This window comes from Arachis hypogaea, chromosome 1 (genome assembly GCF_003086295.3).
Source record: "Arachis hypogaea cultivar Tifrunner chromosome 1, arahy.Tifrunner.gnm2.J5K5, whole genome shotgun sequence".
Classification (NCBI taxonomy): Eukaryota; Viridiplantae; Streptophyta; class Magnoliopsida; order Fabales; family Fabaceae; genus Arachis; species Arachis hypogaea.
This window is the reverse complement of record NC_092036.1, coordinates 112,252,384-112,396,562: the sequence shown is the minus strand read 5'-3', so window position 1 is coordinate 112,396,562 and position 144,179 is coordinate 112,252,384. Positions and strand designations below refer to the sequence as shown.

Genomic DNA, 144,179 nt, shown 5'->3' with positions numbered 1-144,179 from the left:
GCATGCATAGTAATAATTACACGTAATCTTGGATCTTTGGGACAAGCACAAGACATAATATCCCCCCAACGCTCACTACTAGTCACAAAATTCCAATCATCATGTTCAATTGTCACGCACAAATGTCCATCCTAACTCATGGTCATGGTTATTTTATTTAATCCTTGTGTTTTGGGTTGAACTTGCAGAGTATGGTTGCATGCTAAAGATAACAGAGAAGAGCGATGTTTACAGCTTTGGGGTGGTCCTGCTAGAGATTCTAACAGGGAAAAGGCCAGTAGATCCATCATTCCGAGAAGGGGAACACGTAATCCAGTGGGTGAGGGAGCACCTTAAGAGCAAGAAAGACCCAATAGAGGTTCTTGATCCCAAGCTACAAGGGCACTCAGACACACAGATTCAGGAGATGCTGCAGGCGCTTGGGATATCTCTACTGTGCACCAGCAACCGGGGGGAGGATCGACCGACAATGAAGGACGTGGCAGCATTATTGAGAGAAATCAGACACGAAGAGGGCCCACCGGCAGGGTGTGATGAGGCCCACAAGCCCATCAAAAGAAACACGGAGGCCTCGTCGTATTCTTCGTCGTCCTTGTCCTCCACTGTGACCCCGGCTCAGTTATTGCTCCTTCAATCAGGCTCTCATTCCTCGTCCTCCCTTGCATATTCCTCTTCCTCCGTAGCCGCAGGGTACCACTACCCACCAAGGAATCATCAATCATGAATTTTGGACATTCAGAAACCCTTCTGTCTCTTCATTATTGAGCCACAAATTCTTCGATGTGTCTTTTTTTATCGTTTACTTCTGTATGGCATTTGAGGATGATTTAAATAATATTTTGATTTATGATTAGTTTATTTATAGTGGTAGTAGTACCAGAAATGAATTAACTGTAAAGGTACCAATTATGGGTACTCCCGTGTCTGCTTGGTGACATCATAAAGCTAAGCATAATGAGATGAGTGTACAGCAGCTTAATGAATTGACTTGATTCCATTTCTTTTTTCTCTACAGAACAAATTAGAGAATGCACCTTCTTATTTCTTTTTCTTGTAATTTTAAAAGTAAAGTATGATTTTTAATTTTTTAAGATTTTTTAATGTTTTTTTTATCTTACAATTAATAGTAAAAGATTATATTTTATTTTTTTAAATAAAAAAATTAAGAAAACTAATTTTTAAAAAATGGTATTATTGTAGTAGTTTTTTCCGATTATCTATTCCATTTTTTCTCCATTATAGATTTATTTAATAATTAAGCGTAGTTACGATAATTTAATGAAATTGTGAATTATAATTTCATAATTAAAAGATTTGTAATTGAGCATTTATATTAAACAAAAAAAATCGATTTATTATTTTTATTTTTATATTAAAATAAAATTTATAAATATAATTATTTTTAAGTTTATTATTAATATGACAATAAATAAATAATTATATAAACAGATATTATAAAATATTTTAAAAATTTTAGAATTAAAATTATAAAATAATTAATTATATAAAAAATTTAATTTTATTATAATTAATTTTAATATTAAAATTGTAAAATGAGAGTTAATCCTACAAATTTAATATAAAAATATAAAACTTAAACCAATTTAACTACGTTTATTTTTTATATTAATATTATTAATTCTTTTATAAAATCTTTAGATGCCATAACTCCATTCCTAGCAAGAAAACAGATGCGTATCGTTAGCCTTTTTTTAAAGTAGGCTTTCGTTTGGAAAGTCATGAGAGAGGCGGGCTAAGTAAAAGAAAAGAACTTTAGATATTTTTCTGCAACTTAAGACTTAGCAAAATTAGCGTCTTATTTTTTTATTTGACATACACGAATAGTTGAGAGTTGAGGGGGATTCTCTGAAGAAAAAATGGATTATGGGAGTGTGTGACTTGAACTATTGATTGGATCGCGCAGATGGATGACTTTTTCATATCTGTCACATTTTAATTTCATAATGAGAATGTATATAACCTTATTTCGGTCTGGTCCGATATAAAATGAACTTAGAATCATAGAATCAGCTTTTTCTTTTCCGTGTTAGGAGGCGCTATCTAAGTACAAATAAGTCTATTGTCTAAGGAAAGATGAAGGAAGCATGAAAATAGCATATAAGGCCTTAGAACTTTTAGGACAATCAATGATCTTGAATAGCATCGAAATGCAGCAGGGGTGAATGTACTAGAATTCAAAGAGGAGTTTTCCGTCTATCACACACTTTCTATCTATCTCTCGCTTGCTCGGCAAGCAAATAAATAAGTAATCATGGTTGACTAAAGGAATAAGATGATCTTTCTTTCCCATGCTCTAACTAATTGAATAGGCTCTTTTCAATTCTTTCTTCTCTTATGATATTTCGGTCACAAGATTAAATTAAGGATAAGGGACATTCCCTTAGCAGAACTACTTGATTTCAATTCACATAGAGACTTTTACTATCTGGAAATATCTCTCTATGTTAGTTAGCAGTCGTACAATTAGGACCTCGATATGGTTCTATTCCGTTCATCGTATCGGAGGTTATGTTCCTTTTTGCTTTTTATTTTCCCGGTCTCCTTTCGAAGGAAAGGCCTTCGCATTCCTAATCCAGTAGGGGGCCGAACGACTTAGTTTGCCCCAGCTTGGCTGAAGTTTTTGAAACAGACGGCAATATTTTGCTGACGCCTTGAATCAAGCTTGGCTAAAATAAATTATTATATTGATAGACAAGTAATTGATCCAATTCCAAATGGAGTTGGTATATTAAATTTTTTTTATGGGAGAGGCTATAAAATATATTAGGGGTGGTTCAATCAGATCTACCTCGCCCTATCAAAAGGGAAGAGTGAGAAAGAGGAAACCACACGATTAAATAGCCAAAGGGAATACGCCGCGCCATTCTATATTCTCTATAGAGCTATGCTCTGATGCTTTTAGCTACTGGACTTTCACCATCTAGGGTGCAACACTAGATGGCGAAAGTCCAGTAGCCGAAAGCATCACTAGCTTATGCTCTGACCCGAGTAGCATGGGGTGAGTTTAGCTAATGAATAGGTTTTTTTAGTTGCGGTATAAATAGGGGGCTTTAGGTCCCATTGCCTCTGCTACAACAATCGAACGAGAACTTGAGAGATGAATGGATTCTCAGACCATCAGATAGTTGACTATAAGCGTCTCGGGAAATGGATCTAAATATAAAGAAAGGCTTTTTTTTCAAGTCTAATATTACTCAGTTCAGTTGTTCCTAGACCAGAACGAATAGTCGGGTTTCATAATTATTGGAATTGGTTCTATAAGTGATACGGGGCTCAACGGGGCCATTTTACAAATTATCTCTCATGGATTTATCCCCTCAACTCAGGAACTGACGGTTGGCTTGAAGAAAGACCTTTCTCTTATGATTTTTCTTGTTTGTCATTCGAAAGAGAAGGAAGGACGAAAAGGTAGTTTCATAGGATAGAATGAAAAAAAAAATTAAAAGACATTTTTTTGCTTTGATAAAAAAAAGAAAATTTACTCTTTCTAATCTAATGGCATAAGTATTAAAGGCACTAAGCAATTTAACATACACATGCATTCATTCTTATCCTATGGTCATCTAGCCTAAATTTTCACAAGACATTATATATTAAATATGAGGAGAAACCTAAACCATACCTTGGTCGATTTCTCCCTGATAAACCCTAATCTGACGGTTTATCTTGTATTGAATTTAGAGTATTTTGATAACCTTTTGTCACATTTAGCCTATGAATTAGCATGGTTTTGTTATCTCTCCCATATTTATGCTTAAGTGTAAAAACATGCTTTTTAAGCCTTAGTTTGATGAATTCTAATTTCTCCTTGATTCCATAAGATGCCTTGATGTGTTTGCTAGTAATTCCAGGATTGAAATAGGCTAGGCATGGATCAAAGGAATCAAGGAAGGAAGCATACAAGTGGAGAGAAGCATAAAAAGTCAAAGAAGCAAAGTTAGCCATGCACGCGCACGCGCACAAGGCGCCCGCGCGCACATTACAGAATCAACCAGGGACACGCACGCGTACCGTGCGCGCACGCGTCGATGACCGCACATGACTTCATTAAAGCAACACGTGCCTGGCGATTTGAGAGGGTTTCTGAACCCATTTTGGCACCAAATGCTGATAGAAAGGAATAAAAGGATAAAGGATTGAGGGGAAGGCAATGAATCTAGCATATAGCCTAATTAGGATTAGTTTAGAGATAGTTTTAGAGAGAGAGAAGCTCTCACTTCTCTCTAGAATTAGGATTAGGTTTAGATTAATTTCTCTTCTTAGATCTAGGTTTAATTCATGCTTTGATTCACTTTTCATTTACCAATTCTTAATCTTCTCCTCCTCCTCTTTCTAGTTATGTGCTTTAATAATTGTAATTCTTCATTTTGTTTTGGATAGATTGTTGTTCCTTTGTCTTCTTTCAATAATGCAATTTAAGGTAATTCATGATAATTGTGATTTTCTTGATTGTTGTTGTTAATTCTTTGCAATAATTGTTGTTAGATTTTATTCTTGTTCTCAATTTACTATACTTTCCTTTTGTGCCTTCCAAGTGTTTGATGAAATGCTTGGTTGGATTTTAGGGTAGGTTTTGTTCCTCTTGACCTAGGTAGAGTAATTAGTGACTCTTGAGTTATATAATTTCTTTGTTGATTGATAATTAGAAGTTGCTAATTGATTTGAATGCCTCTAAAGCTAGCCTTTCCTTTAGGAGTTGATTAGGACTTGAGGAATCAAATTGATTCATCCACTTGACTTTCCTCCATGGTTAGAGGTTAACTAAGTGGGAGCAATGGACAATTTGTCATCACAATTGAGGAGGATAACTAGGATAGGACTTCTAGTTCTCATATCTTGCCAAGAGCCCTTTATAGTTGTTAGTTTGTTTTCTTTGCCATTTAAATTTCTTGTCTAAAATCTTAAAAACCCCAAATATAACTCACAACCAATAACAAGACACTCTATTGTAATTCCTAGGGAGAACGACCCGAGGTTTCAATACTTCGGTTTATAAATTTAGGGGTTTGTTTTAGTGACAAACAACTTTTTGTATGAAAGGATTATTGTTTGGTTTAGAAACTATATTTTACAACGAGATTTCATTAGTGAAATTCTAAACCGTCAAAAATCCAATCATCACTCCCCTAAGCCAAAAACACCCAAATTGGCAAGGTCATAAGCCTTTGACACCGAAACCTCAACACCCAAGGCCCTAAACAAGCATCCAATCTCTTCAATTGAGTTCCAATCTCACATATACACTACCTAACACATATTATTTATCACATTCACATGCACCAACTTAATGCTCATTCATAATTAACCAAGGGATTCACTAGGGTTTGAGGATCCTTATCTTACCCATTAATAATTGGAGTATAATCCAACAATTATCCAATGTTTGATTGCACCTAAACCACCAAAATCGTCAAAATCACTCAAAACTCAAACAAATTTTGTGGAGAAAGGGGGCATAACCATTTTTTTCAGATATAATTTAAGAGAACTCCGAGACGAATGCGTAGCCGCAAACGGCTCGTCAATCGGAGCTCCAGATTGAAAGATATAAGCAATTGAAGATGGAGGTGATTAGGTTTTCCTTCTCCTCTTCTCACTGTAACCCTCCCCCCTATTTTGCCAAGTTCTAGCATGTTTCCCTTTGAGGGAAGGAACAAGAGCTGAAGCTCTCTTCATTTAATTGGAATTGGGGTGGGCCATGGGCCCAATATAGACCTAGTCCAATCGGTTCAGTCTGTTTGGCTCAATTTTGGACCAAATTCTTAAAAATTAGTGTCAAAATTCTTGTTTTAATTAGCTCTATTTTATTAAAATATAAAATTAATATTTCTAATTTCTTTTATTAAAAATTAATTTATTGATTAATTATTCACTAATTTTATGGGATTTACAAACTCGTTGTCCTACACAATTCAAAACTCTTTCTCCTCATCTTCTACTTCTTATTATTATTATTCTTTTTCATCTTTATTTCTTCTTCATCTTCACCTTCTTATTTCATTTTTTCAAAATTCTTTTTGATTTACTTTTTTGAGAGGAATAAAACCAAAAAAAAAGAAAAGAAAATATCAAACAAAAAAGAAGAAAAAACATATTAATAATGTCTGATCCAAAATTAAATTTGGATGTATCTTTGTTCATGATTCAGTCTTGTTTATGTGTCGCAATCATTATGGTAAATTTCGGTTCATTTTTCAATTAATTATGTCACAATTGTTATGTAATTTCGGTTTATTTCTGAGTTAATTGTGTCGCAATCATTATATAATTTCGGTTCATTTCTGAGTGAATTAAGGTGTATTTGGACTCGTTATCCTGTACAATTCAAAACTCTTTCACCTCACCTTTTACTGTAATAAAGCAATAACAACAGCAACAAAAGAATGACGATAAAGAGAAAATATGTGAGGAAGAAGAAGGAGGAGGAGGAGGAGGAGAATGAGAAACGCAAAGGAAAAAAAAGATGACAGCGAACGTAAATGACTTAGTTTGAAGAATGATGTGGCACGTATAATAACGCTCTTTTAAATAAGAATAATTTTTATTGGTATTAGATGTACATAGTTAGGGGATAAGCTTGCAATAGCAATTTCTTATGAGATCAAACAGTTTCTTCATAGCCTTGGGCCTCCTCTAATGTCAGAATCAGAGCCTGGATGGATCTGGTGGCCCGCATTGCTAAAAGCCTATAGTTCTCGAGAAGGTTATCGTTGGGTCCTGACGAGGAAAGTGAATTCGATTGAAAATAGAAACTATGGGTGGATTTAGCGCTCTAATTTGCCAGAAAAGATAAAGATGATGATGTGGCTGAGTTTACAAAATGCGCTTCCAACAAATGCCTTCCGGTTCAAGCATCATTTAACTAATTCAGGCAGATGTTCGAGATGTAATGCAGATCTGGAAACAATGAAGCATTGTCTTAGGACTGTGCGAAATCAAAATGCATTTGGAAAATGTTGGATCCTTTGTTTATTAATTCATTTGAAGGTACTCCTTTGGAATTTCGGATTCGAAAGGTCATGCCAGGCAATGAGGCAATTGTAGGGGTAGGTCTTTGGTGAGTGTGGAGGCATCGTTGTAATGATATTTTCAACAATGAAGATCAATGGTCAGACTACAAGGTTGTTGCTATGGCTCGGATTACTGTTAATGATTTAAGAAAGTCTGCCAGTAGCAATTGTATAACTTTCAAGGATCGAAGGAGGTGGGAACCTCCAACAGGTGACACTTTTAACTTTAATTGTGATGCGAGTTTGTTTTCTGATTGGAACCTAGTAGATCTTAGGACTGAGAATAACAATGGAGTAATCATAAATTTACTTTTATACTTTAACCTAGTAACAAAACTCTTATTCCGCATCTTCCTACCCCTAATTCACGCAGCAGCACCTCCCTGCCTCTCCCTCATTTTCTTTTTTCTGAATTTACATTCTATCTTTCATGCATTGACCACTGAGAGAGTGAGTATCCTTCATTCGAGCACTCCTCCTCCTCCATTCTTCTCACGCAGACACACAGGACGGTAGCAGCGGTGGTGGGTTCATCGCAGCTCTCATGGCGCCATTGCGAGTCCCAACCACAGCGCTCTTCTCCTCCTCCTCCTCCATCCTTCTCACGCAGAAGCAATATTCGATCTTCGTCACTCTCAACGCATTGTCATGAGTCCCAACCGCAGTGCTCTTCTTCGTCATAGCTGTAGCAGAAAACGACATTGTCTAGTTTGCGCCGTCACCATGAACCGAGCAGCCCTCGCTGTCGTAGAAGTTTGCGTCCTCGCGGAGCAATAGCAGAAGTTCAAATTCTCTTTTGCAACTCAACAATGTCTTCTTCGGAGGTCAGTATATTCACCAAGTTTTGGAGTAAAATTTGTTGTTGCTGCTGGTCTTGTTGTTGATGGTTCTAATTATCTATTTTGAGTAAAATTTGTTTTGCTGGTCCTAATTTGTTATTTGATAATAACTTGTTGCTGTGGTTCAATTTTTGGTTGCTGTTATGTTGAAAATTTTTTAGTATAACTTGTTGCTTCAGAATCAGCTTTTAGCACTAGTGGAAGAGTAGTGCTTAACAACTACACGATTTGGTGATTTCTAACAAATTTTCCTGTTATTTCTATTTCAATTTTGTTGTTGAAATTCATCACTGCACTTTGATTTTGTTGCTAGGTGGGGCAGACGACCAGCCACTCTTCGAGCACTTGGCTAGAGACTGAGCCAGTAAAAATTCTACTGGCACACTGGTGGATTTCTGTTGTATCTAAATTTAGAAAATCTCACATTGATTTGCTTGTAGGGGTTTCATTGAGCCACTCAATGGATTTACTGATGAGGGATGGTCAACGATTGGAAATGATGGTGTTGACGATGTTACAATTCCAGTGAATTCATCACCTGACAAGTTGATGGGTCTGATGCAGTTTTATGTGCCAAAGCTTCAATGTTGTTACAGGTCAGGATGCTTTGCAATTTCACTTGTGTTTCGCTAAATTTATAAACTAAAATATTTTATTACTGTGGAATACGTTACAGACAGTTATATATCAAGAATACTCTTTTTGTATGAGCAGTTTAGCATTTTTTTCAAGGTTGCAAGAACCGAACTGGTCAATGAACCGGTAGAGTGACTGGTTCACTGGTTTAGTGGTTCGACCGAAATTCAACTGGGGTTCAACCGGTTTAATTAAATATTAAATAAAATTATAAAAAATTAAATTTACAATTTCAAATATTAAAAAAAAAACATAATCAATCATCAAGAAAATTATTTCAGAAAATTTAATAAAACACCATCAACTATCATCCATCAAAATTTAACAAAACCATTCACCACAAGTTCCATACTAATTGGACTAGGACAAACCACATGTTATAGTCCATGCCAACATTGTTCCCAGCAAGTACTTCATGGCTACAAAGGGTCTTTATAGATGCTCCAATCTCAGTTGACAACAAAACCACCACAGCTATATTCCAATACAAAGGCATCTCAAACACTGATCCCTTCTCTTCCTCAACTTCAACTTCCTGCTACAAATGACACAGCTTTTCCACAGAATCTCAACAAGAAACTCAGAAGCCTAAACTCTGATCAATACCCTACTCTTGTTCCTTTCAAAGTTGATAGCAACCTCGTCTACACTAGTAAAACTCAGCAAACTCCACAAACTCCACAGTAAAACTTAAATCAGCAAACTCCCTAGTAAAATCAGCAAACCCCACAAAAAATTATGAACAAAATTAACTCAGCCAACCCCACAATACAACTAAACTAACAATCAATAACATCAAAAATAATTACTAAACCAGCAAACAATAACCTCAGCAACCAAATCATGAATAGAATAACAAATAAATTAATAACCTCAGCAAACAAGTACTAACCCAGCAAAAAAAAATCATGAACACTTGAACAGAAAATCAGAACAGAAAAAAATAACATCAACAAACAATAACCTCAGCAAAAAATAGATTAATAACCTCAGCAAAAAAAAATCATGAATGCTTGAACAGAAAATCAGAACAGAAAAAAAACATGGAATAGAGCAGGAAGCAGATGCCGAGGAGATGGCTGTGAAGTGCGAAACATGAAACAGAGTAGTACTTACCGGTGGCGAGCAATAGCGACGACAGAGGACGTGACACTGGCGAACACAGAAAAAGCGAGCTCCGCGATGACAACGACGCGGTGGTGCTGCGGTTGTCAAACCCGTCGCTGTGGTGGCTGCGGGATGCGGTGGCGGCGGGCTGCGGTGGCGTCACGATTGGTGGCTGCGCGATTCTCAGATAAGAGAGGAGAGATGAGTTTGTGAAGAAGATGGTTATGGCCTTACGGGGATTGATTTAGGTCTTTAGGGTTCATACTTGTCGTTTTTCACTTTTTCTTTTCTTTTTTTTTTAAGGATAAAACGGCACCGTTTGGAGGGTTTATTTTCGAACCGGAAACCCTCCAAAAAATCGGACAATTCTACCGTTTCACTAGTTAACCACCGATTCGACCGGTTCTGTAACTGATTTTTTGCCAGACGGTTTATAGGCTCATCCAGACCGGCTTGGTGATCGATTTTTGGTTAACCGGGTTGAACCGGTCGGTCCGGTTCGATTTTCAGAACTATGTTTTTTTTTAACCGAAAAAAACCACAGAATTCAAATTGTTACAATACAATGGCTATCAGTTGCTTTGTTGACTAAGTTGCTCCTTGGCAAAGGGACATACAAAGACTTAGTTGATCAGTTATCAAGCTTTCTATTTAGCTATTCCTTAACATGTGTCACCCTTCTTGTCATTACTAGTTAAAGATAATTATTATCACCTAATTTTGCTCTTCTCCTTAATTAAATGTACCAAGCCATTGTTAAGTTTTAATATTTCTCTGATGTTTCTCTTTTATGGTTGTCTTCCATTTATTCTCCAGCCATTCTTCTGAGGTTCCTACAGGAGCATGGGTCAGAATGGGCAGGCAATAACATGGATGCGTACTCAGCCGCTGCCATTAAAGTTGGTCCTTGTAGCTTATCAGATATCGTGTAGGAAATTATGGGGGCCAAGTTATTCTTCCTCTAGCCCACACTATTGAGCATGAGGATGTAATAAATTGGTGTAAAAATCTGTAATAACTAATAAGAATTATATGATTGTTCTATCCTAACTTTTTATTTTATTTTATTTTAATTAATGGTAGTTTCTGGAAGTGATTAAATTGGAAGGAATTGCTCGTTCTCCTGAAGAAGCAATGATGCCCAGAGAAGTCTTTCTCCTACAAGTGAGTTTCTTCAGTTTCTTTTCCCATGTTGCTTGTTTTAATGCTTCCACTTGTAACATATGGTACATACTTAATGTGCTTGATTTTTCAAGATGTGATTCTAAGATGTAGAAGCCAACATTTAGGTTCTTTATTATAACTTGAGGTCACATTTCCCTCGTCTATATGACACAATTTGGATTAATTAATGATTTTGTAGTCATTTTTGATTTTCCATAAAATATGGTGTGCTTCTAATGTTTAGGTCCAGTTTAGATAAATAATTTAAATATTTAAAACAACTTAAAGTATAAGAATTTTTATTAATAGTAATTTATAAATAATTATTTTGTGTTTGGATTTTTAGTTATAAAAATACTTATTTTAAAATTGTATGTTTGGATAAATAACGCAAAAAATTATAATTTTTTTACACAACAAAATAGATATTAAAATAACGATGATAACAAATACTTTTCAATATTGAATGTTGATTTTACATAGCCTAATCACTAAGATTACAATTGATTAGGCAATTGATTATTTATTTGTTCTCTTATTAGTTCCATTTTTCTAGCGCTTTCAGTCGGTTCTTTCCATGTAATATCGTTAGAAATTGGTTCTTCTACTCCATCTCACTCATAACGGTGTGCCAAAGAAAATATTGTGTAGTAGTTAGTGTTTACTGTTTTATTGGGTATGATATGGTAGGTGAAAATAAAAAACAAATGTGAAATATGTGTCAATGTATATTTTTTGCTATTTTATAATTTTTTACTCCTATTAGAACTCTCACCTCCTTTATTGGGTTCAAGAACTTATTATAAGTAACTATAAAAATAATAGGAAACTATATAAAAATAAAATCACATGTGAAAAACTAAAATTAAAACTGAGATTTCATACCACACATACAAATTTAATAATAAAAATAGAGTAGTAAAATGATAAAAAAATACCTGAAAGGAAGTAGGTAGTTTAGATGGAACATTGTCTAAAAATGGTGGTGAAAGACCAGTCTTTCTAGCCGATGAAACCATATGAAAATGATAAAATGACTTATGAAAAAAGAGAAGTCATATATTTTTAGTTCTTCAAAAAGCTGTGAATTAACTTTTTAGGAAGTTAAAAGCTTTTTTTAAAATGGTACCAAACACACGTACTTTGACTTTTCTTAATTCAAAAAATGAAAAAAATAAAAAAGTAGCTATTTCCCAAACAGACTCTTAGTCTTGGATTTGGATTATTTCCTGTAAAACTTGATTGAATATTGATGGTTTATTAGCGGCAAAGAGAAGGGGGGTTGAATCTTAACCCAATTTTCGCTTAGTAACTCTTGCTGTCCTTTAGAACACATGAGGAGATATTTCTTGTTTTTGTCTCGTGCCTAGTCAAGAGACTTTTTCGTTTTGTCTAGCCAGGAGATATTTTTCAGTTTTGTCTCCTATGCAGCAGAATCAAAAATGGAGTAGAAGAGAGAGAAAATTATATCAAGATATATCCTGGTTCAGCTGCTAAGTGTAATGCAGCCTACATCCAATCTCCATCACAACAATGATGGAATTTAACTATAATAATCCTTGATTACAAACACCAATTTTTTCTAGGAACTACCCTTCCTATCCGGGACAAGTCTAAAATCTAACCCCAATTCCGAACTTGACTTGGTCAACTACAAAGCTTTCAACTACTAAGTGCTAACCCAACTTACAAGGGAATTCCCACAGAATCATGATATACAACACAGATGTACAAATGACCTCTAAAGACATCTATGGCTTTTTCTTTTAATTTTGTACACTCTGTCTTTTTTCGCTCTATGACTTTTTCTTACAAATCTCACTGTTTGTCTTTTTCTATGAGACTCAAGACAGACAAAATTAAACAAAAAATTACAAAATGAAGAACATTGAAGGAGAAGAACTTCTGTTAGCTTAGGTAGCTATGGGAACACTGTGATTTTTCACTCTTTTTCTTGCTTCAAGCCCTGGCTGTTCTCCCTTATTTATAGAAGGGGAATCCTCCACGGTTGAAACTGTTGAACCAAGCTAAACTTCTTCTTCTTCATGCAAAAATCGGTTCAGCCACAGAGAGAGGAGAGATAACCAAATCTAAAACCTAACATGCAATTACCTCTGTGTCTTCCCTTTTCACCAAGCTTCATCAATTCGAGCCATCTATCTTGACTTGTACTCCAAGAAGGATTCCTAGCCCTTGATGAGTTCTTGATAATGACAGCTTCATCTGCTCTAACTTTTGCATCCTCCATCACGTAGCTACTGTAGCTACCTCTTGTGGTGGTTGATCAAAAGCAGAGACAAGCCATGCCTCCAAAGATCTTCTTCTTCTAACCGAGATCATCTTCTTCCTTTTTAGGGTATGGAGAGTTTAAGATTACTTCACCACATCTTGCCTTTTGTGGTAAAGATCTTAGCCACACCACACTTCAGATTTTCTTTTTCTTGATGCCATCATTACAATGGCCTTACCACTAGCTTCTTCTTCTTTCAGATGGTAGCTTAAAATTTCTTCCATAGTTGCTGTGAAGTGACCGAAAGCAAGAAGAGAGATGAGAGAGAAGAGAGAAGACTTTCAATGTGATTTGAATGAAGAAACAAAAGTGAATTAATTTTGCTTCTCTCTTGCTTAGTGGCGTAGATCAACATTCAATGCCATTAAATCAAAATCTCTTTCTCTTTTATGTTTCCAATGCTTGCATTAAAACCAAGTTAATAAAAATTTGAATTCCATAACCAATGTGAGTGGGTAACCGAACTTATCAAGCAATTTCCCCTTTTCTTTTAATTTCAATTCGGACCAAACTCTTGGTCTTTCACCCAAAAGTGATTTGGGCTAATAATCATTAAATCTGGCCCAACTAAAATAATAATTCAGACACAACTTTTAAAGCATTTTTGAAACCAAAGTTGAATTTTTTCAATCAGATTGAGCTTGCCATTTTTTCTTTTAGCCCAAGTGAAAATCTGTACAGCAAAATTATTTAATTAACACATGTGAACCAAAATTAAATTAATAATTTTTTAATTAATCATATTAATAATATTTAGTCATCACTAATTTAATTTAGAATTTTTCAAACTCATCACATATTCATTCAAAGAAAAGTAATATGTTGGCTTCGTATGTTAGCATTGGCTAGAATCAAATTTTCTTTTACTGAGTTGCTTAAAGGTTAACAGCATACACGTCTGATGACACATTGCCATGAATACTATGTGTTGTTGTAGATGAAGTCTATAGTCAAAGTATTAATCTATCTATGATCTATTATGAGTAAAATGTTTACGTTTTAGGCACCTCTCTTTCTTTGTTAATAGACACTTAGCAGAGTTCACTATTTTCATTGTCAATTCGGTTTGCCAATTTGTGGGATTTTTCATTGTGTGCTACCTGGTTGACTGGATTTTGATTTCATGTGGTGGTGAATGACTTGGAAGATGCACATGATGAGATTGACATTGCAATCTCCGTTGCTTTGAAGTAAAGCAAGTTGGTTTACATCAACATATGTTAAGTTATAGAAATTCTTTATGATTTAATTATAAAAATTCTTTTTAATTTGTTTTATTCTATTTTCATTGATCATCTTCTAATTTAGCTGCTTGTTCTATTACATTTTACTATAAGCTATTAGAAAAAAAATTGATGTTTGACTCTGTTATTGTCAAGGATTTTTATTATTATTTTTAGAGCGCATTAGAGTACATGTAAAAATATATACTAGAATTTTTTTTATTTGATAAGGATATAATCACGCTTTAAAAGCATGGCAATAAGTTCATATCTAGGCACATGATTTCAAAAGCTTAACTATATCTTTAATTATTGGCACTTTTTTCAAGCGCAACTGTATGTCCAGAGAACACAATTAGAAAACGTAACTATAGAATTATATATATAGCCACACTTTTAAAGCGTGACAGTAGCATGACCATAGCTTAATAAAAGTATGCTGATAGAGCAGTTGACACTGTTTTTTTTATTATTTTTGACACGTTTTAAAAGCGTGACAAAAGCTTTTTTTTTTCTTGTTTGTGAATAAGGAACTTGAACATGCAACGCTGATCATAATCCGTCCATACCAGAGTTATCAAAATTGAATTAGACCGATCGATTTAATTAAAAAACCAATAAACCAAATTACCAATTGGACTGGTTTAGTCTGAGGATCCTTTTTGCTTGAAAACCAACAAGAATCAATTAAACTCGAAAAATTCCATAAAAATCCATCTAAGTTCGGATAAAATTTCTAAAATTGATGAAGATGTAGTTTAAACTTAATTCCTCCTTATTAGTTGTTATTACATTCTTTTTTTTTGCCATTAATATATAGTAAAAATATACAATTTTGTTAGATATTATTTTTGTTTATACTCATTTATGTTTAAATTAATTATATTTTTTATTAGGCATAATTATTAATATAAATATAAATGTTATTAAATATATATAAATAAAAATATCAGATATTTTTATTAATTACAATAATATAATTATTTTTTATCATCATATAATATTTATTAATATTATTTTTTTCAATAAATACATATAGTATATAATAATAAAAAATATAAACAAATTAGTTACTTATTAAAATTAAAAATAGTTACTTTAATACAAAAATAAAATTAAAAAATTTTTATAATGAAAAATACTAAAATTTTATATAATTATATATTAGTAATTGGATTATAATTTGTTAATTATAATTTGTTGGGGCTTAATTTTTAAAATATTAGTGAATATATGTATTTCAAATTTTAATTTTAAATTTTTTTTACTATTTTATATTTTATATTTATGTGAAATCGAGTTAACCGGTTTAATTAATGACTTATCAATTAAACTAATAAACTAATAAACCGATTTGATCAATAGTTTGATTTTGATAACTATGATCCACACTACTACTTTCTCTTCTCTTTTAATTCATAGATATGGCTAGTAATGAGGATTTTTTTTATAAATTAAAAAATTATTATTTAAAAAAAATAAAATAATATTAAATTATCAGGATAGGAATTTTTTTAGACATTGCATGTAACTCACCTAACAAGTAGGCAACCTTTTTAGTTCTCGAAAATTGTGTTCTACAACCCAATTTGATACGAGAACCATCTAGATAAAGACGTTTAAAAATAATTTTTAAGATATTTTCTAATAATTAAAATTTAATACATATAATCAATTAAATCGTATTATTTTTGTCAAAATTAGATTAAATAAATTAATTTTGACTCAAAAATTGGTAAACCAAACATTAAATCGATCAAAATTAATATTTTTTATAAAAAATGACTACAATAACCCTATTATAAAAATAACTAAAATTCTCATATTATATATAATTTTAAAAATTCTAAATTTTAATCCTAAAACGACACAGAGAAAAGAGAAGGATTAAGATTTAGGATTCTTATAATAATAATAATAATAATAATAATATATTTATTTTTTATAACAAAAATATTGTAATTATTTTTTATAAAAAAATATTAATTTAGACCGATTCAAGATGCAATTTACTGATTCTTGGCCAAATCAATTTGTATGATCTAATTTTAATCATTATCTGTGTTGAATTTTAGTGACTAACAAACATCTTTAAAAAAAAGATGTTTTAAACATCTTTATTTAATTTGAGTGGCTCCCATTTGATATACTTTGATATAATTTTGGGTATATTTTATTCTTTTTAGTTATTTCAATTTTATTTAAATAATTTAAAATCTAAAAATTAAAAGGATTTTAAAAATTTTAAATAGATATATGATTTAATTTAATTTGATAAAAATAAATGTACTCGTATAATTTTTTTGTATAATTAATTATATTTATTCGATTTTAAAAAAAAATTAACGATTTAAAACCGTTAATTTTAAATTAAAAATAAGAGTACTAGTATTATTTTTATCAGATGAATATAATGATACGAACACTTTTATTTTTATCAAATTAAATTAAAAATTTAATAATTTTAAAATTTTAAATTATTCAAATAAAATTAAATTAATCAAAAAATAAAAATATACCAATATATTACAAACCGTATCAAATTGAATTACAAAACCACACCATCCGTGTAAGTATTAGACAAACTGCATGTTTGAGAAGCAGTAACTACGGGACCAACCAGCACAATTTACCTACTAATTGGGAAAACTAGTACAATTTGCCTAGGTTTTGAGCGAACTGCATGTAATATCTGAAAATTTACAAGTTGGGTTTTATTATATATCCAGGTGTACTTGGGATCTCTTCAAAAATTTATAATAAATACTTCACAGATGGCACATTTTTGTAAATAAATATTTAATTAATTTAAATAAAATATTAGAAAAAATTAGAGTCCAAGAAGAGAATCTTATTATGCAATTCCTTTTCATAATAAGAGAAATTTAGTTGATTATGACACAATAACACAAAAATAGAGTTAACGTATAATGTAACTCACATTTTTGCAATATCAAACACTAGGAACAAAGTTAACTTAAAAATAGCTAGAAACCACGAAATGATGAGTTGCAATAATTTAAAGGAAAATGAAGTTATTATTTCCCATAAGAGGTTGCATATATCCCTTGATTCTTCAAATGAAGGAAAAATAAATAAAATTGTTACTTGGAATGTGGAAGAGTAAAACTGGGAGATAGATGAGATGAGATGTGAGGGGTAAGGTTGCTGAGACGGAATAAAAGGTGAGCATAGGAATGAAGGAAGGTGGACAATCATTTAGGTACTATGTGAGAGCCCTTTATCTTTCCCTTCCTTTTATGATTGTTGATTAGAAACTACTATACAAGTGAGTTGGCTTGTCCTCATTCAACTAACTATATTGGCCCTCACCTCCATGTGAATCAGGGACTTAATATAGCATGCATTGAACTCACCACCATGGCCTATGCCCAACAAATCTATCGCAAATTTCAACTATCCATTCAGTTTCTATATATGTACTGTCCCATACACTACACCACCTTGCAATTGCTTTTCCCTTATTTAGTTACCACATTAGTTCAATCACCTCATCACATACATACACCCCAAGGTTTCTACTTTGTGTATTCAGATTCTCAAGTTAAATTGTAAATTTTTTATTATTAGTTTACTTTTAAGCTTGAAGGAGTTCGAAAATTCAAAATCTTGATGAGATATTAAAATTAGTAAATTTTTATGACAGCGTGATCTTTCAAATATATATTTTTTACATAATCTAAATCCGATTGATGTAAAATGATAATTCGCATTTAAAATTCAATAACATAAAATTATTTATTTTAAAAATTTAAATTGATAAGAGAAGACATATAAATAGTTATATTTTTAATATACTCTCCACACAAGAATTTATCTATTTTAGGTTTGCATGAATTTTAATTTACATATGTCTTTTTTTATTTGCTTTGTACTAATTTTTTTTGTCAGCAGATTAAATTTTAGATTTTTTAGTCATAAAATATACTGTGAAATCATTATTCTCTAAAATCTTAAACTAATAAGATTTACCAATATTTACCAACCAATTCGTCTTCTAATCGAATTTGTGAATTTTAATAGGTTGAGTTGAAGTTTCCCATTCAAGTTTACGCTGAGTTTTGATTGACCCGGATACACCAACTGCAAATTCATAGCTCAATCTGGCTTTCATAAAGGTGTCTTTTTCCAAATTTGTAACAAAATTATATGAATACGTTATTTATAGTTTCCAACTGTATCATATTTTAAGAAAGAAGTCCTTGATGGTTGTCACGTGATGCACATGTGAAAAAATATCAAGTACAGACCGTGGGAGATCCTGGCCCCCTCTTGCAAGATACGAGATCTATCCTCTCTTGCTTTTACAATGGAAAAAGAGAAGACAAGATTGTGTCTCCTTTCTACAAATGAAAGAGAAGGAAAATGAAAGAGTACCAACACAATAACAATTTTTGATCTTATTACTATTTGTTGTCGCTTGATTTTTCATGACATGAGTGAAAGAAATGTCAAATACTTAATCATAAAAAGAAATATAACTAGAAAATAAAAGGGACCCTGTTGTGCCAGCAACCAAAATTCATAAAATTGGTGCAACCATTTTTTGTATTTAAAGTTCATGGTCTTGCGCTGGACTCAGATATAACATATAAGTATAACGTATTCAATGCATATATAAAAGGAATATGTTCAAATGAAAATCAATGTTGCACATGCATATGTATGGTTCAGAGAGGATAAAAATAACGCAATCAGAGGAAAACACCTTTTGAAACAGCAAAGTATTTTGCAGGGTCCGGGTCATGTTATCTATTTATTTGGGTGATCGTAGTTATTATTTTGTCCTCTTCTTCTGATTTATTTGGAAAAAAAATTATAAAAAAAATTATATTAAATATATATAAAAAATTAATTAAAAATATAAAATCTAAATTAAAAATATATTAAATAATATATATTTATAAAAATATATAACAAAACAACAACAACAAAGTCTTGTCCCACTAAGTGGGATCGGCTACATGAATTAAACGACGCCATTGTGCTCTGTCATGTATCATGTCTATAGAGATACTGTTTACATGTAGATCTCGTTTGACCACTTCATGGATAGTCTTCTTAGGTCTTCCTCTACCTTTCGCCCTTTGTCCATCTTCCTGCTACTCCAACTCTCTCCCTTATATCTTCATTCTTTATTTTATCCAATCGCGTATGACCACTCATCCATCTCAACATCTTCATCTCTGCCACACTCAGCTTATGTTCGTGCTCCCCTTTAGCCGCCCAACACTCCGTACCATACAGCATAGCCGGTCTTATAGCGGTGCAATAGAATTTACCTTTAAGTTTTAAAGGCACTTTTTTGTCGCATATAAAATCAGATGCACTCCGCCATTTTGACCAACCTGCTTGGATCCTATGATTTACATCCTGTTCAATCTCTCCATTATCCTGTATGATGCACCCAAGATACTTAAAACTTTTAACTTTTCCTAGGATATTTTCTCCAATCTTCACCTCTATATTGGGTTTTCCTTCTCAGACTGAACTTACATTCCATATATTCCGCCTTACTATGGCTTATGCGCAGACCATACACTTCTAAAGCTTCTATCCATAACTCCAACTTCTTATTTAGGTCTTCCCTTGACTCTCCCATAAGGACGATATCATCGACAAAAAGCATGCACCATGGCACAGACTCTTGGATGTGCTCTGTGAGTACTTCCAAGACTAATGTGAAAATGTATGGACTTAAGGATGATCCTTGGTGTAATCCTATACCAATAGGAAATTCCTCCGTCACACCACCTTAAGTCTTCACACTAGTTGTGACCCCATCATACATGTCTTTAATTGCCCGAATATATGTGATCCTTACTCTCGTCTTTTCTAAAACCTTCCATAAGACCTCCCTTGGTACCCTATCATACGCTTTTTCCAAATTAATAAACACCATATGTAGATCCCTTTTATTACTACGATACCTCTCCATCATCCTTCTTAATAGGTATATCGCTTCAGTGGTAGATCTTCCTGGAATAAATCCAAATTAGTTCTCTGTTACTTGTGTCTCTTTTCTCAACCTCCGTTCTATCACCCTTTCCGATAACTTAATAGTATGACTCATAAGTTTAATCCCTCTATAGTTTCCGTAACTTTGTATATCCCCCTTATTCTTGTAGATAGGTACCAATGTGCTCTTTCTCCACTCATCAGGCATCTTCTTTGACGTTAAAATCTCATTAAAAAATTTGGTTAACCAATTGATGCCTTTTTCTCCAAGACCCTTCCAAACCTCAATCGGGATATTATCAGGTCCTACTGCCCTGTCATTTTTCATCTGCTTTAGAGCCTCTTTTACCTCGAAGTCTCGAATCCTTCGATAGTAGTCAAAGTTTTGATCTTCTTCCCTTGTGCATAATCAACCAAGGCTCGGAAGAGTCTTCTGTCCCTCATTAAATAACTCGTAGAAGTAGCTCTTCCACCTTTCATTAATCTTCTTCTCTTGAGCCAACACCTCTCCATCCTTATCCTTTATGCACTTAACCTGATCCAAATCTCTCGTTCTTCTTTCCTGGTTCTTTGCGATTCTATATATACCTTTTTCTCCTTCTTTCGTGCCCAAAGACTGGTAGAGACCCTTATATGCTCTTGTTTTTGCTTCACTTACAGCCACTTTTGTCTCTTTCTTAGCCGCCTTATATTTTTCCCAGTTATCTGCATTGCGGTATAAAGACCACTCTTTAAAGCATTCCCTTTTTATCTTTATCTTTCCTTGTATACTCGCATTCCACCACCAGGACTCCTTGTCTCTTGGTCCTATTCCTTTAGATTCACCAAAACTATCTTTTGCTGTTCTTCTAATAACTTCTGCCATCTCCCTCCACATCTCTTCTGCGCTTCCATTCCCATCCCACTTTGCCTCTTCTCCTACCCGTCTTAGGAAGCTTCTTTGTTCCTCACCTTTCATCTGCCACCACCTCATCCTTGGGTTCTTCATATGATGTCTTTTCCTCAATTTTTGCTCAACGTGAAAATCCATGATGAGCACCCTATGTTGTGTTGTCAAACTCTCTCCCGGGATAATTTTACAGTTAATGCAAAATTTCTGGTCGACTCTCCTCAAGAAGAAGAAGTCGATTTGAGAGCTTGTCATGCCACTCTTATAGGTTATAAGATGTTCGTCTTTCTTTTTAAAACATGTATTTGCGATGAGAAGATCAAAGGTTGAGGAAAAGTCCAAAATAGTTTTACCATCAATATTGATCACCCCAAAACCATGGCCTCCGTGAATACTCCCATATCCAGTCACTTCTCTTCCAACATGGCCATTTAAATCTCCTCTTAAGAAAATTTTATCTCCCAAAGGTATGCCTTGAACCAAACTCTCTAGATCCTCCCAAAACCTTATCTTGTGTTGTTAGTCTGAACCCACTAGCGGTGCATAGGCGCTAATCACATGGAAAGCACCTCCCTCCACCACAAGTTTGATAGAGATGATCCGATCTCCCACCCTCTTGACATCCACTACGTCCTTCTTCCATTGCTTATCCACAATTATTCCAACCCCATTCCTATTCTTCACCTTTTCTGTATACCAAAGTTTGAAACCAGAAGTATCCAACTCCCTAGCCTTTGCACCAACCCATTTCATTTCTTGTAAGCACATAATGTTAATCTTTCTCCTTGTCATGGTGTCCACCACCTCCATGAACTTTCCTGTTAGAGTGCCTATGTTCCATGTCCCAAATCTCAACCTTCTGTCGCTTTGACCTTTACCTTTTACTTTGTGAACTAGCTTATTTACCCTCGTCCGTTCATGAAAACGCGAGAACCCTTGCTCGTTTAACACTACATCCGGGCACCAATGCAGCGGCTCTTGCTTTGACACTATACTCGAGTCATATGGTACGTTGCTTCCGGGCAACGACCTAGTTTTAGCGCAATAATATCTTTGATTCATGTCATGGGGATTCGGCTATATTTTTATGTTGGTTGCCGAAGATCTAACACAACCCTCCTCCTTTATCCGGGTTTGAGACCGGTTATATACCACAAATATAACATAGGTGGAGTTATTTATAAAAATATATAATAATTAATTTAATAACTAATATTTTCTGTACACGTGATATTTTGAAAAATAAAACTATGTATCATGATTGATAATCAAGAGTCTTATGTACTATATCAGATAATCAAGTGGGACCAAGAAAAGGAATTAAATTGTTCGTCTGAGCAATTTAAGTACTATATTAGATTATTATTATCTGACATGCATGATCAGATGTTTGGAGCAAGAGAATTAAATTGTTGCCAAATTAGATAGATTATTGATTGATTAAATGATAGGATTGTTTATGAACGGTGGGACTAACGCTTAAAAAAATTAAACTGAAGTAAATTTAGGAAAGCTAATTGCTCGATTTAAAATATTACAATGTGTCCATAACACATTTGAGGTAAATTATAAAATTATTTTTAATATTTAAATGCTCTGTTTGTATTTCTAATGTTTAAAAATTAATTTAATATTATCTTACCATTAATTATACTAATAGAACACTAACGAAATTACCTACGTAGACAATGATTGTTGTACCCAAACGTGTCTATTGACATATATGTCCCTTCGTGCCTATTGTTTCTTTTAGTATACGAAACAATCTCATTTAGAAGAGAGAAAGAAGAACGTAACGCTTCATGTCCGACACTCTGTGAGTCCTATCACTTTTTTTCTTCTTCGAGTTTGATCATAGTAAAAGGTTGTGGAGTGAAGGTAGTTTGAGGTTAGATTTTCTTTGTGTAGGAAAGGATTGCTTCGTCTAGATCTTCATAGGTGATGAAACGACACAAAGTAAAAAAGTATGTACTATTTGTGTTCGATGTTGGTTTTCTAGTGAAAAGCTCATGTAAGAAAAAATGTTAACACATAGAGTTTTCATCCTTGTAATGTTGTCATTGTTAGGGTTTGCGGATATGATATAATGTCTTCTGAATTAGGGCCAAGATTATAGCTTTTTGTTGATGTGTTAACGACGTTGGGGTTTTTGATGGTGGTAGAATTGGTTTATTTACACTTTATGAATTAAAAATTTATTCCCCTTTATCTGATGCTGTTTGATACTTGTAATAGGAAAACTAGAAAAAGAGATGTGTTATTTTAGTGTAAAAGTTTATCATCAAGGCAGGTTTGGGCTTGAAGGAGGGTCTTTTAGGTATTTGGGTGGGAAGACTTCCATTGTAGATTATTGTAATGAGGATGAGTGGAGCTTGATGAGGCATATGAAATAGTTAGCTGACAAGGGTATTTGAAGCACATTGTTGCCATGTGGTATAAATTGGTAAATGTTGGGATAGAGGAAGGGTTAATGATGATGAAAAATGACAAGGATGCAATGGATAGGGAAAGAGTTAGGGTGAAGAATGATATGGTTGGGCTTTATGTTATTCACAAGACAAGTAAAGTTCAAGAAGATGCAAAAAACAAGCAACTATATGAAAATTCTGGTCATGCGAAGATACGTGATGAAGTTGGGCCTGGCCCAATTATTATGTATAAAGGCCGTGGTGTTGGGCCTGGGCCTAAACATGCCACTGTTAGGTCAATTGAAATAGAAGAAGTTAGGTTCATGAGTGAAGGATCATGTGAGGAAGTAGAAGGGACTCATGCAGCTGAGGAAGAAGAGGAGGGATGTGAAACCTCTGAGGATGATGACTATGAACTCAAGGGTGGTCACTTAAGAAGTAAAAGTTCATGGAGTCCTAATTCAAGTGATGATTATTCATTAGACCACAGTGTTAAAAGTGATGATTTTGATGACAGTGATGATAACAAGAAAGGGGCTAAAGGTTTAATTGATGTGACCATCATAGGAGAGGAGAAAAAGGAGTCTGCACCCATCTAGACTTGAATTCATGCTTCATGTAACGAGCTAACTACTAGCTCATCATGATAAGACTAGAAACTAGGCACTACTATTCGTCTTACCTTAGGAACTCTAAACTATACATTAAATATATACATATGAACCTTTAGCGCTAGTCGAGATCGCGTATTTAGTCGAATATGTTAGAATCATTATAAGTTAAACAGATACTACATGAAACATGTAAACATACAAAGGCATAGAAAAACATAGTCATGTCATATATATACACTCGTAGGCTCAATGTATTACAAAATCATAGTTCATACATCACTGCTTATTTATAAATATTTACAAACTTCATTAATTATACTAACAGGCCCCGGATTATAAAAGTCACCCTAGTCTGGGACCCATTCTAACTTATATATATTAAATATTTTCAAAAGTGCTAGCCCTCCAAAAGTCTATTTAATGTCAGGGCAAGGACTACTACTACTACTACTACTACTACTACTACTAATACTACTACTACTACTAATCATGGATAAATAGAAGCTGAGGAAACACTGTGTTAAAATAAGGAGAGAATCACTCTAACATTCCCGTGATATTGCTGCTGCTCGCTGATGTGAGGAAAATCGTTAGTTCGCAATTTTTACAAAATAATCACGTTGCAAGTATAGTTCCAAATCGATAGATAACCCTCAATCAAAGTTTAATTTGTTTGTCACAATACAAACTAATAAAGATCGAGAGAATTTAAAACTCGGGTCGTCTCTCAAAAGAAACTACAGGAAAGTGTGCATATTATTAGTTATGAGAATACACGGGTGGTTTGTGGATGAAGAAGCGAGAAAGTAAAGTGACAAGAAAGTAAAACTAACTACTAAAGAACTATAAATGCTAAAATACATTCATGGCAAGGATTAAGAGTCAATATTTCCTATCTTAGATCATTGACCACAACATGGTAATTACATAGGGTTAATTCCACTTAGTTATCTAGCGCGCAAAATTTGAAATTGCACAACTTCACCGGCAAGTGCACCGGGTTGTCCAAGTAATAACTCAGATGAGTGAGGGTCGATCCCACGAGGATTGTTGGATTGAACAAGCAATGGTTGTCTGATGAGCGGATATTTTATACGCTTTTTGGCATTATTTCCTTAGTGTTTTTAGTACATTTAATTAAGTTTTATTATGGTTTAGTATTTTTAGTGAAAAAATAACTTTTTGGATGCTACTTGGAGTTTTTGTAGATTTCCTATGATTTTAGGTGATTTTTTGGTGAATCTAGCAAGTTTTGATAAAGTCTAATTAAGAGGCAAAGAAAAGACTGCAGATGCTGTCAACTCTGGACCTCTGTGCATTTAAACAAGCATTTCTGGAGGTACAAAGGTCCAATTGATGCGCTCTTAATGGCGTTGGAAAGCTAACTTCCAGGGCTTTCTAGCAATATATAATAGTCTATACTTGTTGTTCCGAGGGTTACCTAAAACCTTGAGTTCGGACTAGTTGGGAGGTCCAGGTCTCCTTCGAATGCTGATTTTCGATCTACTTGGTGTTAGAGGTGCCACCTATTCGAGCTCTTTGTGGATGGTTGGGTGGTGGTTCCTGCAAGAGACTCCGATGCTTAAGTTAGCAACGGCTTTAGGCAGGTTTTCTGTAGAGTTGGAGTATGAATTATACCCGGGGACTCTAGTGTATTTATAGCGGTGCCTGGTGATCTTTCTTGGGGGAAAGATCCTTATCTTATCTTATATCTTTCATTGGTAAGATCATATCTTTTAGTAACCGCCTTTTAGTGGGAGGCGACCTTACGGTATTGGGCCTCTTTGGGACTCCTAATGGTCTTTCGGTCTCCTAAGAAGATGTCAGCGGAGGTGAGAGGGCCTCCCTTGAGGTCGGCCCCTTTGCCTTTTACCGACCTGACCCTTATAGCTCAGGTCAGGGTGTGAACAGTGCCCCTGCTTGAGCTTTGATCTTTCTTTGAGGTCGTGCTCAAGAATTCTCCCTAATCAAGTCGGGCGTTTTATCCTTCTCGGGCCGGTTTTATTGTCTTTTTTAATCTCCTTTGAAATGCGAAGTGTATGCTTTAAATGCTGCGCTAATTCCAATCGCGACAGTTTTCTTGGGCATCTGCAAGCATTTTTAAGGCTCATTGATTGGGCATTTATTCCTCTTTTGCCATTTTGAATTTCCCTCCTATTATTTTGTTTAAAATCCTAGGGATTCCTTCTTTTTTCACTTTGGCTTTCATCTGTTTCATTTGCTCAGTGAAAGAAGCTTCCTTTTGCTCATCCTCTAATTGCCCCGGCGGTCCAAGGTTATTTTTTTCTTGGATTTTCGGAGTTTTCATCTCTCAATGGGGATTATTCGTGACTTCCTGCTTGCTCATTTGTCCTTCTGCCTTCTTTTCTTCTTCCAGGTTGGTTTTCCTCTTTATTATTTTTTTCCACTTTATGCTCTTGTTGGTGATGATATGGTTTTCTATTGTGATGCGAGCTCCTCTTTCGTTTTCTTGATTGCCTCTGGTGGTGTTGCATATTTCATTTTTGTTTCAAAATTTTTATTTTTACTTGGTTGTGCTGGATGATTTAGGGATATGGGGTTTGATGACTTTAAGTTGTGCTTTGTCTGCGTGCGTGTTGCCCCCAAAGGGTGCTGCTGTGTCGCAATGTCCATGTTGTGGTGCTGGAGTGCCCTTTCTCTGGCTGGGTGCTGTTTGTCTGCTTCTTGACCAATTTTTTGTTCTTAGCCGAGCTACTGGTGGTGATGGTTTTGTTTCTTATTGTTGTAGGTATAGCGTTTATGTCTCGTAGGACTCTTACTGAGATGTCTACAAAGGTCCCCCCTGGTCTGGCTGATTGGATAGATTCTGTAGTCTTATGATGTGTGACGGTAGTGGATCGAGAGTACTGTGAGAAGTTTAGGAGGTTTCATGGGGTATGCGAGAATAGGAATGATGAAAAGAACTATGAGCTGGTCTCCCCCGATCCTAAGGAGAAGGTATGCTTTCCCCCTTTAGGTCAGACAGAGTGCCCATTTTTCTATGCCTATGACTGTTTCTTTACTAAGTTAGGTATTACCATCTTTTTTACCAAGTTTGAGACTGAGATTCTTTGGAACTATAATCTTGCCCCTACTTAGCTTCATCCCAACTCTTGGGTCTTCATGAAGATTTTCCAGCTTTTGTGTCAGGAGCTGGGCATCCTACCTTGTCTCTGTTTGTTTTTATATTTGTTTATTTTGACAAAGCCTGAGTCGACCAAGAAGAAGGCTTCTTGGATCTCTTTTCGAGCTAACCAAGGTAGAAAGATTTTTGCTAATTTTGATGACTCCTTCCAAGATTTTAAAAATTTTTACTTCAAGGTCTGGGCTGTAGACGAAGTCCATCCCTTCTTTTTAGATGAGAATAATGAGCCCTCCTTTCCACTTTGGTGGCAAGAAAATTCTGTAGTGGTCCAGTAACCCTTACAGAGCCTAGATGAGGTGGAGAAGACTTTTGTGAGTGTGTTGGAGGAGCACTGGGGGCAACCTCCTCACTTGGACACGAAGAGGTTTTACGGGATCCCACCTTTCTCCGATTTGAGTTAGGTAGTACCTAATTTCTTGCTTTTTACTATCTTTTCTTGGTTATAATTTTTTGATGACGTTTTGGTGGTTCTGTTTGCAGAGATGGCTTTTGGGTCTGACTCCATAAAGTTTTTGCGCAAGACCAAGAAGACCGTGGCCGCTCAGAACCTTCAAAGAAAAGCGGTTGGGGAGAGCACCTCTTAGCTTTCTCTGAAGAAGCTGGACCGGGTCTGAGAAAGGTCATTCTGACCCCTAACATCCGTCTGATTCCTACTGACCTGCCCATGGTGAGCTCTGGTGCTGCTTCCTCTCCTTCTTCCTCTGGGCATGCTCCTAAGAAGTAGAAGACATATGGTGTTGTTGATATTAATGACAAAGAGTTTGATGGTCTGGCCTAGACTGAGGAGTATATTGTTCCTTATGGTTTTATTTCTACTGACGACGTGTCCATCCTCAACCACTTTCAGTATATGGCCCGTAACAGTGTCCAGATGGCTAACCTGAACGCCGTTTTGGCGAGGGAGTTTAAGAAATATCCTATTAATGCCACTAGCACCTTTCTAGGGAGTTCCAAAGCCAATTTTGAGAGGGTTGAGGGTTTAAGGGCTGAGTTGGAGGCAAAGAATATGGGGCTGGAGCTTGCACCAGAGAAAGAGACGTCCCGAGCCACTGCGGCTGAGGCCGCTTCTAATTTGGCAAATGAGATGGCGAAAAAGTACAAGGAGAGATATAACTAAACATATGTCGAACTCCTTGAAGTGAAAGAGAAGCTTCAATCGGCGTATGATGATTATGCCAAGTTGTAGAGTCATGTGGTCAATGGGATGACTGTGATGTATGAAAATCTGAGGGATCAAGTTCGTGTCATGGTCCTCGACCTCGATCTCAGTCCTTTTGGCATGGATAATATAGTTGTTGATGGTAAGATCGTGCCTGCTGATGAATCCATATTTGATGATGATTGTTGGTTGAAATTGAATGGATTTCATCATATAAATTTGCACTTATTCTCTTAAATAGCATGCTTTTGAACTTTTCTCCTAATTTGTGCTTGATTATGAAAACATGCTCTTTTGTGCCTAATTTGATCAATTTTATCCCATTTGCCTTCAATTCGATGCCTTGATGTTGTTTGTGAGTGATTTCAGATGTATAAGGTAGAAATGGCTTGGAGAGAATGGAAGAGGAGCATGCAAAGGGAGGAAGTATGAAGAATCAAATGAGAAGAGCACAGTGATGTGTGCGTACGCACATACCTGCATGTGTACGCACATGCATCAAAACAGAGCGAGGCATGCACGTGAGCTACATCGTACGCGTCGCGCGAATATTCAAGCATCGCCTAGTGTGCGTGCGCACAACCTCTTGTGTGTATGCACAGGAAGAGATTTTTGGTAGAGTGTGCGTGCTCACACGTTTGTGCGTACGCACAGGTACCCGCACATGCCTTCATTAAAATTGCACGTGACTCGCGCTTTTGGTGGATTGGAGGCCCATTTCTGAAGCCAATAGCTCATAATAAAGGGGAAAATAAAGACCATACCATAGCATAACATTAGGGTAGCTTAGAAGGAGTAGTAGGAAGCTTTAGAGTAGTTTTTCTCTAAGTTTTCCATCATCTCCATTAGGGTTTATAATAGGATTTTACATTCAAGTGCCATTTTCATTTTTTATCTTGGATTTTGCTAGCTTCCGTTGTAAGTATCTCTTTGTTACTACTCTTTATAGCTACATTGTTCATACTCTTTCTTATAGTTGAAGTCAAAGTTCAATTTTATTTACTTTTTGCAATTTCAATTTCTTGTTGATAAATTTGATGATTGATATTTTCTATATGTTTGATTGAGTTATTATTGTTGATTGACATCATTTATTGCTTTTAGTTTCAAGCCTTTTCTCATTTTCCCTTTGTTTAGTGTTTTTGCCTACTAAGTGTTTGACAAAATGTCAATTATGATTATGGGCTAATTTTCTACCTCTTGGCTTGGAAAAAGTGAGCAATTGGGTTCCTAGAGTTGGAATGTCCAACATTTAGTGTCGATTCTTGGATTATTAATTATTTTTGTTCCCATTAACACTAATTTGTTGCTAAGGTAATTAGCAAGCAATTTAGGATTTGTGGGTTAAGAACACTTATGCTCATTTAACTTACTCTCCGATGTGAGGGTTAATCAAGTGAGATTAATCCATTCTAATTGTCATAGTTGTGGTTTCAACAAGGAAAGGACCCTTAGCTCATTCCAAGCCAAGTTTCCATTTATGCTTTAAATCTTTCACACACATTTACATCAATCCCTTTTATACCTTACTTGTCTATATTACATAGTTAGTTCTTTAATTCCTTTATTAGTTCATTTATTACAATTTTGAATGTTCTTTTATTTCTTTATATGTTCATCTCTTCATTGAAAACCCATTAAGCATCACAATCAGAATTGTACACTCATTGATATCAAGTTTCCTTGGGAGATGACCCGGGAACTAAACACTCCCGGAATTGAATTGGTTTTGAATAGTGACATCTTTGGGTTGACATTTGATTGATGATCAATTGTTAGGTTTGGACTATACCTGCAACGATCATTCTATTTTTAGTGCAAAAATCCAAACCTATGCTCTTGGTCATTGTCACCTGCTCCAGATGAGGAAGAGGTCCATGTGCCCAACCTTAAGTTTGATTCTGTTCCGGCCTTTTCCACTGAGACTGTCTGACCTGAGACCGAACCTGATGTGGAGATCTTGAACCAGGCCGATGGTGTCATCGGGGCTGTTCCGATCACAATCATCCCTCCTCCTCCTCCTCCTCAGGATGCAGCCACAGGGGAAAAGCTTGACCCTTTATGACTTTTATGTTATCTTTTTTTATGAAAAATTTTAAGATATTTTGTGGTGGCTGATAAACCCCCAATTTTGTGGTTTATCTTGTACTTAATTTAGGAGATTTTATCAACTTATCTCACATTTATTCAATAAAATAGCATGATTTTGTGAATCTCTTCTAATTTGTGCTTAAGTGTGAAAACATGCATTTTAAGCCTTAAAATAGCTAAATTTAATTCACCTTAATTCCATTCAATGCCTTGACAGGTTTGATGAGTGATTTCAGATTCATAGGGCAAGGAATGGATCAAAGAGGTGAAGAAAAAAGCATGCAAGATGGAGGATTCATGGAAAAACAAGTATTTGGAGTGCTTAGAGCGACGCGCATGCATGACAGATGCGCATACGTGAAGAGGAGGTCGTCCAGGCGACGCGTACGCGTGACAAGAAAAAGGCAGACGATGGGTATGCGTGGCCCATGCATACGTGCCACAAGCAGCACGTGACCTCATTAAAGTGAAAACGCTGAGGGTGATTTCTAAGCTTTCCAGGCCCAAATCCAACTGATTCTTGATACTATTTCATGTAGAATTCAAGATCGGACAAAGGGGGAGAAATTAGATTAGATTAGGACGACCATGCTTTAGTTAGTTTTTTAGAGGGAGAATATCCCTCTTCTATCTAGAATTAGGTTAGGATTAGGTTAATTTCTCTTAGATCTAGGCTTAATTTCTTGTTTCCATCTTGTTCTCTTTACAATTTCTTGTTCTATTGTCTTGATTTTCCCATTTCTTCTTGTTAATCTCTTATTTTGGTTACTTTTATGCTCATGCAGTCTTGTTAATTTTCATTCTCTTTAATGCAATTTCTAGGTACTTCATGTTAATGTGCTTTCCTTAATTGTTATTGTTAATTTCTTGCATTGGGTAGTTGTAGAATTTATATTTCTTGCAATTTTACCATGCTTTTCCTTTATGCATTCCAAGTGTTTGACAAAATGCTTGGTTGGATGTTAGAGTAGTTTTTGAGCATTCTTGGCTTGGAAAGAGAAATTAGGTGCTCTTGAATCATCAATATCCAATTCAGATTGGTGATCTAGAGTGTTAGTTAATATTTTTTCCATTGACTCTAATTTCTCGCTAATTCAATTAGTGAGTTGATTAGGAATTTTGGATTGAGATTAACTAGTGTTATTTGACTTTCTCTCATGTGAAGATAACATTATACCTTCTTCCAATGTTGGAGATGACTTAATAGGATTAGCTCTTGATAATTATTGTATTATGATTGATGACTGATGAGCGGATAATTTATACGCTTTTTGGCATTGTTTTTACATAGTTTTTAATATGTTTTAGTTACTTTTTAGTATATTTTTATTAGTTTTTATGCAAAAATCACATTTCTAGACTTTACTATGAGTTTGTGTATTTTTCTGTGATTTCAGGTATTTTTTGGCTAAAATTGAGGGACCTGAGCAAAAATCTGATAAAGAGGCTGAGAAAGAACTGAAGATGCTGTTGGATTCTGACCTCCCTGCACTCGAAGTGAATTTTCTGGAGCTACAGAAGTCCAATTGGCGCGCTCTCAATTGCTTTGGAACTAGACATCTTGGGCTTTCCAGCAATATATAATAGTCCATACTTTGCCCGAGATTTGATGGCCCAAAATGGCGTCCAAACGCCCACGAGAGACCCTTTTTTGGCGTAAAATGCTAGAACTGGCACCAAAGCTGGAGTTAAATGCCCAAACTGGCACCAAAACTGGCGTTTAAACTCCAAAAAGAGCCTATGCACATGAAAGTTTCAATGCTCAGCCCAAACACACACCAAGTGTGCCCCAGAAGTGGATTTCTGTACTATTTACACTTAGTTACTCATTTTCTGTAAACCTAGTTTATTAGTTTAGTATAAATAGCACTTTTTACTATTGTATTCATATCTTTAGATCATTTTTGAAACTATCTTAGGATCACTTTTGATCTCTTGATCACATTTTTGGGGGCTGGCCATTCGGCCATGCCTGGACCTTCATCACTTATGTATTTTCATTTTTCAACGGTGGAGTTTCTACACCTCATAGATTAAAGTGTGGAGCTCTACTGTTCCTCATGAATTAATGCAAAGTACTATTGTTTTTTCTATTCAATTTAATCTTATTCTTATTCTAAGATATTCACTCGTACTTCAACCTGATGGATGTGATGATCCGTGACACTCATCATCATCCTCCCTTATGAACGCGTGCCTGACAACCACCTCTGTTCTATCTGTAAGAGCTTGAGTGTGTATCTCTTGGCCTCCTGGTTCACGATGCATTTTTTCCTCTCCTAACAATAGAGCCTTCCATTCCGTGAGATCAGAGTCTTCGTGGTATAAGCTAGAATCAATTGGCAGCATTCTTGAGATCCGAAAAGTATAAACCTTGTCTGTGATATTCCGAGTAGGATATGGGATGGGATGACTGTGAGAGCTTCAAACTCGTGACTATTGGGCACAGTGACAGTGTGCAAAAGAATAAATGTATTCTATTCCGGCACAATCGAGAACCGACAGCTGATTAGACATGCGAGAAACCGTAGCAGACATGTTTTCACTGAGAGGACGGATGGTAGCCATTGACAACAGTGATCCACCAACATACAGCTTGCCATGGAAGGGAGTACGCATGATTGGATGAGGACAATAGGAAAGCAGAGGCTCAGAGGGAGCAAAGCATCTCTATACGCTTATCTGAAATTCCCACCAATGAATTGCATAAGTATCTCTATCCTATTTTATGTTTTATTTCGTTTTTAATCATCAAAACCTCATAACCATCTGAATTCGCCTAACTGAGATTTACAAGATAACCATAGCTTGCTTCAAGCCGACAATCTCCGTGGGATCAACCCTTACTCACGTAAGGTATTACTTGGACGACCCAGTGCACTTGCTGGTTAATTGTGCAGAGTTGTAAAAAGTGTGATCACAATTTCATGTACCAAGTTTTTGGCGCCGTTGCCGGGGATTGTTCAAGGTTGGACAACTGACGGTTCATCTTGTTGTTTAGATTAGGTAATTTTCTTCTTGTTTCAACCTTTATTTTATTTTCAAAAATTTTTCAAAAATCTTTCAAAAAAATTTTTTCTCTTCTTTTTCGTCTTTCCAAAAAATATTTTGGAAAAATTACAAAATTTTTTTTTATAAAATCATAAAATCAAAAATATTTTGTGTTTCTTGTTTGAGTCTAGTGTCAAATTTTAAGTTTGGTGTCAATTGCATGTTTTTATTTTTCTAGCATTTTTTGAAAATTCATGCATGTCTTCTTCATGATCTTCAAGTTGTTCTTGATGATTGTCTTGGTTTGATCTTGTGATTTTCTTGTTTTGTGTCTTTTCTTGTTTTTCATATGCATTTTCGAATTTTTAGAGTCAAAAGTTTAAAAATTTCTAAGTTTGGTGTCTTGCATGTGTTTCTTTTCTTAAAATTTTTTCCAAAATAAGTTCTTGATGTTCATCATAATCTTCAAAGTGTTCTTGGTGTTCATCTTGACATTCAAAGTGTTCTTGCATATTTTCTTTGTTTTGATATTAAATTTTCATGTCTTGAGTCATTTTGTTGTTTTTCTCTTTCCTCATTAAAATTCAAAAATTCAAAAAATCAAAAAAATACATTTTCCTTATTTTTCTCATAATTTTCAAAATTTTTGGGTTGACTTAGTCAAAAATTTTAAAAACTTAGTTATTTCTTATTAAGTCAAGTCAAAATTTCAATTTAAAAATTCTATCTTTTCAAAATTTTTTCAAAAATCAAATCTTTTTTTATTTCATATTTTTTTCTAAAATTTTTTTTTAAAAAATTGATTTTCAAAATCTTATTTTTATTTCATATTTTCGAAAACCTTGCTAACAATTAAGGATTTGATTCAAAAAAATTCAAGTTTGTTACTTTCTTGTTAAGAAAGGTTCAATCTTTAAATTCTAGAATCATATCTTTTAGTTTCTTGTTAGTCAAGTCATCAATTTTAAAAATCAAATCTTTTTCAATAATATCTTTTTAAATTTTGATTTCAAAATCCTTTTTTTTTTCCAACTTCTTATCTTTTCAAAATTTATTTTCAAATCTTTTTCAACTAATTACTATTTCTTATCTTTTTCAAAACCACCTAACCACTTTTCAACTTCCAATTTTTGAAAATTACCAACCACTTTTTCAAAAAATTTTTTATTTAACTAATTGTCTTAAATTCTAATTTTATTTTATTTCTTTTTTTTAATTTTCGAATTTACCTCTCTCATCTCTTTCTATTTATTTATTTATTTACTAACACTTATCTCCTTCTTGAAATTTGAACCCTCTCTCCCTCTCTATGTTCGAATTCTCTTTATTTTCTCTCTACCTCATTCTCTTCTTCTCTTCTTCTACTCACATAAAGGAATCTCTATACTGTGACATAGATGATTTCTCTTCTTTTCTGTTCTCTTTTTTTTTTCATATGAGCAGGAACAGGGATAAAGACATTCTAGTTGAAGCTGATCCTGAACCTGAAAGGACTCTGAAGAGGAAGGTAAGAGAAGCTAAAGCACAACTCTCTGGAGAGGACCTGACAGAAATTTTCGAAAAAGAAGAAGACATGGCAGCCGAAAATAATAACAACAATGCAAGGAAGATGCTTGGTGACTATGCTGCACCAACTTCCAAACTTTTATGGAAGAAACATCTCAATTCCTGCCATTGGAGCAAACAACTTTGAGCTTAAGCCTCAATTAGTTTCTCTAATGCAGTAGAACTGCAAGTTTCATGGACTTCCATCAGAAGATCCTCGTCAGTTCTTATCTGAATTCTTGCAGATCTGTGATACTGTTAAGACCAATGGGGTTGATTCCGAGGTCTACAGACTTATGCTTTTTCCCTTTGCTGTAAGAGACAAAGCTAGGACATGGTTGGACTCACAACCTAGAGAAAGCTTGAACTCTTGGGACAAGCTGGTCAATGCTTTCTTGACCAAATTTTTTCCACCTCAAAAGATGAGTAAGCTCAGAGTGGATGTCCAAACCTTCAGACAGAAGGAAGGTGAATTCCTCTATGAAGCTTGGGAAAGATATAAGCAATTAACCAAAAGGTGTCCTTCTGACATGTTTCCAGAGTGAAGCATCATATGTATATTCTATAATGGTCTGTTTGAGTTATCTAAGATGTCATTGGACCACTCTGCTGGTGGATTTCTTCATCTAAAAATGCTTGCAGAAGCCCAGGAACTCATTGAAATGGTTGCAAATAACCAATTCATGTATACTTCTAAGAGAAATCTTGTGAATAATGGGGTGACTCAGAAGAAAGGAGTTCTTGAGGTTGACACTCTGAATGCCATATTGGCTCAGAACAAAATATTGAATCAACAAGTCAATATGATTTCTCAGAATCTGACTGGATTTCAAGCTGTATCCGGCAGTGCTAAAGAAGCCTCCTCTGAAGAAGAAGCTTATGACCCTAAGAATCCTGCAATGGAAGAGGTGAATTACATGGGAGAAGCCTATGGAAACACCTATAATCTTTCATGGAGAAATCACCCAAATTTTTCATGGAAGGATCCACAAAAGCCTCAATAAGGCTTCAATAACAATAATGGTGGGAGAAATAGGTTTGGCAATAGCAAACATTTTCCATCATCTTCTCAGCAACAGATAGAGAATTCTGAGCAGAGCCTCTCTGGCTTAGCAAACATAGTCTCTGATCTATCCAAGACCACTCTCAGTTTTATGACTAAGGCACGGTCCTCCATCAGAAATTTGGAGGCATAAGTGGGTCAGCTGAGTAAAAGAGTTACTGAAACTCCTCCTAGCACTTTGGTGCATGAAAATTACACTCACACTATGTAATTCCGCACAACTAACCAGCAAGTGTACTGGGTCGTCCAAGTAATATCTTACATGAGTAAGGGTCGAATCCCACGGAGATTGTTGGCTTGAAGCAAGCTATGGTTATCTTATTATTCTTAGTCAGGATACCAAGAGGGTTCTTTAGTTTTGATTGTAAAAAGTGAAAGGGCATAAAATAAGTAATTGTTACGTAATAATAGAGAATATGTTGGAGTTTTGGAGATGCTTTGTCTTCTGAATCCCTGCAACATAATACTTTCTTACTTTCAAACATGCAAGGCTCCTTCCATGGCAAGCTGTATGTAGGGCGTCACCGTTGTTAATGGCTACTTCCCATCCTCTTAGTGAAAATAGTCCAAATGCTCTGTCACAGCATGGCTAATCATCTGTCGGTTCTCGATCATGTTGAAATAGGATCCATTGATCCTTTTGCGTTTGTCACTACGCCCAACACTTGCGAGTTTGAAGCTCGTCACAGCCATCCAATCCCTGAATCCTACTTGGAATACCACAGACAAGGTTTAGACTTTCTGGATTCTCAAGGATGCTACCAATGGATTCTAGCTTATACCATGAAGACTCTGATTAAAGAATTCAAGAGATATTTATTCAATCGAAGGTAAAACGGAGGCGGTTGTCAGGTGGTGCACGAAATTGTGATCATCAATGGCGCCATCAACATGGTACGCTCAATTGTAATCTCAACTCTTTATCACAACTTCGCACAACTAACCAGCAAGTGCACTGGGTCGTCCAAGTAATAAACCTTACGCGAGTAAGGGTCGATCCCACGGAGATTGTTGGTATGAAGCAAGCTATGGTCATCTTGTAAATCTTAGTCAGGCAAACTCAAATGGTTATGGATGATGTATGAATAAAACATAAAGATAAAGATAGAGATACTTATGTAATTCATTGGTGAGAATTTCAGATAAGCGTATGGAGATGCTTTGTCCCTTCCGTCTCTCTGCTTTCCTACTGTCTTCATCCAATCCTTCTTACTCCTTTCCATGGCAAGCTGTATGTAGGGTTTCACCATTGTCAGTGGCTACCTCCCATCCTCTCAGTGAAAATGTTCAACGCACCCTGTCATGGCACGGCTATTCAGCTGTCGGTTTTCGATCATGTCGGAATAGAATCCAGTGATTCTTTTGCGTCTGTCACTAACGCCCCACAATCGCGAGTTTGAAGCTCGTCACAGTCATTCAATCATTGAATCCTACTCAGAATACCACAGACAAGGTTTAGACCTTCCGGATTCTCTTGAATGCCGCCATCAATTCTAGCTTATACCACGAAGATTCCGATTAAGGGATCCAAGAGATAAACATTCAAGCCTTGTTTGCTTGTAGAACAGAAGTGGTTGTCAGGCACTCGTTCATAAGTGAGAATGATGATGAGTGTCACATAATCATCACATTCATCATATTCTTGGGTGCAAATGAATATCTTAGACAAAGAATAAGCTGAATTGAATAGAAGAACAATAGTAATTACATTAATACTCGAGGTACAGCAGAGCTCCACACCTTAATCTATGGTGTGTAGAAACTCCACTGTTGAAAATACATAAGAACAAGGTCTAGGCATGGCCGAGAGGCCAGCCCCCAAAACGTGATCAAAAGATGCAAAGATCTCCAGATGATCTAAGATCCAAAGATGAAAATACAATAGTAAAAGGTCCTATTTGTAGAGAACTAGTAGGCTAGGGTTTACAGAAATGAGTAAATGACATAAAAATCCACTTCCGGGCTTACTTGGTGTGTGCTTGCGCTGAGCATTGAAGCATTTTCGTGTAGAGACTTCTCTTGGAGTTAAACGCCAGCTTTTGTGCCAGTTTGGGCGTTTAACTCCCATTCTTGTGCCAGTTTCGGCGTTTAACGCCGGGCAGTTTTGAGCTGATTTGGAACGCCAGTTTGGGCCATCAAATCTCAGGCAAAGTATGGATTATTATACATTTCTGGAAAGCCCAGGATGTCTACTTTCCAACGCCAATAAGAGCGTGCCAATTGGGCTTCTGTAGCTCCGGAAAATCCACTTCGAGTGCAGGGAGGTCAGAATCCAACAGCATCTGCAGTCCTTTTCAGTCTCTGAATCAGATTTTTGCTCATGTCCCTCAATTTCAGCAAGAAAATACCTGAAATCACAGAAAAACACACAAACTCATAGTAAAATCCAGAAAAGTGAATTTTAACTAAAAACTAATAAAAATATACTAAAAACTAACTAAAACATACTAAAAACATACTAAAAACAATGCCAAAAAGCGTATAAATTATCCGCTCATCACAACACCAAACTTAAATTGTTGCTTGTCCCCAAGCAACTGAAAATCAAATAAGATAAAAAGAAGAGAATATACTATAGACTCCAAATTATCAATGAAACTTAGCTCCAATTAGATGAGCGGGACTAGTAGCTTTTTGCCTCCGAACAGTTTTGGCATCTCACTTTATCCTTTGAAATTCAGAATGATTGGCTTCTTTAGGAACTCAGAATCCAGATAGTGTTATTGATTCTCCTAGTTAAGTATGATGATTCTTGAACACAGCTACTTTATGAGTCTTGGCCGTGGCCCAAAGCACTCCGTCTTCCAGTATTACCACCGGATACATACATGCCACAGACACATAACTGGGTGAACCTTTTCAGATTGTGACTCAGCTTTGCTAGAGTCCCCAATTAGAGGTGTCCAGGGTTCTTAAGCACACTCTTTTTGCCTTGGATCACAACTTTATTTTTTTCTTTTTCTTCTCTTTTTTTTCGTTTTTCTCCTTTTTTCTCTCTTTTTTTTGTATTCACTGCTTTTTCTTGCTTCAAGAATCATTTTTATGATTTTTCAGATCCTCAGTAACATGTCTCCTTTTTCATCATTCTTTCAAGAGCAAACAATTTTAACATTCATGAACAACAAATTCAAAAGACATATGCACTGTTCAAGCATACATTCAGAAAACAAAAAGTATTGTCACCACATCAAAATAATTAAGCTAGTTTCAAGGATGAATTCGAAATCATGTACTTCTTGTTCTTTTGTAATTAAAACATTTTTCATTTAAGAAAGGTGATAGATTCATATGACATTCATAACTTTAAGGCATAGACACTTAGACACTAATGATCATAAGACACAAACATAGATAAATATAAGCATAAAAATTCGAAAAACAGAAAATAAAGAACAAGGAGATTAAAGAACGGGTCCACCTTAGTGATGGCGGCTTGTTCTTCATTTTGAAGATCTTATGGAGTGCTTGAGCTCCTCAATATCTCTTCCTTGCCTTTGTTGCTCCTCTCTCAAGATTCTTTGATCTTCTCTAATTTCATGGAGGAGAATGGACTGTTCTTGGTGCTCCACCCTTAGTTGTCCCATGTTGGAACTCAATTCTCCTAGGGAGGTGTTGATTTGCTCCCAATAGTTTTGTGGAGGAAAGTGCATCCCTTGAGGCATCTCAGGGATTTCATGATGAGGAATTTCCTCATGTCCATGAGTGGGATCTCTTGTTTGCTCCATCCTCTTCTTAGTGGTATCCATGAGGACTTGGTCCGACCTTTGATCAAAGTTGACCCTTTTTGAGTTTGAAAGGGACCTCAAGGATCACTTTCTTCAAGGCCACAACTTCATAGAAGTGGTCTTGATGCACCCTTGAGATGAATCTCTCCATCTTCCATGACTCAGAGGTGAAAGCTTTTGCCTTCCCTTTCCTCTTTCTAGAGGTTTCTCCGGCCTTGGATGCCATAAATGGTTATGGAAAAACAAAAAGCAATGCTTTTACCACACCAAACTTAAAAGGTTTGCTCGTCCTCGAGCAAAAGAAGAAATAAGAGAGTAGAAGAAGAAGAAACAGAGGAGATGGGGATGGCTTTGTGGTTCGGCCAAAGGGGAAGAAGTAGTGTTTAGGTTGTGTGAAAATGAAGGAGTGAAGATGGGTTTATATAGGAGTAGAGAGAGGGGTAGGGTTCAGTCATGTATGGGTGAGTTTGGGAGGGAAAGTGGTTTGAATTTGAATGGTTAGGTAGATGGGGTTTTATGAAGGATGGATGTGAGTGGTGAAGAGAAAGATGGGATTTGATAGGTTAAGGGTTTTTGGGGAAGAGGTGTTGAGGTGATTGGTGAATGGGTGAAGAAGAGAGAGAGTGGTGGGGTAGGTGGGGATCCTGTGGAGTCCACAGATCCTGAGGTGTCAAGGAAAAGTCATCCCTGCACCAAGTGGCGAGCAAAATTGCTCATTGTGCCAATTCTGGCGTTAAACGCCGGGCTGGTGCCCATTTCTGGCGTTTAACGCCAACTTATTGCCTTTCCTGGCGTTTAACGCCAGTCTGGTGCCCCTTTCTGGCGTTAAACGCCCATTTGCTGCCCTTACTGGCGTTTAAACGCCAGCAAGGTCTTCCTCCAGGGTGTGCTATTTTTCTTTCTGTTTTTTATTCTGTTTTTGCTTTTTCAATTGATTTTGTGACTTCTCATGATCATCAACCTACAGAAAACATAAAATAACAAAGGAAAATAGATAAAATATAACATTGGGTTGCCTCCCAACAAGCGCTTCTTTAATGTCAGTAGCTTGACAGTGGGCTCTCATGGAGCCTCACATATGCTCAAAGCAATGTTGGAACCTCCCAACACCAAACTTAGAGTTTGAATGTGGGGGTTCAACACAAAACTTAGAAGTTGGTTGTGGCCTCCCAACACCAAACTTAGAGTTTAACTGTGGGGGCTCTGTTTGGCTCTATTTTGAGAGAAGCTCTTCATGCTTCCTCTCTATGGTGACAGAGGGATTTCCTTGAGCCTTAAACACAAGGGATTCTTCATTCACTTGAATGATCAATTCTCCTCTGTCCATATCAATCATAGCCTTTGCTGTGGCTAGGAAGGGTCTGCCAAGGATGATGGATTCATCCATGCACTTCCCAGTCTCTAGGACTATGAAATCAGCAGGGATGTAATGGTCTTCAACTTTTACCAGAACATCCTCTACAAGTCCATAAGCTTGTTTTCTTGAATTGTCTGCCATCTCTAGTGAGTTTTTTGCAGCTTGCACCTCAAAGATTCCTAAATTCTCCATTACAGAGAGAGGCATGAGGTTTATGCTTGACCCTAGGTCACACAAGGCCTTCTTGAAGGTCATGGTGCCTATGGTGCAAGGTATTGAGAACTTCCCAGGATCTTGTCTCTTTTGAGGTAATCTCTGCCTAGACAAGTCATCCAGTTCTTTAGTGAGAAAAGGAGGTTCGTTCTCCCAAGTCTCATTACCAAATAACTTGTCATTTAACTTCATGATTGCTCCAAAGATGAAAATACAATAGTAAAAGGTCCTATTTGTAGAGAACTAGTAGCTAGGGTTTACAGAAATGAGTAAATGACATAAAAATCCACTTTCGGGCCCACTTGGTGTGTGCTTGGGCTGAGCATTGAAGCATTTTCGTGTAGAGACTCTTCTTGGAGTTAAACGCCAGCTTTTGTGCCAATTTGGGCGTTTAACTCCCATTCTTGTGCCAGTTCCGGCGTTTTACGCCAGAATTCTTGAGCTGACTTGGAATGCTTGTTTGGGCCATCAAATCTCGGGCAAAGTATGAACTATTATATATTGCTGGAAAGCCCAGAATGTCTACTTTCCAATGCAGTTGAGAGCGCGCCAATTGAGCTTTTGTAGCTCCAGAAAATCCACTTCGAGTGCAGGGAGGTCAGAATCCAACAGCATCTGTAGTCCTTTTTAGCCTCTGAATCAGATTTTTGCTCAGGTCCCTCAATTTCAGCCAGAAAATACCTGAAATCACAGAAAAACACACAAACTCATAGTAAAGTCCAGAAAATAGAATTTTAACTAAAAACTAATAAAAATATAATAAAAACTAACTAAAACATACTAAAAACATACTAAAAACAATGCAAAAAAGCGTATAAATTATCCGCTCATCACACGTCAATGTGTGCGTACGCACACATGATCATTTTTTTTGCTGAAAAAATTGCTTTTTGTGTGCACGCACTATCTTGTGCGTACGCACACTCTATAACACCCTTCCTGTCAGGAGCGGCCGCACACCCTTTTGCATCTGCATCCCCTGTATTTTCACCTGTTGTGTGTATGCACGAACCTGTGTGCGTACGCACCGGCATCGATCTAGGCAGCAATTTGAAAGAAACCCAGTCACACCAGAACCCCCCCAAACCCTTTTTCTTCTTCGTCTGATGCCACAACCCACTGCAGCTGCTGTGCCGCCGCCACCCTCCTCTTCTTCCTTCTTTTTTCTTCTTCTTTTTTTTCTTCTTCTTCTCTCTTTCCTCTTCACGGGCATGCTTCCCCTATTCTCTTTGTATTGCCAGTTCTGCCTTCGGCAAAACTCTATCGCCGTGAGCCTCACAGTGGCTGTCACAAGTGCCACTGCTACATCTTCTTCTCCTCCATTCTTCAACTCTTCATTTTCAGGTTTTACTTTTATTTGATTTGTTTATTTGCTTGCTTAATTTTTGTTTTATTTATTTAATTTGGTAATCTAGCTTAGGTTTTGGCTTAATTAGTTGTTGTTGAATTGCAAGTGTTCAATTTTTTATTTATGGGTTGTTGATGCTTGAATTTTGGCTTGAAATTGTTAAATTTGTGCACTGCATACTATGTGTTTGATATAATGCCTGAATGAACTTTTGGATTAACGCATGTGTTATAGCTACCATATATGTTAGATTAAATCCTTGTTTGGCATTCAATTCAAGAATGGTGCACTATTGCATGATTATGATGCTATTTTGGATTGAAATTTCAATAATGTACTTGTTTATAGCTTTCAGTTGTGAGCACCAAATTCATATGAAAAGTGACATTTGATTTTGTATTTGGTGAAATTTTTAATAAGTATATATTAAATTTAGTGAATTGAATTGAATTGCTTGTTCATCATGGTTTTGAAATCAATATAATAACATAACAAGGTACTTATTTCTTGTCAATGACTCAATGCTTTGCATTTGTTTGAGTTGACTCGACTTGATTCTTATCAAGCTTGTCATTTTCTAACAAGCACCTTCTCTATGTGATTATTTCAATATTCTTGAGAATGAATGAGTAATTTTATTTTCATCATTGAATTGGTTATTGTTTGTTGTGCTATTTTATATCAATCTTGTGCTCCCACTTGCACAATTTCAATATCCAATATCTCTTAAATTCAATTCACTCTTGTTGTAATTGCCTAAGCTTGCTTGTGTTTAATTGATGCTCATCAATTGCTTGCATCTTAAGCCGTTTAATTGAAAAACTCATGCTTACTTTTTGATAGTATGGTTGCCATTTTAATCGGCCAATGTCTGTTCTAGCCATGTACATTTAGAATATACACATTGTATTTTATCATGCCACATAACTATGAACTCTTCCTCAATTCATGTTTACTTGTTTTAAACTGCAGCACGAGCCCCCACGTCTACCAGCTGAAGGTGGAGGAACCTAAAGCTTCATTCTCCCTAGATCATGTTCATGCACGAAGGACCGTGCAACGCTTAAGTGTGGGGGAGGATTCGCAATTTTTGGGGCATAAATTTTCTTTTTTGAACACTTTGCACTTTACTTTTGTTTTCTTTTTATTATATTTCTTGTAGATATTTAGAGTACTTTTGACTATTGCATTGCATTTTCTTCTGGTACATATATCATAGATTATTCATAGTTTATTTCTAGCTATTGCATTTGGCATTTTTGCTTTTGCATGGTATATAGTTTATAGATAGAAGTTATGATTGGATGTTGTGAATAGTATAGTGCCTAGTTCAATTTTGTCCTAACTGTTCATGATGATTTTTGGATAGTGAAAATTAGGAAAAGAACTAGGAATTTTTGAAATTGCATCCATCACATCATACATTCATATATAGGAAATAATTTTGGTGAAAACAACAACAAAAATTCCAAGAGATCTCTTTTAGGGCATACCATTGATTTGATTCGGAAATTATTTTTAAGACTTGCATGAATGATTCTTGTGGAACATAGAAGAGAGATAGAACAAACAACCTTGTCAGTTGTTGAGCTTATAATGTGTGGTTGTATATTTTGACTACTATCTTGTTCTTGTGTGCTGTACTCGTTCTATGATTGTGATCTTAGATTCGCTTGATTCTTTATTTTCGATGTTTGATATTTGAATGCATTTAGCATGATTGAGGCCATTTTTTGAATTAAACTACTCACCCATATAGTCGTACCCGTATATCTAGCTTTGTGAGCCAATTGTGAGCTTTTTAATCCCCTTTGGTTCTAATTATTGGCACATTACAACCCTAAGCGGAAAACCATGAATTACCTTGAATTGCACCTTCGATTAGCTTAGGTTGAGAAGTATGTTGCATTTAAGTGTGGGGGAATTTTGGAGGACTTTGGTAGAAAGAACAAAAGTATTTTGGGTATGCTTTGGAAAAATTTTGAAAATGGGTGCACATTCATGTGTCAATTTGCTTTAACCATATGCATTTGTTATAGAAAAAGAAAAATGAATAGGGAATGCATATGTGATTTGGATGAAAAGTTGCATGAATGTGTATAAAAAGAGAAAATGATGGAAGGTTAGGTTGCATTGTTGTTAGGGTAATATAGGTTGAGTTGGATACCTAAACTAATCAAGGATTCAATCTTTTAGTCCACTTAGCCATATTTATCCCACCTTAACCCTAACCCTATTATAACTCTAAGAAGTTCTCATAATATTTGCATTCATGCATCAAATGTTTGTTGATTGTTAGATGAAGAGAAAATCCTTGAAAGCATCATTAGAGGATACTTGAGTGATTAAACCCTTAGACACTAAGTGTTGAGAGTGTATACACATCCAGTGTGTAAGACCCAGAACTTTCGAAAAATATTACTATGAGTTAATTTCAATTTATATATTCATTAAAAATTTTACTTTTAGAAATTATTTTATTTAAAATAATTAAATCAAGTTTTGATAATTAAATTGAAAATTTTACTTAATCTTATAATTATTGAATAATTTTATATATTTAAATTATAAACTTAACAGTTGTAAAAGAATAAGAATTTCATACGATTTAGTTAAATAATTGAGATTTTGGAATTTAATACTCTAATTTTTATAAACAGAAAATAAATTATATTATTTCTAATTTTAAAATTAGAATATTTGATTAAAAGCTGATTAGTAAATTGATAATTAAGTAGTATTTTTAAAGTAATTTTAAGAGATCAAATTAGATTTTAATTCTTTTATAATATACTTTAATTTTATTAAAATTGACCAAACCCCAATTTACCCAAAATTCTTAATTTCACTTTTGTCCCAAATTAAACCCTAATTCCCAAATTAATCCCCAAAAACCCTAACCCCTTCTAACCTAACCCTAACCACCGCCAATGTTTCCCTTCTCTAACCAAACCCAGTAGCAGTAAAAAAGAAAGAAAGAAAGAAAGAAAGAAATAGTGAGGGTAGAGATGGGAGAACGGGAAAGCTGAGAAGAAGAGGGGGAAGGAAAGGGGACGGCGCCGGCGGGGCTAGGAGCCGCCGTCACCGTCGAGTCACTGAGAGAAAGAGAGAGAGGTTGTGACTGGAAGGAGAGAGAAAAGCCGCCTCGCGTCTTGCTGTCGCTACCGCCGTCGCCCTCATCCCGAGTCATCATCATCGCCGTCGCGGGGGAAGACCAGAAATTCTGGTAGCCGCCGTTAAATCAGAGTTGCGAAGAAAAAGAGCCCGCGGGTGAGAGAGCGAGCGTCGCACTAGCCACCCTCATCGATGTCCATGCATTGCCACTGCTGCTCCTGTCCACGATGCCAACTTCCACTACCGTCGCATCTCTCTTCACAGCCACCAACGAGAACGCACGCGAGGAGCAGACGCGCAAAAGGAGGACGACGGATGGAGAAGAAGGTGGCGCTACTTGCATTGTTGTGCCCAATCGTCGTCCGCGGAAGTGAGCGAACCTGTGGTTGAAGCTACAATTGATTTCGGGCCAAGAGAAAGGGTTCTTGTGACACATTTAGCTTATGGGTTCAACTTTTCGAGGTAGGAATTTTTCTTAAAATTTAATTTTATCTTAAAAAGTTGTTATAAATAGATATCGATGTGAAAAATATATTTCTGTGATTATATTTGTTTTATGGATGTGGCTGTTTGCTGTATTAAATTATTGATTGCTTCAGTGCTGTGTGGTTATTAATAAAAGAGTGATTTATAAAGTTATCTGACTTAATTTTATTAAATGTGGTTTTTTCTAGTCTTGGAGTTAGTTTGTTAATGTAATTGAGTCGGTTTTTAAAATGATTTTAAGATATGAAAATGAATGGATTTTTGGAAGCGGTTTGGTTTTAAATTAGTTTGATTTTATAAATTACTTAATATTGGAGCTGGTTTGATTTTGAAGAAAAGATTTATTATTGGGATTGATTTAATTTGAAAATGATTTGATATTAGAACTGGATTAATTTTGGAAAATGATTGAGACTTGGAAATGGTTGAGAAGGGTTTGAGAAATGTTTGGATGGGACCTGAAAAGGGTGGCAGTGTCCGAGTTTTAGAGGAGATGCTGCCGAAATTTTATAAAATTGGAAGTTTTGCTTAAAGTATTATCTAAAAAGATTTGTTTTTAAACATTATATGTTTTAAGATTGATTTATTTATTAAAGAAATATTTATGTTTTGAATTGGGATTGTTAATGAACGAAATGGAAAGAAAGATGATGAGGATTTTCTTTAAAATATGGTTTTTGAATGAATTTGGAAACGAAATATGGATTGATGAATGATGATGATGTTGAGAATGTTGAGATATGGATTGAGAATATTGAGATATGATCTTTGAATTATTCATATGGCTTATGAATTTGAATTATCTGAGACACAAATTTCCCTGGATAGACACAGTGGCTTGCCACCACTTGCTCCATGTTGAGATTCGATACTTGATGAGCGGATAATTTATATGCTTTAAGGCATTGTTTTTACATAATTTTTAGTATGTTTTCGTTAGTTTTTATTATATTTTTATTAGTTTTTATGTAAAATTCACATTTCTAGACTTTACTATGAGTTTTTGTGTTTTTCTGTGATTTCAGGTATTTTCTGGCTGAAATTGAGGGATCTGAACAAAAAGCTGATTCAGAGGCTGAAAAAAGACTGCAGATGCTGTTGGATTCTGACGCTCCTGTACGCGAAATAAATTTTCTGGAGCTACAGAAGCCCAATCGGCGTGCTCTCAATTGCATTGGAAAGTAGACATCTTGGGCTTTCCAGAAATGTATGATAGTTCATACTTTGCCCAAGATTTGATGGCCCAAACTGGCGTCTAAACGCCGGTCAGAGCCCTTTTCTAGCGTAAAACACCAGAACTAGCACCAAAGCTGGAGTAAAACGCCAGAACTGGCACCAAAGCTGGAGTAAAACACCAAAGAAAGCCTATGCACGTGAAAGCTTCAATGCTCAGCCCAAGCACACACCAAGTGGGCCCCGGAAGTGGATTTCTGCACTATCTACTTATTTCTGTAAACCCTAGTAACTAGTTTAGTATAAATAAGACTCTTTACTATTGTATTTATATCTTTAGATCATTTTTGAGACTATCTTTGGCTCACTTTTGATCTCTTGATCACGTTTTGGGGACTGGCCATTCGGCCATGCCTGGACCTTCATCACTTTTGTATTTTCAACGGTGGAGTTTCTACACTTCATAGATTAAGGTGTGGAGCTCTGCTGTTCCTCATGAATCAATGTAAAGTACTATTGTTTTTCTATTCAATTCACACTTATTCTTATTCTAAGATATTCACTCGTACTTTAACCTGATGGATGTGATGATCTGTGACACTCATCATCATCCTCCATTATGAGCGCGTGCCTGACAACCACTTCCGTTCTATCTGCGAGAGCTTGAGTGTGTATCTCTTGGGTTCCTGGTTCACGACGCATGATTGCCTCTCCTGACAACAAAGCCTTTCAATTCCATGAAATCAGAGTCTTCGTGGTATAAGCCAGAACCAATTGGCAGCATTCTTGAAGTCCAAAAAGTCGAAACCTTGTCTGTGGTATTCCGAGTAGGATCTAGGATGGGATGACTGTGATGAGCTTCAAACTCATGACTGTTGGGCACAGTGACAGTGCGCAAAAGGATCATTGGATCTTATTCCAACACAAGTGAGAACCGACAGATGATTAGCCCTACGTAACCCATAGCCAGACCATTTTCATTGAGAGGACGGATGGTAGCCATTGACAACGGTGATCCCCCAACATACAACTTGCCATGGAAGGGAGTATGAATGATTGGATGAAGACAATAGAAAAGCAGAAGTTCAGGAGCAACAAAGCATCTCCATACGCTTATCTGAAATTCCCACCTATGAATTGCATAAGTATCCCTATCTTATTTTATGTTTTATTTATCTTTTAATTATCTAAACTCTCATAACATTCTGAATCCGCCCGACTATACAGGATGACCATAGCTTGCTTCAAGCCGACAATCTCCATGGGATCGACCCTTACTCACGTAAGGTATTACTTGGACGACCCAGTGCACTTGCTGGTTAGTTGTATCGGAGTTGTGTATCACAATTCCGTGCACCAAGTTTTTGGCGCCGTTGCCGGGGATTGTTCGAGTTTGGACAACTGACGGTTCATCTTGTTACTTAGATTAGGTAATTTTCTTCTTGTTCTATTTTCAAAAATCTTTCAAAAAATTTATTTTTCTAATTTTCGAAAATTTTTCAAAAAAATATATTTAATAAAATCATAAAATAAAAAAAAATTTATGTTTCTTGTTTGAGTCTAGAGTCAAATTTTGAGTTTGGTGTCAATTGCATGTTTTTATTCTTCTAGCATTTTTCAAAAACTCATGCATATGTTCTTCTTGATTTTCAAGTTGTTCTTGATCATTGTCTTTGTTTGATCTTGTGATTTTCTTGTTTTGAGTCTTTTCTTGTTTTTCATATGCATTTTTAATTTGTTAGTGTCTAAGCATTAAAAATTTCTAAGTTTGGTGTCTTGCATGTGTTTCTTTTCTTAAAAATTTTTCAAAAATATGTTCTTGATGTTCATTATGATCTTCAAAGTGTTCTCGGTGTTCATCTTGACATTCAAAGTGTTCTTGCATGCATCATTGGTTTTGATCCAAAATTTTTATGTTTTGAGTCAATTTTTTTGTTTTTCTCTTTCCTCATTAAAATTCAAAAATAAAAAAAATTATCTTTTCCTTATTTCACTCATAAAATTCAAAATTTTGGGTTGACTTAGTCAAAGATTTTTAAAATTTAGTGGTTTCTAGTTAATCAAGTCAAAATTTCAATTTAAAAATTCTATCTTTTCAAATCTTTTTCAAAAATAAAATCTTTTTCATTTCTCTTCTTAATATTTTCGAAAAAAATTTTAAAAATTGATTTTCAAAATCTTTTTCTTAATTTTATTTGATATTTTTGAAAACCTTGCTAACAATTAAGGATTTGATTAAAAAATTTCAAGTTTGTTACTTTCTTGTTAAGAAATGTTCAATCTTTAAATTCTAGAATCATATCTTTTAGTTTCTTGTTAGTCAAGTCATCAACTTCAATTTTCAAAATCAAATCTTTTTAAATTTCTTTTTCAAATCTTTTTCAAAATAGATTTCAATCATATCTTTTTCAAAACTTAATTTCAAAATCTTTTTCTAACTTATTATCTTTTCAAAATTTATTTTCAAATCTTTTTCAATCAACTACTTGAGTTTTTGTTTGATTTTAAAAGTTTACTAATTCTTATTTTTTTCAGAACCACCTAACTACTTTTCTCTCTCCAATTTTCGAAAACCACTAACAACTTTTTCAAAAATCTTTTTAATTAACTAATTGTTTTAAATGCTAATTTTATTTTATTCCTTTCTTAATTTTCGAATACTAACTAATATTTAAAATAAAAACAAAAATATTTTTCCTTTTATTTAATATTTGAATTCCCTTTCTCTCATATCTTTCTATTTATTTATTTATTTACTAACACTTCTTTCCTTCTTAAAAATTCAAACCCTCTCTCCCTCTCTGTGTTCGAATTCTCTTTATTCTCTCTCTACCTTATTCTTCTCTTCTTCTCTTCTTCTACTCACATAAAGGAATCTCTATACTGTGACATAGAGGATTCCTTTTCTTTTTTGTTTCCTTCTTTTTCACATGAGCAGGAACAAGGATAAAGATATTCTTGTTGAAGCCGATCCTGAACCTAAAAGGACTCTGAAGAGGAAGCTAAGAAAAGCTAAAGCACAACTCTCTGGAAAAGACCTGACAGAAATTTTTGAAAAAGAAGAAGACATGGCAGCCAAAAATAACAACAATGCCAGAGATGCAAGGAAGAGTCTTGGTGACTATGCTACACCAACTTCCAACTTCTATAGAAGAAGCATCTCAATTCCTGCCATTGGAGCAAACAACTTTGAGCTTAAGCCTCAATTAGTTTCTCTAATGTAGCAGAACTGCAAGTTTCATAGACTTCCATCAGAAGATCCTCATCAGTTCTTATCTGAATTCTTGCAAATCTGTGATACTGTTAAGACTAATAGGGTTGATCCCGAGGTCTACAGACTTATACTTTTCCCCTTTGCTGTAAGAGACAGAGCTAGGACATGGTTGGACTCACAACCTAGAGAAAGCATGAACTCTTGGGACAAGCTGGTCAATGCTTTCTTGACCAAATTCTTTCCACCTCAAAATATGAGTAAGCTCAGAATGGACATCCAAACCTTCAGACAGAAGAAAGGTGAATCTCTCTATGAAGCTTGGGAAAGATACAAACAATTAACCAAAAGGTGTCCTTTTGACATGTTTCCAGAATGGAGCACCATATGTATATTCTATGATGGTCTGTCTAAATTGTCAAAGATGTCATTAGATCATTCTGCTGGTGGATCCCTTCATCTGAAAACACCTGTAGAAGCCCAAGAACTCATTGAGATGGTTGCAAATAATAGTTTATGTACACTTTTGAAAGAAATTCTGTGAATAATGGGGTGACTCAGAAGAAAGGAGTTCTTGAGATTGATACTCTGAATGCCATATTGGCTCAGAACAAAATATTGACTCAGCAAGTCAATATGATTTCTCAGAATTTGACTGGATTGCAAGCTGCATCCGGCAGTGTTAAAGAAGCCTCCTCTGAAGGAGAAGCTTATGACCCTGAGAATCCTGCAATGGAAGAGGTGAATTACATGGGAGAATCCTATGAAAACACCTAAAATACTTCATGGAGGAATTATCCAAATCTTTCATGGAAGGATCAATAGAAGCCTCAACAGGGCTTCAATAATAATGGGAGAAATAGGTTTGGCAATAGCAAACTTTTTTCATCATCTTCTCAGCAACAGATAGAGAATTCTGAGCAGAGTCTCTATGGCTTAGCAAACATAGTCTCTGATCTATCTAAGGCCACTCTCAATTTCATGAATGAAACAAGGTCCTCCATCAAAAATTTGGAGGCACAAGTGGGCCAACTGAGTAAAAGAGTTATTGAAACTCCTCCTAGTACTCTCCCAAGTAATACAGAAGAGAATCCAAAGAGAGAGTGCAGGGCCATTAATATGACCAAAATGGCCGAACCTATAGAGGAGGAGGATGGCGTGATTTCCATTGAGGAAGACCTCAATGGACGTCCACTGACCAATAAGAAGTTCCCTAATGGGGAACCAAAGGAATCTGAGGTTCATACAGAGACCATAGAGATTCCACTGAACTTCTTATTACCATCAATGAGCTCTGAAGAATATTCTTCTTCTGAAGAAGATGAAGTTACTACTGAAGAGTAAATTGCTCAATATCTAGGAGTAATCATGAAGCTGAATGCCAAGTTATTTGGTAATGAGGCTTGGGAGGATGAACCTCCATTGCTCATCAATGAACTGAATACATGGATTCAGCAGACATTTCCTCAAAAGAAATCGGATCCCGGAAAGTTCTTATTACCTTGCACCATAGGCACCATGACCTTTGAAAAGGCTCTGTGTGACCTGAGGTCAGGTATCAACCTCATGCCACTATCTGTAATGGAGAAACTAGGGATCTTTGAGGTACAAGCTGTAAAAATCTCACTAGAGATGGCAGACAAATCAATGAAAAAGGCTTATGGACTTGTAGAGGATGTCCTAGTGAAGGTTGAAGGCCTTTACGTCCCTGCTGACTTCATAATCCTAGACATTGGGAAGGATGAAGATGAATCCATCATCCTTGGAAGACCCTTCCTAGCCACAGCAAGGACTGTGATTGATGTGGACAGAGGAGAGTTAGTCCTTCAATTGAATGAGGACTACCTTGTGTTTAAGGCTCAAGGATCTTCTTTCGTAAACATGAAGAAGAAGCATGAAAAGCTTATCTCAATAGAGAGTCAGACAGAACCCCCATACTCAAACTCTAGGTTTGGTGTTGGGAGGCCACAATCATGCTCTGAGCATCTGTGAAGCTCTGAAAAGAGCTCACTATTAATCTATTGACATTAAAGAAGCGCTTATTGGGAGGAAACCCAATTTTATTTTATTTATCTATGTTATTTTATGTTTTCTTTAGGATCATGATCATGTGGAGTTACAAAAACAACTACAAAAATTAAAGAAAAATAAAAAATAGCATTAAAAATGGCACACCCTGGAGGACGAGCTTACTGGCGTTTAAACGCGAGTAAGGATACCAAAATGGGCGTTAAACGCCCAGCCTGGCACCATTCTGGGCGTTTAAATGCCAGAAATGGGCAGTAGTCTGGCGTTTAAATGCCAGTAAAGGTATAAAAATGGGCGTTTAAACGCCCAGTCTGGCACATTTCTGGGCATTTAAACGCCAGAAAAGTGCAGTAGACTGGCATTTAAACGCCAGAAAAGGGCAGCAGCCTGGCGTTTAAATGCCAGAAAGGCACACATAGGGGCGTTTAATGCCAGCAAGGTGCAGAGATGCAAAATTCTTGACACCTCAGGATCTGCGGACCCCACAGGATCCCCACCTACCTCAACTCACTCTCTCTCCTCTTCACACATCTCCATAACACTATTCTCAAACCACTATTCACCTATCAAATCATACCCTCTTCCCCATAATTTCTTCACCACTCACATCCATCCACTCTTCTCCAAAAATCCCACCATCAAACCCCACCTACCTCACCATTCAAATTCAAACCATTTCCCTCCCAAAGCCACCCACTCCTATTCGGCCACCCACCCCTCTCTTTCCCTATATATAGCCCTCCTTACCACCTTCAATTTCACACATCTTAACCCACTAAAACCCCCCCCTTGGCCAAACCCTTCACACACTTCTATCTCCTCTGTTTCTTCTTCTTCTCCTCTTTTCTTTCTTCTTTTGCTTGAGGAAAAGCAAACCTTTTAAGCTTGATGTGGAAAAAGCCTTGCTTTTTTATTTTTCCATAATCATTAATGGCACCTAAGGCCAGAGAAACCTCTAGAAAGAGGAAAGGGAAGGCAGTGGCTTCCACCTCCGAGTCATGGGAGATGGAGAGATTCATCTCAAGAGCCTATCACTAAAAAGAGGATGGAGCAAACAAGAGAGCCCACTCATGGACCTCAACAAGAGCATGAGGAAGTCCTTCATCAAGAAATCCCTTAGATGCCCCAAGGGATGCATTTTCCTCCACACAACTATTGGGAGCAACTCAACACCTATTTAGGGGATTTAAGTTCCAACATGGAGCAAATAAGGATGGAGCACCAAGAGCACTCCATTATCCTCCATGAAATTAGAGAGGACCAAAGAGCCATGAGGGAGGAGCAACAAAGGCAAGGAAGAGATATTGAGGAGCTCAAGCACTCCATAAGATCTTCAAGAGGAAGAACTAGCCGCCATCACTAAGGTGGACCCGTTCTTTAATTTCCTTGTTCCTATTTTTTTGTTTTTCGATTTTTATGCTTTATATTTGACTATGTTTTAGCTTCATTACATGATCATTAGTGTCTAGTGTCTATGTCTTAAAACTATGAATAATTCCATGAATCCTTCACCTTCTTAAATGAAAAATGTTCCTAATTACAAAAGAACAAGAAGTACATGAATTTAAAATTTTATCTTGAAATTAGTTTAATTATTTTGATGTGGTGGCAATACTTTTTATTTTTTGAATGAATGCTTGAACTGTGCATATTTTTTATAGTGAAGTTTATGAATGTTAAATTTGTTGGCTCTTGAAAGAATGATGAAAAAAGAGAAATATTATTAATAATCTGAAAATTTATAAAATTGATTCTTGAAGCAAGAAAAAGCAGGGAATAACAAAGCTTGCAAAAAAAGGAAAAGTAAGCAGAAAAAGCCAATAGCCCTTAAAACCAAAAGGCAAGGGTAAAAGGGATCCAAGGCTTTGAGCATTAATGGATAGGAGGGCCCAAAGGAATAAAATCCTGGCCTAAGCGGCTAAATCAAGATGTCACTAACCATGTGCTTGTGTCATGAAGGTCCAAGTGAAAAGCTTAAGACTGAGTGGTTAAAGTCGTGATCCAAAGCAAAAAGAGTGTGCTTAAGAACTCTGGACACCTCTAACTGGGAACTCTAGCAAAGCTAAGTCACAATCTGAAAAGGTTCACCCAATTATGTGTCTGTGGCATTTATGTATCCGGTGGTAATACTGGAAAACAAAGTGCTTAGGGCCACGGCAAAGACTCATAAAGTAGCTGTGTTTAAGAATCAACATACTGAACTAGGAGAGTCAATAACACTATCTTAATTCTGAGTTCCTATAGATGCCAATCATTCTGAACTTCACAGGATAAAGTGAGATGCCGAAACTATTCAGAAGCAAAAAGCTACTAGCCCCGCTCATCTAATTTGAACTAAGCATTATTGATATTTTGGGATTTATAGTATATTCTCTTATTTTTATCTTATTTTATTTTTAGTTGTTTGGGGACAAGCAACAATTTAAGTTTGGTGTTGTGGTGAGGTGGATAATTTATATGCTTTTTGGCATTGTTTTTACATAGTTTTTAGTATGTTTTAGTTATTTTTTATTATATTTTTATTTGTTTTTATGCAAAATTCATATTTCTGGACTTTATTATGAGTTTGTGTATTTTTCTATGATTTCAGGTATTTTCTGGCTGAAATCGAGAGATCTGAGCAAAAAGTTGATTCAGAGGTTGAAAAAGGACTGCAGATGCTGTTGGATTCTGACCCTCCTGTACGCGAAATAAATTTTCTAGAGCTACAAAAGCCCAATTGGCGCGATCTCAATTGCGTTGGAAAGTAGACATCTTGGGCTTTCCAGAAATTTATAATAGTCTATACTTTACCCAAGATTTGATGGCCCAAACTGGCGTCTAAACGCCGGTCAGAGACCCTTTTCTGGTGTAAAATGCCAAAACTGGCACCAAAGCTGGAGTAAAACGCCAAGGAAAGCCTATGCACGTGAAAGCTTCAATGCTCAGCCCAAACACACACCAAGTGGGTCCCGGAAGTGGATTTCTATACTATCTACTTATTTCTGTAAGCCCTAGTAACTAGTTTAGTATAAATATGACTTTTTTCTATTGTATTTATATGTGTGGAGCTCTGTTGTTCCTCATGAATCAATGCAAAGTACTATTATTTTTCTATTCAATTCATGCTTATTCTTATTCTAAGATATTCACTCGTACTTCAACCTGATGGATGTGATGATCCGTGACACTCATCATCCTCCTCCCTTATGAACGCGTGCCTGACAACCACTTCTGTTCTATCTGCGAGAGCTTGAGTGTGTATCTCTTGGGTTCCTGGTTCACGATGCATGATTGCCTCTCCTGACAACAGAGCCTTTCAATTCCATGAAATCAGAGTCTTCGTGGTATAAGCTAGAACCAATTGGCAGCATTCTTGAGATCCGAAAAGTCTAAACCTTGTCTGTGGTATTCTGAGTAGGATCTAGGATAGGATGACTGTGATGAGCTTCAAACTCATGACTGTTGGGTACAGTGACAGTGCACAAAAAGATCATTGGATCTTATTCCAACACAAGTAAGAACCAACAGATGATTAGCCCTACGTAACCCGTAGTCGGACCATTTTCACTGAGAGGACGGACGGTAGCCATTGACAATAGTGATCCCTCAATATACAGCTTGCCATGGAAGGAAGTATGAATGATTGGATGAAGACAATAGGAAAGCAGAAGTTTAGGAGCAACAAAGCATCTCCATACGCTTATCTGAAATTCCCACCAATGAATTGCATAAGTATCCCTATCTTATTTTATGTTTTATTTATCTTTTAATTATCTAAACTCTCATAACATTCTGAATCCGCCCGACTGAGATTTACAGGATGACCATAGCTTGCTTCAAGCCGACAATCTCTGTGGGATCGACCCTTACTTACGTAAGATATTACTTGGACGACCCAATACACTTGCTGGTTAGTTGTATCAGAGTTGTGTATCACAATTTCGTGCACTAATACTCTGTTGACCCTACGTCGTAAGGGTAACCGGGCACATATAAATTCCCGGGAATGGTACTCCCATTGAGCAATTGATATTTGAATATAAGAAAAAACCATGCATAGACTCATGGGGATGCGCGACGGGGGATAGTCTAAGGTTTTCGGACTTGTCGGGTTGGCTGGATAACCGATAGATGAGCTCATTAGCCATAGGACACGCATGCATCATATGCATTTGTATGCTTTTTTAGGTTTGAATTCTGTTTTGGTTTGCTTAATTGTTAAAACTATTCTTAACTGCTACCTGAACCTGTGCTTTCCTTGTCTATCTTGCATGTGTTTGTCCTGATGTGCTACATTTGAGAATGAAATTTGGTGCTGAATTAATGATTGTGTTGATTGATTGCGTGGTTGGTTTCTGATTGAGATTTTCTTATAAGAAGAGAAATGTTTTAGATTTCTAAAAGGTTAAACATTGTTTCATTAAAAAGGTTTTGAACGATTAGCTATTGGTTTTTAAAAGGATTCATAAGGCAATGATAATCACTGAGCTTGAAAACAGTTTTCTTATTAAATATATTCTTATGACAATTCTGAAACTCCGTGGTGAGACCGTGTGGTTAGGTTCTCACCCCTCTACAGCTTTACCTTTTCAGGAACCGGATGAAGAAGCATTATGAAGAGTTATACTATGTTTGGTTTATATGTTGTTGTATTAATTAGATTATTTTCTTCCCTCGTCTTTGTTATTATAATTTTGTAAGAGGGATTGGAGTTGTATATTTTATATGTATATTATATTATAAGATATTATGTAAGAAATTTTGTACATGAATCTATGCCTGCTTGTTTGTTTTTTCTTAAGATAAAGTATTTATTTCCGATTTTTAAAGAAATCAGCGATACAGTATCGAGTCACAGGCTTCTATTTTAATATTAAGTATATAAAGTAGTCGTAATACTTCTTGCTATCAGAGTGGTGCAGCCGAAAGCATGACATTCTGGTAGTGAGGGTGTTACATTATGGTATCAGAGCGGTCATTTCTGTAGAGCCTGAGGAATGGACCGACTATGCTTCAATTGCATACTTTGAGAGTCTGTCATGTAGTAGGTCTTGTTTGAATAACGAGAATTAGAGCTTTATACACATGACGGTCTATTGATTAATTCCATTAGTCTTGCATTGCATAATTCCTGGTATTAAGTTTGGCCGGCTTAACACTAGTGAATTATGTATACGTAAGCACTAATGGGTTATCATAGATGATATGCGAGTCATAAATAACGCGAGTCGCGAGTTTTGGGAACGTTAGAAACTAAGTTCTAGATATTAGTTCCATTTCGACATATAATCTTTATTCGTGCTTGACGTTATCTTTTTCTTTATCAATTGTATTGGAATCTCTAGTTCTTGATTTCTTTCTTGGAATGTGTTTTGGATATTTTTCTACCATATCTTGTCATTCATATATATATCCTTGCTTGATTACGTTCCTAATTGTTACTTGAATCTTTAAGGAACATTCAACCTTGACACTGTTCATAAATTTGGTATTTGTTGATTTGATCTCGAATTAGTTTTGGTGCAATGCATAATCCTTGATTCTAAAATCATTTGAAATCTTAAGAGTCGCGATTCATAGTAAACTAATTATGTGATTTAGTTCTTCTGTTTCGTGTTCTACAACTATTGTGTGTCCTGCTCTGACTACAATCTTTGGTTTTGTGTTTCTTCATAAAAATGATAAAAACTGACCTTTTTTTGAAAAAATGTATCAATTCTAGTAGTTTTCTTCTACAACTCTTATCTTGGAATCTCTATTAAAAATAGTTCCATTTTGGTTCTTTTTCTATTTGATTCTGATTGTAACCATTATTTGAATTCTGAATACGACAACCTTTGATTTTATAAGTACTTTCCTACAAAAAATAAATAATTTCTTTATATAGTTACAACATGCTTCTATTTAAAAGTACTACTTAGTCTTTATTTATCTTTACAAGAATACCTTACCTTAGATTTTCTCATTTGAACATAATTTGATCCTTTTGCAATATTATTCGAATTTTTATGCATATATATATTTACTTAATTATGTATCTACGAACTCTTCAAACTTTCTAAAGCAAGATTTCTGCTTTCATTCCAGTTAATTTTCATTTAATAAACTTCACACAAATCATTTTAATTTGAATTTGATTTAGCATAACATAATATTTACCTTAGTTTTTTTTTTTGTTGAGAAATATTGAATTTATATACTTTCTTTAGAAAAAGATAAACCAATTCCCTTAGGATCAATTTGAAGTTGTTCTAAATTGCTGTACACTTTTTCCTATTATTGCCCATGCTGAAGCTCTTTGATTTAGAATTCCTTCTTAAGCTTTTGAATTAACTCCCTTTACACTACACTTCGTTGCTTATATACATCCTTGTCTGTTGATAATTTCACATATTCTTTCAAATCATTGCAAAGTACCATCCTTGTTCAACTGTGAACCTGAATATTCTCTTGATTTCTTGCAAATACCATTTGTATCGTTTGTAATCTTCTCAAGTTTAGTATTCCTTATGTATTAGTTTTTAAGGACGCGATTTGTGCGCACAGGAAGTGAATTTGGTAAGTGTACGAGGTTATAAGGAGTCGTAGAGTTTCGAGGTAATGCAAACATATACTTTGTTTAGTTTCCTCAATTGTTTATTTCATATCTTCTCTTTTTATTAGGTAAGATGATCTCCCTCTTAAGTTTATCTATTCCTTGTGGACCCTTCATTTGATTGCGTTCCTACACATTCCCTTGGATTCTGCAAACGATGTCCTTGACTCTGGTCACTTTCTTGTGAATCTTGCACTTTGATTCAACTTGAATTCAATTCTAATGAATGCACCGTTTTTTTCTCATCGTCTCCATTGAAGTTCCTTAATCTCTCCATAGGTCTGCTTCTTATTTGTAAACTACTATCTGAATCTTTAAGAACATCTATCCTTGTCATTATACTTCTCTTTATGAAATCTTATACTCTTTGACATAACATTGAAATTGTTTTGGTTATGATGCCGACCCTTGAATCTTTGAAAATGTAAAGTGCCCCTTTTTATTATATTGTATTTGCTTATGTGTTCTAAATTGTGCCTTTTAATTTGATGTGTCGTTCCTCCTTCTCTTTTCTTGGAATGTAATTTAAATTTCCTTACTTCGCCATTTGTACCTTACGCATATCTTGACTGTTTACACTTCTAACTATGTTAAAACTCTTGCAACACGGCTATTGATTCCATATTCCTCCACGAACTATGAAACCCCCGTGATCACTTGAAGTTGTTCCGCAGTAATGCATCACCATAGTCTTTAATCATTCCTTTTCTATGAAATCTCATACTTCTTCGATTCAGCTTGGATATGTTTAACTAATATGCTAATTTTCTTCTTATTTATCCTATTCAATTTCTTTGATCCAAGGATTATCCTTGAAGTTGTCAATTGATTTCTTCCAAGCAAACTTCATTACTTGAGCATCCTTGTTTACCTGCGATGGCATTTATTCTTTCAAATTCTTGCAAATGCGCTCCTTGTCGCTTTTCTTTCTTTTTTATGGTCTATTACACTTCTGAGTATACTTGAGATTAGTTTTGGTATCTCGTGCGACCGTTAGACTTAGTAACCAACACTTTAGTCCTTTAGAACACGTTTGGTGAATGCAAAAGGTGAAACTCATAAGTGTACGACATCACAGGAAGTTGTGAAACCTTATTTTACGTGAAAGAGTTCTGTTGATGTGGGACTTATGACCAGTAGTAAGGTTTGCGAAGTGTTTGACAAAGTCGAGAACCTTTGAATGGGTTACTTAATGAAGTACGGTTCAGAATGGTGGAGATAAGTTATGTTGAAGTTTGAATAGTTGAATCTTTGAAGTTGGTATGAGATTAGTATACGGACGTTAAGCACATTGTTTTAACTGCGTGATGGTGATAGAGCGGAGGATCTTGGTTATCTTTTGGAGTCTTTTGATTACTTTTGTTTAGTACTCTCACTTTTGTATTTATATTAGCCTTAGAGGCCAACTGTGAGAGAGATATGATGTATTCTGTTTTAACTTTTAAAAACTCTGTATGTCAGTTTATAACTAGTCAGCCTAAACTCTGCGGGCTAAGGATAGTTCTTTATGACTATTATACTCATATATCTATTTATGCTTTCTTATCTCGTATCTGTATCTTGTGCCTTAAGTTTGTAACTTCGTGTGAACGTTTCACGCTTATGTAACTCTATTTTGAGCTTATTCCTTCATCGAGCTTCTAGAACTGTTATCTCTTTCTATATATATATATATATATATATATATATATATATATATATATATATATATATATATATATATATATATATATATTAACTTTATCTCTTTCTAGAACTATTATCTCTATTTTAAACTTTAGAATTGTCGTGACCTTTAATTAACTTTTGCTTTATGGTATGAGGTAAGACTTAGGTTAACTAAGGTGTTACATAAATCTTTAATTCTGTCATTGTTCACATTAAACAATCGATTAGTTTATAAAATCTTGGTCGATATATTATATAGTATATTGGTTTCCTCTTCTATTCTTCTTATGTGATCAACAATCTTATATTTGTTCTATATTTGTCTTCAACTTCTGGGAATTTAATAGAGTTGCTTTCCAGGGTTAAGTTAAAAAGAGCATGATTCTCGGGCGGCCTTTCATAATCAGAATTCTCCTTTTGAACCAAATTCAGCCTATCAATTTGCACAAAAATGGGCTCTATTGCACACTGCTCACTGACGGTAGCTAAAAAAATCACACATTGAATTTATGGTTTACAATTACTTTTAATGAAGAAGCAAAATGTCAAAAAAGCTATATAAAATAAGCATAGAGTTAAAGAAGACATTGATATAAAAAAAATAAAAAGAGCTAATGATTGCTGAACTAAACAATCATAAAATATTGAGTTCTAAAATCTTCATTTTTCTAATTTCCACCTATTTTACTAGTAACTCTCACGAACCAAAAGAGTATAGCCTAAAAAAGAAAAAAAAATAGTGAAAGAGTGATAACACAAACCATAATCTCCAATTTGCGGACTTTGGGGTGGCTACATTAAGCGCAGATAGCAAAATTATTTTAAAAATTTTAAACATGCAAAATTATTTTTGAAATTCTAAAATTTATTTAAAAAATTCTAAAATTATTTTAAAATTTGTAAAAAAAAATATTTGAACCTAATAAAAAGAAATATAAAAAATCTAACAAAAAAGGATGTTAAAAATTATTTTAAAAATTTTAAAACCTATCAAAACGAGATATTTAAGTAATATTAGAAAAAAACATTCAAAATTTAAAAATAATATATCTAAAATAAAAAAATATCTAAAACCTAAAACAAAGAAACATCCAAAACATAAAAAAATATGTATTTTAAGTGATTTTTTGTTTTTAATTTTTATTTTTGAAATTTTTTTATCCTAGTTGACTCGAATTGACTAGACTATTAGTTGGTCTCCTAGACTTTTCATAAATAAATACAATGTCCATGCCCATAAAAAAATTCTAGTTGACTCAAATATTTTCACATAATCATTTTTAATAATAGAACAGATCAAATAATTATATTTGTGTTAAATTAAATCACAACAAATCAAGTTTTCAATTAATAAATCTAAATTTTTAATGTTGTCATTGTTCACATTAAATTATCCACCGAATAGATTCAAAGAATTTGAATTATATTCAAATACTTGAATCAATTTTCAAATAATATTTATATATTTTAGCAATTTATGTATTCTAATTATTTTATTTTTATTTCTCAACCTCTATTCAAAACTCAGTTTCATAAGGCCAAATAATATTTATTGAGGATTTTACAAATAATTCATTTAGAATAATGAAATGACTATTAACACTAATCTTTAATTTGCTATACTTTCTATCAATAATTCAAGGATTTGAATTCTCTAAAGTTTGAATTTCACTTTAGAGAGTAAAGTATGATCTTCTATCATTGAATAGTTTCTCTTTCATATTTATTCTTGGTCCTACCTATGAAATTAATGGTGAGAGATCACACTTTATTCTTTAAAGTGAAATTCAAACTTTAGAAGATCCAAATCCATAATTCTAAGCCTAAAAATATGCACTTCAAACTCCTAAAAATTTAAATAAATCAATGTATGTCACCTTCAAAATTTCTTTAATTTCATGCTCTTTATATTGTTTGCCATGTTCTATCTTTTTTATTCTTGACCAAAAGCAGAAAGAGTACAAAACCTACTATATAGTCGCGTAAAATTTTGTTTTCAACTCTTGGGATCATCTACTACACAGTAACCTCATCTCTTATATTTTTCTTATCTATTGTCATGAGAGTATGGATAAACCTCTACCTATATATTATTGTCATTTTAAATCCAAATGTACCATGATTCATTCTTTGCATTAGCTATTCTTATTCATGTGTCACACTTGTCGAACATGTTTTGCTCTCTATACTCTAAAATCAATATCTACAAATTTGTTGAATTTTTTCAAAATTCATTCTTAAAATTTGATAAACTATAACATCAAATCAAAATGATGAACATTATTTGCTAGTTATTTCTTTAGCACTTTTTTAATTTCAATTTATATATGAATTCATTCATCACACATAAACAAATTCCAAACATATCATTATAGCATTATAATTTTCATATCATCATGCTAATTTTTTTTCAGAATTATATTTATTTATTTATTTTTATTATCATTTATACAATTAGATGAGTCCAAGTCTCGAATGTAATTGAATTCTTTCAAAACTTATAATGAAATTTCCCGATAACACTATATTAATTCAATCTCTATTATTTATTTTATTATCAATACTTCATTCTTTCTTCCTACTACGTTTATAAATTTAAATGTATTTTTGCATGAACTTAAATTCAAAATTGAATTGTTCAAAAATAATCCTAATAGCTTTATGTCATTTGATTGATTATATATTCTTTATTCTCTAGCAATATATAACTATTTCACTATTAAATTTATTAAATTTTATGTTACTATTGATTTAATACAAAAGGTTAAGCAAAAATACATGCAAACATTCAAAATTTATTATTATTGCATGAGGAATATCCCTTGTCATATTGTAACAGCTAAAAAATACTGTTATCTTATTGCTTTATTATCAAATTAAAGCATGTCCTACAAAACAAAATTCAGATATTCACATTTGACATATATGACATTCATATATCTCATCTTCTTCTCTACAATTATCAACTTTCAAGGTATATTTTTCTACTTTGAACTCTTTTACTTTTACAATATATATTATTCAATATATATTGCAACTTTGTACATATTCATTTTCTCAATTTATCTCATTCATATCATATGAACTTCACTGTAAATTATAAATATGCAATAACTAATTGCTTTGAGCGAGAAATTCATCAATAAGCTGTTGTGGACCGGAAAAATTCTCAAGACAATTAACCATTATATCCTCGGATCACACAATCGATTCCGTCAATGGATATCTATTTCTGAACTTTTCAATTCACATACAATCAAATGCTAAAATTGTTCTTAAGCGAAAAAGTATCTCCATGCAACTATCTTGATTGAATAACTCTTACCACTCAATTATTTTTTGAATAAGTACCGACATAATAACCTGACTGAGCTTAGGGGCTCACCATATCATTATTCACTTATCTTTTAACCGAGTTATAACTTATTTTATTTTTCTAAGTTTAGCCTGGATCATATGATCGACATATTGGGGGCTGTGATTCGTCACCTCATAACTCGGCCTTAATTATCATTCATTATTTGCTTATAACTGACACCTTCATTACCGACTTAATGACCATCATTTCTATCTTAATGACCAAACAGTCATAACATCAATTCTATTCATCAGTTTTATGCCCATAAAAGAAATCTTCTATATCTAATCACAGGAATAACATATGATAAGTTCTATAAATTCTATTCATATCTTACATTCTATATTCATAGAATTATTATAAGGAGAACACATGATAAGTTCTACAAGTTCTATTTCATGTCTTACATTTTATATTCATAGAAATATTATAAGGACACACATGTGATAAGTTCTATTTCACGTCTAACATTCTATATTCATAGAATTATTATATGCCTCTTAAACACTTACTAACTTGAGTGTCGGAGTGTCTTTTGCAGGTATCCACCCACTGTGTTCTTTGACGTCTGAGTTATTCTCACTGCATTAAAGAAAAGACGTATTACAACAGCGCAAGAGATGAGCTATATCTCGGAAGTTCATCCAAACAAAAACACATAGCAACGCAAATCAGGCACTTAAATACATCATTGAATAACGTAGAAACTTAATACTTCTCCCGTGAACCCTAAACATTCCCGAACCAGTTGTCGCGCCATACCTGCATGAAAGGTTCGGACTAGCTAGCTGTTGTTCTTTGTTCCCTCTTCCGGTTTTAGTTTGAAGTACAAACTGGAACAGCTATATCATGTTTCATTCTTTTTTTCATCAAACACAACATTGTTGAAAATCATCTCATTCTTACCCTTTCACACAAACCAAATCACCGTAAGAAACTCTTTTTCTTACGCATACCCCTATCCAATTAAGCCTCAAAGCATTCTTTAGAGGAACCCAACCAAAGAAAAAGTAGTGTACCGTTTTCAATTCACCCGTACACAACACATAATTTGCATTCAAACTCGACAAAAAATATTTTAACAATCGTTTTTAATCATAGAATCAATCAAATAATTATATTTGTATTAAATTAAACTAGAACAAATCAAATCGAATAACTGTAAAATCTAAAAAATCAATTTTCAATTAATAAATTTAAATTTTTAATTCTGTTATTATTCACATTAAACAAACAGTTGCTTTATAAAATCTTAGTGCATATATTATACAGTTTCTTCTATTCTTCTTGCGTGATCAACAATCATACCTTTGTTCTATTTTTTTCTTTGGTTTCTAAGAATGTGAGGACCGTACATACAAGAAAGACAATGGAAGACATCTGAGTTTAATAAAAAGACTGTAATACTAAAAGATAGCCCATGTTCTATAATGTACTCAAAATTACAGTTTACTAGGCCGACAATTAGTTGTTTGTTTCAAAATTTGAAAAAAAAAATTTACAACTTAAATTTATTATATAACTGAAAAGGCTAAAATATAATTTTCTTAGACCTACATCATGAGGTTTCTGCTAAAAATCTGGAACTGAGATTGTTTGAGTTTTAGATTATTTTTTAAACAAAAAATTATACAGATATATCAAAAGTGAAGTATATTGCTTTGAAAAATCAAATCCAAACACACTAAAATTTCCAATCTAGATAAACCTGTGACCAGAGTAGCTAGCATAAATATAATTCAAAACTTCAAATTTCACTATATACAAAAGTTCAATAAAAATAATATCTTTTTAAGTTTATAAAAAACAAATTTTCAGTAAATCAAATATGATTTCCAGTCAAACTTAGATCACTTTAACAACCACATAATCGAAATACCTTAATTTTGACTTTTGGGTCAATTTTCGGTTTTCCAAAAGAATATAGAATTTTAAGCTATTCTTCTTAAAACATTATTTTCTTTTATTAGAAAAAAATATATCATATAATATCTTCGTTCTTCATATCTCTAGAATATCAAATATCTTGTATTAGTTTTGGAATTATATTTTATTGCATGATCGTTTCCTTTAGGATTTTGCAACTATTATATAGAATTACTGTTCCCTTGTAACACAACACAACATAAACATAATCATATTAGTGTATTTAATATTATTTCGTAGTCTTTGTTCTCTGCCTCTCTCCTTCCCTATTTGAAACCCTCAATGTCAACATCTTTGATCCATACACTAAATCTCACTAAAATCCATTGCCAATCAAGAATGCTACAGTCAACATCTTAAATGCATCTTTTGTAAATTCTGCATAATTAACAAATAATTAGTGAATAAATTAATTATTAATTTAAAAAATTAGAAAAATAAAATTTTATAGTTTAATATGGTAGAATTAATTAAAACATGAATTTTGATACTAATTTTAAAAAATTTAGTCTAAGATTGGATCGAACGGACCAAACTAGGCCAGTATTAAACCCAAGGCCCAATCCACTCAACCCAATACACTTAATGAAAACCCCTCCTTCTTCCTTCGTTTAGCAAGAACACTGAAACACATTTAGGGGTGAAGGTGCAAGAACAAACCCTTGCTCTTGATTCAATAACATAACTTTTGATCCGAAACTCCGATCACCACACCGTTTGCGGCCACATGACCAGCGAGACAAGCGAGGTACGACTAACAAAATGAGAAATGATGATTAAGAAAGTTAAGTGAGAAACTGTGAATGATAAATGAATAATTGATAACTGATGATTGTATAGGAGAATTGGTTGTTGACTGGGCCTTTGTGCCAATTGCTAATGCAAAAGTGTCCGCCTAACTGATAGCCTAAGATTACTAATGTAGGAATGTTCGCCTAACTAATAGCCCGTTTCTTACTATGATGCACATAGAAATGTGAGTAACATCATTGTGATTTGGCCTAATTGACACGGGTAACTGTGATGCTAAGGTATCCTAACTGACATGAGTTCATCCATGATGATACTAATGTGCCTAACTGACACAGTAAAGAAATCATATTCCGAGTTCGTTCCGAGTAACGTCGGGTTGTGGGTAGACAACCGACGCATGAGCTCATGACCTGCATAGGAAAGACATTCATCATACGCATTGTGCGAATTTCTTGAGTGTTTTTGTGTGTGGTGCTGAGTTATTTGTAAATTTTTTGTATTTGATTTATGTGTAAATTGTTTGTGTGTTTATATTGCATGTTTGCTTGTACTTGTTGGTTCATGTATACGTTAAAGACTAAGATAACCGAAAACTCATCACTAAAACTCAAAACCAAATGATGTGATTGGGATTTACTTAAATGAGTTAACTTACTAAGAACTAACTAAAGTCTTTAAAGTGAGTTTTAAAGAATTCTACAGATAATTCTTTTAAAGTTAAAAAGTAATTATTTGTAACTTATTTCTTTACTCTCATGGCATTCACTATCCCTACTGAGAACCTGCAAGGACGAAATTCTCACCCCCTTACAGGTTTTTTCTGTTCAGTGACAGGTTCAGAAATCCTTGGCGTGAGGCCGCGACCAAACTCTGGAGATTTATGTATATATGTATTCATACCCTTTGTATTTGGTTTAATCTTAGATTTTATTTTTCCTTCGTCATTTAGAGGGGTAGGACTTGTATTTGAGGATCTTTGAATAAGTCTATGTATATAATACTATGTGAATATATATATATATATATATATATATATATATATATATTTCTGATTAAATGGTTTAAAGTACAGACTCTTTGTTTTCTTGGTTAAAATTTCGGTTCGTATTCGTAAAGGCTCAATATTAAATAAAGATAGTATAAAATAAAAAAAAAGTTTAGAGGTAACTAATGCCTGAACTTTTAGTACGATCATGAGATGCTAAAAGTTAGGGTGTTATAGTATTTATAGAGTTAAATAGTTTGTTTCATTTTTATCGTGTATTTCCATATGTGATGTGCTTTGTTTTATTCTATTTTGGGATGTAGTATATATGTTTTATTCATTTGTGATGTAACTTTTAAACTTAGTCAATATTATTATATGTTATTGTTTATGAAAATAATCGTTGCACAACTAACTATTTTCTAATTGTTACAAATTAACTGTTTCAAATCAAACAAGAAAAAATTAGCCATTATGAAGTAGACGTTGCAAAATTAGCCGTTGAATAGTAGCTATTTGTTGTGGAGACGTTCATAAATATCAATTATAAAAAATTTACAATCACAGACTCCACTTTAAAGTTAGTTTCTCATCTCAAAAGAATAATAAATATTATATTTTAACAAATAATTAAAAATTATGATGATATATTTAATGAGATTTTATAGTAAAAGAAGAAGGCGAGATAACACATTCATCGATAATTGGATCGATGAGTGTTTGTTCGATGATTCAGAAGAAGAAGAAGATATAAAAAAAATGCTATTTCATAACTCCTCATATATAGATCAATAGAGATCGAGAAGAAAGACATGATCGCCTTTTCGAACATTATTTTACAAATGAGCCAGTGTATAATGCTGACATTTTTTTACGGAGGTTTCAAATGAGAAAACACGTGTTCTTTTAGATAGTAGACTCCTTCTCAAATATTTATCCCTATTTTCAATAGAGAGTCCATGCTATTAGGAGAAGAGGCTTGTCACCACTGCAAAAATACACTGCTGCGATGCAGATCTTAGCATATGGCATATTAGCTGATGTTGTTAATGATTATGTGTGCATAGGCGAGAGCACCACAACTGAATGCTTGAAAAAATTTGTTGAAGGTGTCATTTCGGTATTCAAGGATGAATACTTGTGAAAATCAAATTCAAATAGTATACAATACATGCTACAAATGACAGAGGCTCGTGGCTTTCATGGCATATTGGGTAGTATCGACTGCATGCAATGGTAATAAAAATATTATCCAAAGACATGGAAAGGTATGTACATGAGTGGTTATCATGGGGCTGCAACTATAATACTTAAAGTTGTAGCATTATCAGACCTTTGGATATGACATGTATTTTTTGGAGTTTCTGGTTAAAATAACAAAATCTACGTGTTAGATCGTTCACCATTGTTCTATAATATTCTAAATAATTGTGCTTTCAAGGTAAATTACACTATCAATGACAATAATTATACTATAGGACGATATTATTTAGCGGATGGTATTTATCCTGAATGGGTCACATTTATCAAATCAATATCAAAGTCACAAAAGGAGAAACACAAGTTATTTGCATAATACCAAGAAGGACAAAGAAAAGACACGGAGTGAACATTCAAAATGTTGCAAGTATGCTTTGCAATTATACGTAATCTAGCACATTTTTGAAAAAAGAATTGGCTAACATAATGAGAACTTGTATTATATTGCATAATATGATTGTTGAAGACGAAAGAGACATTTTTGTAGAAAATTTTACTCAAAACCTAGAATATGACAATGTAAAAAATGGCTTATTACAACCTCAATTGAAAAAGGAAGAGTTTGCACTATACTATCAATTTCTCTAAAGAAATGCTCATCTTCGAAATAAGTAATAGCATCGACAATTTAAAGAAGACTTGATTGAACACATGACAGTTTCACAATGCACGTCATCCACTATAGAATTTAACTATATTTTTTATATTAAATAATATTATAAATTAGTTGAAGTTTAAATTATATATTATGTATTATTGGTATTTATAAAGTTATTAAAAATTTTTAAATATTAATTTTTATAATAATAAATTATTTTTTAATTTATAAATTTTAATAATATTATCATACAAAATAATACTGATATTAATTTTAATTTTTTTTAATTTTTTTTATGAAAAAAAAAGATGTTTTAAGTTTTTCTCTACTGCTTAAGTGTTTATGACATAAACACAAAGATGTGGAATTATTTTTGGCAACAGGAGCATAAATAGGGCTGGAGATAGTCTTACGCACTGACGCAGTGTTGGTGTTTACGTGCCAAGTGCCATCTTCATTAATTTATCCATTCTCAACATCATCATCATCATCCATATTCCCCGTTATGGAATTCAAACCAATCCATCGTCATCATACTCATCACCATCACCCTTCACCACCAATTCAATCCTCATTCGCTAAGTTAATAGTAGTCGTAGCTCCCCGACTTCACCACTTCATGGCCACTACTCCTATCACCCAATCATTCCAATTCCCACTTTTCATTTCCATTCCCATTCACGCCACCCTCTATTTTTTTCTCTCCCATTTCCGGAACATCAACATGAATATCCATTTTAAATCATCACCGCCCTGAAAAATCAAATAAATAAACAAAAAAAACCCACTCATACACGCTAAATTAAAATAAATAAACAAAAAGAATAAGAAAATCCCCATTGTATTTCCATCCAATTATTGGACCTCACGCAGAAACACACTTCAATTTTTTCTGTTAATTCTTTTTTCAATTTTGGAGGTGATAGCGGTGGAGGTGGCGGTGAAAAAACAGAAAATTTGAGGGATGAAGAGAGGAGGAGGAGGAGGAGGAGGAGGGAGAGGAGGTAAATTCGAAACGGTTGTATCGTTGAGTAGGCAACGAACCATTCAGGCTCTGGTATTTGTATCGTTATTATACCTCTTGATTTTCATCTTCGAAATCCCCTTCTTCTTCTTCACAAAAACAACTACTAACCGCTCCACCAATGAACTCGCCACCCGCTCTAACAAACTCGATGATTCCCCCACTCTCTTGTCCCAGCGCGTGTCACTCACCAGCCTTCAACCAGAAGGAGAACGACAAACCTACGCCTTCGTTTCGAGAATCTTCGACGATGAAGCCGTGTTGGACCACTCCGACGGACCGATCCACGAAACCGCAAGGCATGCGCGCCAAGAAGGGAAGAAGGTATGGGAGGAGCTTGAATCCGGAATCGAGCAAGGAATCTCAACCGAGGATACGGAAAATCTGATCGGGTCGTGCCCGCTGTCCGTTTCTTTGACCGGGGCGGAGTTCGAGGCCCGAGGGAAGGTAGTGGAGATCCCGTGTGGGCTCACCTTGGGTTCGCACGTGACCGTGGTAGGGAAGCCACGGAAGGCGCACGTGACAGGTTCTTCGAATGGGGAGGCCTGGTACGAGGAGGGAGAAGGAGGAGGAGGGAGGGTGGTTTCGCATTTCGTGATGGAGCTGCAGGGGCTGAGGACGGTTGACGGTGAGGAACCGCCGCGGATACTACATTTTAATCCGCGGTTGAAAGGGGATTGGAGCGGGAAACCGGTGATCGAGCTCAACACGTGTTACAGGATGCAGTGGGGCACCTCCTTGCGCTGTGACGGTTGGAAATCTAGGGCTGATGAAGAAACCGGTACTTATTATTATTATTTTTAAAATATTAGGATCCATTGGGAGAGTTAGACAATGTGAAAATGTGGTTTTGCTTTCTTGCTATTATGTGGTTCATGAATGAGGAGTAATGATGTATGCTAAAAACCATTTTAAACTTTCCTGAGATATTTTCAATGTGTTCAAATTTTAGAAAGCAATTGATATTATTCCAATTTAGGACTTATTAGGAGGATTATAATTTCTGACGTGAGAAATATATGATGCTTGCCATGTAACTATGTGATGAAATTGGCCGGGAGAGGCATGTATAGTGTGTGCCATGAGATAGCTATGGTTGAAGGGTACGGTGGAAGTGAGAATGATTCTGGTGTAGGGCCTTCCTATGATTGGTGAGTATATGGTGATTACCCATATGACGTTGTCTTTATGTAAAGATGATGAATAAAACCTATTAGATTGTTTGGCATGTTTGACTAAATTAATATCTAAAGGTTTTCAACTATCATTTTCACGTGAAGATAACTTTCACTTGAGTATTATCAATTTTTATATCTTTCAAAATAAGGAGGATAAAAGGAATTCTTTAAATATTGACATCCATTAAGTGGTTGTGTCTCCAAGTAAACCTTGAATTGATTGTTATTATAGACAAACGTTTTGTTTGCTGATTTTTATAGGGACTTAGGTGTAGGATGTGGAGTGTGCACTATTAACCTTTATTGTATTTTATTAGGAATTGTCCTTTTTTATTTTGTGATTATCGTTATTATTAAAGAATTTGAATACAAACTCTCAATTCATGAGTTTGAGTGGAAGTGCACTATTAACCTGTATTGTATTTCAACTTTGTGATTGCATTGAATTGAACCATTCCTTATGTGTCGGATACAGTTGATGGGCTGGTAAAGTGTGAAAAGTGGAGAAAGGATGATAGTACAGATGAAGAGCAATCCAAGGCAGCCTGGTGGATGAAAAGGATGGCTGGCCGGAAATCAGTAACAGCTGACTGGCCATTCCCATTTGCAGAGGACAGCCTATTTGTTCTTACTCTTAGTGCCGGATTCGAGGGCTATCATGTTAATGTTGATGGTAGACATGTTGCTTCTTTTCCTTATCGCACTGTGAGTAATGTCCAACTTGTCGACCTGAAGATGTGCTTGCATAAATTTCTTAGTATTGCCTATTAATTTAAACAGGGCTTTGCGCTTGAGGATGCCACAGGACTTACTTTGACGGGGGATGTTGATGTTCAGTCTATAGTTGCCGCTTCTCTGCCTTCATCACATCCTAGTTTTTCACCAGAGCAATATCTTGAAATGTCACCAACATGGATTTCCCCGACACTTCGTGACTCTAATGTAGAGATGCTTATTGGCATTCTCTCTGCTGGAAACCATTTTGCTGAGCGTATGGCTGCCAGGAAGACGTGGATGCAGCATAGTCTTATCAAATCTTCACAATTGGTGGCTCGTTTCTTTGTAGCACTGGTAATGGTGTCATGTTCACAATTTTCCCTTTTCTTTTTTATATTTGTGTGCTGGTAGTAGATGTGCCACATGGGGTTGTTTAAGATTTTATCCTCATAGGTTTCTTAAAATTTGAATACTTTTACAGCACAAAAGGAAAGAAGTTAATGTACAATTGAAGAAGGAGGCGGAGTATTTTGGTGATATAATTATAGTGCCTTACATGGATAACTACGAACTTGTTGTGTTGAAAACTGTTGCGATATGTGAATATGGAGTAAGTTGTTGATTGTTGAAGCAATTTCAGGTATGAGAAAGCGATACTATTCCGGCAATATGTAAGATGATCTTTGTTATTTGTAGGTTCACAAGGTGTCTGCTAAACATATCATGAAAGGTGACGATGACACGTTCATAAATCTGGATGCCTTTTTAGACAAAGCAAGACAGGTTCCAGATTATATAAGCTTTTATTTTGGGAACATGAATTACCACCACAAGCCTTTGCGGCATGGTAAATGGGCTGTGACATATGAGGTAATCCATCAAGAGCCTTTTGTGATGCTGTTTTCAGAGTTCAGTATTGGGATTGTCTAGAAAAATAGTGAACTGGTTAGGACCAAGACTGTTTATATCCTGGTTTGAATAATGGTATAAATGGGATTTGATGAAAAAATGAATTGCAAATCTAATCTATACGCACTGAATATTCAGTCAATTCGTAACTGTTTAGCTTTATTTCATTCTTTCTTCTTAAATTCTGTTCATACCACTGCATAACCGTCTCACCAGGTAGCTGAATGTATGAGTGGGAAGATCATACTTCCTAACCATTTTTACCATACACATCATCATGCCTTGAAATGCAGAGTGATTTTGGAAAGAACTCTCTACCCGAACCGATTATGATTAAAATTTACTTTCCCTTTAGCTCTTCACCATCGTCAGACGTAACTCTTGCCGGAAACAAGCTGTTTGTATTAAATATTGATTAGTTTCTTTTCTTAATGTTTCAGGAGTGGCCAGAAGAGGATTATCCTCCATATGCTAATGGACCGGGTTATATTTTGTCTTCTGATATAGCAGAGTACATTGTATCTGAATTTGAGATGCATAGATTAAGAGTTAGTCAACTCCTTTATGGCTCTACATTTAATCACCATAACAGTGCATCTAATTATTCTAGTTTTCCACTGGCGTTGGCGCTAAAGCTATGTTTGTTGTGCTGCTGCTTCTTTATGCAGTTATTTAAGATGGAAGATGTGAGTATGGGAATGTGGGTAGGGCAATTTAACAGCACAAAACCGGTGCGCTATCTGCATAGCTTGAAGTTCTGCCAATATGGCTGCATAGAAGGATATTTCACAGCACATTACCAATCCCCTAGGCAGATGTTGTGCTTGTGGGAAAAATTGGAGAACCAAACATGGCCTCAGTGCTGCAACATGAGATAACAGATAGAATTCAATGGAAGGTACAGAGAACAAGTTTTGCACTCATAGCTTAGCTTCGAAATATTATATGTTGTAAATGTAAAGTGGAGCTTGGATAGTCTAACATAGCCCTGTATAAATGTCCTTTTTGAATACCATTTTTTATTTTATTTATTTTTTATTTTTGGGTAATGGAATTCTAGTTTTGCTTGTTACTTGCTCCTGGAATAGGAAGATGAAACAGGAGGTAGGCTTCTGTAAATTAATCTGTGTATTTTACTATCGTTGATAGATCTATTTTATAAATCAATCTCAATTTTTAGACGTCATTTTCTATTTTAATTTTTAACGCTTTCTCTTCGAACACCGTTTATAAAGGGAATTTGGCTCCTTTTGGGTTTAGTACGATGTTACTATATTTAAAAATTGAAGCATGAATATTTCATTTTAATTGTATTTTTAACTTAAGGAGTAAGGATGACATATGCCTTTTTCAAAGTATGCAACCGTTAGAACTTAGAACTAGGTTCTATCTTGGGCCAACTATTGATTTCTAGTTCCATTTAATTTTGGCACCTCTAGGGACTTTTTCTTTAATTTTAAATCTTACGAAAAAAAAGCGCGTATTAGGGTGTCAAAAATTGAGTATGATTCATCTTGGATTAACTCAATTCTTTCTAAGACGGGGTTGGTTTTAATTTTATGAATTACTGAAAAAAAGAAAACTAGCTGACTAAAAAAATTTATTATTTTAATAAATTTTTTAAACGTCAAATATTAAATTTTAAATTATAAAAATTTTAATAATATAAAAATTTATTAATTTAAAGTATTAACTAATATTAATAAAAAGTATTAATTTTTTTAATTTTTTTTAAAAAGATACTCAATAAATCTATATCTATATAACCATGGTATACCTGTAGATTGTTGAACTTTTTATTTTTAATATGATAAAAAAGGCTGGTGTATAGCTGCGTTATGGGAGTGTAGGGTGTTTCAGTGGCGTATGCTGGCTATCCAAGAGAAATTGGACCGTCCGATAGGGGTACTATAATCAGACGGACCGAGTACAGAAATCGGACGGTACACAAAATCCTCGGTTCAATTTGTGCACTCGTTCCACATGGCACGCATGCAGCTCCCTTCGGATGAATCCAATGCTTCTAATAACCCTGAATGTAACCCACCCTCCCAACATAGTCACTTTCAGTCTCACACCCAAAACTCTATTTGCTCCCCAACCTCACACCATCTCCATTTTTGGAAGCTGTAAGGACCACATAGCAACTCAAAAAAATTTAAAAACAATGTCAAGAAGACCAAAGATTAAGGAAGTGAATCAGCCAGAACTTTACATTGTTAATTATTTCGAACATTTAAATTATGTAAGTTTTTATTATTTAAAATTTTGATTTAATAAATATAATAGTGTATCAGATTTTAGTAATAGAGTAAAAATAATAGAATAGAACTAATTAATTAAATATAAGGAGTTTAGGAATAGAGTAGAACTAATTAGTTTATAAAGTCTGAATTTTTTTATTAATAATGTTTTGTTTTGGAATAAAATGTATGACTAGTTGTTATTATATTCTTGCTGGTTTGAATGAATGAAATCAGATTATTATTATTATTATTATTATTATTATTATTATTATTATTATTATTATTATTATTATTATTATTATTATTATTATTATTATTATTATTATTATTATTATTATTATTATTATTTTATTTTTTTTTTATTGGAAGAAAATTTGAATTAATATATTTTCGTTTTAATTGTATTGTACAAGAAGAAGTAGAAATATGAATTTAGAATTTACTAGAAGTATAAATTTATAATATTTAAGTTAAAAAAAGAATTTAATAAATTATTCTTGATTATTGATAATTGAATGGAATGCATAATAGGATAATTTTGACAAGAAATAGAAGATCGAACCTAAAACACAAATCTAATATATTGTTTTATGATTATTATTAATAATAACGTCGGTTTTTTAAAATTAATTATATAATAATAATAATAATAATAATAATAATAATAATAATAATAATAATAATAATAATAATAATATGGAAATAATCTTATTCTGGTTATGATGTTATTATATATGTTTTGTAATGTAAAGAAAAGATATATATATATATATATATGATGATTGAATTTATTCTGGTTATACATAAGTTGGATGCAAAATATAATTTTACTGGTAGTAATAATGGACATGTGAGCATAATCATGCTATTGTTAATTGTTTCGGGGGTTACCTGAAACTGTAGGTCGATCTCGGATGAGATCTTCTGTGTTGGTCGGAGCCGATGTGTCCGGCAGGTGTACGGCGGTCGGAGCTGGTGTGTCCGATTTGTTGGACTTGGTGGTGGTGCTGATCCTTTGTCCCCGGAGGGTGGGGGGTACCTGCAAGGGACTCCGATGCTTAAGTTAGCAAGGGTATTAAGCAGGTATTGAGTAGAATCAGAGTATGAGTTATACCTGGGTGCTCCAGTGTATTTATAATAGTGAAATGTGGCCTCCTGTGGATAAGATAAGTTAGTTATCTTATCTTATCTTTATCTTATCTTTAAGTGATGTCATCTTTAAGGGAACCACCTTTATCTCTATGGGCTTGGGCTGCCCTTGGATTTGGGACGTGTTCCTCTATTTGGGCCCTTTGTTTGGGCTTTCCTGTGTCTTGGCCGAGCTCTTTGAGAAGAGGTCGGGTTATCCTGACCTGAAGAGGTCGGTCGCTTTGTTACCTGAAGAGGTCGCTTTGTTACCCTGGGTCGAGTTGTCCGACCCGGGATGTTCTATATACAAAGCGACCGACCTCTTCAGGTCAGGATAACCCGACCTCTTCTCAAAGAGCTCGGCCAAGACACAGGAAAGCCCAAACAAATGGCCCAAATAGAGGAACACGTCCCAAATCCAAGGGTATCCCAAGCCCATAGAGATAAATGCAGTTCCCTTAAAGATGACCTCACTTAAAGATAAGATAACTAACTTATCTTATCCACAGGAGGCCACATTTCACCATTATAAATACACTGGAGCACCCAGGTATAACTCATACTCTGATTCTACTCAATACCTGCTTAATACCCTTGCTAACTTAAGCATCGGAGTCCCTTGCAGGTACCCCCCACCCTCCGGGGACAAAGGATCAGCACCATTATCAAGTCCAACAAGTCGAACACACCAGCTCCGGCCGCCGTACACCTGCCGGACACGTCGGCTCCGACCAACACAGAAGATCTCATCCGAGATCGACCTACAGTTTCAGGTAACCCCCGGAACATTAATATAATTATGTACTGGTAGTTACAATGAAAATGTGATATTGTAGGGTTTATGAATGTTGATATGTGATCACTTTTTGCCGTCGGATCTGTACAGCCCAATTGTTGAGACACATTTACGGGAGACTGGTTATTACCATGTTTCTCATATTGGAATCGTTCAATGCCAGTCAGCAATGATTAATGCTCTGATCGAGAGATGGCGGCCAGAGACTCACACATTTCATTTTCTTGTTGGTGAGTGTTCCGTGTCGTTAGAGGATGTGGCGATGATTCTCGGTCTGCTAACAAATGAAATTCCGGTTACAGGACCAACCATGAGTAGTTTTGAGACCTTGGAGGCTGAGTGCTTGCACCACTTTGGTGTTGCACCGAGGAAGATGGACTATAGAGGAAGCTTTATAAAAATGACGTGGATTATAGGTTTGAAGGATCGCACAGTGTTAGTTGATGATATTCAAATTCAGAGGTATGTCAAATGTCACATAATGTTGTTATTTGGGGCAATTCTGTTTGGTGACAAGTCTGGTGTAGCGGTGCATTGGAAATTCCTGCCTTTGCTCTATAACTTTGTTGGGATCATACAGTTTAGTTGGGGTTCGACATGCCTCGCGCACTTGAATAGATCATTGTGTAGGGCAACTTGTGTCGACTGCAAGGAGATGGATGGTCCGCTTACACTTTTGCTTACTTGGGTTTGGATCCGTCTCCCATTTCTTGCCCCGATTCTTTGTAATCCCCGACTGTTTCCGATTGCAAACAAGTAAAATGAATTAATGTATGCATTGAAATCTCTACTAGAAATTGTATTCTATTTTTTACGTAATTAGTTAAATAAGAGATTTCTGATGGCAGGTGGCGCAACTTGGAACGTGAAAATTATGCTTGCCGATACCATACTTTTGCACATTACAGGAGGTTGTTGGATGATATGCAAGAAGGACATGTATGTTGCAAACTATTAGTACTTGCTGTAGTTTGATAAATGAATTAGTTCTTGTGTAGTCATCTGATAGTCTCGATGTATTTAGTTTGTGTGGCAGGCTTATGGCATTGACCACATTGAGCCAGCGTGATTCCTGTAGACATCTGTTAGCATTCAGTTGTTTGGAGTGCCACAGTGCCACTTATGTCTTTCGAATGTCTCGAATGACATGCATCCGATAGATTTAGGAGGCAATTTGGTTTGATCCAGGGCGTTCCTAATCAAGAGAGGGATCTAGGTGCATCACACGGGAAAGTACTAACTGGACCTAAGAATCAAGATTGGTCCGACACCAACTCTTTTTGGGTGATGCAATAGACCAATCGATATAGTCATGTTCTTGCTTATGACTTGGTGCCTTTACATTATCCTTTGGAGATTTACATGCATTGGTACCGAGGAACATTCGGTGCCCACTTGCAGATATCGGACCTCGTATTTCAAGAGAATCCAAAGGGTGCTCCAGTCCATAATCAGGAGGATCAACAACAAGAACTGCCGGCAAAACATTACTACAAGCAATAGGAGGAAACCAAGCCCCATTGTAACACCCTAACTACCAAAGCTCACGCTTCCGGCTGCGCAACTCTGATAGCTCGGACATTACGACGACACTTATACTATTTAATACTAAAATATGAGCCTGTTTAAAAACTTTAAACCGCAATACCATTCCCAAAAATACTTTCGCCATACAACGTACGTCCATACATACCATACAACTTACAGAAACTCATAAAGAGTATATCTATATATATATACATACATATATATAAATAATCTTACAAACATTATCCAGTACAATTCCTATCCCTCTCACAGAATATATCAAGATAAAGGCGAGGGTACAAAAATAATAATCTAAAGCAATACAGAGCATCTCAATAACAAATAATTAAACTCTTCATAACTTCTGCGCCCAAATCCTGAAAGGGGAAAAATGTAGAGGGTGAGAACATCATCCTCGAAAGGGTTCTCAATAGAGGGTTTTTGGGAATTACTGTAATAGGATACATGAAGATAAACCGTACCAGTGATTAATAACCATCTTATGCCTCTTTTCAAAAACAACAGTTTACAATAAAAGTAAAGTCAGAAATCTTTTCTGAAAGAGGAACTGTTCAATTCTCAAAACATCAAAGCATTTCAAAAATGTTTATCTATACTGAACCCAAAATAACCTTTCATATCTTATTCCAAACCAGAACCACAAAACCGAAATCAACCATCGGTCCATCTCATTCAACCACGGCCCTAGGCCCAAACAATCCAACCACAACCAATCCACCACAATCCAACAGAGTTCCAGATGCAAACATAAACAAACAGTTATTGCAAGTAGAACAATTAGCAGTTAATCACATAGGCAAACCAAGTACAATATGCATACCCAAACAATGTCACATAGATGCATATGATGCATGCCTGTCCCTAGTGGCTGATGATATCATCTGTTGATTATAGAGTCAACCCGACAAGTCCTGGTAGCTAACCATTGGACTGTCCCTCTGTCGCGCATCCCCAACTCGAGTTATACTCATCATAAACTTGATCATAAACATGATCCATATCCATCACCCTTACTGGTGAATATTTCGGGGGCGAGCTCATCCGGGACTTTCACAGTGCCCGGCCACACTTACGACATAAGGTCAACAGAGTATCAAGTCTCAACCTGGAGCACGTGGTGGCTAGCCACTGCTACTACCCAGGGAAACTCGTATCTCAGATAGTGGAAGTGCAAATCACAATTATCAATAATTCAGCATATACATGCATTCATTCTCATCCGTGGATCAACATCCATCTCAGCCATCCGGCTCACGGTTCAATCCAGAACCAGCCAATATTCATAGCATACACAGCCATTCCGGCTCACGGTTCAATCCAGAACCAGCCAATATTCATAATCATACACAGCCATTCTGGCTCACAAAAAAAAACAGCACTTCCACATTCAAAATCATCAAATTCATGAAATCGGCATTTAAGCCATAAATCATTTTCTCTATTCATTTCACTTTGAAATCAAGTTTCAACTAGTTTCAGCCTTGGCTTTAGAAATCTCGTTTCTCAAATCATCTCAGGCTCATAAGCCAAATTTACTCAAAGTGAGTTCCCCTTTTAAAACAGAGCCACTCTCGACATTCTCTTTCCAAACTTTCAAACCATGGCAAGTTAAGGATTTATTTCAAAGCATTCAAAATCACCCATCCAACAATGGGATTTTATAACAAAAGTTTCTCGGCAGAGTCCCAAGTCTTTAGGGAAGGTCAACCTATATCAATTCCTTAAAATTCATTGAAACTCTTAAAATCATAGATTCTCGGTTCAAGTAAATAAAACTGAATTTACTATAAAACCGGCCATACAAAATCGCAAGTTCCAACCCGGTCCAAAAATCAACTCATTTGAAACGGAACCGGTTCATTTGAATCAAACCACTTTCAGGTTTCTTTTTGGAACCCTTTTTTTTTAACTCTTCCAAAATGCCTCAAACTTAATTACTCAATCAAAAGTCTAGATTCCTTTGAAATCACTAAAAACTCCTTTTTATATTGAAATCAATACTAGAGCATCATTCTTTCCTTCAGTGATTCAAACGATAAAAATAGGTCATTTCTAAATAAGTCGAACTCAAGGCATAAAGTTCACTAAATAAATTAAGCTTGAAAACATCAATATTCTCTTAATAAATCAAATAATACAACTTCTCAAATCCAACCCTTTTCAAATAGCTTTTCAAACAAGGTTAGGATTTTGTAGAAATTTCGGCAGCACCTCCCCTAAAACTTGGACATTTGCCACCCGGTTCGGGTCCCAACTAAACCATTTCTCATTCCTTTTCAACAGCTCAAAACCAGAAATCAATTTAAAGCAAGCTAAATCTAACAATCGCCTCAGTGGCGTATCTCAAGGATACCATTTCAAAATCAACTCAATATCAATCGATATAACTCATTTCCAAAGCTTTAAAGAAACGGTTCAATAACAAATCATTTGTCCAAAACCAAATCAATTAAAATAAACCAGGCTGAATTCAAAAGTGCATTCGACTTTTCACATCATTGAAATAATTGACTCAATTCAAACCAATCCTCAACGGTTTAAACTCAGATTTCAAATCTTTAAAGAATCAACTTCAAAACATTATATTTCACAAAGCCGCACAACAACTCAGCCAAACCAACATCCATAATCATTCAAGTCAATCAAATAATACATAAGGCAGATACAATCACCAAATACACAATATCTCACATCAGTATCCATATGTAATAATTCCAATACACAAAACATAGTTTTTGGAAAGCGCCCCAACCTCAAAACGCAATTCCATAACCCAAACGTCTCGCAGAGTCCTTTTTGCCTCAATTCAAAATCACCGGCAACCAAAACCTCAGCTCCTAGCCACTTTCGCAATAATCATCACAACACTAATCACAATATACAACAATCAGGACTCGACCCCACGTTATCAAAACTCATATTCATTAACTGAACACAACAGAACACTAACGCGAGGCTTTTCGAAACATAATTTGTTACCGAAACATTACAATGAGGCAGCTACGATTTTCGAACCGGCCCCGACAACAGCTCCGGCAGCGGCCAGAATCTCCGGTGGATCAACGGAAGAGTTCTCCGGCGACGGCAGCGAGGTTCTCCGGCGTTGGTAACTGAAACCCACATATAGAGGCGATAAAGCTTCCGAAATCTTAAACGAACGAAAACCAACTTAAAAACCCCTTACCGACAACGGAACTCGGTGGCAGCCGAGGTGTTCCTGGCGGCAGAGGCTCAGCCTGGAGCTTTGGCGGGGGTCCCGGAAGTCACGGAACCACTCTCGGTGGCCAGAAGCATGAGGGCGCAGCTCCCTTCTCCAGCAGCGACACCCGTGGCGGTGGCTGGTGCAGCAGCTCACAACGCAAGTAGCAGCGGCAGCCTGAACCTCCTTCTTTCCTTCAGACCAGATCGGGCGAATCTCTAGCGGTGGCGGCGGCAGACCGGAGCAGCAGAACGGAGGGAATGATGACCGTTCAGACAGCAGTGACGGCACACGACGGTGCGTGACGGCAGCTGCGGTGGCGGAGCAGGACGGTGCGAGAATGGGCTTCGTCCTTCTCCTTCCAGGCTCGTCCTCCTGACAGTAGCGACGATTAGGATTCGGCGGCAGTGGCTCCCTCAACGGCGACGAGGCTCAACCCGTCAAGCAGCAGCGGCGCGGAACTCAGCCTCCCCTTTCAAGTTGACGGTGACGCGCGAGGCTCCTCCTCGACTGACTCTTGCGCGGGTCTTCCTTCCTCCCTAAACGGCGTCGATGGTGCCCTCCCTTCTCAGTGACAGGGACGGCGGCGGTGGCGAGGCAAGCTGGTGGCGATGGTGACGGGATGGTGGCGGCAAAGCCCAGCATGTTGGCGCGACCATCTTCCCCCTCGCGTCTCTGATTTCCATTTCTGAGCTCCTTTCCCATTCTGTGTGTGTGGCCGTTGGGGTGAGAGGGGAGAAACAGGGTAGCGGGTGCGGCTGAGGGTTAGGATGAAAGGGTAGAGTGTTGGGTGAAAATTAGGGTTAGGGTTAGTTTAGTAATTTCCATTAAAAATTAGGAATAATATAATTATTTTCTCTATTTTTCCAAAACAGTAGTAGTAATATTTAAAATATTAATTATTTAATCCAAATCATATAAATGTCTTATTATTTCATAACTATCAACTTTATAATTCAAATATAGAAAATAATCTAATAATTATAAAATTGGACAATAATCATAACTCATCTCAAATCCAATAAATCAAAACTTGCCTTAATTACCTTTAATATGAATTTGTGTGTTTTTCTGTGATTTCAGATATTTTCTGGCTGAAATTGAGGGACCTGAGCAAAAATCTGATTCAGAGACTGAAAAGGACTGCAGATGCTGTTGGATTATGACCTCCCTGCACTCGAAATGGATTTTCTGGAGTTACAGAAGCCCAATTGGCGCGCTCTCAACGGCGTTGGAAAGTAGACATCCTGGGCTTTCCAGCAATGTATAATAGTCCATACTTTGCCCGAGATTTGATGGCCTAAACCGGCATTGCAAATCAGCTTCAGAATTCCTGGCGTTTAACGCCGGAACTGGCACAAAAATTGGAGTTAAACGCCCAAACTGGCATAAAAGCTAGCGTTTAACTCCAGAAAAAGTCTCTACACATGAAAGCTTCAATGCTCAACCCAAGCACACACCAAGTGGACCCCGGAAGTGGATGTTTACGTCATTTACTCATTTCTGTATACCCTAGGTTACTAGTTCACTATTAATAGGACCTTTTGATATTGTATCTGAACCTCATGACACTTTACACATTTCTTATTGTATCTTCTACGGCATGAGTCTCTAAATCCCATGGTTGGGGTGAGGAGCTCTGCTGTGTCTTGATGGATTAATGCAATTACTACTGTTTTTCATTCAATCATGCTTGCTTCCATTCTAAGATATCACTTGTTCCTAAACCTGATGAATGTGATGATCCGTGACACTCATCATCATTCTCAACTATGAACGTGTGCCTGACAACCACCTCCGTTCTACCTTAGATTGAGTAGATATCTCTTGGATTCCTTAATCAGAATCTTCGTGGTATAAGCTAGAATTGATGGCGGCATTCAAGAGAATCCGGAAGTTCTAAACCTTGTCTGTGGTATTCTCAGTAGGAATCAAGGATTGAATGACTGTGACGAGCTTCAAACTCCTGAGGGCTAGGCGTTAGTGACAGACACAAAAGAATCACTGGATTCTATTCCAACGCGATTGAGAACCGACAGATGATTAGCCGTGCTGTGACAGAGCGCGTTGAACATTTTCACTGAGAGGATGGGAGGTAGCCATTGACAACGGTGAAACCCTACATACAGCTTGCCATGGAAGGAGCCTAGCGTGCTTGAAGAAGAAGACAGTAGGAAAGCAGAGGTTCAGAAGATAGAGCATCTCCAAAACCTCAACCTATTCCCCATTACTGCAAAACAAGTACTTATTTCATGTTCTTTTGCTTTTTACAATCAACCCTGATAATTATTGATATCCTGACTAAGAGTTACAAGATAACCATAGCTTGCTTCAAGCCGACAATCTCCGTGGGATCGACCCTTACTCACGTAAGGTATTACTTGGACGACCCAGTGCACTTGCTGGCTAGTTGTGCGGGATTGCAAAAGTGTGATTGCAATTTCGTGCACCATATCTTAATATTTTTTATTTAAAAAATTTTAAAAATACAAGGATTCCGTGCAATTGCACGGATTATCATGTTAGTTTAATTAGAAATCGATGTGACGAACTGAAAAGATAATTAGATTCAAGACATTACAAGAAACATCGTTAAAATCGATGGCTTGGCCGTCGATAATATTAAAAATCGATGGCAAAATGGACGGCGGAGATGGTCGCTATTAAGATTGTCGATTTTTCAAAATTCTAATAAAATCAACGACTTGCGTTGCCGTCGGTAATAATTTAATAAAATCGAGAGCATTTTCGTCTATAATATGAGTTTGAAAATTTGGTCTACTTACTAAAATCGACAACATCGCCGTCGATATTATTATTTAAAATCGACACTATTTGTGTCGATATTTGATTCAATAAAATCGACAATCTTGCCGTTGATATTATTATATAAAATCAACGGTGTTTCTGTCGATATTTGATTCAATAAAATCGACACAATGGCCGTCGATTTAATTATTTAGATACCGACAAATTCTTTGTCTATATGTTGTCTATTTTAAATTTAAAAAGCGACAACACAGTCGTCGATTTTAATAGCCATATTTTTTAATTATTTTTTTATTTGAAAAATAGTAACAATTAATGCAAATAAACTTTTAAATATAAAAATAAAATTTATACAGAATATTAGATAACAAGACAAATAAGTTTTTAAATATAAGAATAAAATTTATACTAAATATTGGATAATAAGTTTACAAACTTATCAAAGTAATAAATAATCCTCTAACATAAAGACTAAAGACAAGATAAATAACTAAACTTAAACTTATATTTATTTAAATTGTAATCCACTAATAATACAAAATATTCAAATTAAAATAAATAACCTACTCATACTCATTTAAATAATCCTCTGAGTCGATCAAAATCATTAAAATCATCCTCCCTTTGAGTAAATAACCTACAAAATACTCATCTAAATATATACATACAGCAACTTTGATACAACACTGCAAATAAATAAATACTTGTTGCCTCGACGGTATTAGAGGAAGTAAGATAGTTGTTGCTGCTTCCTTAAACCGCCCTCCACATATAATTCGTTCCAATGCATCAACTCGTTCATTCCTGCTCCCTCACTTGCAAAGCTTGCAGCTACCTGCATTGCGTTCCAACTACTTGGTCAGACATATATAGCTAATACATTGCATACTTACTTACATAAACTCAACATAAACAAATATTTTACTCCACGTTAATTCATTAAATCTAATAAAATTATAGAATAGTCTTACTTGATTCTTTGCCTTTTTCAAGTCCTGCATATTCAAGGGCCTAAGTTTAATAACCTTTTTCTTCGTAACTTCATCTTCTGTATCCATACTATCTCCTTGGCTACATTTCTGCTTTACATATATTGTTTGGGTTAGCATATCTGTTCAGTGTTGATTAGTGTATCCAGTCCTGACTCCAATGAGAACAAATTCAGAAGTAGCTCATCCACTAAAGCAAACTATAGTTGTGACTTTCACAAAAAGGAGAAAAGCACATAGAAATAAAGTGCAACCAAGCTGTGTCATTTGTGAATTGCTAAAAATCAATATACATGCCATTAAGCACACACAAAGACCTACTCACATAAGTTGCAAAAAGTATATCTTCCCAAATTTAATTGTGTTTGAAGCGTCAACAAATTAATGTGAACAGTTTACATCATGCTAATTTGAGAATAAAATCAATGTAGACACTGCATACGTTTCGCCTACACAGCTCAACTTCAATGCTCGTTGAGAAACAAATGTGAAATATATCAAACATGATCTAAGAGTACTTTGAGCACATCTGCAGTAGCTAAAATCTGTTGGCCATGGTAAATGGATGCAACTGGCTTCTTGCTTTCCATAAAATGCTTCACTAATGTAATGACAGACTCATTCAGTGACAAATACTCAGTACACATATATTAAATTAATTTTTCCATGTATATTATTGATAATGATATAAAGAAGTCTTAATAAACCACTATTTTATGGTTTATCTTGTGCTCAATTGAGTGGTTTTTATCAAACTTTTTCACACTTATTCATACAAATTGCATGGTTTTACAATTCCTTCCTAGTTTTGTTCTATGGTTGAAAACTTGCTTCCTAAGCCTCTAATTTGTATATTTTAATTCCCCTCTCTACCATTCGATGCCATGATCTATGTGTTCAATGATTTCAGGCTTTATAGGGCAGGAATGACTTGGAGGATAGAGAGGAAGCTTGCAAAAATGGAAGGAGCGTAAGAAATAAAGGAGATAATTAGCGAGGAGTGACGCGCACGCATGGCTCATGCATGCGCGTGCCTGACACGTGCGCGTGACAAGGAAAATCGCCAAACGACGCGCACGTGTGAGTGACGCGTACGCGTGACATGCGCGACGTACAGTAGTTGCAGAAAAATGCTGGGGGCAATTTTGGGCCAGTTTTAGACCCAGTTTTCAGCCCAGAAACACAGACTAAAGTCAGGGAACAACAAAGACTCAAGAGACATTCTCATTGAGCATAGTTTTAGTTTAGTTTTTGAATTTTAGAGAGAATTCTACTCTTTCCTCTAGGTTTTCTTCACATTGATAGTTTTTAGAGTTTTATTCCTTTGGCTTTGGATATTGAGAGGAGTCATTACCTCCGTTGAAGCTTCATTACTCTAGTTTGTTTTCCTATTCCTTTACTCTTTTTATTGCCCATTACCCCTGTTTGGATAAGTATGTTTATGATTTTGGGATTTATTAATACAAAATACCACTTTTACTTTTAATTAATTTTCAGTTATTGTTTATCATGTCTTCCTTTTATTCCTCTCTTAATTCTGTGAAAGTTATATTCATGATAATGGAGTATTTTCCTAACTTGATTGGGAGTTGATTAAGAGGAGAACCTTGAGTTGGAATACTCAAGTGTTAATCCTAATTGGGAGTTGTTGACCGACTCTCTAGTCTCCAACTCTAATCCTTTCTTAGGAAAGGATTAGGACGCGAGCGATAGGGTTAGTTGGTTAGCTACTTGACTTTCCCTTATTATATAAGGGATAACCAAGTAGAACAACAACCTTTTATTATTACACTTGGAAAAATTCAACAAAGATAGAACTTCCAATTAATCTCCTCCCAGTCAAGACTTTTAATTGAATTATATAAATTCTCTTGTTAATTTCCGTTGCTTGAATTCACTATTAATTATTTTTCTGTTTCTCAACTCAAAAATTTCTTGGAAAACCTCTGACCAATAAGCTGCACTCTTTTGTCAACTCGTTGGGAGACGACCTGGGACTCATACTCCCAGTATTTTTATTCTAAAATTGTGACAAGCCTTTTCTAAATTGATAAGCATATTTTAATCGGTTGAGAACTGTACTTGCAACGCTGTTTTCTCTATAAATTCTTAATCGGCCAATTTTTGCCACGTCACTTTTTGGCGCCGTTGCCGGGGAGTTGCAACAGTGTGCTAATTTATTGGTTAAAATTTATTTATTTGCATTTTATTTTCTTTTATTTTATTACCATGAGCTGTATGTTTCTTTCATTGAATGACGCGTTCACTACCTGATCCGAGCCTACCCGCATTTGATCCTGAAATTGAAAGAACTATTTCACGTATAAGGTGAGCTCGGCGTCGGTTAGTCCTATCGGAGGATGAATTTGAAATATCATTTAAGGAAGAAACAAGCTCCCTTTCTATTGATTTGGTTGATTTAAGCGCAGAGAACATGGCAGCTCCCAGGAGGATTACTCCCCAGAAAGCAGGAGCTCCGGACTTTACAGTGCCACCTTTCCAAGCGCGTCATCCAAATTTGGGTGCAGATATTGAACTGAAGACTGCACTAATCAGACATTTTCAGACAGCCTGTTCTACTGTTAGGCATAATGGTCCAGCCGAGACTTCTATTCTGCTAATTGCCTTCCCGTTTTCTCTTGAGGGAAAGGTGAGGAAGTGGTACTACACTCAACCTGAAGTAGTTGTTACTAACTGGGATACGCTTAGAAGAGAATTCTTAGAAAAATACTTTCCGACTGAAGTTACTAATAGACTGAGAAAAGAAATTTCAATGATTATTCAAGGTGAATCCGATACTCTTTACAAATATTGGGAGCGCTTCAATAATCTCCTAGACGCATGCCCCCACCACATGATTGACAAGTTGGTGTTGATAAGCTACTTCACACAAGGCATGAAACCTCAGGACAAGACTACATTGGATGGTGCGAGTAATGGTTCTCTGAAAAAGTACAAGACCGCGGAGGAAGCGTGGCAACTGATCAGCGACCTGGCTGAGTCTGCTCGGAATCACAGGCACAGGAACAACCATCCCAAGGCTGTGGCAGAGGTCTCCTCTAGCAGTGAGACTACCGCTCTCACACAAAGTCTATGTGAGATGACCAACCTATTGAAGCAGATACATCTGAGCCAGCAATAGTCTCAACCTCCCTTACCACAACATAGTCAACAACTGGTTCCTCAGAGAATATACAGAATATGTACTGATTATAGTCATTATATTGATGAGTGTCCACAGCTCCAACATGAGGATAACACCTTTGGCAGCTACTCACAATTTCTATGACCGCCTAAATCAAGGATACTATCAACAAGGCGGCAACTATAACCAAGGTGGAAACTTTAACCAAGGTTGGCAAGATAACTCCAACCAGGGGTGGAGAGATAATTCCAACCAAGGCTGGAGGGACAACCATAATAGAGGAGGCAAAGACAACCAAAAAATCAGAGGTGGAATAATCATAACACCCAGCAAAACTGGTATTAGCAGAATCCTCCATATCAACAGCAGAACTAGAACCAGCCTTACAAATCACCTCACCTAAGGCAATCCCAAGCATCTCAGTAGACCCCTCAGATTACTTACCCCCTTCCTCTTCTAATGATGAGTTGCTACACTCTAATGATCAAAGACAGAAGACCATGGAGAACAACCTTACTTCTACCTTAAACGGTCTGAATTCTACTTTACAAGCTCTCGTCTCACAGATTAGATCAATGAATGCCTCTAGTAATCAGCCAGCCAGCTCAAATATAATTCCTTCTCAACCCTTACCCAACCCCAAAGAAGGAATCAAAGCCATTACTTTGAGATCCGAGACTACACTACAAGAGAAGAATCAGAAGGAGCCAAGACCACAAGATCACACCCAGTTGAGAACATGATTAAAGTGGAGGATGTAGAAGAGGAAGATGAAGTACAAGACATGGTTGAGGAAGAAGCAACTCAACCAGAGAATAGCGCACCTACGGCAGCTGAAGCTACCAGAGACGCCATCCTTATTTCATTTTCACACCTTGCAAGGAAGCCCGAAAAGCAGATGGAACTCGATCCCCAAAATGGTAGAAATCTTCAAAAAGGTTGAGGTAACTGTTGCCCTTTTCGATGTTATTCAGCAAGTACCTAAATATGCAAAGTTTCTAAAGGATTTGTGCATGCATAAGGATAATATCAATGAATTAAAAACTATCCCTTTAGGTAGTTCCATATCTACTTTAATGGGAGGTATACCTGAAAAATGTAGTGACCTAGGTCCATGCATGGTTAACTGTACTATTGGAGGTGTAATATTTTCTGATTGCATGTGTGATTTAGGAGCGTGCATGAGTATTATGCCTTTGTCTATATATGATGCTTTAAGGCTCCCTCCCTTAAAAAGGTCCGCAGCTCGTTTTGTGTTAGCAGATAAAAGCATTATTACAGTGGTTGGAATTGCTGAGGACGTGCTGGTGAGCATTAAGGGGCTCACATTTCCCATTGACTTCTACATCTTGGAGATGCCCCAAAATGACTCAGGCAGACTGTCATCCATCTTGCTCGGAAGACCATTTCTAAAGACCTCAAAGTTCAAGTTGGATGCATTCTCAGGAACTTATTCTTTTGAGATAGACGGCTGAGCAGTGAGCTTCAACCTGAATGAGGCTATAAAGCACCCTCCAGAAGACCAGTCCATCTTCCAGTACGACATTATTGATGAGACCGTAGCTACCGTTCACCAAGAAGAAGTGAAAGAGATGCACATGGAGCAAGGTCCAAGTGTGGGAAAACCCTCTAGATACAATAAGGATACTTTGCCATCATAACTAGCTTTAAAGGATCCAGTTCCAAGTCAAGAGCAGAGATTGGAGTTAAAGCCCCTTCTACCCCACCTCAAGTATGCTTACCTTGAGGATAATCAGAAGCTCCCAGTTATCATTGCAAAGGAACTCACATCCCAATAAGAAGAGCAGTTGCTTAGTGTGTTAAGAAGACACAAGAATGCTATTGGGTGGAGCTTGGCGGATATAGTAGGCATCAGCCCTCAAGTTTGTGAGTAGAGAATATTTTTAGAAGAGGGAGCAAGCCTGTCCATCAATCCCAAAAGAGACTGAATCCCACCATCTTAGAGATTGTCAAGAAGGAAGTGACCAGACTATTGGAGGCAGACATCATCTACCCCATTTCGGATAGCGAATGGGTCAGCCCAGTACAAGTGGTGTCCAAGAAGTCTGGAGTCACTACAGTAAAGAATGAGCAAAGAGAGCTCATAGTAACTAGAGTGCAGAATTCCTGGAGAGTGTGCATTGACTACAGGCGCCTCAACCAGGCCACTCGTAAGGATCACTACCCCCTGCCATTCATTGATCAAATGCTGGATCGCCTGTTAGGTAAATCGCATTACTGCTTTTTAGATGGTTACACAGGCTATTTTCGAATTCATATAGCTCCTGAAGATTAGGAAAAGACCACTTTTACATGTCCCTTTGGAATATATGCTTACAAGAGGATGCTTTTTGGCTTGTGCAATGCACCAGCTACTTTCCAAAGGTGCATGATGAGTCTTTTCTCTGATCTCATTGAGAGCTGTATGGAAGTCTTCATGGATGATTTTAGCGTATACGGTGATTCCTTTAGCCTTTGCTTGGATAGTTTATCTAGAGTATTAGACAGGTGTGTTAGTTCAAACCTTGTTTTGAATTTTGAAAAGTGTCATTTTATGGTCAAACAAGGTATTGTTCTGGGACATGTTGTCTCTAATATTGGTATTTCTATAGATCCAGCAAAGGTAGATGTCATTTCTAGTTTACCTTACCCCTCCTCCGTGAGGGAAGTCCGTTCGTTCCTTGGTCATGCAGGTTTCTACCAGAGATTCATCAAGGACTTCAATAAGGTAGCTTTACCCTTATCTAGACTGCTGCAGAAGGATGTTGAGTTCGAGATGAGTGAGGACTGTATGAAAGTGTTTGATAAGCTGAAGATCGCCTTGACTTAAGATCCAATTGTGAGAGGACCAGACTGGAGCCAGCCCTTTGATATTATGTGTGATGCCTCCAACCATGCTGTAGGAGCAGCGCTGGCCCAGCGCGCAGGTGACAATGGCCAAAAGCATAGGTTAGGAATTTAATTATCAAAATAGAATCGGCGTTGTAAGTATAGTCTTAACCCAACAAATTGACCATCAATCAAATGTTATCATAATTCAAACCAAATATAGACTGGAAGTGTTTAATTCTCGGGTCGTTCTCCTTAGGAATCACTCAATGGCAATGAGTGTGCAAATTTTGGTTGTAGTGATCAAGGGGTTTTCAATGAAGAGATAAACATATAAAGCAATAAAAGGACATGCAAAATTGTAATGATTGAACTAATGAAGCAATTAAAGAACTGAGCGTGTAATATAAACAAGTAAAATATGAAAGAGATTAACATAACAAAATATGAAAGATTGAAAGCATAAAAAGGGGTATTGGCTTGGAGTTAGCTAGGGATCCTTTCCTTGTTGGAACCACAACTATGACAATTATAATGGATTAATCTCACTTGATCAACCCTCACATTGGAAGATAAGTTAAATGAGCATAAGTGTCCTTAACCCACAAATTCTAAATTGCTTGCTAATTGCCTTAGCAACAACTTAGCGTTAGTGGGAACAAGAGCAATTAATAATCCAAGAATTGACACTAAATGTTGGACATCCCAACTCTAGGAACCCAATTGCTCACTTTACCCAAGCCAAGAGGTAAAAACTTAGCCTAAAACCATGTTTGACATTTTGTCAAACACTTGGTGGGCAAAAAGCTTAAACATGGTGAAAATTAAAAAAGACTTGAAATTAAAAGCAACAATTGATCTCAATCAACAAGAATAACATAAGAAAGCATGAAATGAACATCAAACATCAAATTCATCAACAAGAAATTTAAATTGCAAGAGAGAAGTAAAATTGAACTATAACTTGCATTAGAAGAAAATGTAAGAACGAAGTAACTAGAAAGAGTAATAACAAGAGAATACTTACAATGAGACTTAGCAAAATCCAAGATCAAAAATGGAAACTGGCACTTGAATATAAAACCCTAATGAAAACCCTAGTAGAGGTTTAAGAAAACTTAGAGAAAACTAAACTAAAACTTCCTACTACTACTCCTAAAACTACCCTAATGATATGCTATGTTATTCCCTTCATTCTCCATCCAATATGAGCTAAGAGACTTCAGAAATGGGCCTCCAAAACCCTCAAATTGCGAGTCAAGTACCTTTTTAATGAAGTCATGTGCGAACACCTGTGCAAACGCATAAGCGTGTGCGTCCGCACACTTTGCGAATTTTCCTTCCTGTGCGCACGCACGAGAGGCTGTGCGCACACACACTAGGCGATGCTTGGCTGGACCACGACATGCTTTGATTGGTCCATGCGCTCTTGATTGGGTTCCTGTGCGGACGCACAGGGGGCTGTACGCACGCATACATCTCAGAACTCTTCTCCTTTGATTCTTCATGTTTCCTCCACTTTGCATGTTCTCTTTCCATTTTCTCCAACACATTCCTACCTTATACACCTAAAATCACTTGCAAACAACATCAAGGCATCGGATGGAAGGCAAATGGAATAAAAATAGATTAAATAAAGCATAATAGAGCATGTTTTCACAATCAAGCACAATTTAGAAGGAAAGATCAAAAGCATGCTATTCAAGGGAATAAGTGCAAGTTTATGTGATGAAATCCATTCAATTCTAGCAGAAAATCATCATCAATTATGGATTCATCAATTTTCCCACACTTAAACACTAGCATGTCCTCATGTTAAACACATTCAAAGGAGATAGATGAAAGGGAAAAATGACTTATTCTATAAACTACTTAGATGTATGCAACTATCCTAAGCTAATCATCTACATGCGCTACAATGAGAGTTGGTGGAAACAAACCATGAAATTCCAATCCATCACAAGAAAGCTTTAGGGCTAATGCAAAGAGTGCATTCGCTAAGATCAAAGTCCAAAGAATTGAATTGAAATTTCCAAAATTAAACAATCAAACAACTTGCAAGAAGATACGATATAAGGCGTAAGAACATAGAATTGAGCGATCGAACCCCTCACCGGATGTGTATGTACTCAATTCGCTCAGTGTTTAAGGTTTAACCACTCAATTCTCCTTTTTTTCATGCTTTTCAAAGATTTGCAAGTCATATAACAATCGACTAGTATTTAATGCATGAATAACAATTATCATGAGGTCTTTGGATGGATGTATTGGGGCTAGGGTTTAGGTAGGATGAGGTATGGTCAAGTGGACTTAAGGAATTAGTTCTCTGATTAGCTTGAATGTCCACCTAATCTTATATCACCTATATACACATATTAGCATACCCTATTTACCCATTTTCTTTTCTCTTCTCTTTTTTTTTAACTCACATCACTCATGCATTTTCTTTTCAAACATGGCATATGCATCCTTTATTTAGCTCTTTATTTCATAATTTGTTATGCACAAGTTATTTTTTTTTAAATTGAACTATGAATGCATATGTCTTCATTAGTGAAATGCATGAGCTTTACCTAATTGCCAAAACTTTTTGAATTAATGCTTCTATCACCAATGTGTTCCTAAGTTTTCCCTCACACTTAGAATTTACACACTAATCCACCCAACCTAATCAGAGAGTAATTCAAGGACATCAATGGTTTTTCGCTTAAGGGGAGCAATGTGCTATTATCATAACAAAGGGGATTCATAGGCTCAAAGGGGGTTCACAAAGGTGCATGCAAGGGTTGGCCATCTAGGTTAATGAGATTATCATCAAACATGGCCTCAATCATGCTAAATACATTCAAACACAAATACAGGACATAAGGAATCATGCAAATCAATGATCACAATAAAAAAGGAGTAATAACCACACAAGAACAACATTATGGTTGAAAAGTGAAACCATCTATTAAGGCTCAAAACTCACAAGGTATGTTGTTCGAGCTCTTTCCCATGTTCTACAAACAAAATACTTCAAGCAAGTTGGAAAACACAACATTTCTTCAATTCAATCAATGGTACGCCCTAGAAAAGATCTCATGGACATTCCTTGGTGTTTCACCAACTTATTCATTCTATCATGCAACATGTAAATACTAACTATTAAGGATCCATACGATATAGAAATATTTATAACTAACCAAGTGAAATGCAATAAAAATAAAACTACTCAAAATGAGGAAAAGTACTACAAAAAGAACATTGCAAAAGTGTTTTGAAAGGAGAAATTTTTACCCCCCTTGGAATCATAGATCCTCCCCCACACTTAGTATGTGCACGGTCCTCCGTGCATGCTTATGCTCTAGGAGAGTGAAGAAGGGGGCCACCTTCAGCTGGTGGACTCGGAAGTAGGTTGATCAACCACATCATACTCCTAGCCAGCTGGCTCGAATGAGGATCTAGGAATTGGGCCGGGGTCTCTTCCTTCTAGCCTTGCCGCTATCCACTTGAAATGCTTTTGCTCCAAATGCTCCTTGCGGTGGATATCGTGCAAGATGTCTTTGAACAATTCAGGAATAGGACGGAGAATGGGTAAAGCAGTTGATGAGGTTGGTAGACTTGGTGGTGGTGCTGTGGGTGTCTTCCTCTTGGAGGGGCTGGTTAATTTTTCCAAATCGCCCCTCAGGATGAACTTGTTGCCTTTAGGAACTATGAACATGATATCTTGTGGACGCCATTCTACCTCTGCTGCTGTTGCTAAATGCATCACCATCGATGGAAAAGGAATGCTGACGTTCTTTTTCTCAATCAGTTTCCATATCGATGTGCGTAATAAAGGCACAATGGCTATGCTCTTTCCTTCTATGATAGCCCAAAGTAGCAACGCAGTCTTGAATCTCACATGGGTAACATGAGTGCTGAGAATGATATAGTCCGCTACAATTTGATGCCATATATGAGCTTCGGCATTCAAATCGGAGTAAGCTATAGTCGCAGGAACAGAATTTCTCCTTTTGCTAAACTCCCATGAAGCACCAGGACGGCCAATTCTTTGAAGTATGGGAGTCAGAGACATCCTCTCCTTGGACGCCTTTGCCTTAATCCAAGGATAGTCATCATCTTCGGGCGGAATGTGGGGGATCTTCAGAATAGTTTCAAGAGCCCGGTTGGAAGTATCCAACCTCTTTCCCCAGAGGAATACCGACTCTGCTTCCCATCCTTGGTAGTTGGCGTAGAATTCCCGCACCATGATTTCATTGACTTTGATTGGGTCTTGCTCTAAAAACTCCAATGAAGTGAGGCAATCCGCTCATGGATAACCGCTTTGTACTTGATCGGAACCTTGAGTGTCTGTTCCTAATGGATTGACCTTTTCTTAAAGCTGTCATATTGGAACTGTGCTCTTTGGTTGATCAAGATGTCTGGTTTGTTACTCGGTTGATCCATGAAACATGGTAGTGATGTGTGGGTTGAAGGTTCCACAACCAGTAAAGCGACCGGTTTCTTACCCTTTTTCCGCATCCTACGAGAAAGCAGAAGAAAATTCAGGTTACAGGACAACAACAAATTTAGAACAAGGAGGAAACACTTAATAAAATCAAGAAAACTAAATTCTTAATTGGAAGCTTGAAGATAGTGTGATTCACAAGAATGACGGTGTATATATTCCAATGGTGTGCGCGGTTGGAACATACACACCGATCGCACACAACGGTGATCACACTATCAATTCAATTAAAGGCTCAAAGCTTCACAACTAAGTGCTCATGTTGCAAGAAAGTGAAACATAGACATGCAAGCAACTCTAAGAAAGCATCAAAAGAGAAAGGTCAATTGTTCATCATCGATAAATGGTAATCACATATACAATGTTCTTTAATTTGAGGCCAAAAGATGTTTGATCAAGACATCATTACAAGTTGAACGTTTGTAAAAAGGATTACTCAATTTAGATTCCAAGATAAACACTGAACTTAGATTCTATCAACACAATGCAATTGCTACTTATGCTCACCCATTGACAAAATACACAATTTCTTGGTAAACATGGGTGGTTGAACTCAAAGTATGTGAGCATGGAAATGCATTGGTGACACAAATTCATCAACATCAAAATTCACAAATGAAGTTGCACAATTCATACATAATGCCTAACAAAAGATAAATTGAAAACATATGATGGCCAAGTCATATAAATCAAACAAGACGTTCATTGAGGCATTTTATCGAACATACGGTATGCAATGTGCAAGCCCATCACAATTAAGCTCAAAATTGATAACAAGCAACTCAATAATCAAGAAATAACACTTTACAATACAAGAAAACAATAAGAAGAAAGCAACAAATTTAATCCAAACAATGTAAAAGAAATGAAAGCAAATGCAACAATATTAGCAAAAATGGGGAAAAAGAAAGGAAAAAGAAAAATAAAACCAAGAACCTTTGGTATGAAGGTTGAGTAGAACAAGAACTTGGCGGGAACAATGGCACTTCTTATAGCTACTGCGAAATCACGGCCGTTGGCTTGACCGGAAGAGAAAATTCACCGATGGTGAATAGAGAGAAAAGAAGAAAAGAGAAGAAGGAAAGAAGAGAGAAGAGAAATAAGAGAAAAGTAGAGATATCGTGGTGGTGGCCGGCGGCTGACGGTGGCGGCGGTCGGCGGCAACTGACCGGCAAGACTAGGCGGAGGAGAGGGGAAGAGAGAGCAAGAAGAAGAAAGGAAAAGAAAAGAATGTTACCCCTCAACAGGGCAGCTCGCCCTATTAACGCCCAGTTTGCGACCTGTGTGGACACACAGCAGCGACACCTTAGAGAGGGAGCGAACGCACACAGCGTGCGATCGCTGCAACCAAAGAGGTTGCAAAAGGGTGTGCGAGCGAACCAAAAGGTGCGAACGCACAGAAGGACTCTCTCTTCTTTTTTTTTTAACTTGTAGACAAAAGCACATGTGCGTGCGCACACAGGTCCATGCGCATGCACAGACGATAAGAAAGGGGAAGGTGTGCGCTCGCACAAGCCGTTCCCTCGCTCCCACCAGAGGGGCTTACAAGCGGTGTGCGGACGCACACGTCTGTGCGGCCGCACAAACAAGGCACGAAAGGGAACGTATGCATATGCACGCAGCTGTGCGCACGCACAGAGCATAGAAAAGGGGCAGTGCGCACGCACATGCTGTGCTGGTGCTGCCACCATAGGGCATGTCAAAGCGTGTGTGGACGCACAGGCTTGTGCACTCGCACAGATGGCGAAAAACACAGTTTTGCGCGCACGCGCAGGGTGGTGCGGATGCACAAATGCCCTGTTTCAGAAAATTCTTTTCTCCATAAAACTAAGGTTCCTAACCTTGGCAAATCAACATATCAACCCCAAATCATTCAAACAAGCATACAATCATAGTCCACCAGAAATTCTAACCTCTTTAACTCAAAGTAATTAAACCCAACCTATGCTAATCATTATATTACAATAAAATAAGTAATTCAAAAAGCTATAAACAAGAGATAGAGTTAGAAAAATTTCACCATGGTGGGTGTCTTCCACCAAGAACTTTGATTTAGAGTCCTAAGTTGGACTTGCATGGCTTCATTGGTCACTTAGGAACTTCCCCAAGGAGAAAAATCTCCAACTCCTTGGCATTCTTGGGTTGAGCATGATCCTTTGAATGTGACTTCTTGGCAACCTCCTCTTTTCCTTGTTCTTTGATATCCTCAATCACTTTGTCTTCAACTATTTCACACCCAAAAATGGAATAGGCCTTAAGAATGGGTTTGTTGGACTCCTCCAGGGTGAACTTAACTAACTCGCCATCCGACTCAAAAGAATAGACTCCCGGGTGTGCGTCTAGCTTGAAACGGGCCGTCTTCAAGAATGTCCTTCCAAGGAGTATTGATGATGGGTTAGTTGAATCAATAGGTTGAGTCTCCAAGATGTGGAAGTCAACCAGAAAAAGCAAACCTTGAATGTTAATTATGACGTTCTCTGCAATTCCAACCACAGACACAATACTCTTGTCAACCAAGACAAACCTTGCCCTGGATCTCTTGAGGGGTGGTAAGTTCAATCTTTGGTATACAGGCAGTGGCATAATGCTCACACATGCTCCCAAATCACATATACAATCTATGAACTTAATCCCACCAATCAAATAAGTCACCAAACATGGGCCGGGATCATTACATTTTTCAGGAAGCAAAGAAGAGATAGAATCATCTACCGTCTTTTCGTTAAGATTGCCAAGCTTGCCTTTGTGAGGGCACACATCTTTAAGGAACTTGGCATATTTCAGCACTTGTTGAATGGCTTGAAAGATGGGGACGGTAACTTCGACTTTCTTAAAAACTTCCACCAAAGTGGGGTCAAGATCTTCTTGCTTCTTTGCCTTCTTGGCCAAAGTTGGGAATGGAATGGGTGAAGGCTCTTCAAGCAAGGTCTTTCTCTTTATCTCCTTGACTTTTGGTGGCTCCTCCTCACTTTTGTCAACATTTTCATCTTCACCTTTTGTCGTCATACCTCATCATTGTTGGTCTCGTCACTCGCCTTTGCGGGTATAGCAACATTCTTGTCCAACTTAGTACCACTTCAGAGAGTAATGGCATTTATGCTCCCCTTAGGGTTGGGTTGAGGTTGAGAGGGTAAACTACTTGAGGTTGAAGCTTGTTGGGTGCTTTGTGCGATTTGAGGAGGGAGAGTCAAACGGGTAAGGGCTTCGGCTATTGTAGCCATGTATGCATCTTGTTTCTTATGAAATTCTCTTTGCTCTTACATGAAGGTGATTATTAAGGCCTGAGTTATTTGTTGCCCCTGGCGATTTGTCTCAACAAAACTGCAATCTCCCCAAGGGTCTCAGTAGCATTGTCATCACCATCGGAAGGAATTTCACTTAAAGCTAGAGGTTGCGGATCCCACACTCTTGAGTGTTCAGCCGAGTTTGCTAATTCTGACATAACTTTCCAGGCTTCCGCAACAGTATTACTTGTGATCAACGATCCTCCACTTGCGGCATCTAGGAAAAGCTTATCTTGGGGATGCATCCCTTCATAGAAATAACTGATAAGAAATGGCTCACCAATCCGGTGGTGAGGGCAGTCTTCTAATAATTTCTTGAATCTTTCTCAGTATTCATACAAGGTCTCCTCATCTTGTTGCACAATACAAGAGATCTCTCTTCGTAACTTGTCTGTTTTCTGAAGAGGGTAGAACTTTTCCAAGAACTCCTTACACAACAAGTCCCAGTTGGATCTAATTTCACTCGGCTGAGTATAAAATCATTCCTTTGCTTTCCCCTCCAAAGAGAAAGGGAAAGAAAAGACCAACATTGCGGATTCATCCGCCCCATGTCTCCTTGTGGTTGCACATGCAACCTGGAAATTCTTAAGGTGCTTCAGCGGATCTTCCCCAGGTAGCCCATTGTACTTGGGAAGCAAGTTAATTGTGCCAGACTTAAGCTCAAAATTTGGATCCACGGCCGGATACAAAATCTGAAGTGGTTGCAAGTTAAGATCAAGAGGAACCTCGAACCCTACCGATTTGGATAACTGGATACAAGCCATTGAGCGACCATTACAGGCTCAGCAGGTTTCTGATGAACATTGGGTTAAGTTTGGAACCTACCAACTACAGGGTGAGGCTCAGCATTTGTGGCAGGGCATGAGGCGTATTCTGCAGCCTGATAGAGTTGTAATCTCTTGGGAGTTGTTCCGAGAAGAATTCTATAAGAAGTACTTTCCCAATCTAGTTAGAAATGTCAAGGAACTTGAACTGCTCCAGCTGAAACAGAGCCAGATGACCATTACTGAGTACGCAAGCAAATTTGAGAAACTGTGCCTTTTTTCACACATTTGTCAGGGAGCTCCTGAGGACTTTGCTGAGTGGAAATGCATTAAATATGAAGGAGTCCTTCGGAGTGACATTCAGAGCTTTGTAGCACCTATAGAGATCCGAGTATTTTTAGAACTTGTGAATTAGAGCAGGGTGGCTGAGGAGTGTGTTAGAAAGGCTGCAGCAGAAAAAGGGAGTATGAGGATGCCATTCCAGAGGACTACATAGAGGAATTTTGCACCTAGGGGCAGACAGTTCAAGCGTGGTGGCTTTGTCCCTCAGAATAATCAGGGGCAGGGCAACTTTAGGAGGCCAAATGCCAATACTAATAAGGGAAGGAGGCATGGGAAGCAGCCACAGCAGGACTTGAGTTGTCACAGATGCGAAAAGTACCATTCAGGGACGTGTATGTTTGGGATTGGAGTCTGTTATTCCTGTGGACAGCCTGGACACTTGGCTAATAATAGCTGCCCAGAGAAGAAGATGTATGAGATAGGTAGAGTGCACCAACCAGGGAGAGTATACACTACTTCTGCAGTAAGCGCTGAGGGGTCAGAGACATTGATTAGAGGTAATTATGAGATGGCGGGTAAAACTTTGAATCCCTTGTTTGATTCTGGAGCTACACATTCTTTTATTACATTTGAGAAGGCTGATGAGTTAGGATTGAAAATAGTAATCCTGGGGTGTGATTTAAAGGTGTATAATGCCACCTACGAGGCTATGGTGACTAGGTTAGGGTGCCACCAAGTTCTATTTCGAATACACCAGCATGCATTCGTGCATGACTTAATTTGTCTGCCAATGACTGGTCTTGATCTCATTTTGGAGTTGGACTGGTTATCCAAGAACCATGTTCTACTCGATTGTTCTGCAAAAATATTGTGTTTTATGCCAGAAAACACAGAAGGGCCGGTGGTGGTGAATAACTACTACTTGAATTATATGATGGTGAATTGTTTTGGGGCCGAATGTCAGGGTTTTTTGTTGTTAACTGCGGGTGTTTCGGGTGATGATCAAAGTTTGGAGCAAATTCCGGTTGTGTGTGAGTTCCCGAAGGTGTTTCTCGATAAGATTGATGAATTTCTGCCTAACGATAGGTTGAGTTTGCTATTGAGTTAGTGCCTAGGGCTAGACCGATTTCAAGTGCTCCTTATAGGATGTCACCTCTAGAAATGGCTGAGCTGAAGTCTCAGCTAGAAGATCTGTTGGGTAAGAACTTTATCTGACCAAGTGTCTCTTCGTGGGCTGCGCCAGTGTTACTGGTGAAGAAGAAAAACGGAAGTATGTGTTTATGTGTTGATTATCAGTAGCTGAATAAAATTACTGTGAAGAATAAATACCCATTTCCAAGGATTGATGACCTGATGGACCATTTACAGGGAGCCGGTGTGTTCTCTAAGATTGACCTACGATTCGGATACCATCAAATAAGGGTCAGAGATAAGGATATTCCCAAAACTGCCTTCAGAATGCACTATGATCACTATGAATATACAGTGATGTCCTTTCGACTGACTAATGCTCCACCGATATTCATGGATTACATGAATAGGATTTTCCATCCATATCTGGATAAGTTTGTTGTTGTGTTTATTGATGACATACTTATCTACTCTAAGACATAGAGTGAGCATGCAGATCACTTACGGACGGTGTTGCAAATCTTGAAGGACAGGAAGTTGTATGCCAAGCTATCCAAGTGTGAGTTTTGGAAGTCTGAAGTGAAATTTCTTGGCCACTTGGTGAGTAAGCAAGGAATAGCGGTAGATGCTGCTAAGGTTGAGGCGGTGATAAATTGGGAGCGACCAACTTCAGTGATGGAGATCAGGAGTTTCTTAGGCTTGGCCGGTTATTATCGGAGGTTCATTAAAGGGTTTTCATAGCTCGCTTTGCCTTTGACCAAGCTGACCAGGAAGGATGTTCCTTTTGTATGGACTTCAGAGTGCGAGGAGAGTTTCCTTGCGTTGAAGCAGAGGTTGACTACCGCACCTGTATTGGTGCTGTTTGAGCCAATAGAACCATTCAAGGTATAATGTGATGCATCACTGAAAGGTTTAGGATGCGTGTTGATGCAGCATCATAAATTTGTAGCTTATGCTTCACGTCAGTTAAGGACGCATGAACGAAACTATCCAACTCACGATTTGGATCTTGCTGCCATTAATTTTGCTTTGAAGATTTGGAGACATTATCTCTATGGTGTCAAGTTTCAAGTTTTCTTGGACCATAAGAGCTTAAAGTACCTCTTTGAACAAAAAGAGTTGAATATGTGTCAGAGGAGGTGGACGGAACTTCTAAAGGATTATGACTTCGAGTTGAACTACCATCCGGGAAAGGCGAATATGGTAGCAGATGCCTTGAGTAGAAAATCCCTATGTGCTGCTTGGATGATGCTAAGAGAGGAAGAATTACTGAAAGCATTTCAAGGATTGAAACTGGGAGTCAGAGAAGAGTTTGGGACTTTATGCTTAAGTCGGTTACAAATTTCAAGCGATTTCAAGGCTGAACTACTAAAGGCTCATCATAATGACCAAGAACTGTATAAGATTTTGCCGGCGATTGAGAAAGGCAAATAGTGGAGATTATCAGAAGATAAAGATGGGTTATGGAGGTTCAAGGATCAAATCATTGTACCAAATGTCAGGGATTTGCGACAGAGCATATTAGAGGAAGCTCATAAAAGAGGGTTCTCAATCCATCCGGGAAGCACCAAGATGTATCAAGATTTAAAGACAATGTTTTGGTGGCCAGGAATGAAAAATGATGTTGCATGTTTCCATGTGCCTCACTTGCCGAAAGGTTAAAATTGAACACCAGAGACCATCAGGAACCCTTCAACCTTTGGAGATTCCACAGTGGAAACGGGAAAGCATTGCTATGGATTTTGTGTTGGGTTTGTCGAGGACTCGAACGAGTTGTGATGCCATTTGGGTATTTGTGGATCGACTGACCAAGTCGGCCCACTTCCTTCCTATTCAGATAAGCTGCACCATGGAAGAGTTAGCACGTCTATACATCAAGGAGATTATGAGGTTACATGGCGTACCTTCCACCATTGTTTCCGACAGAAATCCTCGCTTCACCTCACAGTTCTGGGGAGCTTTTCAGCGAGCTTTTGGCACTCAATTAAGCTTAAGTATTGCATATCATTCTCAGACAGATGGCCAATCAGAAAGAACAATTTAGACCTTGGAAGATATGCTAAGAGATTGTGTTTTAGACCAGTCGTCAAGCTGGGATCGATATATGCCTCTGTGGAGTTTGCTTACAACAACAGCTATCATACGAGCATTCGAATGGCTCCATATGAAGCTTTGTACGGAAGAAAATGCCAATCTCCATTATGTTGGTATGAAGCAAGAGAAAAGAGCCTGATAGGATCTGAAAAGATAAGTGAAACCACTGAGCAAATAAAGAAAATTCGTAGTCGAATGCTTGTGGCTCAGAGTCGTCAGAAAAGTTATGCTGACCAGAGGCAGAAGCCTTTAGAGTTTGAGGAAGGAGAACATGTCTTCTTGAAGGTTACTCCAATCACCGGAATTGGGAGATCCATCAAGACTAAAAAGCTAAATCCCCGTTACATTGGGCCGTTTGAAATCCTGAAGAGAATTGGACCAGTGGCGTATAGGATCGCTTTACCACCACACCTTTTGAACCTGCATGATGTGTTTCACGTATCGCAGCTTTGTAAATACACCTTTGATCCTAGTCATGTTTTAGAACCAGAATTGATTCAAGTGAGAGAATATCTAACGTTTCTGGTGACTCCAGTCAGGATTGATAATACCAGCATCAAGCGTTTACGCAGAAAAGAAGTTTCTTTGGTGAAAGTAGCTTGGATTCGGGCTGGAATTGAAGAGAATACCTGAGAGCTTGAGTCAGATATGCGGAAGGACTACCCACACCTCTTTTCAGGTAACTCACTCTGAATTTTGAGGACAAAATTCCTAATTAGGTGGGTAGGATGTAAACCCCGCTAAAATCGGTAAATAATTAGTCAATAAATTGAATTTTAATTAGGAAAATTAAAAATGCAAAACTAATATCAAAATAGGATAGAGTTACCAATTTCAAAAAATTTGGCCCAAAATTAGACCGGATAAGATTTGGAAGCTTGGTGGTGATTGGAGCTAAGATTTTAGTTGGTTTCTCAAAGCTTGAGGGGCTGTGGTTGTGATTCGTGTGGCTGCCTTGGACTAAATATAGTGATTGGTCAAGGTATGATTTAGGTTTCGCGCATTTAATATATAAGGTTGTGTGAAAACTTAGACTAGAGAACTATAGGATAAGTTGAAATGGTTAAATGCATTGAATGATTAATTTTGGAAAGTTGATGGGTAAATTGATGACTGGGCTTATGTTGGAATTAATGAGAATGAGTTATTGGTGTTAATGAATAGAGTAAAGTATCGTTTTTGTCCCCAATGTTTGGGGTAAGTTTCAAAGTTATCCCCAACGTTTCAATCGTCCTATTTAAGTCCTAACGTTTTAAAACTAACTCAATGTTGTCCTGCTGTTAGGGATCCGTTAACAGAATTGATGGCGGGACAAAATTGAGACGATTTTAAAATGTTAGGGATTTAAATAGGAAAAAAACGTTGGGGACAAAAAAGATACATAGAAATAAATTTTAATTTTATCCTTTAATAAAATCAATTTTTTACTATACATAGTATTCAATTATTTTTTAATCACATCTAAGTAAATTACACTTAATCATATTACTTTCATTTTAAATAAATTAATTTTTTTATAATTTTACTCTTAAAGATTTTTAGTTATCATGAAATATTTGTAGAATGACTAGTATATAAACTTGTAGAATATATATATATATATATATATATATATATATATATATATAATAAAATATAAATTATACATTTTGTCTCTAATGTATCAAAATTTTTTAAAATTATAAAAAAAATAAATTTATTTAAAATAAAAATAATGTGATTAAGTGTAATTTATTTAGATATAATTAAAAATAATTGAATACTATGTACAGTAAAAATTAATATTATTGAAAGATAAAATTAAATTAAAATTTATTTTTATGTATCGTTTTTGTCCCTAATGTTTTCGCCCTATTTAAGTTCCTAACGTTTCAAAATTGTCTCAATTTTGTCCCGCCGTCAAATCTGTTAACGGATCCCTAACGGCAGGACAACATTGAGTCAATTTTAAAACGTTAGGGACTTAAATAGGACGATTGAAATGTTAGGGACAATTTTGGGACTTACCCCAAACGTTAGGGACAAAACGATACTTTACTCTAATGATTATGTGTTTTGTAATTAATAATGGTGAGTTGATGATGTTGTTGGTGTATGTTGATGAGATTTTGTGGTTATGGCTTGTTGATTGGTTAATGATGATTTATTGTATGTTGATGAGATTTTATGGTTGATTAGTTAATGATGATTTTTGGGTTGTTATTAATGAATTAAAGAAGTAAGTTAATGAATTTCTAAAGTTGCAGCTAATGGTTGGTGATAATAAAAAGGGACTTGATATATTGTATATGAGCAGGTTTTGTGATTGTTGATGTGTGAATTTGGTGAAAATTGGGGTTTGGCATGTTTTGGTAAAAAGTGGTTTTTTGATGAACTTTGGTAATCCATAACTTACTCCTCAAATTTTGGATGGAAATAGGGTTTGTTTTAAATGAAAGATGGTTCTGCAAGCTTTTTAACGATATACACTTTGTGAAAAACAAAATTTTGTAGAGAAAGTTATGGACAGCGAAAGTTTGGTGTGAAAAATGTTTATGCAGGTGGCTAAAATTTTGGTTTTGCAGCTTTCTAGCCAATCTGTTATTTTTTAGAAGAACGTACATCCACGCATACACGTGGCATGGCATTTTAAAATGCGCTGCATGAGTGGCCCATGCGTGCGCGTGATGAGCCAACATGCATGACCTACGCGTACGCGTGACATGCTGTTCTCACCTACGCGTACGCATGACTCACGCGCACGCGTGGCCCCTGCTTGCTGCAAAACTGGATTTTTGGTGTTTTAAACCAGATTTTCACTTCTAAACCTCCTTTTTTCTTCCTTCTAGACTTAAGGTATAGTACTAAGTCCAGTAGCTAGTTGAAGCTAGGAAAATAAGATAACTTGGGGATGAAGAGAGAGGTAAATATGATGAGATATAAAGAAGAGATGTAAATGTGAAATGAAGTTATGATGCGATGGCTTTGATGAATGATTAACTAATGATTATGAACATGAAATGGCTTATGAATGATGTTATCTGAGATACGAGTTTTTCTGGCTAACTAAACCGTGGCTTGCCACCGCGTGTTACAGGTTGAATCTCGATACTCAATTGACCCTACATCGTAAGGGTGACCAGGCACATATAAATTTCCGGGTATGGATATCCCCATTGAGTGATTAAATGATGAATGAATGTTAAATCTATGCATAAACTCATGGGGTTGCGCGACGGGGGACAGTCTAAGGTTTTCGAACTTGTCGGGTTGGCTGGATAACCAACAGATGAGCCTCATCAGCCATAGGACAGGCATGCATTATGTGCATTTATTTATTTTATCTGCTATGCGTTATTTGGGATTGCCTAACTGAATTTATACCCTGCTAACTGCTATATTTGCTATTTGCACTATCTGTTTCCTACTTGTGCGTGAAACTATTTGTTTGTTTGTCTCTGCTGATTCATGGATGATGGAGGATCGGATGAAGGGTAGAACAGTTTGGTATTTATGTTAGGTTTAAAAGTGAGTAAGTTTAGGGCGCTTAGATTACCTACCCCTTTTTATGGCTTCTGCTTAGAGATTAAGTCTTATAATTGTATGACGGAGTTCTAGGATTGCCTCTGGCATTTTCAGAACCTTATTTATTGTACGCGTGGCACCTTTACCATGCTAAGAACCTTCGGTTATCACCCCATACTGTGTTGTTTTCAGATGCAGGTCGATAGGCTCAACGCTAGGCGTCTAGATTCCTTGAAGCGGAGTAGTCCCCGGTGTATTTTGGGTTTTAGTTTGTATATGTATGTATATATGTACTAGCTTGCTCTCCAAGAAACTTGATTATTTTGTTCCTCATAGAGATTACAGGAGAGTTAGGGACTTGTTTCTTTATTTTGGGTATTCGGGATACTTATGTATATATATGTAAATATTCTCCGACCAGTCTTGGCTTCACAGCCTGAGTCAGGAGCTAGTTCCTCTGTATTGTTGGCACTCTTGTGACTCTTTCGCTTATTCCTATCCTTAAATTTTAAGTTTCTTAGCACGCAAGTAATTGTATTTCTTGAGCGTTGCGCCTTTTATTTTGCGATTTTGGTTTACCCATTTTTCAAGACTCCTAGTATATTATCTCTTTCCACTATTATATGTAAATATTTTCTGTTTAGAGGTCTGTAACACTACACTACCCCTATTCTACAACTTAAGTGTAAAACTCTGTGTAGTAGGGTGTTACAGTCTCCTTATACATGTCAATGTTAATTGTAATTAAAATATAATAATTAATTATTGTTGACAATAAGTTAGCAGATAATATATTAGTACCCTATACTTTTCCATTTTAAAATTAAAATTAACTTTTTTTAACTTATTATTTACTATTTACGTGTTCAAAAAAAAAATATTGTACTCCTATACTTTTTCTTTATAATTTGATAAACATCATCAGTATATTATGGTTATTATTACATATATAAGTCTTACTATTTGTGACTAAAAGTTGATTTTATTTTTTTTAAATTGAATCTGGAAAAAAAATTGTAACCTATTCGCTCAGTCAAGTTCAGATTTCAGAAAAACGTAGAAATTAAAGAATATCCGATAAAGATGATCCCAACAAAGTCATATGCATATAATAGAGAAGTGTTATGCATATAATACACATTAGCGTTTCATCAACTTGTATTATTGTCACAAATAATTTTGTTTTCGTCTTATTCTCCCACATGCATGTACATAACTTGTAATAATACCAAAAATTATTAATGTGTGATGGTAAATAATTAAAGGGGATTCATCAATTATTCTAAATAATACTATTTATTAAAGGTAATATTGATTCAACAACTTTGACAATGATTGGTTTGCAATATTTTGAAAAATATATACATATATATATTATCATCACCTTTCTGATATCTTCTTTCATTATCATTATCATTTTCATTATCTTGTTCCAAGTTAAAAGCATTTTCCATTATTCATATAAGAAAACAAAAAGATACCTTCTCTGAACAAAAAAAATAATGTTGCAATCTGTGTCTTTTAATTACTTCACCATTGTACGAGTTTGCCACTGTTTTGATGGTGACTAGTTTTTGTCAACATCTAAACCAGCTAGCTAGCAAGAACTTCACAAGCAGATTGGATGTTCCAAATTGAAGCCGAGGAAGAAAGAATCATTTTTGAGAGGGACTTGTATGAATCATATGGTTTCAACATGCATAACTTACATAACAATGCGTGTGTGTTTATTGGTTTAGTACGTAGAAATATTTAGTGTTTAATTTGTTTCATTTTGCGAAAGTATTTTTAATTTTATATTAGTTTTTTGTTTTATTTTTATGAGATCTATTCTTAAGAACAGAAAATATTTCAATAAAAATAGCTCTTTAGTAGTGTAGATATTGAGGTGACAATTTTTTTCTGATCTGTTCAAGATATTAAATTTCAAATGTATATTTCGTATTAATAAATTTTGTTTAATTAATACGATATTCCTGATCAAAATTTGAGCATCATTTTTGAATGTGTCCTGATCAATAATATTTTCCTTTTACCTCGGTCATTTTCACCCATAAAGGGTCTATAACTCTGGCCAATAAATAAGTCCTTGGATGCTTTATCAAATGGGGTTTGTTATTGTTCCTAGTTTTATTAGAATTGAATGGTAAATAAAACCCATGGTGCTAAAGATTCACACACAGAATAATCCTCATTAATTTCATATGATATATATGAAATCAGATGCGAGTCTATAATTCGGTGCTTATTACTGCACATTACGCGTCATAATTAGTTTTATTTGTCTTAACTTTTACTTTGTAACTAACTAGCTTAATAACCATCATTATTCATTTAACTACTAACGGTCATCACATCAATTGTATTAATTAATTCTTTGTTTATAAAGACATTTTTTATATCTCAATAGAAAAATATATTCACATGATTAATTTTTTAATTTTATATATCTATTTATTATTTATTAATATTTTATATTTATAAAATTTTTATATCTTTTAAATACTTACTAACTTAAATATTGAAATATTTTTTCAGGTGCCCACTATCCATATTTTTTTCTTATTGAAATATAATTTTTCTTAAAAAAAAGATAAACTCAATTTTCTCTAAAATAAAATATATTTCGAAGCTATTTTATACCATAAGAAAAAAACACACACACATAGATATATATTATAAGGAATTAAATAGATTCAAGTTTGGAACTCAAATAAAGTTAATATTAACATAACTAGTCTTATAAATTCTTCATTAGATTGCGTTATTAATTCCAAAGGTTCACATAAATAAATATATCATTATTAAGAAAATACTAGCTTAGAAATAACAAATCAGAAAGTGTGAGGCATTATTATTGCTCAAATTTCAAAGGTAACAGCAGAATTCACATGGGACATTACTGTGAGATGTGAATTCCTTTCATGAAGATGAGTTCTTCAACAGGTGGCTGAGATTTTTTTTGCCTTTGTGAAAATTCAGCGGTGTTAAATTTCACTTTCACCATTGAGGCCAAAGAAATATATTCTCTGATCTGCAAGCACTTTCGTACACAGAATCAAATGAGATCGAGTGGCGTATTTGATATTTTATCTCCATAGGAATAATAATGTTGCATTATCCGTTTTGCTTTCCACAAAATTACAGGATTAAGTTTTGACCATTACATTATTATATTGATTACATTCTTCGATTAACAAGAGAATACAAACAAGGATTTAAAAGAAGACAATGTTACAGTGAGAAGTAATGTTATTTAATTTGTATTGCCACTTTGGCAAACAACATTTTTCTACGTAGTATTTAGTAAAATAGTTTTTTTTTTTTAACAATACCCCTTACTCAATAGAGTAAATGCTAATTTATGTAGGTCTAAGTTTTATTTAACAATTTATTATTAGTCAATAAATCATTATATACATAAGATAAGATTTAAATCATAAATATTTATTTGAATAAATGAATAAATTAATCACTCGACTAATTTAAATTAATTTTGATTAAAATAGGCAAGTACTTTTATCAATGTATTGTAAAGTTTGAAAATTTAAAAAATTTTGTAAATATTAAAAATATAATAATTTATATATCTTTTTTATTAACTTAAATTTTTTTAAAAAAAATATTTTTATGACATAATATCAGAATACTATAATCTAAAAGTTTAGAGTTTAATTCTTGTTGAATCCTCTTAAAAAAGTTGGCATAAGACAAAATAAAAAAAAATCTATAAAATAAATTCATATAAACTAAAAACAAATGCTCTTAAAAAGATGTGTTAAAGATATAATGATTTACGTGCTTATTATTCTTTGCATTCCTAATACAGTAACATGATACATTATTTAAACCTTATGATAAACATTCAAAATTACATTTTAATGCTTAGTAGGATGGTAATTGGTAAACATAATAAAGCACTAGGATGAGAAAGAAAATAGACATGTAACATGTATCAAATTTAGAAAATAAATTATTATTATTATTGTTGTTGTTGTAGTTGTTGTTGTTATTGTTGTTGTTGTTGTTAGAGTTAGTATGATTTTGTTTTCTAAGATTTTGGCTGAAAATTAAAAACGTTCACTATAAGAAAGTTATCAAATACTATTGAATTTAGCGGCAAAATAAATCTAACAGTATAAATTTTGTCGATAATTATTTATTGGCGGATTTAGTAGTAGATATAAACTTTTAATTGACAAAATTCTAAAGCTTGCTAGCGTAAGATTTTTTTTCCAGTAAATCCGATGATAATATATTATTTATTATTAATAATTAAATTAAATATTTACCGAGAATTTAACCGACGGTAAATCCGACAATAAATTTAAATTTAATCATTTCTAATGTAACAAAATATTAAATTTTATAATTTTTTATAATAATTTATCTAAAATTTTTAGTAAAGGTTCAAAAACAAATTCAATTACAAAAATTAAACAAAATTAAATCAGAAATTAAAAGAGCAATTATTTACTTAACATTTCTAATGAACCAAGAGTAAATGATTTACTTCACATTTAAAAATATAGATTTAAGCATCCAATCTAAAAACATGTTGTCAAAATCAATTATATCATATGAATACAAGTCTACAACAAAAGAAGTATAACTTGTATATACCAAAAATAATTATATTACATCAACTTTCAGATCATATTATGTTCCTATCACTAAGCACGCATTCTATTAGAAAAATTATCATAACTAGCAATAGAAGATTATACATATGAAATATTTCCAACAAATTGTTAAAAAAATCAACAAGACATTACATTATACAATTTAATGATACACAAGAACATGTTTAATGTTTATTGTACCAACCATTCAAAATCGTTTCACACATGACTATTACTTCATGATAGAGTGTGCAAATTATTGCTAATTTATTTTTCATTTTACCATAAAAAAAATCAAAATTTTAATTATAAATACATATTACTTAAATTAGTGACTTACACCAGAGATACCTTCACATTTCATAATAAATAAGTATTGTTCATTTGAACGTCAAAACAACAATTATTTACAACAAATCTTACTGTCCTTAAAAATTGCATGTGCTAAATAAACAAACTAACAAAAAAGTCAATTTTTACAACAAAAGAATGGCAAAACCTATAGCAGCGATCACAATAACTTCCATTACTTTCTAAAAAAGTTGAAATAGGTATATTATTAATTTCAAAACTTAGACAATTTTGAGTACCAATTTAATTCTCACAGAATAGCATCCAAAAACCACTGAAATCCTAGAGAGATAATAATATTACACCAAACTTAAATTACTCACTTGAAACAAAACTATAATAAATTCAATAACCTAAAACCTTGACAATTACACAATTTAATATCACATGAAAATAAAATAGGTAAGTCAAATTTTACGAAATAACAAACACAACAAAACAAAAATTGCAAAATCTTAACCTTATTATGCATCAAAATGGCACCACCAGGCTCTAACTGATCCTTATTCACCTTTCGCATGGCACCTCCAACCCTACTAACAATCAATCCAAATAAAAATTAATAAATAATTAATTAAAATTCAGAGTTGAAAATAAAATCAAAGTTACCGGTAGACAACAAATAATAAATTTCTAGTGTAAACAAATTAACATAATGAAGACACTACTATCAACATTCTTACTACAGATATTAAAATTTTCACAGAAAATATAAATATAACAAAATCAGAGGATCAAAACAATTAGATAATGATGAGTGAATAGTTCAACCAAGGTCATCATATCCAAGTAAACTAATACTAATTACAGGGATAAAAATTGGGGGGAGGGGGAGAGACAGAGAAGTGTAGGATTAGAATTTAATAAATGCCAACAATGTCAAAAAAAAAAAAAGAAAAAAAAGACATATCTAGATGAAAGAAGAAGGATAGCATCACAGCTGACGGAGGCAAGTGACGGTGGTGACGAACGACAGAGGCAGTAACTCACAGGGGAGAAACAAGCTCCTTAGACACAAGTTCTAGGTGAACGCTCCTCGACGGCAACGATAGCTGGAGTCGAGGGAAGCGGTCAAGGACGGCAAAACGACAGCGAATGGGGGCGATGGGGCTGACGGCAAGAGAGAAAGAGAAAGGAGGAGAGAAATGAGGTTGATGATGTTGCAGAAATAGATGGGAAGGGTTTGCAAATTCAAATTTAGCGTCAATTTTACCGGTGGATTTACCATCGGAAAAATCTATCTACCAATAATACACCACCTGTGACCAAAATGACGTGTTTCATTCAATTACTTTACTGTCGGATTTTTTCGCTCCTAAATTTGATGGTAATGATCGCAACAATTTTTCTTTTTTTCCTCCAATTATCATCGGCAAATTTATTGTCAGAAAACCAAATCTGACAGTAACTTTTTTACCCGACGAATTTGTAGCCAAATCCGCCGGTAAATCTGTTGGTAAATCCGTCAATAACCTGCAACGCTAAATCTGATGGTATTCAACATTTTTCTTATAGTGGTTCCTTTGTTTTGCGTTCAAAATCATTCCTAACATTAAATTATTTTTTAAAATTATCCTTTGGACCAAAATATCCTTCTTAACAAAAATTATAATTACAAAATCAATCATTACAAAATTTAAAATATAATCTCATTTCTTAGTGTTCCCAATTTTTCCAATTTTCTCATTTTTCTTCTTCACCCACTGCTATTGCTAGCACTGTTTTTCCAATAATTCTCTCAACCATCATCTTTACTTCATCTTAGTGCATATACTGCCGCTACCATCACACATCCATTGTTATCCTTATCAACATCAAAATCAAAACCATCTCTCTCTCTCTCTCTCTCTCAAAATAAATTAAATGTTGTTGTTATTGATGTTGAGGTGAAACTTGACGGATTTTTTGTTCAACGATGTGTTTTGGTAACAACAATGATAATGACAAATAAGAAACGACAAAGGTCATCCCTTTTTCCTCTTTCAATCTCTCTGCTCGTGTCCTCCTCTCCCTTTTTTCTTCTCTTTCGGTCGACCAAAAAGGCAACGATGACGCGCGGCATCCTCCCTTACCGACGTCATCGCCACCTTCCTCTTCTCCTGTATTTCTCCCTTTGATTATGGCTTTGATGTTTCTCTTTTCTCTCTCTTTCTCTCTTCCTCTCTTATCTTGGTCTCTCTCTCCATTGCTCTCTTGCTCGACGGTAAGCACAGCAGAGGGAGCAATAGTGAAGTGGCAGTGCTTGACAATTTAAGACACTTGCATCTTTTTTTTCTCTTTATCTTCTTTTACGTGTGTTTATCTCTATTTTTTTATTTTATAATTTTTTTAGAGTAATTTTATTCAGAAATTTAAAATTTTAGATAAAAAATAATTTTAAAATAAAATTCAATGTTAAAGACAATTTTAAATAAAAAAATTAAAATAATTTTGATATTCAACCAAAATTTTAGATACTAAAATCGTATTTAACTCTTATTATTATTAGTGCTTGATGACTTTATCTACTTTGAATTATTCTTGCCTTTGTGCTATTATATGTTTCAACAACTTGAGAAAAATGACAAGCCCTCATATCAAACAAGGGGAAGTAGACATAAACAAGTACATGAAAAATTTTAGTAGTTTGTGAGTGTGAGCATGAGAAGGACCCCATTATTGTGCTATGTTGAGAATCCCATCATCTCCATCGACAGCCATGTACCAACTTCAATATATTTAGAGAGAGGTGACCTTTCCTTTTCTCATGCGCAAATAATGAAATAAACCTTCACATATAGGAGGGGGCCACATTTGGTTTTGTTTTTTTAATGCATTGGTGTATATGTGACATGTTTAGTTTCAGAAATATCTGTATACCTTTTTAAGCATAACTGAAGTGTATGTAGTTTTAAAATATTCATAGTTTATTTTTATTTATTGTAACAACTTTCTTGGCATTTAATAAAATTTAAGAGTATCAATACTTTAGTGTCCAAGTTACTCAAATTTTAATTTTTTTAATCATATTTAAAACCATGTGATAATTGTAACTAGACATACAAAAGATATTTATTAGTCTTATAAATTAAATTCAAAATTCAATCCCATCTATACAATTTATTAAAAACAATATATCTAACTTAATCAACTAATTTAAATCGGTTTAGTTACGTATAACTTTAAAATTACATATTCAAATAATGAAAATAACCATTAATATAATTATCAGGTTAGACTATATATACTACAATTTTTGGATGCGGTCTTTTTTTCAAATTTTGTATTAATGCAAAGTACTTATGTATGGAACTATCATTTTTCTTAATCAATTTGAATTAGTGGAGTATTCGGCTCTTAATCAACCAACTACCATGGCTTCATTTCCTTTCATTGTCCAATAAGACATAACATACAATGAATCAGCACATACATATTTTTTCAGGGTCTTGGACCACACTACACACTCCACAGAGTCCCACCAAATCAAAGAACTTAGTGGAACCTAATACTCTATATATCTCACTTGTCCTTTTCTCTTATATACCATATAATATATATAATATAATAAAAATTGCACACTCCTACTACTACTGCTAGTGTCATTAACAAGTAGTGTCATTTGACTCATTTTGCTTATAAACACTGGTTCCTTTCTCCACATCCCTACCCACTCACTATTTTTATTCTTTTTCCCCTCAGGCCCTCACACACTTTTTGATACACTAATTAACACCCATAGCCAACTTGGAGTTTTTTGTTTCTACATGTTCTATTCTATTTCAATGATCTATTCAAATTCCATCACTTGAAGTAACAAAAGCATTGATCAAAGTTTCAAACTTTAACTTCATCAAGCCAAGATAGAGAAACCCTTTTCTTATTTTTCTTTCTTTCTTTCACACACATAAACACAAGCACCTATAATATGATGATGATGCCTTTCAAGATGAGTGAGATGATGGCAACAATGGGTTCAACCTTAGCAAGCTTCATGTTTGTTTGGGCAATCATACGCCAGTATTGTCCATATGAAGTTAGAAGGTTCTTTGAGAAATACACAGAGAGAATTATGGGCTATTTCTACCCTTATATAAGAATCTCCTTCCATGAATTCTTGGGTGATAGGCTCAAGAGAAGTGAGGCTTATGCTGCTGTTGAGGCATACCTCAGTGCCAACACATCAAAGAGTGCAAAGAGACTCAAAGCTGAGATGGGAAAAGATAGCACCAACTTGGTTCTCACCATGGACGAGTATTGCAATTCTTACTTTCTTTTTGCCCAAGAATGCGTATCAAAGGTCCTCTTTGGTTTGTATTTTTATTCTGAGTGTTTCTTGTTTTCATTTATTCTTAAAATATTGAAAATCTTTTGTGAAAGAATGAACGAAAACAGGAAATTTTAGCAAATGAAAAAGCAAACCAAATAGACCTTCAAATTTCTTGAATTTGTGACTAGCTTTTTGTTTCCTATAAAATTGTATCATTGAATATTAGGTATGAGAGAGTCACTGATGATTATGAGGGTGCAAAAGTTTGGTGGTTATCTAGCAAGGTTGCGTCACCACCAAGGTCCATGTCATACTACCCTGAACAAGAGAAGAGGTTCTACAAGCTCAGCTTCCACATGAAGTATAGGGACTTGATCACAAGTTCGTATTTGGAACACGTTATGAGGGAAGGGAAGGAGATTCGGCTGAGGAATCGGCAGAGGAAGTTGTACACAAATAGCCCTGGATACAAGTGGCCAAGTTACAAGCAAACAATGTGGAGCCACATTGTGTTTGAGCACCCTGCAACCTTTGAGACAATGGCTATGGATTGTGAGAAGAAGAAGGAGATCATTGAGGATCTGGTTACTTTTAGCAAGAGCAAAGATTTTTATGCAAGGATTGGGAAAGCTTGGAAGAGGGGTTACCTCCTTTATGGCCCTCCTGGTACTGGAAAATCCACAATGATTGCAGCAATGGCGAATTTGTTAGGATATGATGTGTATGACTTGGAGCTTACAGCAGTTAAGGACAACACTGAGCTGAGGAAGCTCTTGATTGAGACGACGAGTAAGTCTATAATTGTTATTGAGGACATTGATTGCTCGCTTGATCTTACAGGGCAGAGGAAGAAGAAAGGTGGCGACAAGTTGTCGGATGATGAGAGTGAGAAGGTGAGTTTAGAACTTAGGAAAGAAGGGAAGGAAGATGGAGGTTGTGGCAGCAGCAAGGTGACGCTTTCGGGGCTATTGAATTTCATTGATGGGATATGGTCTGCTTGTGGTGGGGAGAGGTTGATTGTGTTCACTACTAACTATGTGGAGAAGCTTGACCCGGCGCTGATTCGAAGGGGCAGGATGGACAAGCACATAGAGTTGTCCCATTGCAGCTTTGATGGATTCAAAGTGCTTGCCAAGAATTACTTGAAGCTCGAAACTCATCCCATGTTCGACACCATTCGGAAGCTGATTGGGGAGGTCAAGATCACTCCAGCCGATGTTGCTGAGAACCTTATGCCTAAGTCTCCACTGGATGATGCAGACAAGTGTCTTTCTTGCTTGATTGAATCACTTGAGGAAGCTGCTGCTGCTATGAAAGCTGAGGAACTGAGGCAGAGCTGCGCGAAAAAGGAAGATGAGGAACTGAAGCATGCCAATGATCACATTAAGGAAGATGAGGGACTAAAGCACACAAATCACACTAAGGAAAATGGTGAGGTATGGGAGGACTTAGAACCTGCTCAAGCAAAAAACCAAAGCCTATAGCCTTTTATTGTGCCTTTTGTTAGAAGAATTCTTAAGAGCGAAACATGAGAAACATTATTTCTCATCATTGTAGGTAGTAAGTATCATATATTCATATGTCTACATCCCATGAAACCAAAATGTAGATTAAATATACTATAGTGGTCTCGGGTCTGGTTTGATTTGGTTCATCTTGTAATTTGGCTTCTGAGATCTTTGATATCCAACTAAACCTCCGAATTTTAAAATTAACTAGAACCAACGGTAAATTAATGATAGTATATAATAAATATTAAAAAAGGTTATGTTTTGTAGAATTAAATTAAATATGTGTACACTAAAGTTAAATTTGAAAGGTGTTTTGTTTAAAATAATTTGTAGTACAAAAGATTTAGATGTTGGAGTTATACAAAGTGACATTTTTATTTGGTAGTTTAATTTTTGGATTTGTTTTAGTTGATGGATTTAGTCTTCTTATATAGCGCTCGTCCTCCTTTTCCTTTATTGGTTATTGTTAAAATTGTTGCTTTCTTCTTTCTGTCGAGATTCTTGTGAAGACATGTTCTTTATGAATTGTTGAGTTGTATGCACTTTTTATTATGTCGTTTGTTCCATCTTTGCATGTATGTTTTTCTTTCAATGATGTGTCTTGAATTTGTATGGTTTTCTTTCTTCTTAATCTCTTAATGTAGTTTTTCAATGACATTTACAACAAAAAAAACAAAATGTGTAGATTTTTTTTGAATAATTTATTTTTTATAAGAATAATTAAAATAGTATAAAATAAAATTACCTGTTAGTATTTTTCTTTAACCCACTCTGTCACACAATGTCTCAAGTGATGCAAATTCAAAATAGTCTTGGAAAATGTTCAAAATTAGATCTTTAATTTTTTTCACAACAATTGTGAGTAAAAAATTTGTTTTCATTATACCTTTAATTAGCTTATACAAATCATTTGTATATTCTATTTTTAATTTTTTTTATAGTATAGACTTTTCCTTCCCTACAGTGTTAATAAATCATAATTCATAATTAGTTAAAAAAGAATAATAAATAGCATATTAAAAGAAGTATAATTTTAACGATATAAAAATACAATTATATATAAAGTATTATAAAATAATATAAAAAGTATAAAAAGCAAAGATAATTAAAGTATTTTTTTCGTAAATTCAATTTAAAAATATAATAAATATGTTTGTTTTGTACATTTTCATCTAATATAATCATTTCTAAGCAAAGAGACTCTTCTTCATTTGTGCGTGTTAATGTTTCCCATAGATGAATCACGCAAACTTTGATAAACTAATTGTCTTTTTGTTTGGTGATATTGTCCAAAAAATGATGCTCTATTGAGTGAGTTTGAGATGTTGTGTAGTTCGGAAATAAATTTTTTGTGCTAAATTTGATGTCATTTGAAAGAATAGTGATAAGAAACTTATATAAGTAGTTCAAATAGTATAGAATTTGAATATTTGTAACGTAAAATTTATTATGATTAATAATATTATTATTACATTTGTAATATGAATGTTTATTATATTTAAGGAGTTATTTATAGAAATTAATAAATTAATTATTGAAATTATAAATTTATTGTATTGTTTATAACGGTGAGATATAATAAATATATGGATATAGATTCAATGTCTTTGTAGGTTACAAATTTGATTACAAATTTTTGTATATATATATATATATATATATATATATATATATATATATTGCTGATTTGGAAATAATAGTTGATTTGACAAAAACTGAGTGATTGATTCTAATATTTTGTCAAGTAAGCGATGTTGCTGACATGGCATTAATAGAAAGAAAAAGATGTTTTAAAAGTAATGTGGGTAAACTTATGTATCTACTTTTATATATTAAGAATAGATTTTGAACAATAATAAAATTATTGTTAATAATGTGCTGTAAAAGGTGCTCAAAAAATTATTGCAACTTGTATGTATGTATGTATGTATGCTGTGAACTTTATCATCAATGGCCATATGAACTTGCAAGGTCATTGTCTTTGTTAATTTCTCTCTGGTTAAAACAACTAACTTAACTAATAAGACAATTCAGCACATTAATAAACAGTCTTGGAAACATTGGCAGTCTTGATAAAATAATTATTATTTGTCTTCTGTCAGTTCCGTTATTATTAAAATACCACTTTTATCAATATGAAAAGCCAAATTTTCTAATGCTAATCACTACCGAAGTCAACAGAGAAAAAAAAGAGTAAATAGAAAACTGCAGTGCTCATTAATCTGAAAGCCGCATCTTTTTAAAGTTACAGTACCTGTTAAGTTATTGTACATCAATTGGATGGGTCAAACAAACCCCGCCAACATTTCCTCCTCCATTTTCGTAGACCCTTTGAATGTAGAAACACTAAAAAAATGACTACCTAACCTACATAACTCAGCATTATGCTGCTTCTGGCAGCATCAGAGGTTTGCTTAGATAATGCCATAGGGAAGATCATGATCATAACTAACACTGAGCTTACAACAAAAATTTATAATTCTATTATCATACACGTCGGCTTCCGCGGTATAAAATTACAATCCCTACTCCCTTCTACTCAAGCAGAAGGGCAAGCTTCAGTGGTCATTCATTGTCTTCATCTTTCATTATTGTATTTGGACCATCATCGAAACCCGAGCTAGGGGCGAGCTCGTTCAAATCAAGGAAATGGTGCTTTCCGATGCTCTCAACTTCCTCCTGACCAGGACTACTTGACTTTTCGGGAGGTGCATTTTGTTCATTCTCTTCAACTATGGGGTAAGTAGCAGGCTGCTCTTCTACTTTCATTTCCTGGTCTTCATCATCATTCCGGTCGGAATCTTCACTTTCCATCATATATTCCCCATTCTCACTGGGATCTGAGTGATCAGCTGATGTATTAGACTTTTCAGGTTTAATAAACTCTTGTTCTGATTCAGACGCCTCGTATTGTCGGTAATTTACACGGTTTCGGGTTGACCTCTTACTGCGCCTTAGACCTGATTGAAAATCATTGACAGGCCTGCGTTTAGAATCCCTCGTAGTACGGCCTCGCAATGCCTTGAACTTGCGGGGTTTGTCACTGTCCTCACTGATACTCAAGGAATCTTCATCGTCATCATCATCTTCTTCTTCTTCCTCTTCCTCTTCCTCTTCTTCCTCTTCGACATTATCTTCATCCCACTGATATTCTTCATCTCCTTCGGAGCTACTAGAATGCTTCCTTCTCTGCTTACGCTTCTTGAGATACTCTTCATCATATACAGCTTCTCCAACAATATCATCATCGCTGTCAAAGTCAGCATCATTATCTGATACAGGATCAAGGAACTCTTTATCTGAATACCGCTTCGGTCTCTGTCTTCGACGATTTCTGATTTTAAAATGAAATGGTTAATGAATATTAGATAGGAGAGATCAAAACACAACAAATTCGAGACAGGAGGACAAAAAGTTACACACGTTCGATCAAGTGGATCCGTTATATGGTCTTCCTCATCATCATCAGAGTAAGGTGATTTTGGAGATGACCAACCAAAATTCAGATTTTGAGGGGAATGTGAAGGACCACTCCATTTACCATTACTAAAAGCTTCCGGTTTTGCTACCAACTCTCTCTTGGGCATGGATTCTGGGGATGGTTGTTTCCGTCTGATAAAAGAAGAAACAGAAATATATAACTACAAATTCTAAGTGAATAAGTATGACTAGCCTGTCTACCCACAGAAAAATATGCACATACTTGGTTTCTTTGATTGCCTCATTTATGGACTTATCATAATCATCTGCAAGGGCAGTATTACAAAAGTCAGAATAAAATCAGCACATAGAAAATACTAAAGTAGATCAGGTACAGGGGACAAATCGATTAAAGACATTAGGAGTGGTTAATGGTGGAGGATTTGAGGATACTGCAGGTCATAGATTCAAATCACCATGGCGTCATTGTAAAAATAAAAAACAATAGAAAGGAAAGAATTTGGTCAGACCAATAATGAAAACAGACAGAACACAAATGAGGTTACACCTTGCATAAATATGTAACATTAAATTTATTAACTTCCAAAATGCTTAAATTTCTACAATTGGTCACCATTAGGATCAATGCAACCATTGTAACTTTTGTTTATTGGGTCTTAAACCAAAATTGTTAAAACAAGAAAAGGTGCACCAGTACAAAGTATGACACTAGTGCAGTGGTATAGTGTTAGCATCATGAGGGGAGAAGATTCCATGATAAATAAGAAAAAATAATCAAATGTAGCACATTTATTCAGACCAGAGACTAACTGGATGATAAAAAAACAAACAGTCACTAGAGAGGTCTAACATCCTAGTACTAGAAGCTCTTGTCCCTCTAGTGAAGTACAATAATACTAAGACATTCTCCACACCATAATCATGATGTAGATATGATCCAATGTCAAAGCAAAATTTGCCAAACCACAGAAGGTACATTAGGTGCAAGAACATTGACAAAAACCATACTTCTCAAAAGAGGAGTGAACTGTGAAGTCCAATATACTTGAAAATGTAACACCAGCAAAAGAACATAAAACAAAAAGGCCAACCCCAGCTGTAGAATCAAAATGCTAATCTCTCTATAATGTAGATATCAAATACCAATACTGAGAAAATGAAGACTCAAGTTATAGTGAAAAATTCTTGCTCTTACCGAAAGTGTAGGTAACAGGCTTCCTATAACGCAGTGAACGTCCGGTAGCAAGACCATCAGCAATCATGTAATTATCAAGAAGAAGGGCCTCTCTCTGTTGCTTTTTCAGCAACTTTTCCTTTCTCTGTGCCAACATTCAAATCAATTTTGTAAGTCGAAAAACACTCAGATTCTTCAGGACCATAAATCAAGATACTTAGTAGAGAGGGGATATCAAATAAAAGTACTTAGGTTGTCCCTACATTCTTAAATTTGTCAACTACATAAAAGAGTACCTTATGGACTTTCTCAATTTCAGGAAGCATGTCTATCTTTAGCTTTTTCCCCACAGAGATCTCTGTCCTGTTTTTACTTGAGAAAAGCTTCTCCTGTGGAAACAGATGAATGAAGTGATATGCAGCTTGATGTGAAGGTCACAAATTACACAATTCATAATAAACTAATAAGGGGATGGGCTACTTTCTTTGTTCCCTCCCCCTCCCTGACTTCAGAAAATGAATAACATAAGAATGGATCAATCAGCTGGACGTATGAACTATCAGCTTTGTTAAAATCTTATGGATAACATAATATTGATTATTTTATGTATTTTATTATTTTTTAAGTTTTTTCTTTAAAAACAAATTATGGATTTGTTCCATAAAGTTTAAAGCACCCTTTATGGAACAAAACCGCTTTATTATTTTTCTTGTTTCCTTACTTCTGTCTCACTGTTGATGTCATTATATATAACAAAAGAAAGCTTTCAATGTATAATATTAACTAAGAAGCAGTTCCAACAGGAATTTCTATAGCTGGGTAACTCATGTTCAATTTTTATCTGTTTGGGAGAACCTCACAACATACTATTGATCATATCTTCAATGTTATTGATTGTTGATTTATCATCTAATGATAAATTTATAACACTAACGTTCCAATTCAAAGCAAACCACCCAACAATTATAAAATGTCAACTGCTCAGTGCTATGCAGTAACCAAACAAAGATCAACCAGTTTTAGTAACTTACAGAAACATCTTGAAATTCATCAAAATTGGTAGCTACAGATTCCCACTGGTATGATGTATTAGAAAGAACCAGTGAACCTCTTGGTTTCCCTTTCTTCATTTGAATCACTTCAGTTTTTCTTGTTTCTCGATACAGCCTGTGACCAACAACTGGGTCATCTTCATACCTGCACTAACCAAATTTCAAATGAATAAAAACACAAACAGATGTCCAAAAAGTTTTAAAAATAACATCTGAATTGGGCTCGTATAAGTGAAACCAAAAGTATATTACCAATAAGAAATTCCATGTGAATCACCTCCAATTCGCTCTTTACGAAATGTTGAAAGTTTAACACCATGTTTGAGGGAGTTGTCAATATAATTCCGGATATCTTCTTGCTGCGGAATATTACTCAAATTTGGTCAATAAAGCACTTGTAAATTAGAAAATGGGATAATCAGAGAAAGATATCCATTGCCTATGCTGAGACATCACTGTGCCATTCAAAGTTCACCCATTTAATTTAATATATGATGTTGTAATTAATATGAGTATTACCTCAACACGAATGTCACATAATGCTTTTAAGATCACAAGACGAACCCCTGGATCAAGCGATTTATATACTTCAATTTCCGTCCTGTCATATTAGCATAAAATCTGAGACTTGGTATATACATATATTAACATTCTCCTATTTAAATGTTGCAATAATACTAACCCATGTGACGCAACAATTGGAAGATCCCCATCAGCAACCTGCAATTGAATTCCATCCACTTATCAGCTCTTGATACTAAAAAAAAAACAAAAACAAAAAAAAAAACACACAATACTCAATTAAATAACAGCCTGTTAAGTTGAAGTATTTCATTACCCAATGCCACCAATCTCTCAATTTTCTGCATAATACAGTTATCCAAGTATCACGTGTGAGTGCCATGCGTATAATAGGAGGGATTGCCTGTCAAAAGATTCAATAAGTGTTGTTATTAGACCAGAAGCAGTTGTGCAAATAAACAATACAATAAAACTACTATGTTCTTAAGGAATAAACCAGAGATCGCTGCACTAGCACTATGGCTAAAACCATAACTTCAAATACCTCTCACAAAATCTGGAACTGTACGCTCTCTTGCAATAAACAGCCCTAACATTCTCTCTTTTTCTCTATGTAATACTCACCACTGAGTATCCTCTTTTGACAGAATAATGCAACAATAATGTTGTTATAATCAAGACAACTTTTATTGGCCCCGATATCTATCTGCCCACCCATGTAGTACAGATTCAGAATGTATGGTTGATGTTATGAGTAGCATCTTTTTATAAACATAAGTTAAAGTAGCATCTTTGTTATTGATCAGCCCACTTTGATCCATAACTCAATCGATCAAGGATCCATAGAGTATCTTGCATCAGGTATTTCAGTAAAGAACTAAACCTCAAACATAAATTCTTGCGTTACTGACAATATTTAAATCTTCCAGTGAATTATAGTTCAAGTCAGAAACCTTTCAATACGAATTAAATATAACAAAATTCTTGCAACAAAATATAATTCTGCTATGTTGACCCATATCTGTTTCCCATGAAGCTATCTTATACAAAGTGCCTGTCAATGTATACATTTGTATCTTGCAATCCTAATTTTGACTGAGGATCTATTTGAATCCAGAACATTAGGAAAATGTCTAAGACAAGGATAAAATGAAGAACTACATTAAAGAACCCCGGCTCTCTACTTACCAACCTTGGCCAAACATGCTATTCAGTCATAAAAACTATGTCTGTGTGGGAATATATTATTTTCCAAGTTCAATGATGAGTCATCAGTTTGCAATGGAAACTCAAGCAAAACAAATTTTCAGTTTCTGATTAATTCCACCATCTTTCAGCCACAGCAACCTCCTATGAGCTATGAGTATATAGTCCCCAAACTACAACTTCATAAATCTAAAGTCTCACTAATAAGTCAGCATCCTACAAAAACCAGCAGAGAACTAAAACTTGAAACTCATGAAGCAAAGCTATGAAAGTAAAAGCTTTGCAGGATTTGCAAACTTCACTCACTATGGAAACAAAGTAGAACTTTAATTTAAGTTCTAATAAGTAAACGTCACAGTAACAAGTACTAAAACAAAGAACCACAAAGACAAAGGACATACTACATTCAATGATAAAATGCCATAAACTGAAGAAGAAGCATAAAACAAAGGCACCAACCTTAAGCAAAGGCATATGTATATCACTCAAAGTGTCATTGGGAGTAAGAAGTGCAGTCTCGAACTCTTCAGCAGAAAATTCAAGTGAGATATTCAAAAGTGGCCTAAACAGCTGCAAATAAACACAAAAAACAAGCATTTTCAGAAATACTAGGAAATGCATAAGAATTAAGCACTCCCCCAGTAATGAAAAACGCAATCCAAGACGAAAAATATCACAGCTTTGGAGCTAACATGCAAAAAATTGAGCACCGAAGCCAACTCCCACATGCACCGGAGGTTCCACCGCGGCATCCTCGAAGGCGACAGCGGCGGTTCCACGAGCTGCGTCACGATCTTCGCGCATTGCTGCTGCTGTGGCGACAGCGGCGGCGACTCCTCATCTTCTTCTTCCTCCTCCTCCTCCTCCGCCCGCCGGCGCTCTTTCTTCCCGGACTTCGGCTTCCGCCGATGGATCGACGGTGAAGGCTCCGCGGCGAAGAGACCTGAGAGGCGAGAAGCGGCGCGGAGGACGCACGCGCGAGAGGGGCGGTTGCTCCTTGTGGTTTGCGGAGGAGGAGGATCGGGAGCGGCGGCGGTGGCGTGATCGTCGCCGGCGATGTGGTTTAGGGAATTGCGTTCCGGCGACGACGAGGATCGGCGTTGGACGGTTGCCGGAGGAGGGGGAGATCCCTGGAACATGGTGGTGACAGAGAGATCGGAGAGTTTAGGGTTTAGGGGAAGTTACGGTGGATTACATGTAGAGGATCATGGGTTAGAGAGAGAAAATCAAACAAAGATAAGAGATTTAGAACGAGAAACAATGAATGAAGAGAAAAAAGGAAGGGAAAAAAAAGGTTTTTTTCCTTTAAGTTAAGTTGGGGAAGGACCAATGGGTCCAAACCCTCAAATCCAAATACCCCTTATGAGGTTTCTGTGTTTTTGTGACTTTGCAAATAGAATAGCTCTGAAGTCTGAACTGAAGTGTGTGTAACAAAGTGAAGAGAGAGAAAGAGATGTGTTTGTGGTGAAGAAGGGAGCAAGAGTGAGAAACACAACACCTGAATTTGGTTTGGTTTGTTGTTGGATTTTATTTTCACTTTAGGTCAATTTGTAAAATTAAGGTGTTAAACTTGTTAATTTGAGCTTATATTTTATTCTATTCGTTCCGTTACCTTGTATCTTTGTAGCTCCTACAAATACACAGGTCAAATTTCTAAGTCTACAAATCACAGGAAAAATCTGGTTTGGCAATAAAAGAGGTAGCTAGGGTTAAACTTGAATAGTCTGTGTCTTTTCTCTTCTCCTGACACATTTACCTTCAATTTGAGGTTTTGTCATTTGGGTAAAATCAAAATCTATAAATTTGATCGTTGCTGGTTATTACCAATTAGTAGTAAGAATTTCACAGCAGAGTTGAGACATTGATAGAGTATTGATTTTCTTTTTTTGACAAGATTGTTCCCCTTTTTCATTAATGCTAAAAGACTTGGCAAATCCATTGATAAAATAAAAATGAGACAACTGCTGATGTCGAGAGCTTATTAGTTAATATGTATTGAATATTGAAAAATGTAAGGGAATTTAAGACTTCAATAATAGCAGATAACGGATTACCGAACAAGAGTACTATGTTTTTTTCTTCCGTGCATGTCGGACCAAATCACCAAAACTACTCATCTCACACAACTAGATTCGCTTGTTTTCTAACTTCATGTTGAGAATGGAAACACATTAATAGCAAAAATAAGAACTTAACAAGTGAGGTTGAATAAGTTATACTTACTTTAGGATTTTTTTTTTTTGGTGACTACTTTAGGATTTAATTACTCTTTTCTTTATACTTTATTATTTATAATTTTAGAATTTAATTTTGATGCACCAATTATAATTGTTAGTGTAAAGCAGTATTAATGTTACGTTCTTATTTGATTTTCAAAGGGAGAAATCACTTCTGTTCACATTACCATGAACACATAACATTACATCAAGTGAATATGCTTTCTATGTTTCTTCATGCCCAAGAAACAGGATCACACTACACAAAACATATCAAAAGCAACAAGAAAAATGAAATCTGCAGAAACTGGTATATAGAGAAGTTACGGCATGCATGAGATGGAGAAGTAGAAGGAGAAGGAGCCTCTGTTGTTGCCTTTTCCTGAGAGCAAGTGTAGCTGCAGCGACTCGGACGAACAACTCTGTAGACGCCTTTGCTTGTAAGGATATACACGTCTTTGTTGTTGTCCTCTCCAAATGAGTAGATGTAGCCTATCGCTGGGAGGGAGGTTCCAGGCTCAGGATCACATTTGATAGGAGAATCATGTGAACAGCTGAAGGGGATTCTGCTTTTGCTGAAGTTTCCACTGTTTACAGGATCTTCTGTTGCTTCCCACACTGCAACTGAATATAGATCAGCATACAGGTACCTGAAATTCAGATTTTAGTGAGAAACTGCGCAGATAATATTACAAAGACCGATATTATTCCAATCAAAAAAATACTCAATTTGGTCTCTGGAGTTACACTCAAGCCAATTTAGTCCTTAAAGTTTCAATTGTCTCGATTTACTTCTTAAACTTTTTAAATTTTAATCACGTTAGTTCCTGTAGTGGTTTCTTTCACAGAATCAATTGAAAAGTTTAGAGACTAAATTGAACCAATTGAAACTTCAAGAATTAAATTGAGGTTCGAGTGTAACTTCAGGGACCAAACTGAGTATTTTCTCTATTTCAAACTTTAGGGTTACAAATTTATATTCTAGATGTGGTCTAATTTGTTAATATAGAAATTAGTTTGGATGATATTATTAATTAATAAATAACTATCATTTTGTTAATTATATCGGAAGTTAATAGTTAAATTATTTATTTCTTATTCGATGGAGAGAATGTATATAAGATAAAATATTTGGATCTCCAATTTAGACTATCATATAACATTCTGATTCCATCTCGAATGATGATTGACGAATTAGAAGTTCCCAAATTAGATCGAGAACAAAAATAAGGGTAGACAAAAGTGTACAATTTCTTTTTTTAACTCGATATTACTAGAAAGGCAATTATATACCTAACACTCAATCATGCTAAATTATGTGTAATTATTATCAGTTGAAGGGCATCAATGCATATAATAGAAGCTTGTGAATACCTTCCATACATGCAAGGATCAGTGTTAGATCGATACATATAACCCCCAATGATGCATGCTGACCCTTCATTCTTGTTAACCTCCGAATGGTTGTATCCAAGTATTGGCATAATTGGATTTATGGAGTCTTTGGAGGTATTTCCTCCAGGTGATTCGTTAGGGGTGAATGGATAGGGACCCTCATAAACACGCCAGCCATAGTTTCCACCTTTTGTGATGAGATCCACTTCCTCATAAAGATCCTGCAAATATCACTGATGTAATTCACAACATTCCTCTTTACTCAGGTTGTTATTGTGATTATCTTTCAATTTTTATACAAGTACAGAGTCATCAAAGACAATAGACTTGTGCTTTCTTGAATGCTCTTTTTCTTAGTGCACGCATCAATAATACCTAGAAATTCTGTATGGAATTTAATAAATGTAAACTAGACATGTAAACTTGACTAAAGAAAGAGAAAACCACACTTTAAAAATTAGTTGTCAGAGGAAAGAACTACTCTCCTTAAAGACAACATCATGTATTCCATAATACGCAAAGTGAGACTTTGGGCACCCTATAATACCCAAGTCCCTAACAATACACCGTCCCTGGAGAGCCGACGTCCACAATGACTTCCCTTTATCAACACTGACCCAGCGATAGCCACTTCACTACCAGCTATGATATTCATCTTAGTCGCCCAGCTACCAAGGCTTGGATACCATTATTAAGTATCTAAGCAAAGTAGAAAACCACCCCTTAAAAGCTAGCTATTAGGGAAAAAGAATCCCTCTCCTTATATACAATATCAAGCATCCCATATTACCGGATTTGAGACTTTGGGCACCCCATAATACCCAAGTCCCTAGCATCCTTCTAAGGTGAAGAATTCATATACCTGTCCAGCATCTCCACAGAAAAAGTAGGAAGGTCTTTCTGAATCAAAACTGCATCGCCATGGAGTTTTTAATCCCAAGGCCCATATTTCAGCCTGTGAACCATTGTCTTGGCTGAATGGATTGTCCTTAGGAATGGAATAGCTACCCCAAAGACCTTGTTTGCTAATTTCTGCTGCACCTGAAAGATAACAATAGATGCTTATCAAGAGTGGGGAAAAAAACAAAAATTTTTTATGCACTGAGATTGTATGACTTGAGTAGCGAGTGCTCAAGTCGAACACTTTAGCTAACAACAATCATGACAATACAAGATTGAAATGTCTGTATAAAACTTTTTACAATATCAAGACATATAATTTAACACCTGTATATGGTTAACTAGGGACGGATTACTTAGTTCTGCTACAAGTTTCCTTACAAACCAATGCATTACATTAGGATATCAATTGAGTTAACACTCACTTGGGATGTTGTCTATATCAAGCCTCATAATCTTTCCAAGCAATGATTTCTTGTTTTGAGCAAAGTTGTATGGATCACCAGTGCCTGAACCATCTCCCATCATGAAGTACAAGTACCCATCATCAGGTCCAAAGAGAATCTGACCTCCATTCTCAGTATTAGAAGGCAACCCCATGGTAAATATCCTTCTCACCTCTGTTGGTTTAGCACTTACAGCCTGAAAATTCAATAACATCTTAGTACTTTAATGTAGTCCTATTAATCATGACATTGCATTAAATGAATAATTCTTGGAAGCTCATGGAGGAAATGACCACTAAAACTCTTATCTGTTATGACATTTTCTTATTAATTATCGGCACATTACATAATACGCTGCATAAACACCTAAGAATTTCTCAAATTAAACTCATTATAGAAACTACTTTTGTGTGTGTAGAGATCAGTACCGATGAAGGCTGAGACGCGGTACCATTAGCAGTATATTCAGCAACAACAGCTTGATATTGGCAGGGTTGTACACCACTACTACCTGTGCCTATCTTTGAAGGATCACAATTAACATTTGAGTTACAAGAACATATTCCATTACAACCAGACCACTTATCTTTGTCACAGGTGAATGAGGCGAAGAACCGGCCATTTTCTGCGAATTTCGGATGGAATGCCATTCCCATCATTCCAAGTTTAGCATCACTATAAACCATATCAGTTAGATCAACAAAGGGACTTGACTCATCAAGCTGCAATTGTCCTCCTGATCCATCAGCAGGAATAGTTGCTAACCAAACTTGTCCCTTCTGATTCGAGAAGAATGCACGGTTCGTGCCATCTGGATGAGCAACCATGTTGAGATAGGATCCATTGCCAATTTTTTCCAGGCACAAGCCATGTGGAGGATTAATAGGAGCTTCTGAGTCAGTGTTCTTTAATGCAACAGGTTCTCCTTCAAAGCATACAGATTCACTAGTGGAGGATCCACCAAATGCAGTACAAAAATCTGTTTTCGACTGCCATTGATCTGTGAGTTTGCTTGGATTGCTTTTAGATGGTGTTCTCCCTGCTTGGCCTTGTAATGAAGGCGAAAATGGCGAGTTCTTTATTGACACAGATTGACATGATTCCCAGACTTGAGAGCAGAAGTCTTCCACTGCTACTGCCTTTGACTGGGAGGAATTGGATGCAATGGTGGAATTGCAGAGCAAGGGAACTGACCGGGGCGTCGATTGAACTGTAAACAGCTCGGCCGAATACGGATCACACCTCTAGAAAAAATAAATCAAGTTACAATGAAAGGAACTGCATAGAGACAAGTTATGAGTTTACAGGACAAATAACTTCTTCTAACATTGAAAATTATGCAAATAATCCACAAAGGAATAGTTTGTTCCTAGACTTTTGAAAACTGTGCTTCATCTATGTTGAGGAATTGAGTGAGGCTTGAGACTCAAAACTTTCAAATACGAACATGTGAGTATATGACTAGACAAATATTTAATTATTTTATGGCATAAAGTATGGAATAAAATTGGTCACTATTACTGGTTAGTCAACAAATTACTTGCAATATGCAGATTTTTCAAGCAATCACATTTTCAAGATTCATAAAGAGATAACATTATTATCTTAAATCTTAATGGCATAACTCAACCAAGTGTAACCCATTAACTAAGGGGAAAAGATTTTGTTACTTCTTCACTTTTCTGGTTCCTTTTTCATAGACACCTCAACTTTACCGCACAATTGTTGGTGTTGGGAAGAACAGAACCTTACCGCACAAAGTATCGATTTCAGAGCTGAGGCACAGGTAGTATCAGAGATGTTCATAAGCTGGAATTGTTTCTGAATTTGTGCATCTTCTGTGGAGTTGCAGCAAGTGCTTCCATTGTAAGGACAAAATTCAAGTGTGCTATTGAGGATGAAAGGTGCACCTACACCAAACAAAAACAATATTAAGAAAAACAAAAGCATGTGCATAAGAAAAAATGGCAAAAGAAGAAAGGACGAACATACTTGAGTCAACGCATAAAGGAAGTGAAGTTGATGAATCCAAAAACAGTAAGAAGCAACAAAAGATAAAGTTGATGGAAATTAGAACACCCTTCATGATACCAAATCAGTTGGAACTGAAAGCTAAAACTACAAGATCGAAGAATATCAAATCTAATTCAACTTTAACATTGTTTAACTCTAAGGAGCATTAGTAGTAGGAGTGGTAGGGTTGAAAACATTATTCTACCCAAAAAAGAAAATAAAAATAAAACAGCTTTCTGAAAGTGTTGAATTTTCTTCCTTCTGCTCTCTGTGTGTCTGTCTCTTTCTTTGGACTTTGAAATCTTCTTCTAAATCAGTCACTTTATCTCTTCTTCTTTTGTTTTGTTCAAGCATCAACTTTCACAGTCACATGAAAGCTACTTGAAAAAAGACGGTCAAAAAACACTCGCCTCAATTTTCAGAGTTAGTTGTTGCGTTCATTTATTTTAGGCTTGTAGGCTATGGCTTCATAATTCATATTCATCATAAATAAAATCATCAAATTATAATCATGACAGTTGAAGATGATGATGATAAAGGCATCAAGTTGGAGATGTCTATGGGCAGCAGTTGACTTTTTTATCTGCCTCAATGAAAATAAAGCCAGCATCTAGAAAACAATTTGGGGGTGCTTGTCCATCTTGGTTGTTGCTTGGTTCATTGTGGGGTATATATATTTAAGCTTAATTGGCGGTCAACTTATTTTGGTCAATATCAATTAATTTTTTAAATTTTTTTTTGTTTTTAAATTCTATATCTTTTAAAACTAGGATTAAAAAATAATTTTATAATAACAATTTACTAGTATTAACTAATTAAGAGTTAATTTTTTATATTTATTTGATACTATTTTACTTTTAGACACTAAAAAAAGAGATCATTTATCAACTCAATTAAGGATAACCCAATAGAAAAGCATGTTGTACATTTTGTTAGGTAATTTGTTGGATATATAGTTTTATTGTACCATTTGAATTTTACCAAATTAATTTAATTTTTTATGAATGTCGATTTAATTTAATTTCTTATAAATGTTCGAATCAAAGATAAGTTTTAAAGTGGTCTCTAAAGTTGCACTCAAGTCTTATAGTAGTTCCTGAACTTAAAAGTTATCTATATTCGTTCATAAAGTTGCACTTCGAGACTCAGATTTGTCATTTCGACACATTCTGTCCACCTGGCACCGCCGAAAAGCTGATCTGGACTCCTCTGTGACACGCTGGCCAGTTAACACCTAATTGACGTGAATTAGTAAACTTTTATAGTGTAATTTGGTCTCTAAATCAAAATTAAAAATTTTAATCCCCAACTTTAATTATTATTCTCTTCTTTATAGTAGTAATCCCTCTCTTTTCTTTTTTTCTCTTCTCTTCTCCGCATGAATGTGAAAAAGACTACAAATTACAATTTCATTAAAAGTACGCATATATTTTGTTAATTAAAAGTCACATATTATGTCTTTGTATTTAACATTTTATGCACTCATTTAACTCTAGTTTAATTAAAATATTTTACAAAATTTAATTTTATATTTTTATATGATTTTACGAAAATTTATCTCTTGTATTTACAGAATTAAAAAGTTACATCGTTATTATTATATACTACATTACATTTTCTTTCGAATCCTCTATTCCAAAATAACCATGCATCATTCTAATTTAACGGTCATTCACATAGTATTAATATAAAGTGTTATATTATGGCATTTTAAATCGTATGACATCTCCGTTAAAATGACGTGTCTAAGATTTTATTATAATTAAATAGGTATTTCAAATTAATTAAGGGTAATATATATTAGAGAAAAAAAAGTAAAATTTTACCTAATTTAATATTTATTATTTTAGTCTCTAATTAATAAAAAACTAATTAAGCAAAATAAATATAATTAACTAATTTAAGACACTAATTTGATCATATTAAAATATTAATGATATCATCTTGACATTTTTTAACATTTTATATTAGCGTTAGAGATGAAATGAGATTCACAATTTATGAATTTAGGAATCAATTTAATCATTTTTAAAAGTCAACAAATTTTTATAAACGTTCACAATTTTAGAAACTAAACTTTGCATTATTTATTTAATTATATATATCACATAACTTTTTTTATATTATAATCTCACCATCTTTCTTACAGACAAAAAAGGGATACAAACAGTTAAACTTGTTCAAATAATGGTTGTTAAGAAAACTCTAGTTGTTGTTATTGTTATAAGATATTTCAACTAAAAATAAACAAAAAGAAAAATCTTGTGAATTTGGGATATGAAGATTTATGCCCTGTAGAGAAAAGAGGGATTACTGTAGAGAAGAGAATGGTGATTAAATTTGGGGATTAAAATTTTTTATTTTGATTCAGGGACCAAATTGCACCATAAAAGTTTACTAATCTACGTCAGCTAACCGTTATTTGGCCAGCGTGTCACGAAGGAGTTCATATCAGTTTTTCCATGGTGTCAGGTGGACAGAATGTGCCGGAAGGATGAATTTGAGTCCCGGAGTGCAACTTCAGGGACGAATATGGGTAATTTTTAAGTTCAGGGACTACTATGAGACTCGAGTATAACTTTAGGGACCACTTTAAGATTTATCTCGTTCGAATCATGATAAACAAAAAAATAATTTTGATCATTCAATTACATTCATTTTATTTATTGACGATTTAAACTATTAATGTATGTGACATTACCTAACTGAATGTATATGTAAAATTATTTTAAATTGAATGTGTAACCAAATGAAATTAAGAGCAATGACTCAAATTAGTGCCTGAGATTTTTAAAATTAGACATTTTAGTCCTTTAAGTTTTAAAATAGACAAAATAATTTTTTACATTTATTTCTGTTAGACAATACAGTTCTCCTTTGTTAATTACTAAGGATGATTACTGATGTAAAACATTAACTCACACAAGTGATCGTTAAGTGTCCATGTGTGCAATCTAGACAAATCAGTCCCGAAAATAAATTTAAAAACAGTCTCCAAAGAGCTTAAAAAATCTCAAAATAGTTCCAAATTTTTTTTTAAATCTAAAATAGTCCCTTCGAATTTTTTATGTATAATTATCTTTTAATTGATAAATTTTAATTTCTAAAATTTTATCTATTTATCTCTAATTTGATTATTCATATATACAAAAAAAAATATGCATTTTAAAATCCTAAATTATAAATTAATTTTAAAGTTTTTTTAAAAAATAATTTAAAATAATTAAATAAACTCATATTTGTTTTTGATCATGTAAAATATTAATTTAATTGTAAGTACCATATTCTATGATATTTTTTAATGATGAAAAACAAAATGAGTTAGTGAAAATTTTTGATTTAACATAAAAATTTTCATATAAACAATTGAAAATATTTGTGCAAATACAACACTTTATAAGTCACTTATGAAGTCAAATTTGTAAATTTTGGTTATTTACATAGTCAATATGGATGATTTATAAAATTTCAATACAATATGAAAATTTTTATTACTTTACAATACTTAAAGAAGAAATGTCTTGACAAATTTAAGTGTTTTGTTCATGATTTTTTTTTTTTAGTTTTGAAATCTACTAGTTGTAAAGTTGCATAAAATAGACTTATAGTTAAAAATATTGGTGCTACTACAATTAATAGTTATATAAAAAAATAAATAGTTTCACTTATAAATATTTTTCTAAGTTTATTTAGTGTCAATATCTTAGGAGTTTAGGCATATAAATAATGACATTTAGAATGTAACGACCTCTTAAATTTAGTTGTTATTACTATGGTTTTGAAATCACCTAAATATAGAAATCATATGTTGATTAAATAATATTATTTCTTATGACATTTTAGAGTTAATAAATAAAATTATCTTTTAGTTTATATTTTGTTATTTTTTGTATTATTTATTTATTATATATATTTGTAAAAATAGTTTATTATTTTTATTAATAAAAATATTTAAAAAACTGTTTTGAAATTTTAAAATTTTACCAGCATTGTTTTGAAATTTTTTAAATTTTTCGAGAACTATTTTGTACTTCACTTTAAAAATTGATTTGTCCAGTTTGCACATGTAGACATTTAACCGTCACATGTGTAAGTTAACATTTCATGTATTATTAGTAACTAACAGATGGAGACTGTATTGTATAATGAAAATAAATGTTGGGCCGGATTTGTGTATTTTAAAACTTGAGAACCTAAAATATCTTATTTTAAAAATTTCATGGATTAATTTGGGTAATTACTAATTACTCTTAAATTAAAATATATATATATGATTTAATTTTTCTCTGATTCTCAGCGCCGTCCCAGCCATCAAGAGTCACTACATCTGCGCCGCACAACGTCCGTCCGCGACACAATCAGAGAAAAAGAGTGGCAGAATGGTGCTTCAATAGAAGTATGAGAGTAAGTACTCCTCATACTCTATAATCTATGTCTAATGTAAGGTGGGATAAAATTAGATAACCCCATGTTAGGAAAGATCCACGTTTTTGGAACCGGGAAGCCTATCTCCGATTGAAGAGTAAATCATTCACAATTTTTGTGGATAATTTACCTAGCAATGTTTCAAAGAATGAATTGTTTCATACCTTCAAGTGGACAGGAATGATAAATAACATCTATTTGGCACGTAAGGAGAAGTATGGACGGATCCATCTGTTTACTTTCATCAGGTATACTACAAAAGGAGGGGCATTAAAGGCCATCAAAGAGATGAATGGAATGCAATTAAGGAGCAATGAGATCTTTGTGGGTGAGGCTAAGTACAGGAGGAGGATTGATGTACGGAAAAAAAATCACTACGCACGATGAAGATTCTCCTGATGGAAAACAAGAAAAAATTAAAGAAAATGATATTGAGGTGAACGAAAAAGAGAGAGTTGTCTTGGAACACCATAGAAGTGACGAACTAGAAATTTAGAGGGAACCGTTGGAGATGGGATGGGATGCGGTGGTAATGATGCCACAGGGACTACGAGAGGCAGAACATAACAAGGATAGAAAGGTATTTGCTATTGAGGATTTGGATGAGTGACAAGAGGGTTTTTTGAAAACGTGAACGGATAATCTTTTGGTGTATCCGGCAGTTATGGTGAATGCGAAATCTATGAGATCTCAAACAATCAGTAACAAAGTAATCTCTGAAAGAACGGAGACTTGGAAATACGGGGATAAACGGAAAGAAGGAGTTGATCTGGTGTTGAACAAAATTTCAGTTAGGACTGGGTTGAAGCATATAAGACCCAATATGTTAGTGGGGTGTGGCGGCGAAGTGGCTGTGTGGTGCGACGGAGAGTACGTCATTGTGATTTAAAAGGGCCTCCTTGCTGGCTGCTGCGGGCGACAGTGAAGAGGGGGCGTGGCTGGTCATGAAGTTCGCGAAGGGGTTGATGCTACGGTGAACAGTGCCGACAAGGCAGATCTGGGAGCAATGCAGAAGTCAGCTGCTAGTGGCGGAGGTGATAATGTCCACATTAAACTTGATGGCGTAGAGGGTAGGAAGGAGCGTGAAGCCCCTTATGCACTCGACGAGCAAAATCTAGCTGGAAAAGAGATTGGCGGAGGTGCGGAGAATTGTTCGAACAGCAAAGCAGAAAAAATATTCCACCAAGTTTAGTTAATGAGATCCACGCCAATTTGGACGAGAATGGTAAACAGCATGTTGGCATATTTTTGATGAAGGGTGATGCAGTGCAAGATTCAGATTTAGAGGATGAGAATACAGTGGTGCAGAAAACTGGGTTGGATGATAAAGGGGCTGTAAAGAACTTGGAAGATTCGAAGGACTCAAAACAAAATGCAAATGGTGAAACTAATCAAAATGAACACGGAGGAAGTTGGGATAAAGATATGGCTGAAAATAGAGCTGCTTGGGATTTGGCTGTCAAATCAGGAGCTGTTTTATATGACGAGGATGAGAACATTATGGCTATTCTCCAAGCTCAGAATGAAGTATTGGCACAAAAAAGAAGGCAAGCAATACAGAAAGAGAAAGCAAGAAGATGCCGTCCCAAAAACCGAAACAATGTGTGTAATAAAGTTTTTAAATGATTTTAGTTCGTGGAATATGAGGGGTTTAGGGAGTGTTGGAAAGTGAAAAATGGTAAAAAATTTAAGCGTAAAAATAATATGAATATGTTAGGATTGATAGAGACAAATAAGGAGGTGATTTCTAAGTTTGATATGGTGCAATTTTGGGGTAATGAAGCGGTGAGTTTGGAATTTGTAGGATCGGAAGGTGCTTCTGGAGGTTTATTAATAATGTGGGATGTTATGATGTTTAGGTTGAGTAATTGTTACAAAGGAGAGAGATGGTTGTGTATAAAAGGGAAATTAACAAACAATAATTTTTATTTGTGCTGTCTGCTTGTGTATGGTGCGCATACAAGGGAAGAGAAGCTTGCTGTGTGGAAGAGTTGAGTTTTCTTTATCGAAAAAATGCCAGATTTCTCTTTGCTACATGGGTGTCTTCAATAAGGTTGTGTAATTGGAAGAAAGAAAATGCGTTAGTGTGTTAACAGCATTATCAAACTGGTGGATATAGAGTTGAATGACCATAAGTTTACGTGGTTCAAGAAGTGGATCGTACAGTCAAATTAATAGAATATTGGTGAATTTGATTTCATTGTTATCATTTGGAGCACTTAGTTGAAAAGGAATTACAGAATTTTCAGGAATCAAGAATCTGGTGTTGCAAGAGTAGTTAACAGGTCGATTAAGAATTACAAAGAGTTGAGTGATTTTTTATCTTTTGGGTTGTTGATGACTTTTGTCGAAGATAATTAGGAATTAGTTTATTTTATCTGTTTAGTACTTTTCTATTGAGACGTCGATGCTCTACCTTATTGTGTTGAGCTTTATATATATATATATATATATATATATATATATATATATATATATATATATATATATATATATATTATTGTGGGGCGGTGTAGTGCTCACAGTGGTATTATTCACTTGGGATTACAAATCTTCTAATAAATAAAATAAAAGACAAAGTAGTTAGGCAAGGATGATAATCAGCAAATAAAAATATATAATGATTAGTGATATTATAGTTGAATCCGAAAGCGAACTTCTTCACTTGATTAGAATCACATGCTCATTGTTGTCTTCATCCCTTCAATTAAATTATGAAGTAATAAAATAGTGTCTGGTCAAGGTAAACCAATCAATTGCAGATGTATTGAAGAATATTCTTGGAACTTGGGAGGTGTGAGATAGGGGAACTTAGAGCCTGAAACGTTGATCGAAAACTTAGTCTGAAACATGTTTGCTTGTTTTTAGGGCTACAGAAAGTAAAGAAGCAAAATTAAGTGCCAAATATTATTCTCATATTATCCACAAAAGAAAGAGAGATGCGTAACAAGCATAGAGAACCGCCAAATATTATTCTTATAATAGTCTTTTTCATGTTAGAATTTGAGGATTCATGAATGAAAGAATTTATCCTCCAACATATATGTCAATCATTTTTGTAGCAGTTAAAGGAATAAAAACAAATAAAAGTAAACTACAAGAATGAATAATTGGTAAAAGACCGAAAGTGAGTAACAATATGCGACAAACCACTGATTTAAGCGAAGATAATTAGGCATAATTGTGTTTAAGTGGAAGACAATGTCTTTTCAGACCTCTATAGCTCCAACACATTCTATGTTACATTTGGTTCTGAGAATATAATAAGATAAGACAAAAACATAAAGATGAGAAACAAAAAAAATAGTATTTTTATGTCTTTTCAAACCTCTTACTCCAACTCACTCTATGTTACATTTGGTTCTGAAAATATAATAAGATAAGACAAAAACATAAAGATGAGAAACAAAAAAAAATAGTGTTTTTATATTTTGTTTGGTGATAAATTAGAATAAATTATAAAAGTCCAATTTACTCTTATTTTTTTATATAAAAAATTTGAAAAAAAATATAATAATAAAAAATATAATTATAAAATATTGATAAGAATAACGGAAAAAAAAAAATAAATTATCTTGTTAGTTTCTCTATCAAACATAATTTTATATCTCTTCTTGTGCCGGATCCTTTTATCAGGTACCACTTAATTAAGCCAACTCATGGATCATGAGATATTATGTCTTAGTTCTATATAATAAGTCAAACTTGAATTAGAACTTGACCTTGTTTAGTAAATGAATCAGACTTGAATTTTAGTACATTCAACTTACTAGCTCGGAATCTACCTTGTACATACATGATATATAGTTGTGGTTGTTGAAAATTAGTACTGTGTTATTCTGACATAAAATTATAGTTCATTAAACAAACAAAATAGACTTGACTCTTGATCTTAGAATAAATAGTTCCCTAAAAAATTTTAGTGGATATTTCATATTTGTGTCCAAAATTTGGACAAACAACAAAGCCTTGTCCCACTAATGGGGTCGGCTACATGAATCAAACGATGCCATTGTGCTCTGTCATGTATCATGTCTACAGTGAGACCGTTTACATGTAGATCTCGTCTGACCACCTCATGGATGGTCTTCTTAGGTCTTCCTCTGCCTTTCGCCCTTTGTCCATCTTCCATCTCATCCACCCTCCTGACTGGATGTTCTATCGGTCTTCTTCTCACATGTCCAAACCACCTGAGACGCGATTCAACCATCTTTTCCACAATGGGTGCTACTCCAACTCTCTCCCTTATATCTTCATTCCTTATTTTATCCAATCGCGTATGACCACTCATCCATCTCAACATCTTCATCTCTGCCACACTCAGCTTATGTTCGTGCTCCCCTTTAGCCGCCCAACACTCCGTACCATACAGCATCGCCGGTCTTATAGCGGTGCGATAGAATTTACCTTTAAGTTTTAAAGGCACTTTATTGTCGCATATAAAACCAGATGCACTCCGCCATTTTGACCAACCTGCTTGGATCCTATGATTTACATCATGTTCAATCTCTCCATTATCCTGTATGATGCACCCGAGATACTTAAAACTTTTAACTTTTCGTATGGTGTTCTCTCCAATTTTCACCTCTATATTGGAGTTTTCCCTTCTCAGACTGAACTTACATTCCATATATTCCGTCTTGCTACGGCTTATGCGCAGACCATACACTTCTAGAGCTTCTCTCCATAACTCCAACTTCTTATTTAGGTCTTCCCTTGACTCTCCCATAAGGACGATATCATCGGCAAAAAGCATGCACCATGGCACAGGCTCTTGGATGTGCTCTGTGAGTACTTCCAAGACTAATGTGAAAAGGTATGGACTTAAGGATGATCCCTGGTGTAATTCTATACCAATAGGGAATTCCTCTGTCACACCACCTTGAGTCTTCACACTAGTTGTGGCCCCATCATACATGTCTTTAATTGCCCGAATATATGCGATCCTTACTCTCCTCTTTTCTAAAACCTTCCATAAGACCTCCCTTGGTACCCTATCATACGCTTTTTCCAAATCAATAAACACCATGTGTAGATCCCTTTTATTACTACGATACCTCTCCATCATCCTTCTTAATAGGTATATCGCTTCAGTGGTAGATCTGCCTGGCATAAATCCAAATTGGTTCTCTGTTACTTGTGTCTCTTTTCTCAACCTCCGTTCTATCACCATTTCCCATAACTTCATAGTATGACTCATAAGCTTAATCCCTCTATAATTTCCGCAACTTTGTATATCCCCCTTATTCTTGTAGATAGGTACCAAGGTGCTCTTTCTCCACTCATCAGGCATCTTCTTTGACCTTAAAATCTCATTAAAAAGCTTGGTTAACCAGTTGATGCCTTTTCCTTCAAGACCCTTCCAAACCTCAATCGGGATATTATCAGGTCCTACTGCCCTGCCATTTTTCATCTGCTTTAGAGCCTCTTTTACCTCGAAGTCTCGAATCCTTCGATAGTAGTCAAAGTTTTGATCTTCTTCGCTTGTGCATAATTGACCAAGGCTCGGAAGAGTCTTCTGTCCCTCATTAAATAACTCGTAGAAGTAGCTCTTCCACCTTTCATTAATCTTCTCCTCTTGAGCCAACACCTCTCCATCTTTATCCTTTATGCACTTAACCTGATCTAAATCTCTCGTTCTTCTTTCCCGGCTCTTTGCAATTCTATATATACCTTTTTCTCCTTCTTTCGTGCCTAAAGACTGGTAGAGACCCTCATATGCTCTTGTTCTTGCTTCACTTACAGCCACTTTTGTCTCTTTCTTAGCCGCCTTATATTTTTCCCAGTTATCTGCATTGCGGCATAAAGACCACTCTTTAAAGCATTCTCTTTTTATCTTTATCTTTTCTTGTATACTCGCATTCCACCACCAGGACTCCTTGTCTCTTGGTCCTATTCCTTTAGATTCACCAAAACTTTCTTTTGCTGTTCTTCTAATAACTTCTGCCATCTCCCTCCACATTTCTTCCGCGCTTCCATTCCCATCCCACTTTGCCTCTTCTCCTACCCGTCTTAGGAAGCTTCTTTGTTCCTCACCTTTCATCCGCCACCACCTCGTCCTTGGGTTCTTCGTATGATGTCTTTTCCTCAACTTTTGCTCAACGCGAAAATCCATGACGAGCACCCTATGTTGTGTTGTCAAACTCTCTCCCGGGATAATTTTACAGTTAATGCAAAATTTCCGGTCGACTCTCCTCAACAAGAAGAAGTCGATTTGAGAGCTTGTCATGCCACTCTTATAGGTTATAAGATGTTCATCTCTCTTTTTAAAACATGTATTTGCGATGAGAAGATCAAAAGTTGAGGAAAAGTCCAAAATAGTTTTACCCTCGGCATTGATCACCCCGAAACCATGGCCTCCGTGAATACTCCCATATCCAGTCACTTCTCTCCCAACATGGCCATTTAAATCTCCTCCTAAGAAAATCTTATCTCCCAAAGATATGCCTTGAACCAAACTCTCTAGATCCTCCCAAAACCTTATCTTGTGTTGTTCGTCCGAACCCACTTGCGGTGCATAGGCGCTAATCACATGGAAAGCACCTCCCTCCACCACAAGTTTGATAGAGATGATCCGATCTCCCACCCTCTTGACATCAACTACGTCCTTCTTCCACTGCTTATCCACAATTATTCCAACTCCATTCCTATTCTTCACCTTTCCTGTATACCAA

The 144,179-nt window shown here is 35.5% G+C and overlaps 7 protein-coding genes, 1 long non-coding RNA gene and 3 other non-coding genes across 12 annotated transcripts in view; 6 read left to right on the top strand and 5 right to left on the bottom strand.

Annotated features, from left to right (window-relative positions):
• LOC112710736 (uncharacterized) overlaps positions 1 to 1,021 on the top strand; it is a 4,822-nt gene extending 3,801 nt beyond the window's left edge. Inside the window, exon 2 of the mRNA XM_025763131.3 lies at positions 189 to 1,021. Coding sequence (XP_025618916.1) covers positions 189 to 724 — 536 coding nt within the window. The 3' untranslated portion in view covers positions 725 to 1,021. The remainder of the gene's footprint in view (positions 1 to 188) is intronic.
• Positions 1,022 to 35,539: 34,518 nt separating this feature from the next.
• LOC112715620 (small nucleolar RNA R71) lies at positions 35,540 to 35,643 on the bottom strand. Its single transcript, XR_003159871.1, has one exon. It is a non-coding gene; the product is annotated as a small nucleolar RNA R71 (small nucleolar RNA).
• Positions 35,644 to 51,063: 15,420 nt separating this feature from the next.
• Positions 51,064 to 51,167, bottom strand: LOC112713215 (small nucleolar RNA R71). The gene has a single exon (XR_003158194.1). It is a non-coding gene; the product is annotated as a small nucleolar RNA R71 (small nucleolar RNA).
• A 19,132-nt stretch (positions 51,168 to 70,299) lies between these two features.
• LOC112710711 (hydroxyproline O-galactosyltransferase GALT6) lies at positions 70,300 to 74,968 on the top strand. The gene is made up of 7 exons (XM_025763094.3): positions 70,300 to 71,759; positions 72,632 to 72,861; positions 72,937 to 73,227; positions 73,355 to 73,483; positions 73,570 to 73,743; positions 74,223 to 74,330; positions 74,451 to 74,968. Exons 1-7 carry the CDS (start codon positions 70,919 to 70,921, stop codon positions 74,658 to 74,660), a joined length of 1,983 nt encoding a protein of 660 aa, XP_025618879.1. The 5' UTR covers positions 70,300 to 70,918; the 3' UTR covers positions 74,661 to 74,968.
• A 3,033-nt stretch (positions 74,969 to 78,001) lies between these two features.
• Positions 78,002 to 79,021, top strand: LOC140183872 (serine/threonine-protein phosphatase 7 long form homolog). The gene is made up of 3 exons (XM_072233473.1): positions 78,002 to 78,708; positions 78,801 to 78,891; positions 78,989 to 79,021. The coding sequence occupies exons 1-3, from the start codon at positions 78,002 to 78,004 to the stop codon at positions 79,019 to 79,021; spliced, it is 831 nt and encodes a 276-aa protein (XP_072089574.1).
• Positions 79,022 to 79,574: 553 nt separating this feature from the next.
• On the bottom strand, positions 79,575 to 83,515 carry LOC112710722 (uncharacterized). Of its 2 annotated transcripts, none has more exons than XR_011866070.1 (4): positions 82,685 to 83,515; positions 82,491 to 82,610; positions 82,253 to 82,367; positions 79,575 to 79,856 (listed from the first exon to the last, which is right to left on the bottom strand). It is a non-coding gene; the product is annotated as an uncharacterized lncRNA (long non-coding RNA). The 2 variants fall into 2 exon arrangements; XR_011866069.1 differs by having other exon boundaries at positions 82,480 to 82,610; positions 82,685 to 83,502.
• Positions 83,516 to 100,488: 16,973 nt separating this feature from the next.
• On the top strand, positions 100,489 to 100,595 carry LOC112715924 (small nucleolar RNA R71). Its single transcript, XR_003160066.1, has one exon. It is a non-coding gene; the product is annotated as a small nucleolar RNA R71 (small nucleolar RNA).
• A 473-nt stretch (positions 100,596 to 101,068) lies between these two features.
• Positions 101,069 to 105,111, top strand: LOC140183871 (uncharacterized). Its single transcript, XM_072233472.1, has 7 exons — positions 101,069 to 101,362; positions 101,684 to 102,298; positions 102,340 to 102,451; positions 102,881 to 103,090; positions 103,184 to 103,269; positions 103,318 to 103,810; positions 104,399 to 105,111. Exons 1-7 carry the CDS (start codon positions 101,069 to 101,071, stop codon positions 105,109 to 105,111), a joined length of 2,523 nt encoding a protein of 840 aa, XP_072089573.1.
• Positions 105,112 to 116,528: 11,417 nt separating this feature from the next.
• LOC112710705 (AAA-ATPase ASD, mitochondrial) lies at positions 116,529 to 118,915 on the top strand. The gene is made up of 2 exons (XM_025763081.3): positions 116,529 to 117,188; positions 117,431 to 118,915. The coding sequence occupies exons 1-2, from the start codon at positions 116,863 to 116,865 to the stop codon at positions 118,686 to 118,688; spliced, it is 1,584 nt and encodes a 527-aa protein (XP_025618866.1). The 5' UTR covers positions 116,529 to 116,862; the 3' UTR covers positions 118,689 to 118,915.
• A 1,994-nt stretch (positions 118,916 to 120,909) lies between these two features.
• On the bottom strand, positions 120,910 to 127,778 carry LOC112710701 (DDT domain-containing protein DDR4). Its single transcript, XM_025763068.3, has 12 exons — positions 126,803 to 127,778; positions 126,570 to 126,680; positions 125,221 to 125,307; positions 125,065 to 125,102; positions 124,902 to 124,983; positions 124,635 to 124,741; positions 124,362 to 124,527; positions 123,627 to 123,719; positions 123,352 to 123,475; positions 122,419 to 122,461; positions 122,139 to 122,327; positions 120,910 to 122,049 (listed from the first exon to the last, which is right to left on the bottom strand). Exons 1-12 carry the CDS (start codon positions 127,247 to 127,249, stop codon positions 121,281 to 121,283), a joined length of 2,256 nt encoding a protein of 751 aa, XP_025618853.1. The 5' UTR covers positions 127,250 to 127,778; the 3' UTR covers positions 120,910 to 121,280.
• A 660-nt stretch (positions 127,779 to 128,438) lies between these two features.
• Positions 128,439 to 133,730, bottom strand: LOC112710690 (HIPL1 protein). Its single transcript, XM_025763048.2, has 7 exons — positions 133,060 to 133,730; positions 132,820 to 132,977; positions 131,496 to 132,311; positions 131,047 to 131,263; positions 130,584 to 130,762; positions 129,701 to 129,942; positions 128,439 to 128,976 (listed from the first exon to the last, which is right to left on the bottom strand). The coding sequence occupies exons 1-7, from the start codon at positions 133,151 to 133,153 to the stop codon at positions 128,586 to 128,588; spliced, it is 2,097 nt and encodes a 698-aa protein (XP_025618833.1). The 5' UTR covers positions 133,154 to 133,730; the 3' UTR covers positions 128,439 to 128,585.
• Positions 133,731 to 144,179: the final 10,449 nt, after the last annotated feature.

Bases quoted from the DNA above. Each gene is read 5' to 3' on its own strand.
- LOC112710711 (XM_025763094.3), top strand. From the start codon at position 70,919: ATGAAGAGAGGAGGAGGAGGAGGAGGAGGAGGGAGAGGAGGTAAATTC. The intron at 71,760-72,631 runs GTACTTATTATT...TGTCGGATACAG, and splicing joins TAGGGCTGATGAAGAAACCG to TTGATGGGCTGGTAAAGTGT. The intron at 73,484-73,569 runs GTAAGTTGTTGA...TGTTATTTGTAG, and splicing joins TTGCGATATGTGAATATGGA to GTTCACAAGGTGTCTGCTAA.
- LOC112710690 (XM_025763048.2), bottom strand. From the start codon at position 133,153: ATGAAGGGTGTTCTAATTTCCATCAACTTTATCTTTTGTTGCTTCTTA. The intron at 132,978-133,059 runs GTATGTTCGTCC...TGTTTGGTGTAG, and splicing joins TCCTTTATGCGTTGACTCAA to GTGCACCTTTCATCCTCAAT. The intron at 128,977-129,700 runs GTATTCACAAGC...TCTGAATTTCAG, and splicing joins GATCCTTGCATGTATGGAAG to GTACCTGTATGCTGATCTAT.
- LOC140183872 (XM_072233473.1), top strand. From the start codon at position 78,002: ATGTTGATATGTGATCACTTTTTGCCGTCGGATCTGTACAGCCCAATT. The intron at 78,709-78,800 runs GTAAAATGAATT...TTCTGATGGCAG, and splicing joins CTGTTTCCGATTGCAAACAA to GTGGCGCAACTTGGAACGTG. The intron at 78,892-78,988 runs GTATGTTGCAAA...TTTGTGTGGCAG, and splicing joins ATGATATGCAAGAAGGACAT to GCTTATGGCATTGACCACAT.
- LOC112710705 (XM_025763081.3), top strand. From the start codon at position 116,863: ATGATGATGATGCCTTTCAAGATGAGTGAGATGATGGCAACAATGGGT. The intron at 117,189-117,430 runs GTATTGCAATTC...ATTGAATATTAG, and splicing joins TTGGTTCTCACCATGGACGA to GTATGAGAGAGTCACTGATG.
- LOC140183871 (XM_072233472.1), top strand. From the start codon at position 101,069: ATGAGGCGTATTCTGCAGCCTGATAGAGTTGTAATCTCTTGGGAGTTG. The intron at 102,452-102,880 runs GTAAGAACTTTA...GTGAGCATGCAG, and splicing joins TCAGCTAGAAGATCTGTTGG to ATCACTTACGGACGGTGTTG. The intron at 103,270-103,317 runs GTATAATGTGAT...GTGTTGATGCAG, and splicing joins AGCCAATAGAACCATTCAAG to CATCATAAATTTGTAGCTTA.
- LOC112710701 (XM_025763068.3), bottom strand. From the start codon at position 127,249: ATGTTCCAGGGATCTCCCCCTCCTCCGGCAACCGTCCAACGCCGATCC. The intron at 125,308-126,569 runs GTTGGTGCCTTT...ATCTTTTGACAG, and splicing joins TACATATGCCTTTGCTTAAG to GCAATCCCTCCTATTATACG. The intron at 122,462-123,351 runs GTAAGAGCAAGA...CTGCCCTTGCAG, and splicing joins GCCTGTTACCTACACTTTCG to ATGATTATGATAAGTCCATA.